This window comes from Diceros bicornis, chromosome 23 (assembly GCF_020826845.1).
Source record: "Diceros bicornis minor isolate mBicDic1 chromosome 23, mDicBic1.mat.cur, whole genome shotgun sequence".
Lineage (NCBI taxonomy): Eukaryota > Metazoa > Chordata > Mammalia > Perissodactyla > Rhinocerotidae > Diceros > Diceros bicornis.
The window spans coordinates 11377822-11499717 of NC_080762.1; the positions used below are offsets into that span (position 1 = coordinate 11377822).

The following is a 121896-nucleotide window of genomic DNA, read 5'->3' on the forward strand; positions in this document are numbered from 1 at the left end:
CAATAAAATAAAAATGTAAGGTGCCTGCCACATGGTAAGTAGTCAACAAATGTCACCTATTTGTCTTATTAGGTCAAATACATTAAGAAGCTTTAATAAATGAGAAAATTTAACTCTAATAAATGAGCAAGTTGGCACTATCCATAAAGTGTTCACATAATTAGGACGCCAGGGGCTAGAATTCAAATGGACTATAAATTCAAGCAAGTGTAGAGCCATGATTCAATTAAGAACTGTCCCAAATCCAAAATAATAGAGGACATGAGCATAAATAGGCAATTTAATTCCATTTTAGGCCTGTGACAAATCTAAAACAAAGTGGAAATCACAGGCAACAGCTTAAGGAAAAATGAAACCCAGAAAACACTACTTTGCCTCCCAGTGGGAGATTTCTAAAAGATAGGGAAAAATATTTGATTATGAGACAAAAACATGTGTGACTTGCTCATTTCCTGCTCAGGAGATGCTCTGGCTGCCATTATTTAAGCTGTGCTGAGGACATATAATAAGAAACTAAGCAGATAGAAATGTTTAGCAGGACGATTCTTTATGGCTCCTTGGCACCCCGTGCCAAACATTAATAAGGTTTATGAGAAGGCAGTGAGCACTATAAATTGCTCCTTCTAATTTGAATCATGCTGCAGACTTCATTTGTTTTCTGCATGCTGATCTGACCGTGAGAGATAAATCTGATAAAGTTCTCTAACTTGGAAAGAGATTTGTTTTCTGTCCGGGGAACCTATCTCGATGAGGAAAAGGTTATTGGGCCTGGAGCCATGGGCAATAATATGTGTACCTGAACCGCCCCTTTGATATTCTGAGTGTGGTCACACAGGATACTTTGCTTATTCAGCCTTTTTAAATGGTCCTGAAGGAATGTTTTTGTGCAACCCGCTCAGCCGCAAACTTGCCTGCAGTGAAGTGATTTAGGACTGAAATGTCGTTAAGTGAGCCGTATTTTACCAACAAGGGGGGGTGGTGGCCATCACTCTAGATCCTCTGTCACCCCAAACTCCACTGCTTATTTACATTTTTAATTTTTAGGAGATAAATATTTCCAAGACACATATTCCAGTTCATTCCTTGTCAGGGTATCCTGCAAGCAGGTCAAAGAAAAGGAAACTGTCTTCACCTTGATTTTTGAGTATTTTGGACCATTTTACCTTCTGACCCTAGTGATAGTCTTCATTATATAGTAGTGTGTTATATTATAATTGCATATTGGCAAAGTCTTAACTGACTACTGTCGGGAAGGAAATTTTCCATCTTATGGAAAAAAAGAGATACCAGACACTTCTTTTACAGCACTATATTCTCATTCTCTCCTGTAAGCCTGGAATCCCAAAAACTGTATTTCAGATTAACCAGAAATCCAGGAGACATTCTCCATCCAAAATGGTGAGGTTCTTTTAATAAGTATCAGTGTTACTCTTTCCTTTTAATGCAAGGATCTTAAAACACACCTTGAAAAGCTAAAGAAATAGTTAAGTTAAAACTACAATCAATTTTACATAGGACAACAGTTACATTGCCACAACGGAATCTGAATTTTAACACAAAAGTAAGAACTAACCAATTACTGATGTATACACCAATTCTACTAAGAATAATTCAGAATAAGCCACAGCTAACATTTATTGAATCTTTACTGTATGCCAGCACTGGCCTAAGCACCTGGCATGGATGATCTCTTTGACTCCTCACTTCTACCCTAAGCAATAAGTACAAATACGACCCCAGACACACACACATTCTACAGATAAAGAGAGTGGAGCCTGCGGGGAGGCGAGAGGGGAATATTCCACCCAAAGTCACAGTGCTATTAAGACATAGAGCCCAGGTCTCACTCCAGAGCTCAGTCACAGCCACTTTGCTATACCACCCCTTTCTTCTAACGCTGGCCTATTTCTCCAGCAGGAAAACTCTTTCCAAGACTGTGAGGACTAGCAATGCCATAAAGCTAGCAATTTCTTAGAAGACCCATCTGGAGTTCTAATAAGGAAAAACACTAGGATGTAAAAATAAAGATGTCATCTGGACTGGGAATGGACACAGGGAAATTCCAACATCCCAATGATGGCAAGTAGCCCATTTGCTGGAAAGTCAATGAATATGTATTAAGCACCTACCATGTGTCTGGCATTGTTCTGGGCACTTAAATTTATGGGGGTAACACACCTTTGATTCTCTGTATTCACTCAATTCTTTTATCAGAAACCCAGGTATTGGGTTCTATACTAGGAGTCAAGGTTTCCAAGTTAAATAAGACACAGCCTCTGGTTTCCAAGACCTCACAATCCAGTGCAAACCTGGCAGACAAGAATCAGGGGTGCTTTGTTCTTTACTACTATTGTGCTTTCTCTCCTCTCCCTTAAAAAACCAGAGTTAACCACCCACATCCAAAATAGCACATCAAACCTTTGAGCTATATCCTGTTGGTTTTCCTAATTACCCTTTAAAAGAAGCAACATGCCAAGAACCACCTTCAATCCATAGAATCAGAATGTATGAGAGCTAAAGGAACCTCAAAGATTGCCCAGGTGAAGCCACAGGTGAAGAAATCGAGGCCTCGGTCTCACAGGAAACTACTGGCAGATCCCACGTCATTTGGCTCTAGGGACTCTGTTCTTCCCCAGTGCATAAGCTGAGCTACCTCCTGTGTGATCAACCCATTACCCTTCTGCCTGCCAAAAGAAAATTAAAAGTTTTATTGTTCATAATTTTGGATAAATTGCAATATTGTGGATTCATATAAATTCACTCACAAATTATACTCAATAAACCCCAGTGAGCAATTTAAAGGCACGATACCACCCCCACTCTTGCTAGGAGGGCAGGGTGATGATGGAAGAGGAGGGAGGAGAATGGGGGAAGCTCATAAATTATGAGAAGCAAAGGAGTGATTTCATCAAAGTGCCAAAGCTCAGTCCATGGAATGTTTCAATTGTATAAAATTTATAGTTTTCTGAGGGGGATGATTTACAGGCCCTAATTTTCCACAATAAAAAGCTCAGTGGGGCTTCTGTGAATGAAATATCTTTTTAAAAATAAATAAAAAACGTAATTCGAAATGAGGGTCAATGGTGCCATGTCTGGAGAATAACTCCTTCTCGGATCAGTTCCAAAAATGAATCACGGGAGAAAGACATCATAAAATATGTGTTATTTTAAAAGGCAGAGGAAGTTGTATAATAAATAAGCAATATGCAGAAAAATGTATCTGATCCAGTTTGTTCAACTGATAGGATTATATCTTTATCATTAGGTTTCAATGAAAAAAGAATAACTGAATAGAAATCTAAGGATTTTAATGAAAGCTAAGGTGTCTAAAGAATAGAGGAAGAAGAGAAAAGAAGAAAGAAAAAGAGAAATCTTACTAAACATAATTAAGTAAATGTGCCTTAGATTGAGGGAAAAACAAAATGTAAATATGTATTGAAACCCACAAATTTGTTCGATATGGAATCAGAGCCTAGATTTCTTGAGATAATTCTCAGACCCGTTCTTCAGTGAGGCTTTCCACAGGGAGCACATTCGGAGATTTCCCTCTGCCCACAGATGCAGCCAAATGCTAGTCCTGCGAACGAGAGATGGGCCCAATGATTCCCAATCTGACCTAGATGCCACCTGCATGTTGGTCCATTCTTCATAGCTGTGGCTCCACCTTAGCTTCCTGCTGGCAGTCGAATCCTCCACCAGGCTGTATTCGTGTCCCTCCAGGCTGAGGTCCTGACAAACCACCTGGACCTTTCCAACTTCTCTCCCTGAGAGACTGAATAAACCCCAATCCTAATACACCCAGGTCTTTGCCACTCACTCCTGGAGAGAAGACCTTGCATCTCAGCTCCAGCAAGAGTCAAGTTTGAGTTGATCACACCACTTTGGACAGTGACTATTTATAGCAAGTTATCTCTCTCAACACACGCCCCCTGTTGATTCATTCCTGGGCTCCAACACCACCAGATAGAACTTGCTGTGAGATGCCAAAGACATCTCGCTATGGATGGTGATGATTTAGTTGTTAGAACAAGAAGGTCAGAATCAGATTCCAGAATTCTATTTCAAGGACTGTTATTGGTTTGCTAATTGAATTTGATAAAGTCTTAAATATATGTGCATTTCCTGCTTTTTTCACTTGTGTGGTGGATAGACTCTAAAGTGGTCCCCTCATGATCCCCAACTCTTGTTGTCCAAGCCCTTGTGTAATTCTATGCCCTTGAGAGTGCTCAGGATGTGTGACTTGCTTCTAACCAATAGAATATGGCAAAGGTGGTGGGATGTCACTGTCGTGATTAGGTCACATTATGTAGGACTCCATCTTACTAACAGACTCTCTCTAGAGACTTTCAGTTGCTGGCTTTGAAGAAAGGATCTGCAATTTTGGAAGAGGGCCTATGGGAGAGAACCATGTAGCATGGAACTGATGGCAGCCTCTAGGAAATGAGAGTGGCCTCCATCTGATAGCCAACAAAAAGCTGGAGCCCTCAGTCTTACAACCACAAGGAAATGACTTCTGTCAACAACCTGAGAGAGCTTAGAAGCACATCCAACATCACTCAAGCTTCCAGATGGGAACTGAGCCCCAGCTGACACTTCACTTGCAACTTTGCAGAGGACCTAGTTAAGACATTCCTGACTCCTGACCAACAGAAATTGTAAGATAATACACGTGCATTGTTTTAAGTCACAATGTTTGTGGCAATTTATTAAGCAGCAGTAGATAACTGATACAACTTTAAGTCAAATGAGTCCAAAAAAAAATTCATCACAGTGTGCATTGCAGTAGATGCTATAGAAGACTTTTTTTTTTTTTTTTTTTTTTGCTGAGGAAAATTTGCCCTGAGGTAACATCTGTTGCCAATCTTCCCCTTTTTGTTTGAGGAAGATTAGCCCTGCACTAACATCTGTGCTGATCTTCCTCTATTTTGTGTGTGGGTTGCCGCCACAGCATGGCTGCTGACAAGTGGTGTAGGTCCACGCCCAGGAACGAGACCCGGGCCACCAAAGTGGAGTGTGCTGAACTTCACAACTAGGCCATGGGGCTGGCCCCTAGAAGACTTATTTTTAATCCCTAAGACAAAGCCACCAACATGAAAGAGTCTACAACCTGGATGGAAAGATTAAACAAAGTTAAACAATATTGTATGATGAGGGAGAGTTAGCATAGGGCAGTTCATGATCAATTGCCAGATAAAGGAGGCATGCATAATTGCTCTAGATGCACTTTGAGAAGAGAGGTCCCTGGGTCTCAGAGTTTACAATGGAAATAGAGCCAGGCCCACAGTTCTCACCGTTGGAATAGAGTTTGCTTTGGCAGAGATGAGGAGTAATACATTTGTGCCACAGAGTACACCTCCTTTAGAAAATGGTTAACACAACCCAATCTCTGTAGAATTAAAATGCAATTTTGTATGGGATCCACAATTTTATGACCCAACAATTATATGACCTTGGCAAGTTATGTTACCTTCTGAACCTCAGTACCCTCCACTGTAATACAGGAATAATAATGGTATCTTTGTCACTAGGTTGTTTTGAAAGTCAAATGAGTTAAAGAATTAAAGTGATTAGCACATGTAAGCACCTGATAAATGCTTGCTGTTATTATTACCAATAGGACTGTTAATATTTGCTAGAAGAGACTGCAGTTCAGCAAGAGAGTCCCCCTTTCCCCAGATCCTTTACCCAGCTCAGAGGCAAGCTGAGTCTCCATCTCTCTCGCGATACCGAACCGTTCCAGAGAACTGTTGCCTTCCACTCCTGCTTCCTGCCTTGTGTTCTGTCACTTTGATGACAATGGAGATTCTCTGTACTAAACCGTGAGTCACTTGAGAACAAAGGCCTGTCTAATTCATCTTATTAACTCTCACCAGGTCCAAAACAAAGCTTTACATGGAGTAAATGCTCCTGAAGTAATTTTGTTTTGTGCTTTTGATTTTTAATGATGATTAGGCCAGCATCTCAGGAGGTCGCAGGGTGGGGGTGGGGAGGAAGGGGCAGAGAATACATTTCTCAAAATTCTAGCCTCTATGCTGTGTCCTTTGAAATGTTTTGTTTAAACTCCAGAATTGAATCCCACCCTGTCCAGCTTCAGGGGAATTTTCCTGGTCCAGTCTGTATAGGTAGTTCAGTCTTTTATTTTTTTAACATATCTGTTGCCTACCACTTACACATTCTTCTCTTCTTTTCTTTCAGGATTCATCTTGAGAAATGTTCCTTGTTTGCAAGTTTCTCCACAATAACCAATTGTTATGAACAGTAATGACAGCAATAATCTGAGGAGGTCCCATTGATTTGTCTTTTTGCAAGCTGCCACTGCCTCCATGGAGATAGCGTGCAACAACTCTATCGTACTAAAAAGTTAAATTTAGAATGCATTACGTCTACTGGATATTTATAAATATGAGGCATATGCAACTCTTCTGGTTGGATTCTGATAGAATTTACAGTCTTTCTGTTGTTTGGTGTTGACACTGGAACATAAGTCCCCAGGAGTTTACTGGAATATTCACATATGGTCAAATATTACACATACATTTGGCATCTTGGTATATTTGAGAAGCAGAGTGTCTTCAGACAGACAATTAGCATCTGGCTTGAATGTTGAAAAGTACAGAAGGAAACAGAGATGCCAAAAGGAAATCAAAAAAAAAAAAGGAGCATGGAAAATAACCTTTCTCCCACCCAAAAGAGAAATGGAAACCCTACAGCTCCATTAGATGATCATCTGTCCAAGTCTGAAAACTCAGTGTGCCTTCAGCGTACTTTTACTTAAAATTAACCCAGAATGTCGTTTCCTTCAAATAAATAAAAAATACCTGAACAACAGAGTTGATTTATTTTAAGAATTGAAGCCTCTAGGAGGAGGATGTGGTACAAAAGGCTTGAGTTCCATTTCCATAACTTACCAACTCTGTGTCCTTGGGAAAATTGTGTAACTTCTCTGTACATTGGTTTGCTAATCTATAAAATGGGAACAGACACACCTGTTGCTTTACTGCATCAAGTAGTTGTGTAAGTGGAGTATATATTGTAATCAATTTCAAAATCACTATTATTAACTGTAGTAAACATTTTTTGTCTGCCAAAGAGCATACCTTCTTCTGGGAGGTGTCACCTCAGCTCCCCTCCTCTGACTTCCCAAGGCCAGACTTCATCGGTAGTGTGGGAGGCACCATGGTAGTATAGCATGAGTCCAACCTGGCTTAGCCACGTTCTTGCCCTCAGATTATGTGAAGTAACCCCACCTCCATATAGCAAATTCCATGGAGGAAACGTTTTTGCTCAAGCTTGTTCAAGTTGGATTTCTGTCATCTGCAACAAGAAGGATTTCTAAAATCATCTGAGAGACAATAATGTGTTAAGGGTACAAAGAAATGGGGAAGAATAACATTATCAAAAAGAAGGAAAAGTACTAAATAGGAAATGAGATTGCCTAAGACACCCAGTTACAGCTGTTGAAATCTCAGTATTGTATTTACTTGTCAATGAGCAAATCGCAATCTTAATCCTAATCTATAAAATGGAATTGGTTTGAAATGCTCATAACACGTGGGGTACAAATGTGATCCTATCTCTTATTTCACCAAATATAATTAAAACTATCTCAAGAATCTTATACTAGCTTGGTCCTCCACTTCTTCCCCTGCATCATCTGAGAATCCCAAAAGGCTTAAATGAACCAAATAGGAGAGTCACCTAACTTTCAACCCAAAGCATGGAAAAAGTGCCATAGGTTGGCGTAGCTCCTGGAAAGAGGGAAAAACTGCTAGCAGCACTGTTCCCTTAGCACCACCCTCCACCCAGGCTGCAGAGACCTGCCAGGCACATGCTCAGCCAGTCCCTTCCAAAGTCCCTCCTGCCCCACAGGCTCCACGCCCAGACTGGTGCAGATGCCCATCTCTTCCAGACCCACAACCACATCTTTTGTTCCAATCCCGAAGATCACCTCAGAAGTCTGATTGCTTTCCTTTTCAACCTCTGGAATTTAAAAGGCTTATTCCACTCTTTCCTTGACGCTGGAACTACCCATGTACCATCCTCCCTCATCCCATCTCTTTCCCAGAGTAGCTACCTGGTCTGTCTTCGTTGAAGTGCCTTCAATTTAAGCCTTAAGCCTAATTATCCTCCCCATCCCCTTCCTGGAGAGCAGGAATTGGAAACTCTTCTCATAGCTCAGATCTTGAGGCTTCTTCCTCTTCCAAGACCATGAGCTCCTTGAAAACTAGGAGAGCATTTTTATTTTTCTTTGCATCAAACCATAGCACCACCACCACCATCCAGCACCTAGCAAAGTGCCAGGCACATCTTCAGCTTTTAAAGGTGTTTGTTAACTATGAAACTGCAAGATCTTTACCAAAGAAGAGAGTTGGTTTGGCTCTGACATTCCTCTAGCTTTTCACTCACATGAAAAGCACTGTTTATTCTCATCATGATTTTCAAGTAGAATCAGAAAGGACAACTTCTGTGCCTCCTTTTTGATAATAATATATTCAGGTTTGACTCTCATGTACTTATTTCACTCATTAATCTTACCCAAGAAACTTTGTTAACATCTTATCTTTGGTCTTGGTGTCTTCACTGTAAGCAAAGAGCTTAAAATAAAAGGTTGGGTCATATGGACATTACAGGATCACTTTGGACCCGATATAAAATTTCCATATCATTTTATGTCCATAAGTCACTATGGTTATGCTTCAGAAGTGAAAATTCTGGAACTATCATATATACATGAATATAGATCTAGCTTTTGTTTTCCCTCTAAAATCATTCTTCAGAAATGAGAGAATCATCATATATTGAAGTCCTTACAAAATCACTCATATTACAGGGCACTTGTTCAATTGTTTTAGTTTGAACAATGCAGTAATGTTGACTGAAGTTTGATCGGAAGATGTTTATAGAGGCCACCTAAAAGAATTGATTTTTAAAAATGAGATAGGAGGTAAAGAAACAACACAGATTTGGCATTGTAAGTGGGCTTTTTGAAAATAACTTTATAATAAGTGATGTAATACAGAAGTTACAAATAGAATAAAATTTCCAGTATCAGCATCATACACAAAATCAAACAATCTTATAGCTCAAACAGGTGAAAGTAAAGATGACATTGTTTGGAAAACTTTGATAGGTGATTCAAAAAGTTCTTCCAGTGATAAAAAAGACACTAATGTTGAAGAAGTATGTGAGACATTGAAGTGAAATTGTTTCATGAAATGTAAGGGTGGAAAAAAGAAGTATTTCTAATTCAATATAGAAGTAATTCTAAATCAATACACATTATTTTATATCAATATATTGATGCTAAAATCAATATTTTATTTAAAATATATATAGACAACTAATTAATCAATCAGGTATTATAGGTACAAATTACCTATTTTATCTATCCCTGAAAGAGTTTGTGTATTCAAATTGGCCACAAAACTGTTTTTATTATCTTTTCATTGGAAAAATGGAAAATGGCCTAATATTTGGGGTTGCTTCATATTCAGACATATGTGATATATCAAAATGAAGAGAGATTTAATAATATCTAGAATTTTTTACCAAGGGCTAATTCCTGCCCCCCTACACTCAGCGTTACAAAGATATGGGGAGGATTTCACAGTCCTTAAAGTGTTTTATTTTCTTTCTCCTTCTCAAAATATATTCAGAAAAACATTCTCTTATTGTATCCTTATTATGTCTCAGATGTCAAAGAGGAATCTGATTTTTTAACACTCCCAAATATATCTGCTAAATTTGACTTGTTATCATTATTACTTAACCTAGTTTCTGTTTCCTCAAATGCAAAATCGAGAAAAGGAATGGGACCATCCTCGTAGGATTGGCATCAGTTAAATGAGATACTGCACATAAGCCCTGTTGACTTCCATAAATTCTAACTTTCATCACTATCAGGAAAGTACAGGGATCCAATTTGCCATCCATGAAGCTGATCAGAATTATTTGGGATATCTCAGCATTAAGTCTCAATTAGCAATACACAGAAAGCCCATATCTGTAGTCAATTAATTCTCATATCAATTCACAAGCATATAGACAAATTTTGAGTAAAGAATCAAATTTATTTTCATTTTAACAGAGGATATGTAGAATAAGACTTCTAGAGGGGGAATTTTGCTGAACAGGTGGTATGCTTGGACAGAGAGAACGTGCAAGTGAAAACTAAGAGATAGAGTATTAACGGTACACCAGAGTATGGCTTTACTGAAATCTAGGGAAATTTTCCCTCCTGAATTCAAAATACAACACATTTGAAGCCGTATATACAAATGCAATATATTCCTGAATTGCAACCAAATGACAGGCGCTCACTGTGAATAATATAAGGATGCCACCAAGTTATTAACAATGAGAAGTGGCTCCCAAAAGAGAGAGGCTGATGAGCAACTCCTTGGTAGATTTAATCCTACGTGAGCAGCTGCCTAATTTATTTATCTACCAACTGTGTCTGGCACACAGCTGGTACTCAATACATATTTGTGGAGTTAATGCACGTCGTATGCCTACATTTTCTAAATTAACTAGTAGTTTAAACCCATAATTTCTTACCCATTCCTTTTTTTAAAAATCCCTTTTTTGGAAATTTCTTAGACTACTGAAACATGAAAGAGCAAAGTGGTGGAGGCATCCATAAACATAACATAACATAGGCCCATGTGACAAATAGGGAAACTGATCCTTAAGTGATCACTAAAGAGAGGGACTGGCACATAGATATTCATATTCCTCATAGACTTCTATTACCTATACTGCTCTCCAACTTGTCATGGCCCCCACTCCTCCCTCAGCCTTGTTTCTCAGATCTCTAACAAGAAGGATAAAGAACGGCGGTGATTGCAACCACGTCAGGAGAAAGATAGAGAATTACCGCTGAGGAGAGAAGTAGGTTGGGACAGGTTTTACAGTACCTGTGGCCTATATGGAGGGATACAGATACACTTTTAAAGAGCTCAGGGGCTGGCCCAGTGGCGGAGTGGTTAAGTTCATGTGCTCCACTTCAGCGGCCCGGGGTTGGTGGATTCAGATCTCAGGTGTGGACCTGCACACTGCTCATCAAGCCATGTTGTGGCAGAGCCCCACGTACAAAATAAAGGAAGATTGGCACAGATGTTAGCTCAGGGACAATCTTCCTCACCAAAAATAAAATGCTCGGACCTTTATGGAACCCAAAGTAACCACAATTTATTTCTTTGCATCACAATAATGCATCTGAAACATACCTGTAATTAAAAGGCAAATATGTCTAAGAGAAACATATGTGAGTCACCATGAATAAGTCTTCAAAATTTAATAGCACCTGAGACAAAGAGAAGATAAATTGTAATGCGGGTGGGGAAGTTTGGGGTGGGCGAGATTGAAGGAGATGTTACTGAGAAAGCTCGCCACTGTGCTGTAGGACACCCCGGGGTAGGGCTGTGCTGCACCTGACTGAGGGGATGAGGGCAGCAGCAAAGAAGACTGGAGGGAGCAGAGACGGGAAGGGAGTGGATACCAAATACAATAAGTAATTCCCACAGATTACAGCCTCAAGGGCAGGGGAGGGCACTCCTCTCGGGTGGCCTGCTGAGTCTAGAGGTGTGACCCATCCAGAAAAACAGTGGGGAAACTCCAGACTAGACCACACGCTCTTCCATTTAGTGTTCTGGAAGAAATTTTGAATAATCCTTCAGGTCATTAAAATCCAGGGAAAATTTCAGGGAAATTATCCTACCCAGCACTTTGTAAAACCACTTACCATAAGAATAAACAAAAAGAGTTTGGAGATGGTTCTTTAAAACAGTAAGAGGGCTTTTTAAGTGCCTTTCTCCACTTCCTTTCCTCAGGGCCCACACCTCCCAGCCCTTGCCCCAAGAACACACACATATTGAAACGAAAAGGAAAGAAAGAGTTCAGAAATAAAGAGCTTAAACGAATTTTAGTCTTCGCAAGTCAACTAAATCTCTAGAGGCAAAAGAAATAAAGATGAGATGAAGAAATCTTCGTTCAAGTTCAGATTTTTTTTATTTCAATTGATTAAAAAGTTTGAGAACATCCAGGATATATATATTTTTTTAAAAAAAGATTCCTGAATCATCATTCAGAAGCCATTAAAGATGAAGGAAAGTTTCACACTCAATATGCATGCAATAGAATAAAAATTATGTCATATTTCTCAGACAAGTAACATAATATACTATTGCCCTAATGTAAGGAAAGCCAAAATGATGTAAAATGCTTCTTTTATTCATCAGCTTGACACACTGAAAATGTATTCTCTGGAAGTTTGGTTTCTCTTGAGTATTATTTAAAATAATTAACATTTATTACTATACAGTCTTCTTGATATACAATGTAGGTCCTGTTACATAAGCATTATTTATTGCTGCTTTTTAGCAGCTAGTGGGACACCATCAGTGCTAACAGAGAGGTTGAGGCAGGGAGATTACCTCCCCAAGAAGGCAAGTCCTTTTCCAATCAGGTATTCTGTTAGAAGCCTGAAGTTGATAACTTTTCGCTAACAATACTATCAGAACATTCCTCCATTTCATAGCCATCACCTTCAAATCACACCTTTTGGGAAAAATATAAACCCACGCATTTCTGTATCTAGGCATCTTTAGTTTGGGTACATTAACATCAAATAAAAGTTATTCTGTTTGAGAGGAAGAAAGGCCTGTGAGTTGGAATGGTTTGATGAAACAAATAATATCCCTGTAATTACAAAAGATTCCAGCCATTGACTGTGGTTACAAACCCCAAGCTTATATGTGTAGCAGTGATTCACTGCCTTGAATTCTGTTCTTCAAATTTTAGCCTTGCATAGCTCTGATATAACGAGCCTCTTCTTAAGGAAATTCTCCGAGAAAGTTGGATCAACTTAAATCAATTTCAGGTTAATAGAGAATGCAAAATAGCAAGAGGCATATTCCAGATGCAACCTAAAAATTATTTATAGGAGAAATATGATTGTGAAGTCATCATTCATTGAACAGTTACTGATCTCCTAGTGCAGGCACAAGACCATTCTTGGCATGACGGGGAATACAAAGATTAATAAAACCCATTCCGATTCACAGGGTTTTAAAGATAAGGCCACAAACAGCAACAATGCCTTAATGCTCATGATCGTCAAGCTATCTAAAGTATTTGATTCTCATGAGAAAGAGACTGAAATCTAATTTATCCAGGCTTTTGAAATGAGACATGTCATGACCCAATGATGTAAACAATTGGCTAGGACTGAGAGGATCTGGAGTCTGACCTCCATCTGCTGCCAACTCAGAGTTGGATATCAGCTGATTTAGGATGTAGGAAACATCACAAAGGGAGCCAGAGAGTGGTATTCCATTGTGCAAATCCGGAAAATATCTTCTGGAATTACCCAGAACCAATCAGGCCCAAGAGGAGACTGAAACTAACAAGACTTAAAATAGACTGAACGGTAACCACTTTTTGCCAATTTGCACTGATAAATTAGGTATGTTGCCAATGAGCCTGGAATTCTATGGGTCTGCTGGCCCAAAAGATAGACTACACCAAAATCCAAAATACTCTAATCTGCAGTCAAGAGTTAACTTCTAAGAGAACCAGAATTCTGCTATGGTTAGACATAACAAACTCTTCTTCCTCTGCTGGCTCATCATTTTGGGCAGAAAAACTTTGGCCTGGCAATCAAAGTCACTCAGTGTCTGATGTCAGCTTGACTCCAGTTTTATCTCTTCTTTCTCCCATGCCTGCCCATAACTCCCCAAAACGCAGCTCCAATCACACAAAATCTGCCATTCTTTCCTCAATAAGGCATGTTTTCTCATGCCTCCACGCCTTAATGAATGGCTGTTCCCACTTAGAAAGCTCTTCTTCCCTTCTCTCCTCATACTGCAAGACAGATGCAGTGTTACTTTCCATGTGAAAAATTTTCTGATTTCTTCCTCTCCCCCACTTAAACCTGGGCCAGGAAGAGTTCATTGCTCCCATTACAATCTGTTCATATCTCTGTTATAGCAGGTATCCAACACTAAGATAATTATTTTTTACATGTTTGGTTTCTCTGCCCCTTCCCCACCTCAAGTAGACAATGAACCCAACAGGAACAAGGACAGAGATCACGTTTCTCAACTCTGAATTTATAGACCTAGCGCTTGGCAGACTCAAAAAATGTTTGCTGACTGAATAAAGTGAGTCTACATTGACTTGACATTGGTATCAGAAGGTTATATGGCAAACAAAGAAAAAAGCAAAGGAATTAAATATTCCTAGGGAACAGGGTCATCCAGCAACTATGCAGTCAACTTCATTCTAGGACATTATCTCCTACGAGGACTAGGGTGAGGCACAGGTTCCTCTCCCTTAGGCTATGTTTAAAACCTAGACAGGTTCCTACAAATAATTCAACTCTTCATCAGTCTTCAGTAGGCCATATAAGTGAAGAGATGACTTTCCAGGTCTGTACTCTTCAGGGAAGACTTGATGCTTACATGATCAAATAGGAGGGCCAGTCTCATCCATCACATGTTGATTATTACCAGTATCCATTTCTAAACATTACCAGTATTCGACATTCCAAGCGTGTTGTCCCTAAATTCTAGAGGTGAACGCTTTAAGCTTAGAGTCTACCCTAAGTACATGGAAAAGTGTGATCTTGAAGAAATAACATAACATTTCTGTGTTGTATGAGTTTATCTTTATGTAGAGCAGAAATAATGAGAGTTTTAGAAGCATCTTATTTTAAACATGAGGAAATTGAGGGCACAAAATCTAGTAGTTACTAGAATCTAGATCTGATTCTCAATCCAAGCTTCTTTCACTATTTCAAAAAGCAGACCTTCACCTGCCTTACAAAATCATTGTAAGGGTAAAATAAGGCGGAATGTGTTGGTGGAGTAAACACATGTGCGAGTTCTTTGAAAAGCCTCTTGTTATTAATTAAATAGAAAATAGACCACAGTTAATGTGACCTGCAGTTCTCGAACATTCACCTCACACATAGTAGTTAAAAGCTACAAAAAGGAGCCATTGTGTCATTTCTCTCCACGTTCAAATCCAGGCCAGGCCTAGATGAGATCCCTGGTATTCTCCATGCCTACCAGACAGGGAATAACATTTCCTCTGACATGCCTATTGTATCCCAAGGTTTGGGCAGAAAGCCTTTGGAAGACACAACAGATCAGAGGTTTTCTATGGCAAAATCCTGAGTATCGAATCCAGGTGACCACGACAGTAATTTTAAAGCTCCTTGAGACTATGTCGACATCGACACATAAATTTGCCAGTAGATAGATAGATAGATGACAGATGATAGATAGATAGATAGATAGATAGGTAGATAGACAGATAGATTCCCATATAGCATTGCAACAATTTTAAATGATAAAATTTCTCATCTAAAGGAAAATCTGTCTCCATCCCCCTGGATGTATGCTCTTCTTTGACACAGTTTCTACTTCCACACAGGACTTAAGGACAGATTACCATGCTCAAAATGACACATGAGATTTTATTACTTTGAAAAGCACAAACAAAATTAACTGACCGTGAATATGAGAATACAAAGCCCCCCACCCCCAGCACATTTCACCAAAAAAAAAAAGTGGTCAGAGCCAAGCTCAATAAGATGGCTCTGTTAGTTTGGTTAGTGATGTCCCATGTACACAATCACTGTTTCCATCCCACTGTTTGGCTTGATAACCATGAATCAGGGGCCAACAGCTCAAGAACACAGACCCTGACAGTCAGCTCAAGAACATAGTTCCAGAAAGCATTCAGTCCTCCTGCCACTCACATCACACTTTGGAAAAACTCTAGAGCTGAGCGAAGGATTCTGGATAAGTCTCCTAACTTAGAAAATTTGTAATTATTCATTGCTAGTATTTAGAAATATAATTTATTTTTATATATTGACTTTACGTCCTACAAACTTGTGAACATAGGAGATATATGCCTTACAGGCCTCGAGCCAGTGAAGTGCCTCATTAAATGTACTCGACCACTAATATGTGTTAATTCTATAATTTACCTCTCAGAGAGAGTTAATCTTGTTTTCTGTTTCTAAATTCTCGAGTGAGTTCCAGCACCCAACTGATCCAGTATTAGAAAAAAATACATCCTATTATCTGCACTAGGGTACCAAATAGTCTTGGCCAGCGTACCGAGAACTGAAGCACCAACCTCCCCAGGTTTGTCTGGAATCCTATTACACTCATAAGAAGAAAACAGTTACAAGTCCCTTCTACTGGTCTCCAAATTTCTCATCCTACATATTTATATTGGAATTATCTTTATAGTCAAGTTACCTTAACATTCCAAATACATAGCATACAGAGAGTGTGCAATGAGGATGGATATCTTGTAGTATAGAAATCAAAAGGAGCCAACAGTGTTTATTTCTGCCTCTCAGGCGTCTGCAGTTCAAACTAAGCAATGTGATGGGGTTAACATGTTAGGAGAAATTCCTAATTCGCTATATGTTTTTATCTTACCCACATAACTCAGATTTATAACCAACCAAATGTGAAGATAACTTATAAAACTCTTAAAACTGTACTTGAACTTGTAAGGAAATAATTTAATACCTTCCTAATAAAATATCTCCCTCTTTCCACCTGCATTAAATAAGCAATGTGGAAAATATTTCATAAGTAAGAAACAGTTCATGGGGCAGATTAAAATATCAGATTTTTTTTCATACAAACTCCAGCACATAAGAGATTTGAGTGAGGGATCCAAAGTACATTGAGATAAAATTAGAAGTCTTTCTCAGTTTCCAGAACTGTGTCATTTGGCTCCACCAAGACTGGCAAAGCTCACATACTCTCTGAGTCACAAATTAACAGTGTGTCATTTTTAGTTATTTGTGAGAATTCCGGTATCCAATTGATCAGCTAGCAAATAAATCTTTGGGAGCAAAACCACTGGATTGGTCAAAGTTCCTGAAATTTCTAGAAATCGCCAAGACAAACGCAGGAGTTCACAGTTGCTATGGACTCCAAATACCATAACAAAAATAAAGAAATAAACAAATATAAGGACCAACCACCAAGAAGAGGAAAAGACCTCAGACTGTATTCACTGTGTTCTCCAGTTCCTCCTTCTAACAAAGTTAGAAAACCAGGTGTGGTACTTAAATTAAAATTAAAACTAAATCTACACAGAGAATTCAACCACTATGAGCCAGTAATTATGATTAATCATACCAAATAAAGTTTTTATAAGACTAAACCTGAATCATCTGAATAACTACCCTAACCAGCCATTTCATATTTCTTGCACAGCTTCTTAAATTTTGAAATCATATGATCATTTATAACTTAGGACTCATAAATGTAGGTGATGAGTTATTTTTAACTCCTCTCTTCTGGGTAATTTAAACACATGGGATATGTATTAACAAGTTAAGAAGCCAGAATTTGAGCAAACTGAAAAGACCTCAAGAAATTGAATGAATTTCCATATGGTCACTTTAAGACCAGAAAATACTGAAGGAAAGCAATCAGTGTGTCATCAAGATGCACAACATTCTTTAGACTGAGAGATAACTATTTGACTTTTACTGTTTCAACGCAAAAGAGGGTAGCCTTCTACGTAAACAATCAAGATGCCACCCTGGATCACCATGCCCTTCAGGGTCGAGGATCCACACAGTTCCAGGCAGATGGGACCTGACCCAGTGCACCCAAGAGATGTTGCCCTGAATATCCCTCCTCAGTATGAGAAAGCACATCTGTTTCAAAAAAAAGCTTTGAAGAAAAGCTGGATTCAGATGTTGTTTCACATATTAACAAACTAACACCCACACCCCGCATGTATGGATTAATTCTCCCCCAAAGTGGCTATTTTAGTAACGGAAATTCCGTAGATGAATGTTAGGATGAACCAGTCTTGTGTACTAGAGCACACAGTGAAATAAGGATGTCTTAGTGTGTTAAATTTTAATATTACATAGAATGTCAAAATTTCAAGAGAGAAACTGACTACACAAGACCAAGATGTACATTCATACACACCCACATACATACACATTGCTGCCAATGGCACTGCAGATCAACTAATTGCTTTCAGAGAAGGCTTTATCTTTGTTCAACAGTAAATGTGTTTATTTGTATATGTATACCTACACTTCCCTTAAAATTTTTGGGAGGTGGGGAGTGACAGGTTTTCAAAGGGAATAGAAATCTAATCAGATCAGGATGAAAGCTTTGCTCGATTTCCACAGCGTAGCCTCTTAGGTTAATTGCAGTTTGTCTGAATCATAATTGATTCAAAAATTTAACCCTCTGTCTACTGAGCACATACCATGTGCTAGGTACTGCGGATACAGGATCAGACACAGTTCTGCCCCAAAGAATCTTTCCACCTCCTAGAAGAGACAAATGAGAAAAGAATCTCATGAGCACTGTAGAAACGGTAACAGAGAAAGTCATAGGTTTGGCCTGAAGTACAGAGACAAGGGAAAATGGTTATTTAGGCCCACCCTCCACCCCCAGGAAGGGCGGGGGTTAGTGAAGAGAGTTCAACAAGGGGAAAGACGCTTGAGCATCTTGGAGGACTGGCTGGAATTTGACAAGTAGACATGACCAAGGGGAGGGAGGGCACATGGCCAGGGAGAGCAGACAGCATGTGCATATCCACAGAGACGTGGAACAGCACAGCATGTTCAAGAACCAGTTGAACTGTCATTGGATTTAAACATAGAACATTTGTGTTAATATATTCTATAATTTCCTTATAAATACACCATGCATTAGTGCCACATTGCTGCTCTACCCCATCTCTTAATACTGGGAAAAAATCCCATGAATTTTCTTTGGAAATTTTACAAGATCATCCAAAACACATTCTAGTGGAAAGTTACAAACCCAATTGCAGTAGACATAAATTCCTAACTGACTTACAGTTGAACTTACTTGAAGAGGAAACCCCCTACAATTTATGTCTTTTCCATCACCCTTGGATTTCAGGTTAAGCATTTCATTCAGCACTTCACTCAGCAGCACCAGGGGGTAGAAGGCGTTCCTGGAGCACACACAGAGGTTAAGAGCTTTGGACACGCACAGACCTGGGTTTGAATCTTGCCTTTCTTTCTCAGTAACTATGTGACCCTGGGTAAGTTTCTTATCTTCTCGAGCCTGTTTTCTTGTGTATAAAACAGATGTTACACCAGCGCATGCCTCAAATGGATAGTCTGATAATTAAATGAAATTATGTGTAAAGAGCTTTGCAGAGAGACTGGCACATAGTAAGAGCTTAATAAATAATTTTAAAATAAGAACAAAACACAACAATACAATATTGGTCTGTAAATGCAAGCAATATTTGGAGTTTATGCAATTATCCAAAAAGTTGAGAACTAATTCTCATTCTTGAAAAATAACTAGCTATTTTAGATATAAAAAGTGATATAGGTTTCAGATGAAAATAGTTTGGAGTTTGATTTTTCCAGCAAAGTAAGTCAATTCTCTTTTTTCCTGTAAGTGTATAGAACCAAGCTAAACTTCTGTTCTCAGTAAACTCCCTAAACTTTGACTGTCCCAATTTACTTTCTAGTTAAAAGTTGCTTAGGGGCCAGCCCCGTGGCCTAGTGGTTAAGTTTGGTGCGCTCTGCTTTGGTGGCCCAGGTCCAGTTCCCAGGTGCAGACCTACACCACTCACAGACAGCCACGCTGCAGCAGTGACCCACATACGAAATAGAGGAACACTGGCACAGATGTTAGCTCAGGGCAAATCTTCCTCAGCAAAAAAAAAAAAAAAAAAATGTTGCTTATATTATTTATTATCAATAGATGAGTGCAAGAAAAGTACCTACACACCAAGGAAGAGGATATTGGGATATCTGAGAAACCTAAACCTCAGGAACAGCATGACATACTTAAAATAGGCAACTAGTAGGAGCCCACAGGAGCAGTTTCCATGGACATCCTGATAGATTGGCACTATCAATTGACTGACTCAATAGTTCATGGACTAGCAGTGGTTTTCTCCCTGGCTGCGTATTATAATCACCTGGGGATCCTTTGACACTGCCTGGTGTCTTCCAGTTGAATTCGTCTAGGTAGTGGCCTTGACATCTGTATTTTTAAAATTCTCCACGTGCTTCAAATGTACATCCTGGATTGAAAACCACTGGTGTGGCATAATGCCCACTTATAATTTGGGAAACAAGAGAGGGAGAAAAGAAAATACTTGGTAGATACAGGGATGCTTAATTCTGATTTTTTTTTCCATAAATAATTTTGCAAGGGGAAAATAATCTCTGTCATAAAATGTCTTTTGTTTAATTTAATTCAATTTAACTGTAATGTTTACTGAGTGCTTGCTACATACACTGTACATTGTGCTAATAACTGTCAGGAAAATTTTTTTGGAAGTCAATGACACAGTTCTTGGCAGAGGGAGTAATCTGATTAGGGAGACAATATTTACACACAAAAACATAATTAGCAATAACTATAATACGATAATATGAACAATTGAATAGTCTGGTTCTAAAGCTCTCCGGGGGGTCAGGAGAAATAGCCAAAGCAGCCAGATCTCTGAGGTTGCTTCCAAGAAGCTGAGGGGAAACTGAGACAGGTCTTAAAGTGGTAGTATTTGTAAAAGCAGAGAGGACAGGGGAAGGAATTTCAGCATTTCTTTTTGGGGATGTATGTTGGGAAGAATCCAGTTTTTGAGTCATCGTTCTAGCTGGGCCTATTTTTCATTACCTAGTTTAAAAGTGCTTCCAGGGGCCAGCTCGGTGGCATAGTGGTTAAGTTTGTGCACTCTGCTTTGGCAGCCCAGGGTTCGCAGGTTCAGATCCCGCTTGCGGACTTATGCACCGCTTATCAAGCCATGCTGTGGTGGCGTCCCACATAGAAGTAGAGGAAGATGGGCACAGATGTTAGCCCAGGGCTAATCTTCCTCACCAAAAAAAAAAAAAAAAAGTGCTTCCAGCCTACCCCTGGCCTCCCACAAGTCTCTCCTTTCTTCATAATTCAGTGCCTGTGTGGGATGTGAACAAACACACACCACGATAAAATGATAGCCATAATAGCTCTTTCTGCAAAGCAAAAGTCTCTGAGATCAGTTTACAAGGAAAAACAAAACCAAAAACAATGGAACAACCCTGTAGAAATCAAACATTTTTAAAACTCTTGAATTTATTTCATTTTCACTCATCGGCCGAGTGGGCTTCCTGGCATTTCATTTTCTTGGCTAATGTTCTTTAGTTTACCATTTGTTTTCATTGTACAGTCTTGTCCCTGGATTTGGTTGTGTCCTCCCTTTAAAATGTTGGCAGTATTTACTTTAAAGTAGGTTTTAATATTAGTTGAAGATTTTTCTTCTTTAATTTGCAATTTGTGGTTGGGAAATGATCTGCTTTTTATTTCAGGTTGTTTCATGTTTTCCAACATAATATCCCTTCTTACACTCCAGTGGGTTCATTTACAAAACATTTAACGTCATTTGTGTCTTTGAAGATCAGTGTATTCAGTTAGAACAAAAGTGAGTTCCTGCATAGAGCTTGTGATGGTTTATAATTGGTAAACTGCTAACTTGACTAGGTTTGTGAACTAATAAAGAGTAGGGAGCTTTTGGATGTTTACTCTTTTCCTTTTATTCATTAATTTTTTCATTCAACAAACGTTATTGAAACACCCTCTCTGTGTCAGGCACCATGCTAGGCACAGTAAGGCTAAGCTCCTTCCTCTAAATAATTTATACTTCTTTGGGAGTGGGGAGGAGACAGGAAAACAAAGAGAGAGCTAAAACACTATGTGAATAATGTTATGACAAAGGTAAGCACAGGGAGCTATGGGGAGTCCAGAGGGAGGGTAAGCCCATTCATAAGTGGTGCCTCAACTATAGTAAAAGCAAAGGGTTTTAGCTGCACAAATAAGAGAGAAAAGTTGACCTGTGGCAGAGGAAGCACTTTGTACAAAGGCCTAAACTCACAAGATATCATGGAGCTTAGAGTATGGAAGAAGCGACCCAAGATAAGACTGAAGAACTAAATCAGAACCAAGGATGGAAGACCTAGGATGTGGTGCCAAAAAGCATGAACTTAACTCCATAGACAACGTGGAATCACTGAAGTACCGTAAGTAAGAATATGCATGATCTGGCTTAACTTGGTTGTGATTTGGAAAGCAGACTGAGGACGGGGGGAACAGATGAAGTAGATGCAGCAATCTGAGTGAAAAATAACGAGACTATGAACCACAGTAGTAGAAATTCATATGCAGAAAAAGGGATGAATCTGAGAGGCAGTAGGAGGTAGAATTGACAGAATACACAGAATGTTCTGATGAGGCTAGACATGGGAATGGAGAAAAGTCAAGCGTGATGTCTAGGTTTCTAGCTTGAGCAACTGTATGGACTTGATGCCACTAACTAAATATTCCTCTCTTACACACATCGTGGCTTAAGTAAATTTTGCCCAGAACCAAGCTAAACAAATGTGTTAAGAGTAAATGTGTAAAGAATAGAAGAGGCAAAATTTCATTTGTGGTTACATTTGGACGATATCTGAATTGAATACTTCTTAATTTGAATCTATGACTTTTAAATAACTCAGCACAGGAATTAGAGACTAGAAAATGTGCCCTTTTAATGTGAGTAATCCAAGGACATTTTCCTCCAATTTTTAAAACCATAGACCTCTGATACCACTTCTCATACATTTGTTTAACCTCTGCATCTAGAAATGAGATAACAGGCAGGCATCACCCTGAACACAGCCAGGATGTCAACTGACTGAAGAATTCCACTGCATCGAGGATTGGCCTATTGTAGTTTGCTGACACTAGAGGCCTGCAAAAGAAAACATAGAAGACGTTGAGGCACATGCAGGGTCGCAGGGAGTAGCCTTCTCATATTAAATATGTTACGCTACCTCACATATCAAACATTAGAAAAATAGAAGATAAAGGAATTTGAAATGGCAAGAGACCAAAGGAAAATGGTAAAAGGGCCTAGCCCTCCTACGAAATTAGAACAGGTAACTACCCATTTCATGATTAACTAACGAGTCTAGAACACTTCCTGACATAGGTTAACTGGTACTCATGTTAGGAACCAAGTCAGATTCCTGCCTTAGTGGAGTGTGCAGGCTAGTGAAAAAGACAGACATTTACCCAATGAGGAAAGTTTGCTGCAAATTCAGAAAAGAGAGGTACAGAGTACCAGGGAAGTAAACAGCAGAGGACTTCACTTAAGGGATCAAATCTAGTGAAAACGGTCATAGAACTCCCCCAGAGCAAAAGATGTTTATGATTAGACTTGAGTGAACTGGGGCCAGGGAAATGGGAGAGTGCTCCAGGATAAGGAAGGGTTAGAAACTACTGTTGATAAACTCAATAATGGCACCTCGGTCACCTCAGGGAGAGAAACGATGGTGGGATATCAGTTTGTCAAGGACTGAAAGTATATCAGAAATGTGAAGTTCTCCAGATAAGCTGAGGCTTCCAAAAAGAATGCTCAGTGAAAATCATGGTTAAAAACAAGAAGTGGTTAAAGGAAAGGCAAGGTCAACGGCTTAAGATGAATCTTTGCCCCTGCTCCAGCATTATCTGTTGAAAACAGTAATCTTTGAATTGAAAGATGGATATGAATATCCATGGATATTAAATTAGTGGATGTGAAATTCCAAAATGGTAAAAAATAAAATGAAATAAGAGTATCCTGGATCATTTCTAGAACACTAAAAAACCTGAATTAAAGTAGATAAAAACTGATAATAGTTAAAGAATTTTAGAGAATAGAGATATGCCTAAAGACTAATTTTCAAAATAAAAAGGAAATTATAAAAAGTGAACATGATAATAATTTGGGGCAAGATTCTACAGAGTGGCAACAAAGTCTTCAAAGAAGAGAATACCTAGTGAATGGTTAATTAATATTACATTATTACATGTATGTTGTAATACACAATTGATATTGCATTACAATACACAATATTGAAATTACAATAAAATACACCAAAATATATTGGTAATATATTACATCACAATGATGTTGTCTATTGTATTATCCAGGGTTCAGAGGAACAGAAACGGTAGGATATGTCATATCAATGTCACCCCTAAGTAGGGCTGTAATGATACAGCAGTCCACTTTTGGTGGTATTGGCACAACATGCAGAACCATCTGTAAACTAGACTTAAGATTTTTCTTCCTTATTCAGTTGATTGTAAGAAACTCCTCTAGGGGTCACAGGCATGAACTGAGGGTGAGGAAGCAATGCAATAGGAATCGGTTTTGAAAGAGTCTGAACCACCTGCTAGAGCAACTTACTAGTACCTTCTAGACCTGCCCAAGCTCAGTCTCTTATGTCAACCTACAAAAACAGAAACCAGTTCAAGAGGCAAAGTGTTTATTTAGGATCAAAGAATTGCAATTCAGGGAGCGCAGATTCAGGTAGAAATCCAAGTAGTGTTCCGATCACAGGAGAGGGGCTCAGGGTTTTTATGGCAAAAAGGGAGGAAGATGAGGTAAGTTGTATTAAGAAGAGTTCACTGGTGCTGGATGAGGTAAGTCTAGGTTTGTGCTTCATCAATTGGCTTGAGATTCGGCCATCAGGCAAAAGGCTAGACTTGTGCTTCACTGATTGGTTAGCAAGTCAGTCATCAGCAAAGTCCACTTTGATCATCAGTCCTTACAAACAGGATATTCTTGTCCTTACTGACTTCTTTGAATGTTGGCGGTTTGGTCCAGTTTGGAAAATAAAGAAAATAAGACACGCAAGGCAATTCCTCTGAAGTGGCCACTCCAGCTCTATTTTAATATGGCTCCATTCATGTCATCTTTCATACTCATATATCATTTCCACTTGATGAAAGATTGTGCTGTACATACCCAACATTGTGCTGTACATACCCAACACCCAATTCATGATGGGAAGTTCAAGCCGCGTAGTCACTTAGTGTCCCATGGCTAGGCGTTCAGTCTCTACATGGTGCAGCAGCAAGCCAGAATAATTAATTGCAGAGGAAGGCATAGATTTGCTCCAAAAGCCTAGAAATCTGCTTACCAGAAGCTCCATACAGCATTCCTATTTGCTATGCACACATTGTCACTGGTCTGCTGGGTCGCGAGGCCCAGGTGGTGGAGCAGCAGACACTGAAGCCGGGGTTGCTGCAGAGCCTTCTCCTGCTCTGGTTCACATTCCAAACCGGCAGCGTTGTGGAGTACCTCTGCACATAGCCAGGAGTAACATGCTCAAATGTGATTTACGTGACCTCAAAACTTTTTTTTTAAAACCTCATACCTCCTTGTATTGCATTGTACCTCTTTCTTCATGGTAGATGGTGCAAGGTGCAGCAATTTATCTTTCACCTTACTCCCAACCATTGAACTCCCAGAACCTTCATTGAGGTGGTGGGCCCCTGAATTTTTGTAGGATTTATGTCCCACTCTCTTTTTTATATATTTATTACTAAGGCATCTGATTTGCCACTTTCTGCTCATCAGATCCAATCATCATCATATTATGTAGAGAGCCAGTGTGGTGTTTTGTGCAGTGTCATGACAACCAATTTCTCTGCGAACCATATTACAGCAGAGAGCAGAATTGACATAGCCCTGACTCAAGAGTGTGAAGGTCTACTGTAGGCATGCTAGATAAAAGCAAACTGCTTCTGGTGGTTCCTGCAAACTGGTTTGGAGGAAAAGGTATAGTTCAGGGCAACAGCTACATTCTAAGGTCCAGGGCCTGTGTTTATTTGTTCCAGTAAAGATACCATACTTGGGACAGTAGCTGCAATTAGAGTTACCACCTGGTTAGGTTTATGATTCACAGTCATTCTCCAAGATCCAATGTCTGCATGGACCAAACAGGTGAGTTAAATGGGCACGGGGTAGGCATTACTCTGCACCTTTCAAGTCTGTGATAGTGGCACTAATCTCCGCAGTTTCCCCCAGGGACGTGATATTGATTTTGGTTTACTATATTTGTAGGGATGGGATGTTCCAGGGACTTCCACTTTACCCGTCCCCACCACCACCACCATAATGGCCTTTACTCCATGGGTCAGAAAACCAATGTGGAGATTCTGACTGTTGCCAATTATATATTCCAATTATTCCAATTATACATATATAGGAACTGAGGAAATAACCACAGGATGGGTCAATTGACCAACTGGGCTCTCTGTGAGTTAAATTTGGGCTCAGACTTCCTCTGTCTCCTGACCACTGAAAACTCCCATTTTAACTGATAGCCTACAGTGGGTAGTTTAGGTTATAAGAATTAATATAATTAAGAGCCTGTATCTAGTAATTCCTGAAAGATCTGGGTATTTCCTTTTCCACAGTGCACAGTCTATCAGATGGCAGCAGCTCCCTTTGAGAAAAGACTTGCAGGAAGATTTATGGTATTTACTTGAAGCAATAATGAAGTGTCCTTCCTCAAGGAGACCTGGCCTTTCCTTCAACCAAGAGGCTCCAAGTCTGTGAATCCGCTTAGGTCAGGAAACTTGGTGAGCGGCCCTTACTCTTCATTGTGGCAACTTAAGTCAGGGTGTTGGCCATGAGAACTAGAGTTTTCTATTATACAGATCAAGCAATACTCTAATAGACTATCCATCTATTTCATTCCTAGGGATACCATGATCAATTAGCCACCACCAAAGATCTCTGCAGTCCAACGCACTCTGACGGTTACCGTGTCTCATGATTACTGCTGCCCTCTACATAGACTTACAACTTCAGTAAAAAGAAACCCCAGACCAGGGAGAGAAAAAACATGGAGCTAACCTCTGTTGTCCCGAGATTTTCATGGTAGAAATGATTCTTTCTGGAGAAATTGTAGCATCAGCCTACCTCATGCAGGTTTGAGGTTCTGATGTATTCTACCTTTACGGTCCAGGGCCTCCCGAGTTGAGAAATTAACAAGCAACTCACCTTTCTAAGGTCATAGTTTGCTCATCTGAAAGATGCAAATTATAATATTTACCTCCGTCAAAGGGTTATTCTGAGTAGTACATGTGACAATGCATAGAAGTGCATCGCATAATGCAGAGCATGTGATAAATATTAGCTGTTACTATTATTTCATGAGAGAAGACTATTGCGCATCAGTTCTACACACAAAAGTGCACCTCGGCCACCACCCACTGTCCAGAGCAGCAGGACAAGAGCTCGCAAACTTCAAAATGTCCCAGGGTCAGTTTTTGCCACTTGATTTTTCCAAAGCAGCTGCTCTCCCTCAAGTTGACTGAAGCTGTATACCTTCAGCTCCTCTGGCGGGGCTACGTGCCTACCCTCGGCGCTGGCTGAGTTTGTCCTCAAAGCAGCCTGACTCTCTAACCTCAAGTAAACTCAGTGAACCGGGGCCTAGGACAAATGCACAGTAAGGACAGCGTTACAACAGAGGAGCTGCCTGATTTATTGTGCCTGATGAAATAGGAACCTCCTCACATCATGGGAATTAGTGATGGAATTTTAAAAAGAATAACAAAATGAAGTCAGGAACAGAAGAAAGAAATGCCCGGGTCCAACTCAAAAAAAAAAAAACTTTCTAATAAAAAATGCAAACCAGATGCAGTTAGGGAGAACTGATAATTAAGGATGATAAATGACTAATGTTTTCTATTGAATTACCCAGTGCACACTATTGTTTCTTCATGAGGGAACAATTTCTGTATGGCTGCTGAGCTATCGTTTTACCTAAATTTGATTTCACAGGCAATTCTCCCAATTCCAAAGTGCCTTCTCCAACTCTGAGTCCTGTACTTCCCGCGGGAAAGTGACTATCTTCCCTTTCAGAGGCCACTTTTATAAGAATAAGAAAGGATGGTATGGATTGTGGATAAATATTCTCTCCAATGAGCATAAAATTTATGCAACAAGGCCACAATAAGCAGGCTACAAATGCTGTTTCCTCAGCGGGGATGATGCATTAGCATGGAGCTACCCATATTCCCAAACCAGTCTATCTTGTGATTAAGGGTGTGTATTCTTCAGGCACGTGTAGGAGGTGAGCTACATGGTCTGTGATTAAACCCTTCTTAAATCCTAGAACAATCTCTCACTCCTGTTGTCATTTATCATGACTGCAGCCTGTTTTCCGAGCTCCTAAAGGGTTTTAGTCTATACCACATAACATAGTATGCTGCCTTTTACTAGTAACCATTGTTTAATCTGTGCTGGCATAATCTCACCAACTAGACTGTGAACAAGGTAGGGATTCTATCCTCTGCCCGCATTCACTTAATACCCTGCAAGCATGAAGAGTATCCTCAACAAATACGCAATGATTAGTTGACAAAGGATGTTTGCTCCATCAGTAGAATTATGCTAATACACTCCTAGCTGCAACCCAGACTTGGTTTATGTAACTTCAGGATTTTTTTAGACATGAAGTGATCATGTTAACCACATAATAAGGAGAGTTTTAATGAAGAACAGGCTAATAGTCAAATGATCAGCCTCCTTCTACCCCTAGAGAATTCTACTTACAGCTTAACATTAACCTTTCCCAGTCAAAGTTGCTGTATACCAATTATTGTCGTTTGAAATTGTCGACTAAGTTGTTAAATCCTGACTCTAACATAGGGAAGAAAATAATGTCTACTTTATATATATTGAAGGAAAAACAGCCCCAGTCTGGAAAGAAAGGAAATATCTTCTAAGAAGAAACTTGATTCCTCTCACCCACTCCTCTAGAGCCAGTAACACTTTCTAGCAGGTCAATAAGAGGATTTTGGTTTAATTCACCTTATTACTTGAGGTCGTTCTATGGGGAGAGATTTAGGAGATTTTTCACGTGGATTCTTATCCAGTTCATTTAATTATCTTGAACAATAAAACTTTCTTTACATTTGCTGCCTTGCTTATAAAAGAGGAGAAATTCTGCTCTCCAGATAGAGGTTTCCAGCAAACTTTGATAGAATCAGATGAAAGAAACAACATAAGAAAGGAAAGTGATCTGTCGGAGCCTCTTATCTCGTTTTGGACGTCCACATGTCTTGTTTGGTTTCCTCACCACACTCCTCAAAGCCCAGATGCTGCACATCTGGAACAGAGCAGGTTGGACACTGTGGTGATGACAATGTTAAAGAAAAGTCTCTCTTCAGTTCTCCGTCAGACAGCCAAATGGCTCCATTAGTTTTAAATTTAAAAATTGGCCCCAGCTGCTCCAAATTCTTTTGGCTCCTGATTTAGAACACTAAATAAAGACAAATAATTAATCAGCTTATTGGAAAGAAAGCAAACGTCATGTGATTTAGAGACTGAGGTCACAATCGTTTGGGTCACCAGAAAGTTACTGCGTATCTTCTTTCAGTCTTTTCTCTGGAAGCATTGGGTTAAATAGCACAACTGGGCCCAATCCCGTGACACGCTCTGCAGAGCTTGGGTTGCCGTGGGATCTATACCTTTGCAGTGCCATGGGCAGAGAAAACATTACTCAGATTTGCTTTAGATATTTGCAAAACATTCTATTGACTAATAGTCTGATTTTTGTGGAAGTGACAGGGATGGAGGGGAGTTTCTGCCTTAATATTCTTCAAGCTGATTAAATAGTTGACTTCTCACAAGTGGAAAAGATTAACTAACAAAATTAAATCCATTTTGATTCAGATATAATCAGCCAACTGGTAATTATCAAAACTACTAATAGTTGAACTTGGATTAGAAGAAACACGTATAGGATAATTAATCACTCCTCATTTATTTGGTACCCGTATTACAAAAGCAACAATTCTGTGATGTCAATGCATAGGTTATAATTACCAGTACTTTCTTAGGAAACTGCTAGTTATTTGGGTTTAACGACAAAGGGGAGTAAGGATGTTGTTTTGAAGTTTTGTAGAGTGATGACTTCTAGGTCTTCTCTTTTGGTTGTAACTTACAGAAACTCAACTCATCCTAGCTCAAACTAAGGGAATGCATGGTTTACATAACTGGGGAAGTCAAGGCACGAACTGGCGCTACTTGTTTCAGGTGTTCTATCAAAGTCATCCAAATTCTGTCTCTTTCCTTTTGGCTCTACAGTCTCTTTGTTTGGCTTCATTTTCAAGCAGATACATCCAATGGTGGTACTATATTGGCACAGCTATTGGAACTATAGGCATATATAGCTCTTAAAGCTAGGGACACCTGAAAGAAGGTCTCTCCTGTCTCATGGCTATCTCTGCTTGGTCAGGCATAGGACACACGCCTAGCCCTGGAGGAAAAGGAAAGGTCAAGCCAGAACTGTATGAACTGAAATTGGGAGACAGATGGTTCTCATAAGGAAATGTGGATTCTGCTACCAGAGGGGAAAGTAGATATCCACTACATATGTCTTCTTGTCCTCAGTTTCTCCCCCACTCCTACCCCCTATCCCATCAATTTTAGTAGCACACCGAGCAAGCAGAAAAGGGGATGGATGAGATCTAATTGGCAAGGATATTGCGGCAGAAGCAGTTAATGCTCACCAACCATCCATATGCTCATACACACGTCTCCACCTCCTCTGCAGTTATCTGGGCCCTGTGACTAGACACAGTAGACTCTGAACCTGATTGTGGCCAAATAGACTCTGAACCACAGTGACACGTGTCACTTCTAGGCCAAAACAATGAAAGGCCATATGACTTCTCCATCTTCCTCCTCCTTTGCAACAGTGACTCTGTGGTCCAGATGGCATGGCTACCAGACAGAGGAGGACTCCCCAAGCCAAACTGGACTCCATGTGAGTAAGAAACAAACTTTATGACATTAAGTTACTGAGACTTGGGGATTTGCCTGTTGCAGCAGCTAGGGGTAACTACCTAATATATTACTATTTCCCGGCAGCCCCTGTGGAGAGATGAGAGGTGGCAGTTATATAAAGCCTTACTTGTGGATTTCACACAGTCATTTACTTTCCGACTTCCTTAACACAGAAATTTGAAAATTTCCTTTAATAAGGGGGAGAAAAGCAATTGTTTCAAGGTGTCCTGCATATGTCTCCATGATTAATTTGTTGATCATAAGTGTTTTTTTAATACAGACCATTTAATTGGCATTTAGGACTTAATTTTGAAACCTTGATTCCCTAAAGAGGATGTTCTGTTTACATTAAAATGATTTTTTGAGTTTTTATTGAGAACGTTTCTCAAATGCATTATTCCTATCAGTCATTGTTTTTAAAAAATTAAGAAATTTTTGATGATGGAACACACCGTGAATATTGATTATTTTTAGGTACTTCAATAAGTGAAGAAATGGATTGAATGAGTACTGAGCTTCAGGCTTTTTCTGGTAGCCAGTCTTGAAAATAATTCTTTAATTACCTGCTCTTTGTATTTGCTTTTTTTCCTAAAGTCTGGTTCAGGTGGGGTAAGAGGATAAATAGGATAAAATAGGATAAGTCATATTTATCTAGGTTTCATTGAAATAAGAAATGGAGAGTTGTCATTCTGGATACATCTTCTCTGTGATTGAAGAAAAGAGCATGTAAAAAAATTAATTCTTAAGAAAAAAAATCAGTAAAACACATTTTATACTAACAATGTAGAAAAACAGACATTGCCCCAGGGGCCTAACAGCAAAAAAAGTTAAATGATAACTCCTGGGTCCTAGTGTCTTTTCTCTCCATTGAAATGGCCCTCCTGATCATTTTTTTTAGCTATAGGTGGTATTCAAAATATTTTAGCTTATACATCCGCATCCTCACCCTAAGAACTCTACTTTGATGAGAAAAATCTAGATATCCTTTATTTATTCAATAAATAGTGTGCTTCTATAACAAGGAACAAAACCCATGCCCTATGTTTAAGGGGTTGGCAGTCCAGTGGAGCACATGATAATGAGCAATCGTGGTGTAATAAGTACTAAGTTCTACGTAAGCCCTAAGTACAGGAGCACAAGCATCAGGAGCTGCATTTAGATAAGGCTTCTGGGAGGAAGATGTGCTTCAACTTCGTCCTCAGGGGCTATCAGCCTGGTAAAAATGCAAAGTAAGGGAATTCTTGGCACAGGCACAAAGGTAAAGATAGTAAGGAAGATTGGCTGGTTTAATTCCTTAATGTAAACAGCCATGGAATATTCAGGATTCCATTTGGAGCCATGGGCATCTTTTTAAAAGACATGATTTAAAAACCAAGTTAAGTTGTGTATCTCTCAGGACAGTTCACAGGGTGTTTCATGAATCCTTGGTTTGGGAATTCTTGTTGCCCACAAATTCATCCCAGGAAGCTGAGATATGGCATTTCACATTGTTATCCCTGCAAGGACTGTCAGGAACCCCGAGAGAGCAAGCCAGAGGCAGGTGGTGACCCACAGGCTAGGCTCATGGGCTCAGCAGGTCAGCCTGCAGCTGATAAAAACAAAGCAGGGCCTCAGCCCTGTGGGGTTCAGTGAGCTTCCTACTGATCCCCGACTGTGGAGTGGACTCTTAGCCCAGCTGTGTCTAGACATAAGTGTGGTACAGATCTGTCACCCTCAGAAAAACACCTCTTAGACTAAGACCATATTTTCTTGATGCTAGGTCAGTAATATATGTTGAGATGAAGGGTAGCATATTTCTATATGAAGGATATGTACTTTATTCATTTCTTCATCACAAATATCATTGCTTAGGGAAACTGCAGGGGATTTCATTGTATCTTTCACCTTTCATTTGATCACTATTATTCTTCTATCATCTGAATCAAGTCACCAGATAGAGTTTTGTTTATTTAAGTTTGATTATTCACATATACCTTCCCTTGTTCCAAAAGAATTTTAGATAGTTCACAAAGATATATAAAACACAGAAGGATAGCGGAAATTGAGTAGATGATAAGAGACTCATGCTGTTTAAAGAAAAAAATAGGTTACAACAGTTACATACTACTATGCCAATTTATTTAAATAGAGAGATGTATATATACATAGAAAAGGACTGCAAAAATATTCTTGGTTTGGTTTGTTATTTTTGCTTTTCCATATTTTCCAAATGTTCTGAGATAAACATGAATTATTTTACAATGATAAAGTCTTTTTTTTATAAAGTAGACAAGAAAGGAATAGGACACACACACACACAAAGGCAAATGCACATGTCCCGTAAAGTTAAATGCACTTTTGATAGACAAGTCACAAGTGGGGCCCAAGTTGTCTAATAGTTACTGTGAGAAAGGAAACTTGATTAGCTACACATTTCACGTTGTTTAAAATTAAAAGAAACCATTTGTTCAAGAGAAACACTTGTATTCCTGATATTCATATCCGAGAAAAACATCTCCCAAAGTCCTCTCTAAGACACTGAAAAAGAATATAACAATATAACACACTCATAAGAAATACAAAAGTATCTTGGTTCATTATCTAACCAGCCAACGTTTTGATGCTCACTGACTGTAAATAGGATAATAAAATAGGAACCATTTTATATTCATGTCACACGAATTGTTTGAGTCCTAGGCAAGTAATTATTTCCAAAGTGGTTTTATGTTGCGACTTTGCGATTCACGTACCCATTTGAGAATGGATAACAAGAGTGGATCACTCATAATGTCCCATTAGAGGACTTCATTTACTAATGACAGAAATAAAGTAACTTGCCCTGACATTTAAAAATAGAATGTGGAATTATCAACAAGTATTTGGCATGCTGAGTCCAGTGATTTAGACAGTATTTTACGAGAGAGGCATTTCAATGGTCTCTCATTGTAGTCTTCATGAGGAGAGTGGAGAATCAGGGCGAGTGCTCTTTCTCCTGGGCTCAGGCTAGGTAAAGCTCTCTCTGAGGTGGTACCCGGCTGAGGCTTATGGTGTTTTTGTTACGATACAAAACTGCATTTTCAACTATGCTGGAGACCCAGCCATCAATGACTACAAGGAAAAAGCCTTTCAAAGGGGCACAGAGCCAGAAAGTTACTCTTAGAAATCCTGGTCAGGGGACCACTAACACTCCTCATCTAGGATCCTCCAGCATCTGAGCCCCAAATGCTCTACCATTACAGTCAACTTTTATAAAGATTGAGGGAGATTGATAATTTGTACTCCCAATTCTGTATAAATTCTAAGTCACATATAAAGTTTATAAAATGCTGATTATTTCTACCTACTCAAAGGATACTATTTTACAGATGAGCTCTTGGCACCAAGTTTAGATTTAAAATTCCGTGTTTCAACTCAACAAGCATTTGTTGAACAGGTTTCATTGCACTACGCTCAATGTTGCAGCTTCTATATTCATACGAGGATCAGACTCAGAGGTGTGCATTGCATGACCTGATGCTGAAGAACAGCATTAGTCCATCCTCAGAGTGCCCAAGAAATAGAAAATCCCCATCGAAGTTTCAAGCAAAGCAGATCCCACTCAAACTGGAAGGAACAATGAAATAAAATTTTTATCAGCTGGGATCCCAGCAGATGCTATTAGGTACATCACAGGGGTTCTTAAAGTGGTTCCTGAACCAGCACTGGACTAGGTGTAGGTGAGTCGAAGAAAAAGACACTAAGAAGGGCTCAGGTCACACAGCTGGTTAGCATTGAGCCAGGATTGGAAGTTAGACTCTCAAAATTTGGTACCTGCCCTAGCAGCATCAGCAGAACCTGAGAACTTGTCAGTAGTGCAGATCTCAGGTTCCATCCAAGACCTACTGAGGCAGAAACTCCGTCCCGGGTCCCAGCAATCTGTGTTGTGACAAACCCTCCAGATGATTCTGCTACACGCTGCAGCTTGAGAACCACTGATATGCCATGACATGGAGAAAACATCAGCTGAGTCTTGATTTTTCCAGCTGTGGCCATTATGTTCTGAACCTGTTCTGATGCTACATGTGAACACTAAAGGCAAATTATAGTGTGACTTCTAATCCTATATTCTTCCTAACTCTTGGAAGAGTTCGCTATAGCTTTTGCGAGAAAAACAGTTTTCCCTCACTGATCAGTATGCTAGCTTTTATTCTTACAACCAGGCCTGCATTGAATTATCTGCAAAGATCTTTAATATCCCACCAACACATGGGAAAATAAACCACTGACAATGTGTTGATTTTTTTTTTTTTTTTTTTTTTTTTTTTGCTTTTGCTTTGCTTTGCTGTGATTGAGTTACTGAAAACAATTCATAGCTTTTGCAATCCTGAGCTCTGTGGACTTGCAGGAGATCTACTAAAAATGTCATAAACTCAAAGCAGTTTGGAAAAGGAAAATAAGAATTCAAGCTATGACACAAAAGCCAGGGTCCTATTTGGCTTATGATTAAAACATGACGTCTACCTTTCATGATTTTTACAGCTAATTAGAAAGATTTATCGACATCTAAAAGAAGCCCCCCAGAGTAAACAGGGCTGCACACAGTGATTAATGATAACCAGTTTCTACTGAGAGTGGAAAACTACTACAGTCCAAACACTCACGTATGGCAATGAGAATGACTTTTGCTTCTGAAGGCAACCAACTGATCAGAGTTGAGGGCATAATAAGGCCATCAATGACACCCAGTTGCCCACTTCTTCCGTATATCCTTCACTGACTCGAGTCCCATCACCTCCACAAAGTTTCCCTCACTGGCGTTTTATTTCCATCTCCTATGATCCACATGATGGCGGCTTGTGAGGCCCAGCGTAGGCCTGAATGAGCCTAGTGGCTGGAAGTCAGACCAGCCTGACTTTTCCACTTAGTAGGTGTGTAGTGTTGGGCAAGCTCTTAATCTCACTAAGTTGCAGCTTCCCCATCTGTACAAATGTGGTCAATAATACAACTCACACCGCAGAATTGTTTTAAGGATTAAATGTGATAACATATATGAGAAGCTTAGCACACTGTTTAAATAAGTGTTGCTGTTATATTGTCATTAGTGTTCAAGTTTGGCTTATGTGTGATGGTGTGACCAAGTAGAATGTAAGTTCCTGGAAGACAGGCACTAGGTCTATGACTTCCATAGGATCAAGGAGGAAGGGAGAAGGGAGAGGAGAGAAAACCATTCAAACTCTCCCACCAATTGGCCGACTCCTGGAATTCTATCTTCAGGGATTCATTCCTTTATTTTAGGGTTCTGATCTCATGAATCCATCTGGTTTGGCAAACATCTCTCCCCTAGGATGAATGCAAGATTTGATAGTCATTTTTTATTCAAATTTTGGAGAAAGAGAACACATGAAAGTACCAGACACATAAGAGGGGGCAAAAAGAGAGAAAACAGCAGAAGAGGGGGTCTGTGTAGCAAGGGCAAGCCTTGCATACTTCCAGAGTTCTCTGGACCCCAACCACTAGCAGCAACTAGAAACCAACGTCTCTTGATTCTGAGATGGGAATCCCAGAAAAAAAGCAAACAAAGGGAAAGTTCCTTCAATCTGTAACAGGAAGTACATCTCAGTCACTGTCTCCAGACATTAGTCTCTCTTTCCTGATTTAGCTTCTGTCCAGAGAACTCAGAGAAGGAAAGGAAGCCCATGGCTACTATTTAATGCATGATCGGTACGTTTGGTTTTCTTTTGATTCATGTGGTTCTGCTTTTGTAGAAGTCTCTAATTGCCCCCAAACTCTCCCAGAGGGGCCAGTTGGGAAGTAGTCATATCTTAACTCCTCTATTTGACTCTTCAAAAATAAAGGTAATTTCAACAGGACATTTCAGACAGATCCTTTTTTGTTTCGATGAAACTAGGAAGAAACTTCCTTCATCTACAGAAACCAAAGGTATCACTATAGTCAATCTCTGCCCTCATGCCCACAGTTACAGCCTTCAAAAACAAAAGAAAAACTGTTCCTTAGAAGTCTCCAATAACCAGAGAAGACGATGCCTCTGAATGCTGGCAAGTTCTGGATGACAGGTTCGGAAACAGCGATACCCCGCTGGCAGCCCCAGATGGAGAGTTCCCAGCATGAAGCTTTTAACAAGGGGAGTTAGGATAACATGCAGCTTCCCAGCTTGATGGTTGTCTCCAGTTGCAGGGCTCGGACAAGGGTCCAAAGCAACTAAACCAGCAGGAACACCCAGGCATAATTCAATGTTGGAGTTTTGTTTTATTTGAGAAATTTACTTCATTTAAGAAAAAGAAAACTAGGTAAAAACCAGAGAAACCCAGATGATAATTGCTTTGGGGATGTTTTCAGAATTCTTGCAAAAATAGTAAAGGTAAGGCAAGGCACGGTCATACAAGCTTGGCATGTTCATGGTTGCTCACAGCTTTGTCTCTTTGGTGTCACAACAATATATCGGCGCAAGAGGAATTCCCTGTCTCTGATCACAAACTACCAAGCCATTGGTCAACTGCTGCATTAGCATGCTGCCTAACATTTACAGCCCAGTCCTGCTGTGTGCTCAGTCAAGCACAGCCTTACAGGTAGTTAGGGCAAAGCAAGGGAAGAGAGGAAGGTAGCTCATGAGCATCTGTAACTTGGCATTGTTTAGGGCTCACAGAAACCCTTCACTCTTTCAGTCATCGTGAAACCAGAGAGATTGGATTTCACCAGTTTCCAGGTACACACCTTGATACCTTAAAGTACAATGACTCCAAGTTCTCCCTCCCCAAATAAGCAGGCTCTTGTCTCTTCCTGGAGTCCTCTTCTTGTGTGTCCAAGAATCCCCAGATACGCTCTCCTAAATTAGTCCTGGCCCTTCCTGTAGGGCAGGAACCCGGAGAGTCCTCAAGCCTGGACAACTCTACAACTGCTGGTCCGGAGGTTGGTTCCTGCTGTCATGGCCATCACAGCTGTAGTGCACCTGCACTGAGTAGACCTGCAATATTGTCATTCACAAAGTGAGAAGAAATAATTCTTCCGAGATTCACTTAGTAGAAATGGGGAAAAAAAAGAGAGAATTAAGAAAGTCTTCCAGTCAAAATTCTAACAGACTTTTTGTGGGACTTGGCAAGGTGATTTAAAGTTTATAGGGAAATGCAAAGAGTTAAAAATAGTCAAGAATGCTTTCAGGGCCGGCCCTGTTGCTTAGCGGTTAAGTGCTCGCGCTCCGCTACTGGCGGCCCGGGTTCGGATCCCGGGTGCGCACTGACGCACTGCTTCTCCCACCGTGCTGAGGCCGCTTCCCACATACGGCAACTAGAAGGATGTGCAACTATGGCATACAACTATCTATGGGGCTTTGGGGGGAAAAAAAAACAAAGGAGGAGGATTGCCAATAGATGTTAGCTCAGAGCCGGTCTTCCTCAGCAAAAAGAGGAGGATTAGCATGGATGTTAGCTCAGGGCTGATCTTCCTCACAAAAAATAAAAATAAATGTTTAGGGGCTGGCCCCGTGGCGTAGCGATTAAGTGCGCGCGCTCTGATGCTGGCGGCCCGGGTTCAGATCCCGGGCGCACACCGACACACCGCTTGTCAGGCCATGCTGTGGCGGTGTCCCATATAAAGTGGAGGAAGATCAGCAGGGATGTTAGCTCAGGGCCAGTCTTTCCTCAGCAAAAAGAGGATGATCGGCATGGATGTTAGCTCAGGGCTGATCTTCCTCACGCGCACACACACACACTAAATAAGTAAATAAATATTAAAATAAATAAATAAATAAATGTTTACATATATTAAAAAAAATAGTCAAGATGCTTTTGAATAAAAAAAAAGAAAGAAAACAAAGAGAAGAAAAGATAGGATGACTTTCTTTTCCAGATATTAATTATCGAATCACATTCTAAAGTTATAGCGATTAAGACAGTGTGTTATTGGCCCAACTATATACAATTAATATACAATTATATCAATGGAATAGAAAAGAAAGCCCTAAAACAGACCCATGCATTAACAAATACTTGATTTATGCCAAAGGTGGCACTGCAGAGCAGTAGGGAATGGAAGAGGTTTTGAATAAATAATGGTAGGGAAAGTGGATATCCTAATGGAATAAAAATAAAATTTGACCTCCCTAACTCACACCATACACTAAAAATCACTTCCAAGTGGATCATAGATCCAAATGTGAAAAGCAAAATAACAGAATTTCTAGAAGATAATATAGGAGACTAACTACACGACATGAGTCAGGAATATACAGTATTTCTTAAACAGGACACATAAAGTTCTCACCATAAAGAAAACAATTGTTTAATTTACAACAAAAATGAAAACTTCTGTTCATCAGATAGTAATATTAAACAAGTAAAAAGCCACAAATTTAAGAAAGGCTCATATGCAGAATATTGTTAAGAACTCTAATGAAACGATAAAAAAAAGATGGACAACCCAAAAAAAAAAATGAGGCAGAGAGCCAGCCCTGATGGCCTAGTGGTTCAAGTTTGGCACGCTCTGCCTCCACGGGCTGGGTTTGGTTCCCAGGTGTGGAACCACACCACTCGTCTGTCAGTAGCCACGCTGTGGTGGCAGCTCACATAGAAGAACCAGAAGAACTTACAACTATACACAACTATGTGCTGGGGCTTTGGAGGGGGTAAGGAAGAAGAAAAAGGAGGAAGATTGGCAACAGATGTTAGCTTAGGGCTAATCTTCCATGTGAAAAAAAAGAAAAAATGAGGCAGAGACTTAAAAATTGACACGTCACCAAAGATAAAATCCAAATGATTTACCAACATGTGAAGAGGTGCTCATCTATTAGGAATCAGAAAAATAAAAATTGCAAACAATAAGTATGGTTATACAATTCTGTGAATATACTAAAAACCATTGAATTGTACCTTCTAAATGAGGGAAGTATATGGTATGTGAATTATACATCAATAAAACTTACTAAATTTTTTTTTAAAACACAAGAAAATTAATACACATCTACCAAAATGACTAAAATTTAAAAGACTGACTGTATGGGTGATAATGTGGAGCAATTAAAATTCTTAATCACTCCTGATGGGAATGTAAATTGGTACAACCGCTCTGGAAAATAATCTAGCATTATCTGTTAAAGTTGAAAATATGCATGTCTTATGATCTAGCAAGTCAACTCCAAGGTATAAATCCAATCAAATGCAGGTATACACGTCTCACCAGGAGACATATGAAAAAATGTTCACAGCAGCATTATTCATGAACACCAAAACTGTAAATAACCCAAATGTCCATCATCACTAGAACTGATCAATACTGTAAACCATGCATAATCACGCAGCAAAGAACATGAACAAACCTCACCTAGATGCAACAATATAGATGAATCTTACCAAACTATTGAGCAAAAGAAGCTACTACACTATGATGTGTAAAGATGCTCGCAGGTGGTAAACCATAAGGTAAGCCATGCAGTGATTACCTGAAAGCCAGGCTATTGTTACACTTAGCGGGTACCGAGGCGATTGTGTTGGGGAAGCAGCAGATGGACGGCTCTCTGTTTGGGCAATATTCTATTTCTTGATTTAAAGTGATGGTTACATAAGTATGTACTTTGTGATAATTTATTGAGCAATATACTTACATTTTATGTATATGATATATTTTACAAAACAGTAATTTTTTTTTTATTTTCAAAACTAAATTGTGAAAAGAGTTGCTCAGGCCCCCCAACATTCCAGCCATTGTGCAATGCACCGTCTTTTCACCGTGGATGGTGGAGCAATGTCCTGGCTGTCTGGGTGAAGGGCGCTTCACCCAGCCCTGCAGTCCCATGTGGCTTGCTCTCCGCCCTGCCCTCAGGGTAGGTCTAACAATTCACCTAGGGTGTCCAGTGTCTCTAGGCAAGAGAATGGAGTATTCTGACTGAGGATTGTACTCAATCCACAAAGGGTCACACAAAAACCGCCTGGACCTGTGATTCCCTCACAGCGAGGCCAGGAGAATGAGTTCTGGTCCCAGAGCATCCCTGCCTCACCCTGGCCCTGGGGCAGAGGCCAGCCACAGTCCTGGCCTGCAAATGTGTTTCTTCCAGAGGATTTCCTTGCTCACCTGCTTTCACAATCTGGCCTTGATCATGGCTCCCTGTAGCCATCAAACAGGCAAGCGGTCTAAATCTCAGTTCACTTCCCTAAGGAGTCTCTGCCCCAATGTGAATGACTGTGCCCACACCTGGGATCTCCCTAACTCTGCCTAACAGCATCCGAGCTCCACCTGTCTAGTCCGAGCATCTGTCTCAGCACCTATCCTTTTATACGCAGGATAAGCACATAAAATAGACGCTATTATCCCCATTGTACTTATACGGAAAATTTCAGAGAAACAGTGCAATTCGCCCATGACTGCACAGCTAAAGAATAATAATAATATAATTTTGATTAAAAGTCTTATCTATTGAGTACTTACTGTGAGTCAGGCACTGTTCTAAGCACATTACATGTGTTAATTTTATAATCCTCACAAAAACCCTATGAGATAGGCACATTTATTATTCCCATTTCACAGTTAAGAACACCAAGGCACAGACAGAACTAAGTAATTTACTCAAGCTGTTGTAATTAGTGACTGGAGGTGTCAGAAATTGAACCAAGCTGGCCTAACCACAATTTAGCCAGCAGTTTCCCAGAATTAAAGGGTAAGTTATTGGTGTTCACATCTGGAATCTTCAAATGTACCAGGAAAATGTCACTAACAGTGGATGAAGCACAAAGGGGACATCCTTTACGCCGCCTCATGGCAGGGCTCCGCATGGGCCCCTCTCAGCTCTGCTCCCGCCCTCCCTCCATCTCCCAGGAGCTGTGTAGCTTCTCCAGGCCCAGGCTCAGCGGACACCGTGATAGAACAAGATGACTTGACCAATTATCTTCTCTCCTTTACACTAGTCTAGCTAACAGATTCCCTTTATAGTAGGTGGTCTTGTCGAGCTATTTATTTAATAATTTAAAAAAGAAGCTTCAGATTCGGTTATTAGTTCTTTAGAGCTCTTTTCATAGGCAAATTATTCATATTTTTGTAAGTGAAATATTGTCAGTGGTTTCTAGCCTTGAGAACTATCCTTTCTTCCCTCTTGCTTTCTCCTGCTTCATCTTCGTCCTCTAGTGTGAGTGGGGACGGCACATCTCTGCTGATGAGGGTCTCAGCATGACTCTGGATGCTCCCAGACTCAAAGTAGAGGCCCCACCTGGCCTGGGGATCAGCCTTCACTTCTAAAGTAAACGTAGGTTCTGTTCTACTATCAAGTAATTGCAGCTAATGATCCTCTTTAACTATCTCCACTCTGCACCAAAGGTACTAAACCAACATAAAACAAGGCCATTAAACAAACGATTAAGAGCTGGAACATAAACCACTGGGCCTTCTAACTCAAGTGATTTTTTGGCCCAGAGAAACCATGTTTCTGACCTTGTGTTTGCTCTCAAAATAGAATTTGCATTTTATGGTTTATTGAGTATTATTATCTTTTCAGAAATTGTCACAGTTTATTAAATACACAGTTTTGAAAGATTGTCTCTAATCTTTAATTGTGACTTTTGTTGTATCTCGGAGGCAAATTAATTTTTTCTTATGAGACAGCCTTTCCAGCTTCAGAAGGCAGGTCAATCAGGAAATGCGACCTAATGGTTCCTGCCTCGATTTCCCCTACACAACCTCAGTCCAGGACCCCAAGGCTTTGGGCTATTCTGGCAGCAGTGTATTAAAGGTATTCTAACTCCCATTTTGAGAAGAGAAAGTACTAATTCTTCTGGAACTGTTTACATGTTCTTAAAAGGGGTCCACAGATTTCCGGTTTAATCCGGGGTGTCAGTTGGCACAGAGACAGATTTTCAGAGACGCCCTGGGTTGCGCTCAGACACACCGGAGGTCAAAGCTCCCACATTGGTGTATGGTCCATTTCTCCCTCCACCACAGGCCCACGTTTGCTCAGGAGTCAGCACCAACATTCAGACCGCACCACCACCTTCTCTCTCCACTCCCCTCATGTTCACAAGCCGTCACTTCTCCCAAAATATCCTCTCCAGAGGTTGCCAACATCTATCTCTTTCTAATCCACTGGGTGAAGGAGACCAGCAGCGCCGTTTTCAGGAATATCATATCAAATAATATCGTAAGAAACAGCCACGTCACTGGGATGGTCTCCCTTCTCCCTGGGTCCTTCCTAGGCTCACCTCCACATGTTCTGATCCAACATCACATCCCTCACTCCTACTCCTAGATCTCTGACCTCAATTCCACTCTGATGGAACATTCAAGTCCCAGATCCAGAAGGCTCAAAACCTCTCAGCTTTCTGCCTTGGGCTGTAAAAGCTTTTGCTCACTGATTGCTTATTTTTCTTTGCCTCAGAGTGATTTCCAATGTCATTAAGAATGACAACTTCTCTCTAGGGAGCTTTGCCACTCAAAGCTTGGTCCATGGACCAGCAGCATCCAGCTCCAGCTGGAAGCTTGATAGAAATACACATCCACATCCATCAGCATTTTCACAAGGTCCCCAGGGGATTTGTTTGCACATTAAAATTTGAGAAGCTGTGGTCTAGAAAACAGAAATGTCTATTATAAAACAAGTTTAATTTATTCTTTTTTTTTTAATTCCCAACTGCAGGACATTTTTACAAAATCAAACAGAACTGTGACAAAAATATTTTCTTAATTTAAGCTCCGTTGAACTTGGTTAATCAAAAATAAAAGCTAATAAGACTCCTCCCAAATTCTCAGGAAAATTCAGTATTTCTCTACAATTTCTACATGGTATCACAAGGTTTAGTCTAGATGTCTAAACTTTGACATATCTTCCCATATTAATTTACACACAAAGTCTAGAGTCTCTAATTTATTTTTAACTAAAAATACCCTTTTCCTTTTTTCATGTTATAAAAGCAAAACATGTTTTCTATAAAAATCAGAAAATACACATAGTTGGAATGAAAATAAAACAAATCAATAAAATAAAATAAACTACCAGAGATAATCGCTGTAAGACACTGGAATACTTCCATGTATATGTAACATTATTATAAATAACAAATTACAAAATGCAATCACATGGTACATATGCCTTTTTCATTTATCTATTCTAAACATATGTCCTATAAATATTAATCTACAATATTTTTTAATGGCTAAAGAGCATTGACTATTTATTTAGGACATTAAATCAACCAATGTTTTACCAGGATCCATTTCCATTTTTTTCCAAAATTTAAAAATTTTAAAAATAGGACCTATGTGTTAGTTATCTTCCAGGCTTGATTCAACTGATTTTTTTATAAGGCAGTATTATTTATTTATTTGATTAATCTGTATCACCTTCAGTCCTTTGTGTTCACTAAGAAAACAAAGAAATATATTTGTGAGAAAGGTGTGTGAATTTTTTTGTAGGTCAATGAACAAACAGATAAAACTAAAATCTGTCAACCCAGTAACATCCTTGGATGGTCATTAAGTGGATTGGCCTGTACTGACATTATTGTTTCCCTTACGATAGATTGATAAGTTATACACGTGTTCTTCCTTGTCCTGGGGCTTATTTTTTAACTCACTTGGGATGTACCAAGAGCACCTGAACACCAAAGTCACAAATTTAAAAACTAAGAATACACTGAGGTGAAGGTTGAAGTTGCCACAAAAGTATCAACTACCTGCATCCTGGTGATTATTAATCAAAATTAGCCTTTTCACAGATATACACGTATATAATAAGCCACAGCCAGGTAAGGGAGAAAAATTATAAATAACATTGAGCTCCCTTAAAATCTTTCATATCTGGCTGTGGAACACCATCCAGCCAATAAAACAAAATGGAAAGTTGTGGTGTTTCATAAGTACCTTCCCTCCTCATTAAGAATGAACTTAGAGGGCCAGCCCCATGGCCTAGTGGCTAAGTTCAGCGTGCTCCACTTTGGCAGCCCAGGTTCGGTTCCCAGGTGCAGCCATGCTGAGGGGGTGACCCACATACAAAATAGAGGAAGACTGGCACAGATATTAGCTCAGGGCCAGTCTTCCTCAAGCAAAAAGAGGAAGATTGGCAACAGATGTTAGCTCAGGGTGAATCTTCCTCAGCAAAAAAAAATATATCTATATATATACACACACACACATATATATGTATAAAGAACAAGATTGGTTTTCCACAACATGAACCATCTTTAGATTCCTTTGCTCAGCTGGGGTTCTTTGGTTTGAATCAACAGAAAGGGACTCTGGCTCCCTTAGACAAATAAAGATGGACTGTATTGTAAGAATGTGGACTAGCAACAGAAGAAAGAGCTGACCAGCCAGGCGTGGGGCAGGACAGCCATCCAGAAGCTCTGGGATCTAGGCAGCAATGGTCCTTTCAGCTATCAGGATAAAATGAATGAGCTTCAGTCCCACAATTAGAGAGCATCCGGTTGGCCCCACTTTGGTCACGTGCCAACCCCAGGCCATTGGAGGGGAGAGGACCTTGACTGACTGCGCCATCAACCTGCAGGTCTCTGACAAGGAAGGAGCTATTACAAAATGAAGGGGAAATAGGTGTCTGGGCAGGAAAAACCAACAGCTATCCACAACAGCCACTAGCTTCTAACGGTGTTGTGGCTACACACTGGTCATTGGGGGCAAAGAAGGACACCAACATATTCAAATGGCAGACTGAACGGGCTACAGGTATCAGTGGCTAAAAGAATGGACTGATCCTTTGTCCATTCTGAGAACTGTGAAGCATGTAGAAAAAAAGGAAGCCTGTGATTTACTGATGCACAATAAATGGTTTCAGAACAAGCAGGCCGTTTTAGTTTAAATAAACAAATGATTAACCTTGATGACAAAAGTTTAAGAACTATGTTAATGAGTTCAGTCATCTTTCTTCTCTGCTAGCAGACAATAGTTGTAACATACGTGGTATTAATGGAAACTTGTTTTGAGTTTGGAGCAGTGCTGATCAAATTTTAACGTCCATATAAATCACTTGGGGATCTTGTGAAGATGCAGATTCTGATTTGGCAGGTCTGGCGTGGGGCCTGAGATCCAGCATTTCTGACGAGCTCGGGTGGAATGCTGACAGAGACCAGAGGACTGAGTCTGCCCCTGCCTTGCGGCTCAGCCATGGCCAGTGATTCTCCTCTCACATCATGCAGTTCCTCATTCAGTCACTGCACTTCTCACCAACACTTCCAGTGTCAAGAGGTCACTTACCTTTTGGTAACGCTTAGGAAGATTGGTGGGGAAGGAGATTGAGACTGCCTGCTCAAATGACTCCTGTGGATTTCATTTATACCGGTACAATGGACAGAATGTTTGTGTCCCCTTAAAACTCATATGTTGGAATCCTAATCCCCCAGTGTGATGGTATGGGGTGGGGGGGGCCTTTGGGAGGTACTTAGGTCGTGAGGGTGGAGCCTTGTGAATGAGATTAGTGATCTTATAAAAGAGACCCCAGAGAGTTTCCTCACCCCTTCCACCGCGTGAGGACACAGCGAGAAGACAACCAACCGTCTATGAACCGGGAAGTGGTCTCTCACCAGACAGGAATGTGCCAAGGCCTTGATCTTGGACTGCCCAGCCTCCAGAACCATGAAAGATACAATTCTGTTGTTTATAAGCCAGCCAGTCTGTGGTATTGTGTTATAGGAGCCCAAAAAGACTAAGAAACCAAGTGATCCCATTTCCCTGAGCACCGAAACTACACAAACAAAGCATTTGTCCTCTGATCTGAAAGGACACAACAAGCAGTCTATATTGCCTGTTCAAAACGCGGCCCGACTCTGAAATCTAATATAGTGACTTACCCCCAGCCCTTAAAATGTGGCATTGTCTGTCATCAGAGTCGGGGAATTCATTTCTCAATCAAAAGAAAAAAGGGAAACTTTGAAGCGAATCTATTATGTGCCTGCTGGATAGAGCCCAGGCCTTGTCTTCACCTCCAGCAGTGACTGGCCACATCCTGTGAGCAGGGCCAACCCAGACTCTCTGGGTGCTGTGAGGTTCTTTATCTGCACCTTGTCACAGACGCACTGAGTGACAGAGCAGCGCCTGAATGGCCTATTCTCTCTGTAGAGACGCAGAGTCAACAGCGTTCTTGGAAAGCACTTGGCCTTGCTTGCCTGAAGGAGAGGTGGGGGCACCTCACACACCCTCTCTGGCATTTCACTTCCCTTGGTGGACAGCTTGAGCTGGAGAGCCAGTGATAAGATAAAAGTGAAAAAGAAACAGCAGCAGATGTCAGGTTCTGAGGTGAAGCATTATTTTTAGAGCCTGTAGGTAACAGAGCAGCTAACCTTTAGGAGAAAACAATTCCTCAATTTCTAAATTTGATTTCTTGACCTAAGGTTCTGAATTTAAGAAGTGTCATAAAAATCCTTCCACCAGGTCTAGGTTGGGTCAATGGCATGAAGACAGGAGGAAAAAAACAGAACCTGTTCATGAAGAGTAAAAGTTAAAATGCACTTGAAATAAATCCATCCAGTCTATATAATCTTTCTCCGGTTCCTGATGATCTTTGTCTGTTCCTTTTCACTGGAATGCTGGTGAGTGGAGGGCTCCTGAAAACATCATGGTCAGCAGAAACAGTTCTTGCCCACATTTCCATGGACCACGATTATTTTTCCTTCCTTTCCGCCAGATAAATTTTCTGAATATTTTCTCAGAGCTGTCTTTAGACATGACAATGTGCAGTTCCATGTCAATGGAGGCCCCATAGTTTTGTGAGAGGAGGATTTAATTCTATACCAGACACTATCGTTGGGAACACCAAGAGGAACGGGCCAAAGGCCTTATCCTGGAGAAACCTGCAGTCTATAGGAGGCAAGAGCTGACAGCTATTGGTAGTAGAGCATAATGATAAGAAGGACAGATCTCATTGGGTCAGATGTAGGTTCAAATCCCATCTCTAACATTACTCACCATTAAACCACTCACTTTGCTTAATATCTATGAATTTCAGTTTCCTTATCTGTAAAATGGATATAATTCCTAGGGCATAGAATGGTTATGAAGATTAAATATTACATAAAAAGCACTTATCACAATGTCAGCCTATTAAATATTTAGTATATGCCAGGAATTATTATCATCAACATTGCAGCTCATTGAATCCCTCACTCCCAGCCTCTGCCTTCTATCCACTAACTGATTTTCCTCCTGTTCATATTTTTGTTCTGTTTATAAGAGCTGTCATAGATACTCATTTTAGCCACATGATGCCTGGTCCAAAATATATTGAGAGAGTAAGGAGGAGAACCCTGAATAGAGAGATAAACTCTTGGCTTGCACCACCTCTGGGATCTTGCTGGGTCCAGAATCTTAGAAGGGAACAGAAACTTAGAAATCTAGTAACTAATCCAGTTTATAGTAGAACTGTTATCTGCCCCATCTTTGGCCATCAACAGGGAGATACAGTGGTGCCGACAGAAAGCAAAGGTGCAAGGAGCTGAAACATCCAGAGGAGTACAAGAGAATAACCTCAAGACCCAAAGCAGGCTCCCTGGCCTGTGTGAGATGCAGTAACAAAACCCAGCCAGCTCAGTCATCTGCTTGGCCCTAACCTTTTGAAATACTACTGGGGAGACAGAGCTATCCAGCTAAGCCTCTTGATCCTTACCTGCCCCTTAGCAAAGATGCTCTTGTAGAAAGACTCGGAAGACAACAAAGGCAATAAGGAGGTCTTGACCTAGGTTCCTTGAGTTCCATTGCTGTCAAAATAGCTGAAACCATCTCGCATACTGGCTTTGACTGACTGAAGGCAATGGTGTAAATGACACATTTTGTGTGTTTTTCCTGAAGACTAATTGCTACCTGGGCAGAAACATTTTAAATATTTTAATTATTACCAAACCCATTACAAAGCTCCTGGTATCTGCACATTTTAAGCCTGGTTCATGGGTCGCTATGATTTCTCCTAGAGTTACAGGGTTCAGAGCTCTGATTTGTATGCAACACTGACCAAAAAGCAACCAATCCCTTCCAATCAGTGGGGTACTCCCACTTCTCCAGAGATCCCTTAATAGAGCAGCTAATAGAATCAGTGTCTCCCCAGACACCCTAATATAAGTCACCAAAACACCCTCTTTGAAAAGTATCCAATTTTTCCCTCATGCATGAAAGGTAAGTAAATTCAAAGATAAACTAAGACACAAGACTTCAATTCCCAGTCTCAGAAAGTCAAGAAGACCATAGACACCATCAGATTGTTACCTGTGGAGTAATCCTCCCTTCCTGCCACAGAGGAATGGAGAAGGAGAAAGAGGGAGAGACGAGGCAGCAAAGGCTTGTCCACCTTGGACACTCTCCCAGACATCCTGGGGCTTTGCTTAGGCTGCTTTGTGAAGGAACAACAATGCTCAAAAGAAGTTTATCATTTATGGAGTCTCTGCAAATTAATCATTGTCTCTTAGAAAAGAAAGAAGCCTACAAAGGGCATAAGCTTAGGGTTCCTTTGATAAAATTGCACCAGAGTTCACTGACCAGAGGACATTGGTCCCTTCCATATTACTGAAGGGTTCTGAATTTGGCCCCGCACAAGACCCAGCAGGCAGACCCAGAGCTCCTATCTGCACTAGACACAGCCTTTCCGGGGCCAGGTGCAGGCACAAGCAAGCGAAAGCCCACCTTATCTCAGCTCCTTGCTTCCTATCTTCTCTGGATAAACAAGGGCTCCAGCCCCGGCTATCAGGCCGGTTCCCCTTCACACAGGCACATTTAACTGCAAGTCGGAGTCTGCATTCCTTCCCCAAGTACAACTTCCTCTGCAGTAAAAGACAAGCTTTGCCCTGAGGATAGTGGTGACATCAATCCTGAAGCGGTAGCCCTACAGCAGTCTGTATTTTCTCCCAACTCACACTTTTTTCAAAGTGGCCTTGACCGTATCTTTCCTTGATTGGAAACCACTCTAGGAACCAGAGAGGAATCAAGCAGCCCAGGACATAAGCCTCAGCTGACCCCAAAGGTGGCGGATCAGCAGCTACAAAAGGAGTCGCATTCTTTGCCTAGTTATGTATCTAAGAGAGGCCATGGCTTCTGCTGGGTGATGGGAGGACTCAAGAGAGGATTTGAAACTGACAGGAAATAAATCCACCTTGTATCCTTCTCTATTGGGCCCGGTAGCCTCTCCACATCTCTTCACTGGGAGCTTTGAAATCAAATGAAAGTTTTCTTGGGCAATATCCTGGACGATTCCTCCTTCCCGGGGCAAACACGCCTGAAGGGTTTAGCTTTAGGCTCTGGGTTTTCTTTTCCCTTATGGAACAATTTTTCAAAATGTTTTCGTACACATCATCTCAATGGATTCTCATTCCGAGGGACATAACTAAGGAAACATCATTATTACTGCCACGTTAACAGTGAGCAATAAACACAGATGAAGTTAGCGCTGTCCTGATAGGGCTGGGACGGAGCCCCTAATTCCTGGTCCTTTGTTCTTGCCATTGTTCCACATGGGTGTTGCAATTATGGCTTCACATTTGGACCCTATGTTGTTTGACACTGAGCTAAGTCATCTGTGACAGTGGTTGTCCCCTGGGCAGAGAGCTGGGCAGCTGAGGGACTGGGAGGGAAAGAGGGGAAGAGGAAAATTTTTCACTGGGTATACCCTTTTGAAATGCTTTGAATTTTAAACCATGTAAATTTATTGCCTATTCACAAAATTTTAAATTTTCAAAAAGGGCTGCAGAACTTTATGGAACACTGAGGAAGCATGAAAAGGATGGCTGTAGAACTTTATAGGAGGAAACAAGAACATTTAAAGCACATGGTTAAGGCATAAAAAGAAATAATACATACTAAAGGAGAAAAATTTTCAATTCCTTTAAGACTGAATATATCCCCCCACTTTACCTCCCCACCATCCCCAGCCTCACCAGTATCTCACCCAGAGAACAGTCTAGTAAAAGTGGTATAATCTTCTTTTCTGTTTGATATTTTTGCTTGTTTTTTTTTAAGTACCAGAGTTTGGAACTCAGAATAAATACTATTTTTTAGTCATTTAACAAAAATTAATTTAACCAAAGACTATGTATAACTTTGTCCAAGGTTGTTGGTGGTTGGTATATATCAGGCACGCAGTACATGGTGAAAGAGAAGCAAGCAGAGAATGAGAGAGGGAGGGGCCAAGAGGAAAGAAGAACGGCAAATGAGTCCCCCCTCCCATCCTCCTTATCAATGGGTTTTTAAAAGGTCATCAGAATATGGCGACTCAAAAAAGGCTAGATGCTCTTGATAGGTTATGCAAGGAGTTTGGAAAAAGAAGTGCTTGGAGTTCTGAGCCATTTTCCTACAGAGAACACTCTGTGTCTTAGAAGACAGCACAATGGTCCCCAAGGCAAAGTTCTGAAATAAGCAACACCGTTTGAAGCATGTCGAACCGTTTTTTATTTACGACAGATTCCTTGAGGTTGATCAGTAAAATATCCTTTACGTGTCTTGCTAGGATTTCAAAATCATGGCACTTCAACAGCTCATTTGTCTTGGAGAAGCAGCTCCCAGAGACAGGGTTTGTGTTTGTCCTGGAAATAACGACAAACACGAGCTGGCAACACACAAACTTTGTTTTCGTCAGCTTGCTCTTCGACAGGCCTACACCGTCAGCACTGTGTGAAGAGTGAAATAAGTAAAAATCATCTCCCTCGTTGCAAGAGGCCAACTGCAGACTGTTTCTTGGCTCTGGAGCAAGTATCTGTCAGTCAGGGTCAGGGAGGTTTCTGCTGCACTTATTTGGGGAATCTCGTACGCAGTGTAACTGAACCTAAAAAGGCTTTAAGATGAAGAAATTGTGGCTCTGAGGTGATAATACTTTGCTTTAGGCAGCCTTAAATATGTGGCTCGCCCAACTCGGAGGCCCTGAACTGAGACCCAGAGCCAAGGGAGAAACAGTCCCTAGAGCAATGGCAAAGGCACAAACCCCATCGCCACAGGACCCGTTTGTCAGGGAAATCAAGCACCTCAGCCACAGGGCGCCATTTTGTAAGAAGTTCCCAAAGAGCCTTCAAATCATCTTAAGGGAAGAACATCTTAGGCAGGGAGCACCTCTCAGGATCAAGTCCAGACTCTGTAGAAAGACATGTAAGTCCTTTATGATCTGGCCCTCATTTCCTCCCCAGCTTCATGTTCTTCTCTTCATCCAACACATTTAGTTTAGCTCCAGGCATACGAACTGCTTGAATTGTTATCCAAATTTGCTTTTCCAGATGCTGATGCCTCAGTCTGGAATCCCTCTTCCGCCCTCACTACCTGACATCATGGTAACTTCTACTCCTTCTTCTTCAGCAGTCTACTTAAATGTCATCCTGTTTTAGAAGTCTTCCTTGACCCGATCTTCTCCCACCCCCATGTTTTAAAAAGTACATTTTATGATTATTCGGGTATGGCGAGACCAGGAGAGCAGAAGACAATTGCCATTGAAAAGATAGTTTGGTCCTTGAAGTTCCCAAAAGAAGAGGGCACGCTTTGCAACACAGGGTCACACAGCATGGTCAGGAGATGGAGGGGAGCAAGGGGAAAATATAAGCAAGAGCCTTTATTGGGGTTCCCACAGGAAGGGATGAGAGAGGCAGGGTAAGCAGGCTTGGGATTGGCTAGTTCGAATAGTTTCAGCAGGCTCTGGGGTATAGGGTCTGTCGCTCGTCGCCTGGTACTGGCCCTGGAATGGTTAGGACAGGGGAATGGTGGCCCAGAGTGTACCACCCAAGAGAGGAGGTGGGGGGGAATGCGGGCTTTGCACTGCTGAGTTTGCATATGAAAGACACACTTGCAGGCAAGCCCCTTACTACCTCTAGGAATTGGCTGAGCCTGGGAGAAGCAGTCTCTCCTGGGTCAGCAAGGACCCAAATGTTAAAATATCAGAAAGACATGGTTAACACACCAACCACTGTTAGACATGGCTAAGTGCTCCTCTTACACTCACCCTGGGCTTACCTTCTGGAAAGACTGACCGCTATATTAACTGATTATTCAGCTCTTTGTTTACCACCACCGCTAGCCCTGGGGCTATAACCTCATTGAGGACAGGGGCTGTGTCTTTCTCATTGTTGAGAATGGCAACGAAGGACACAGAGATCAACTTGACAGGCTTCAAGGTCTAGCCCTTGGTTCTGACACACGAGGTGACATCACCTACTGTCAGACTGAGTCTTTTGCACCACTTTACAGCTAGTGGAAATGGGTCACTTCTCCCAGAAGCCTGATTAACTACACAGCACCAGTCCTGTCCTTCTTGCCTTAGGAATCCACTTAGCCTCCTGAAAGTTCCTCTCTGTGGGTTCAGAAAGCCGGACTGGAGGCAAAAACAGGGTTCTATTGTTTTCAGGTTCTTGATCTGTTTCTCCAAAACTAAGAAAGAAAAGAAGCTAACAGAGGCAAAATCAAAAAATAAATTTTTATTTGTTTATTTTGCTCCAAAAGATAAGATTGTTTGTAGAATTAAATGTCAAGGGAGCTTATGACATTTCTTGGCAAGATTTCTGTGTGAAGCTTTCAAGCAGTCAGTTTAATCCAAATTAGTAGGAGCTTCAGAAAAGTCTTTTGGCGGGTCCACAGCTGGGAAGAGGTTTTGTCATGCTCTCTGCCAAATGCATAAGGATATATAAAAAGAGGGCAGGGGGAAATCGGGATTTGGGGTCCAACGTTTCTTAATAAATGAAAAAACAAATGAAACCCTCGATTTAATTAAAATTTTCCCCACATTCTGGCCTACCCTGCAATTTTTATGTTGCTGCCTAAAAGCTATCATGTAATTACTTAAGAGAAAGGAAGGGGAAGTATTTTTAATTTTAAAGGATAAGGAGAGAGAAAAAATTCTCTGAGTTTTTCTTTTTCTACATTCTGTGTCCAAACAGTGGTGGCCTATGTGTTTCTTTAGCAGGCTTTTCTTAGAGGCAACTAACAAGAGCTTATCAGTTTCTTTAAGTCCTAACTCTACGATCTAGCACTAACTGATGCAACACATGGAGTACATCCACCCACCCAGTTCAGGCAGAAGCACAGCACCCCAAAGCCAGTGTTGTCCCCTGCAACAGAATAATTTCATCTCATTAGTAATTTGAGTATAAATTTCTTTAATAAACTTGGAATTGCCTGATCCAGTCTCCTGAGAATTGGGTCGTGCCAATTTGCTTTGCTAAACACACATATCATGCAAGGGGAAAAATACGTGATGAACCTTCGAGCTGTAGTGTATCTTAACTCAGGTTATCTGTCCCATTCAGGGACCTTCTGCTCCTCACATATGCAATCTCTGTCTAGCTTTGCTCTTGCTTACTCAGCAGCTTGCTGTGCAGTTCTCCATGTCTTTGCCATAGGCTCCTGGTGTTCAGGATGTCCAAACCTAAATGCATCCTCTTTCCACCATTTTCTGTTCCAGTTTGTGTCATGCCATCCACCCAGTCACCCAATTGGAACCCTGGACATCATCCCTTACTCCTCATCCTGTATCTAAACAATTACCAGGACCTGCTCATTTCATCTTCTAAATATTCTCTAATCAACCCTACTACCGCTGCTTTAGCTGTGATCCTTACATCTCTAACCGGGATGACTGCATCAACCTTCTAGTCTCTCTCCCTTCATTCCAAACCACTACCACCAGAGTGACGGTCAGACCCAGCCTGATAATATCGCCTTCCCACTGAAAATCCTGAGGTAGCTCCCCTTCCTCCCTCAGGGCGGGGGGACAGGAGGTAGAAAGCCCTCCTGCCATACTCTCTCGCCTTACTTTGTCGATTCCCAGTTCACACATCACACTCGAGTGATTCTGAATTGCAAGTAGTTCCCCTACACATCATGCTCTTTCTATGCCTTTGCATCAACCAGTCACCAGCAGGCAAGCCTTAGAACACGTGTAACAGGAAAAGTGGAGTAACACGTACGACTCCTAAAGGGAACAGCAGTTACCCCTAAAATAAAACAAAAAATGTGGTTTTATTTTAATGTTTTTTGGGATCTAGAGAAAAATGTAAAGAGAAGAAGAAAATTAATTAACGACAATAAATCAGCTGGAATTGACTTTCCTGCTTCGACATTGATAATAAAACATACCAGGTAGAGGAGTCGTTTTGGACCGGATTGTCATAGCTCCCTCTATGGTGCTGGTTTTGGAAAATCTTCGCAGCCTGAGACTCAAGGTATTAATCACCAATTCTCTCTGAGTTGAAACCCACCAATTAAAAGACTTAGGTGTCTGACAAGGGAAAAAACACTGCACTATTCAGAGCTAACTTTGAAGCAATGTACTGAGCCTTTCTGAGAAGGCTTGGTAAAGGACTGCCAGAGAAAACATAGAATAAATGCAGAGAAAATTTCCAAAGCTCAAAAATTCCAGATGCCCGTGGATGGTAGGGAGCATGGAAAGTCTATCAAATACCTTGACTATCAGCCCATGGTTGAGTGGCTTTTGCAATAAAAGGTATAATACCATTGTTATACCAAATGGTCCAGAAAGCCAAACACGTGGCACAGATTAGTTTCATGGGCCAAAGTGGTGTGGCTGGAGTCAACTGATCAGATTGGAACAGCAACACTGTAACCTGAGAAAGTGTCAACAGCAGTGACGCACAACCAATAGCTCTGAGAGTGGGTGCAAAGATTTGAAGTAATCAATCTGCCAGAAGCAGGCAGGACAACACTCCATGCAATGTGGTCTCCTTTACCACAAGGCAACCAGGTCAATTTTTGGCAGGAGTCACAAGTCTAGCATCAAATGGCAGCTCTGCATCAGAAACATAGTCCTTTACTTTGTGTTCTGTCCATAATGGTGGATGCGCTGCCATGTCTGGGACAATGGTGGATCCAGGCAACAATGATGGCAATCTGGGTGGTGCCAGCCCAACGAATAGCTTTACTCTAGTTGGTCTCATCAGAAAATGACCCAGACAGTTCGGTCAGCAGCCACAACCTGTTTCCACTGTTTGTAGCCCCTAAAGAAGGGTGTCTTTAATCTGCTAATCTGTAGTTTTCCAAGTGACAGATCAAACCATAGGTCATAGCAACAGCATAAGTCAGTAAAAATATAACAAGGCTCAGCAAGGAGGATACTGGCTGGAGCTATGAGAATGGCTTTGAGTTCTGCCCATTGACCAGGCTAGCCACACCCATTTTCGGTCCTGCATACCTGGAGCTGGGATGGAGCAGCCATAGCAGCCCATTGAACAGTGCAGGGTTTCAGCTTAGCCAATCCATCAGTGAAAGAGGCAGCAGGTATCTAGAGGAATCACCTGAATGCAACCTAAATGTATTTTTAAACCACTAAATATAGCCTTTATGAATCAAGAATGCCATTGAGTCAGTGCCTTTGTTTTAGGCAGTGGAATGGGGGATAAAGTTTTCCCCAAGTGGATGGTGCTACTGGGGCTAAGCCAGCCACATTCTTGACTATACCCATTCCATCTGACAAGTGAGGCTTGCTGGGCCCTTCTCATCTTGGTAGTCACGAGTCTGTTTGATCCACTCCACAATGGAAGCAGCAGGTCAGATGGCTCAGGTGTTCAGTTTTGACAAGAGCCCAGTAGCCTGCTACTTGTTGTTTTTCAGAAGGGGGAAGTGGCAGGGAAGGTGGAAATATTATATTTTTCAAGGGTGCTCACACATGCCCAGAAAAACAGTCTAGGATGCAGGGGGTCCATGTCTCCTTGCAACGATATACAGAAATGCAAGACATCTACAGAGAATTGTTCCCCAACAGGTATAAATTGTAGAAAAATGAAACACTGCCAAAAAAAAAAAGTTTTGCTGTTTGTGCTGGAAGCACTTAGACTTGTGATGAGATACTCTAGTCCATGATTATAAACAATAAACAAATATAAAGGAGGTTTTATAGGTTTCTAAAGCTCACGAATACCACTCTGACCACCTTGATCCACTTCACAAACCTACAGCACATTAGATAAAATACTCGGGCAGGCCATCAAAGTCCAACTCAAGCACCATTTACATTTTCAATTTTAATTTTCTCAACCTTTTTTTTTTCTTTTTTAATTTGACTAACTTTACACATAAGCCCAGCTAATCTTCACTGCTGGATGTTAGACAAAATAGAGTTCTTCTGATAAGCCCTCAGGAGAGCCAGGAAGGCATGATTAAAGGAGAGATTTTAAAGTCATAGGGGTCAAAGCAGATTCCTTTTTAGACAGTTCAGTTTGGCATCACTGCAATATGACTATCTTAGAAAGAACATTCAAATTCCAGAACAAAAATATACTAAGCACATCCTAATATCCCAAGAAACAGGGCTAGCAGTTACATAAAGTGAAGCTGGCTTATGCTAACATTCATCTATTAAGCCCCAGTTTGTTCCAGGACCCAGGCTTCTCAAGAGATTGCCATGACAATTTAGCCTCCATCCCCCTAAGAGCCTGTCTACAATGGCTTAGGAAGGAAGGGATAAGAGCCAAATTCCAGGTTGGCCTCAGTTATGTCTAAATGTCAACTTGCTTATCCCACACAGTGAAACTTCTGAGCATCCTGAGGCAGCTCTCTGTTAAGAGAATAGGGTCAGGCTCCCTAGGAAGCTTTTCACCCCAAAGGACAGGAATGTGCTGTCTCTATGATTCTATGGCTAGATAGAATCACAGATATGTTTACCATTCCATTACAATTCTTTACACTCTAGACCTTATGTTCTTCAACCACTCTGTTTTAGAGAAGATCTCAATGTTTTCGTAAAGTACAAACATCATCAGTCTAGTGTTATTGTGGCCATGTGTATGTTCTGGATTAAGGCACTTTTTTTTTGTTTGGATTACAAACCACATTACTTGATAAATATCTGACAAAAATGGGAGTGAGTTGGAAATGAAAGTAGACTTCGCTTATTCTGTGAATACAATCCTTCTAAGAAAAAAGATTCTTACAAGTGTTTAGTTTTCTAAATAACTTCATAATGGAGCAAAACCATACTCTTGTAAAAGGAGCCAAGGTCCTTATTCTGGTAAAATTTATTCCCTTTTGGTCAAATGGGAAAATCAACAATAAGGTCATCAATTTTCTCAGCAACACTCACCTCCACTTCCACCTCTATGTTCCATTAATGAATTTATTTATTTACACTCTGATTTATCTACGAAGGATTTTTTTTTCTGTTAGAACCATTAACATCAGCTTAGTTCCATTGTGCTTTTTCAAGGGAGATTTATTAAAATATAGAAAGCAGATCACTTGTCCAAAAAATGTCACCTTCAATTTTCAACACATAAACATTATGTTTTATTCCATATCTCTTTGGATTAGCAACACTTGATAATACTCCCAGCATAGTGTCAGCAGTTCTAACCCAAAACGACTAAGGCCTTTGAGTCAAGAGCCAGATTTGCTTATATTGGCATCTAGATAACACAACCTTCACCTCTACTTGCCTGATGTTAAAAAAAAAAATCAAATCTCTGCTTCTTTAATTTAATTATAAAACATATTACCTCAAAAGCTGTTTCTATGTCTCAAACTTTTAAAGCACATTTTTCTTCCAATAATATAAACACATTCACTACAATACATCCGGTATGTTAACTCTTACTCTACTTTTCCCTACCAAACTTGAAATAAGGTTCTTTTTAGTTGTAATCACCACTCTTCTTAAATATGCAGGGAATCTCAAATTTTAAGTGAGTTTTCTCCACAAGGAAATAGTGGTAACACTGTCTTACCTCTCAGAGTTTAAACAGTTTGAAAAGGTTTTATTACTCATTCTTTGTATTTAAAGAATTAGTCATGAGGAAGTTAGTGGTGAGCTGGCCCAAACCTGGGTCACCCTGGGTAGGAAGTGGCTGAGATATTTGTAGCAGATTTTAAGCTTTTTATAATCTGCTGGCCACTTTGGCTAAACACACCCAAGACCACCTATTCCACTATTCCCTCCCAGCCATCACAGCAAAAAACTCCCGCCAGGATGGATAGGAAGGAGGTTACTTCTCATGAAACACCACCAAGGTAACCGTCTGGATTTTACGAGCATTTAATATATGCCAGGAACAAAATTATAGATTTTGTCATATTATAAACATTAAATAGGCCAGCCCACAGACCACCTAGGGTTCACTCGCAGATTATACCGTAAATTCAGACTCCAGGACTATCCAAAAGGCAGGCATGTCGCTGGGTGATATTCCTGCTGCTAAGTGCAGGAGGAACACACATAAAACTGGAGCACTCCTGCAAATGATCTGCTGTAACCTATGCAGAAGTAATGAGATCCTGACGCCGGAAAATAAAGTCTCTCTTTTTAGAATAAGAGGACCTGAAACCTCTACTCTAAAATCAAAATTGGTTGAAAGCGATCAGGTTTCTTTTTCACTTCTGAGAACCAACATTAAAATAACTACATGAATTCACACTCTGAGCTGAGTGACATTTCAAGAAGGGGAGACTGTACTTACTGACACATATGAAAATAAGCCTCACAAGAATGAAGAATTAAAGATCAGAAGACCTCAATTAGCGGTAATAAGAAATAATCCAAAATATTTGTTTAAATGTTGGATAATTTTTAAGGACAAAGTGACTAAAATTACTGTTGCAACTTTTCCAGAACTGTTTGGACTAATTTTTGTGACAAGCATAAAATGAGGCAAGGCTAAAATCTCATATTCCAAATTTAGTCAGCTACGAAGTTTCAAACTCACCCCCCATATAACCTCAAAAAATTTTAAATAAGATGGTTTATAACAGAAATACTGAAAATAAATCATCCTTGAATACTTTTCGATTTTCCCCAGTGTACCACAAATCACATCCAGAAACCCAAACAAAACAATCACTGAAATGTTTCAGACCCACTGCTGAAACTCAGAGCTGCAGGACAGAAAGAGAGAACTCAGCGGATGGGCTGCTCTCTCTGCTTGGGCAGCACTGGTCTTCTGGAGGTCCCAGGCCATGCACGTTCAAATTGTGAGTCCATAAAAGCCAGCAGTAACATTAAAATAATAATAACATATAAAAATAAGCTCTGGTTAGAGGGAGAGGATTCGTTTACTGCTACCCTGCTGAGGTACATTTGACCACCAAAAGCAAGAAAGCTATTAGCATCCTGAATTAATGAGTATAGTGGTTTTCAAACAAGACGTTTTCATGATGGACACAATGTGGACTCAGCAAAGTTCCTCCTTCAAGAAAAATATAGCTTCTATTTCAAAGAGCTCTGATTAGTCTTAACACCATTAGGGAACCATCAAGGATTTGTGTTCTTGTTACTGCTGTTAACTATCAGTTACTTTCTAAACCAAGAATTGTGGGTAGTTAACTTGACCGGTAGTCAAGGTTTAGGAATGCAGGAGCAAATCCAAGGTACAGCCGAGCTTCAAATGTGGACAGGCCTCAAGAAGTTTGGAATCTTTTAAGGTTGTCAGGTCCTAGCCTTTCTCATCATCACCATTATCACTGTTATACTTACTTGTCCAGATTCTATAAATAAAAATTCATTTCCTTCATCACATCCCCCCCGAAAGCACTGAACACTACACAACTTTAGGAATCCTCAGTAAGCTTTATTAAACCAATTACAATCAAAAACCAAATTAAATCCACCTAATGAATAAATTCTCAACCACCATGAACTGCTTATATAACATACCCAGCAGTTATCTGTTTAAAAAGTCAATATTAGTTCCTTTTGTAAATTAATTACCAAAAATATAACTGTTTTCAGTCACTTTCCATAATACTTGAAAGTACAAATACAAATTAAATAAGGTTCAAAAGACCACATACAACAAAATAGTCTATAAAAAAAGCTAATTTTAAAAGAATTACTCAATTTACTTTGTAGCATTTATTTTGTTACATAAAATCATTTGAAACAGTACACGTTTTCTGTATCATACATAAAAGTTCACATCCAGATGTCTTCTCTATCAAATCTTTACTCTTTCTCCTTTGTCAAAGTCTTAATTTTTACTCCTGGCTAGATTTTTCTTCCTTGGCCGTTCTTTTGGTTACCCCACTGAAATACTTCTCACGGAAGGAATTATGACCTTGGTACGGCAGAAAGCGATCACTTAGCAGATGTGAATACTGGTCCCGGTTCTGGTTGGTTGGAAAATACAGAAAATAAAGATGTTTGAGTTATTTCTTTAGTTAACTTGCGACCAAAGCAGTCAAAAAAGTTGTTTTTTTTTACTACCTGAATTAGAAATGTACCACCACTTGTTTGCATCATGCTTGGGTATCCCAAGTGTTCTCACCTACTTCACCTCCTTTGATCCTCTCTGCACAGAGAGGACAAACACTTTTACTGGGAAAACAGGGACCCAGAGAGGGCAAAGAGAATCACCCCAGGCCACACAGTTGAGACGAGCACGTGCATCTTCTGATTCTTAGTTCAGCATAAACCGAAATCATCTATGACTACAAGAATTACCAAACAAGGAAGCTTCTACTCCAAAGGTATATAATCACAAATTATTGTACTTGCATGAAGTCATACAGATAAATAAAATTGTCTGAGGGTATATCCATATTCAGTTAATGAAATAAATGATTCCTGGCAACTTCAAGTAGCCACACTAGATGAAGGTACGGGGTAAACAAGTGACTTCCACACATTTAGACTCCAGAGACAGGTACGGACTAGAGCTCAGACTGGCATTTGGACACTGGAAATATCCATCTGGGTCAGAATGCCCTATTTCAGCTTAGAAAACTGAGGGATAAGAAGACTGACAGAAAACACTGAAACATCAGCTTCTCATCCAATTTCACTAGCTATCTCAAACTGTGAAAAAAATCTAATTAGAAATAAAATCTCATTTCCCATGTACTACTGTAAATTCATATTCAATTGCATGTGGATTGATGTGATTTTGAGAATAGGTATAGAGACACAATTAGAAAATATGAAGCCTAATTTTTTATCCTGGTTTCAGTACCAAAATGGTTATCTACAAATACACCTGGAAGATAACAATCCTCAAAATATTTTTGTATTTTTCCTTATTTTTGTATGAATATCTTCATCCTTTCCCTCATAACTAACATGAATAAAAGGCCAGGTTTAGCCAAAATAAAATTATCTTGGTTGATTTGTTTATTCAGAAACTATTTTGCCACAGAATCTTAAAAAAAAAAAATCGCACAAAAACCAAATTAAACATACCCAGATTTCCTGATTCATCAAAAAAAAATAGGTGGCTACTTAAGTTTTATGGCACTAAGTATGTGACAGTTCCAAACTCCTGCAAGCACATGAAAATATGCCAATGGTTACTAACTTCAGGCCACATAATCCCCAAAACATAAAAGATAAATTTTATCTGGTCAACCTCTAGGTATACAATTAAAGAATACCAAATTAAAGGTAATATTTACTGGGTATTCATTATGGGCCAAAAACTATACTAAATGCCTTATATGCACTATCTAACATAAACTCAGCTCTAAGAGATAAGTACACTATTATCTCCATTTACAGACAAGGAATTATTTAAGAGCTCAGACCCAAGACAATACAGCTGCTAAGCCCAGAGCTAGGAGTGGAACACACATATATCTGACCCTAGAGACTGTACTCTTACCTACAAGAGAATGAGGTTTCCTCCAAAAGAGCTAACTTTTTCCCCAACTCAAGAAGCAGGAGAATCTCGGAATAAACAGGTGGTGGACGAAGGCTCTGACAGCTGAGCTGCCTACCCAGAAAGGAACAGAACTGGACAGAAGTACTATCAGCTTAGTTCTACGAACTAAGAGGATTATGTCAATGACACAAAGTTTTCACACCAGGAGGAGACAGAAGGAGCCACGGGGATGCTTGAGGGATTCTACAACCCTAGGAGCACAGTCGACTTGAGAGGAGGACTCAAGTCTGGTCCACATCTCAGGACTGTACCTGGGACCGCAGCAACACAGAACAGGGTTGCAGCATCTAACCTTGGCTTGTGCGTTTCAAGTGTTATCAAAAGTCTGATTGAAGAGCCACACTAAAAGGAAGGACATGCCACCATCTACTCCTCCAAGTGTCCTAAATTCTGTCCTTATATCAATAAGATCACCTGTCTACTTCCTGAACTACATTAGCTTAATCCTGGCAGAAAGTCTTTACTTGGTTATCCTGTAAAGCTATGTCCAGACGCTGACATCTCTCCTGCTACTCCACTTCTCCTCACAGTTCTGTGCATCCGTCTCCACGGAGTCATCCAAGTCGGAAATCTTGGTCAAAGTCCGCTCCCTTTTCACCTCACATTTAGTCAGTCCTAAAATCTTAGATTCTGCATCCTAAATATCTCAAATCCACTCTCCTCTTCACCTGTAACTCCAGTACCATAGTCTAAACCTTCCTCATCTCTCCTTGTTTTTCTCCTAAACGGCCAGTTGCCCTGCCTTCAGTGGCTCCCTCTCCAGTCTACTGTCCATACGGAGACCAAACTCAAGTTACTAAAATGCAAATCTAATATGCCAGCATTCCTGGCTAAATCTAAATGGGTTCAAACTTTCCCCAATTCTGAGGCTTTTCCCTTCACGTTTGGGAGTTAGATTCAATTGCACACCAGTTTGCTGAATGTCTTCACTTTCCCCTCCCTACAAGAGGGATGAGAACACCGTCAGGCCACGAGGTCCTTCCCAGCTCTGCCCTCTCCTCTCTTCTCCCTGTGAGTCCTCTAGGCCAAGCAGGATCACCTCTACGTGGAATGCACTACAGACTACTGCACAGGATGTTCTGGAGCCGCGGTGGTGAGGAGGGTGAGACAGGGCAGAAATGTGCGATTCCAGAAGGCAGAGGTGTGGTGAGAGCACGAGGACGGCTGGGACTGATGGGGGCGCAGTTGTGCTCAGCCCACCTAAGCTGCCGACCATGCAGCTCACCAGAGGAGGCAGGAGACAAAGCCAAAGCACAACGGAAGATAGGCTTCTTCATAGATCAGAGAGGGCTTTACAAAATAGCTTGTCTTTGATCTGAATGATATAAATAGAGAAAACTGGTGATAAAGAACAGAGAATATAAAGATCAGAGTCAGAGACTGGGAGTGAACAGCAGAAGCCTGGAAAACTCAAAATCAAGAAACCATGTACTACCTACGACATTCTCTATCTGAATAGCTCAGACCTCAAGTTTCCCTCAGAATAAAGTAAAAGCAAAATAAGCCCCAACAGACCACATGTTCAGTGCTACAGGGACCCACGGCAGACAAATATGTGCTCCTGGAAAAGTTGGGAAAGACTATTAACCTTAGAAATGCAACCTCTGGGGAAAAAAGAAATATCCTATTTTCTTTATCCCCCAGGGAGTAGACAAGAATCAATGCGAGGTATGCGTTTGCGTCCTATGTTGGAACGGCTCCTTCTACAAGACTGATTGCCCCCTGATTGTGAAATAAGACATTCATAACAAAAGCTCCTAGAGAACTCAAAAGCTCCAAATCCCCTGTGCACCAGGGATCTGGCAAGGGCCGTTCTATTACTAGCAGCCTAAGTCCTTCAGGGAAAGCCAGACACTGCAAGGACTGTGGCTACCACTTTCATCTAAGTGGAAAAGGCACGGTTCATAAAATGTTCCAAAAGAGACATCCAGTATATCTATGGTCAACCACATGTTATCACACGCTTATCATACACGAAAATATCATATACCTACGAACAATACGCATTTAAAATATACCCTAGTCCATATGAAATATACTATTTGCAGCATTCAGAATTTACGTTACCTCGATGCTAAGGAATACGGCAAACTCGATATTTTTTTCTCTTTTCTCTTTCATCCCATCTTTAGTTTAGTTTACCAAGGTTCACACTTGAGATGATGATATTCAACCCTACATATTTTTCATCACCTTTTCATGACTCTTCTCTATTCACATTCTCTGCTCATCTCAACCAAGACTATCTACAGATTTTTTTTTCAACTCAGTATCTCGAAAGCCAAAGTGTTTACTTAAAAGGAGAAGAGCATCCTCAAGCAACACAACCCTAGAGGTCCTTCGTTAACTCAAGCTTGCCCCAGTGTTCGAGTGCTGGTTTCTCTAACACTTCCAAATCTATCACTATCAGTCATGATATCATCTACGTTTCATAGAACCTGAGTTCCGTCAATTTTTAGTAAGCAAGAAAGACATCATGAAAAACAAAAACACACACAGAACTAGGAAGTGTCAGGAGAGAAAACTACGGCAATGAAAGATTACATTACACCCTTCCCAAATTTCATAACTACTGGTTAAATTTTGGAGCATGGTAGTAGTTAAGGAGATATGAATAAAACATTAAGATTGTTGGTTACACAGTCTATAGTTTATCACTTTTTATAACCAGAAATTAAGAGTTTCTGTAGGAAAATTTATGCTAGCTACAGATGGCTACATAATAGAAATATACAGCTTTTGGATCTATCACTTAACCTTGTAAGACAAATAGCAATTGTAAATATGACAAGAAATACACAAGTTCTAATTCAAGAAAGCACTAACATATGTCTACAACTATGTGTTTTACGTAAGTCAATTATTTAATTTTATGCATCTTTTCATAGCAGATTATTATCTAAATTTTACAGATAAGGAAAAGGAGACTGATCGAGTTTAAATAATCTGCCACAGGTCATGCAGCTAGTAAGTAGCATTGCCAGAATTGTAGCCTAGATCAAACTTCAAAGCTCATGCTTTTTCCATCACACTTTTTTTTTTTCAGTAGAAATCACATCAAAACATTGGTTAAAGAGTTAACTTCCCACATGGTAGATTAGTGGATGGTTCAAAATGGAGTTTGACATTTAGAGGACATTCCTCACAGAACAGCGACATTATGGTAGCACGTATTTCAGATCTAAACTTTTTGACAGAACCCCTTTAACCACTGTCCCACCCAGCCAATTTCCTGTCCTATCAGTACTGCTAATTCTAAACATAAACCACTGGAGGAATTTTAACACACTTGCCAAAGAAACCAAAGGAAGCCTTACAATTGGTGGTGCACTTTTATGTGTACACTGCCCTCTGCTGGCTGAAGCAGAGAAATCCTTCTTTATAGTATTTCCTGACATGGATAAAGACAGTTTAAAACAGAGCTGAGCAGACATCCGACAGTCGGGAGCGCTCTGTTTCCCTCACTGTTCGTAAGTCCTGATTGCTGTAAACATCGAGAGTCAAAGAGCATCAACATGACCAGGACGGCCATCTTCCTTCAGGGAGCATTAGCACTGATTCACACCATCTCATTCTTTAAAGAACGATGTGGAAATATACAAATACACATTCACCTTGGTGATGCTCAAGTGTATCACTGTCATTCATGTCCTACCTAGAAGTGCAAATTATTCTCTAGAAAAAGTACGTAACCTAGACCTTATTCAAGTTAATCCTTAATTATTTTTACAACTAACTCTACATCAAAAATAGAGCTTCAAAAAGAAGAAAAAAGATATTAAAAGGAATGTACTTCAGCCACTTGTAATAAATTTTAATGTAAAGGGGAACAAATTCTCAAGAAAAGAAATAAAACTATGTATTTTGCAGTAACGTTTGAAACACTTTAAATGGAACTAATGACACTGCATTATACGGTGAGAACACATATATGTAAGAGTGTTTCTCAAACTCAGTGTCATGAACTGCTCAGACTTTAAAGGAACTAAAGATGTGTCATGAGAACTCCACTTAAGTAAAACTATCCTTCCAATTACTGTCTTCTCCCAGAAATTGGCCATTTTTTGTTATCATCTCCTCCTTAAATAGAGGGAAGGTGTCATGGCGACTTAGCTGCTTTTTTGGTTTGCTTTTCATGAGAAATGAGGCCTAGGTATCATGAGCTTAAAATGTTTTTGTAACACTGATTTTTGAAGAGTGATGTCAGGGTAATGATAAAATTCAGTGTATTTTCAAACACAAAACTTTTAGCTAGCCATATCTAACTGTTCCTATTCTTTTTTCAAACGGATGATTTAAATACTGTTGAATTTGATTGTTTTTATTCTAGAAGGGCCCAAAATAATCACTGAACAGTTACTACTCATTTCATAAATATTCACTGAGTAGTGAGCAAATTCACAGAGGTTATATACTATTGACAGAATGACATTACACAATATACACCCAAACATATACTTTCAAACTGTGACTAAACACTGGGAAGAAAAGGGTCCATAAGACCGTAAGGAGACATCTAGTTAGATGGGGTTAAGAGAATGGACGAGAAAGGCTTTCCTTGAGAAGTGACTTTTACCTGAGACCTGAAGGATGAATTAAACTTACTCAGAGAAAGAGAAGAAAACATTCTAGGGAACACAATGAGAGAAGAAACATACTCCGAGAGACTCTGAGACTAGAAAGAGGTAAGTACATTCCGGGAACTGAAAGCAGGCCAGTGTGGCTAAGGCTTGGTAAACAAAAGGGAAGGCGACACAAAATGAACTCAGAGAGAGAGGCCAGTAAATGAGGCTGGCCTTGAAGGTTATGTGAAGGATTTTGACTTTTATTCTAAATTCCACAAAAAGACATTGATGACTTTTAAGCAGGGGAGTCGCCTTATCTCTTTACATTCTGAAAGGTACTCCAGCTACTGTATAGGAAACGTAATGGCAGGAGAAATTGCAGAAGCAGGGAAACCAGTTGGGAGACTACTGCAGTCAGTAGCCCAGGAAAGCAGCATGGAACCTACCAAGGGGGAAAGATAAAAACACATGCAAGAAAACTACCATCCACTCAGTTACTCCAAGCCAGATTTCTGAAAGTTATCCTTAACTCCTGTCTCCCTCACCCCAATTACCCAATCAGTCATTAAGTCCTGCCCCATCTACCTCCCCCAAAACTCTCGATTCCATTTTCTCCTCTACAAGCTCCAATTCTTCTTTGCTGAGTTTACAGCCTCATCATCTTCTCACGACCACACCAGCAGCCTCCACACTGGTGTCATAGGGAACTTTTCCACAACTCAAACTCGCCTGCATATTAAAGCCCGGTGACCTTCCTAAAACTCGAACTTCTGCCCCTCTTCTAACTAACATCCCTCATGGGCTTGCCATCACCAACAGGATAAACTTGAAACTCTTTGGTATGTAAAGATCACCACTAGGCATCCCTGTGGTTTTCCACTTCATCTCCAACCACTCCTGTCTCAAATACTTGGTATTTCAGTCATGTCCAGAGTTCCCTGAATATATCACAACCCCTCTCATGCCTCTGTACCTTTGCTTAAAATATTGGCTTCCTCTCAACTCCAGCGCCATCTCCTCAGATAGGCGCTCTCTGGCGTTCACGTAGCACCTTGCACAGACCACTACACAACCAAATGCATTATGTGGGAATGGGCTGGGTGACTATTTCTCTCACTGTCAAAGTTCTCTAAGGATAAGGACTATGCCTTATTAGTCTGTTTAGCCTCAACACCTTATACAAACGGTCCCATAAACACAGCCTGAGTGATGAAAGCCATGGTTTTCTCCTCAGGGAACATGTAATCAAGTCAGAGAAAGAAAACATACAAAAATAGGCAAAATACATGAATGTAAGCAATCATTAAAAGACAGTTTTTTTTCTCATTTCTCCTGCACCTTTTCCAAAATTTCACCTGTCCTCAAGACCTTATCTGTTTATTCACTCTCAGCAAAAACTTACATTCTTCTTTACACAGAAAAAAGGGGTAACCAGGTATGAATTTCCTCAACTTCCTTGTCCTCACCCCATCCTCTACTACAAACTGGATCCCCCTTGATTAATTCTACAGCCTCATCTCTCATACCACTCCTTACCCACATTCTGACAAAAGCCAAAATTCTCTCGTAGTGTCCCTTTACTGCCAAAAGAGTTACTTTTATAGAATCCCTCAAACTTTGATGAAAATACCTAGGGATAATCATCAATCTATAAAATTACTGTTTAAAAACAAGAGATTTCCCCAAGAAAGGTATCACTCTGGAGATGAAGTTGACAGCCATTCAGAAGAAAACCAAATGGCTTCTATTTTAACTGTAGGTCAGGTTTAAGTTGTCCTTTTACTTACTGACAGTTCCTGATAATGAGATAACAATTTCTTCTACCTCACTAGTATTAACCTTAAGTCATTTATATTCTTAAAGTGACAGTAGTTTATACAAAACAGCAGTTTCATTGCAAACACTTGAATACAAATGGCTTATGAAACTTATTCTATGATAAGTGAAAACCAATGATGCTGTCATCATAGTGAAAGCCACCAAACTGGCCATGCTCATCTAATTTTGTCAAGACAGACTTTTGGATTCATGAAACGGATTAAAGCTGATATACATACTTCAATACAGTGAGAGGAAGAAGGCAAAGAGATGGAAGAGAAAAACAGTGGGTAGCTTTTCTTTCTTGTAATCAGCAGAGAGTGAAATGAAATGTAAATGACAGTGCTGAATATAATGGGCCTCAGTTCAGCTTCAGGGTAATTACCCATGTCCGGCTTTTGTTTAAAAATCCTGCTCCCCTTATCAAAGCTTCCACTGTTCTGCATCTGGCACTGGACAGTAGCTACAGAAACCACTTGTGCTCAAGTTACACAACTGTAAACAGTACGAGGCCATTTCCAAGCAAGGACAAGCAGGTCACGAGTCTGGCGGCCAGTACTATTAAGAGAAGCCTCTGGCATTCTTAACGGGAACAAGGCGAGGCCAGAAACCTTCATCCCTAACTTAGGTATTTACACATCATCCGTACTTCAAAAAATTTCATTACTCTGCAAGATATTAAGTTACTTCAAGTCTATTAAAATATTTTAATATATATTAAAATCTTCATATCTAGAGTTTTGAAAATGAGTGACATTTAACAATTGAACTTTGACATCTGGCACTCAGCACATAATTTCTTTGTAACTGTAAAAAGACCATCACGGATATTCGTGCTATCACGATGATACAGAACTATGAGTACTTTCTACATACCCCCCACTAAAATCTACAACTTTATAAAATTCAAAACTTAACTTCAAATATTAAAAGACTACAGGGTCAACACACCAGACAAAAAGGTAATGACAACTTAGTTACTATTTCTAGTAGTTAATTAAAATTAAGAAGAATCTTACCCTAAGCAGCAAAGGGTGAATAACAGACCAAAACACGCACAGGCACACACATACCTACTCTCTCACTTTAATTTGGAGATTATTCATCTCCTAGGTGACTTTTTAAACTGTCGCAATCCATTAAACGAAAAATTTAATAAAAATACATATGCATTTATATAAAGATCAAAAACAAGCAAAATTTCTTTGCTTAGGGATGAATTCAATAGTGACAATATTACAAAGGAAAGTAAGAAAGTGATGACCATAGAAGTCAGACCAGCAATCACACTTGCAGGGGGAGGTGTTTATGATCAGAAACAGCCACAAAAGGGGGTGCTTCTGGGGTGCGGCACTACTCTCTAATCTTGACCTTGGCAGTGGTTACATAGATGCTCACTTTATAATTATTCATTAAACTGTACACTTATGTTTTTGGGTAAAAAAATACATGTTAAAATCTCAAGGTTGGATTCTTGGTGGGTCATAGAGTGGGAAGAAGACACAAGTTCATGTTTGAATTTCAAAAAACATTAGAAAGATAATTCTAAAATAACCATATGATAAATAAAGAAAAGTACAAAAAATTAAAAGTAGAAAGTTCGTCATTTGAGAATTATAAAAGCTCCAGAGGATTATGCTGACTCCACACATAAACTTCCCATTTCCCTAAACCATTCATACCTTGGATGCCTGAATCATACTTTATACTTTGAGACTGACCTCTGCCTAAGATTCTGTATCATCAGTACATTAAAGACTGTTTTACTGTCACAGCTTGAAAAATATGAGCATTAGAGCTGGAGCCTAAAGGCAAATGCTCTCTCTGCCTTCAGAGAACTGCTTTTTCCTGCAAATAACAGTCATATCCAAAGAGCAACAGAAGCAGAAGGATCCAGATATCTTAAATGACTATATTCCTGGAGCTGGTAGGGGATAGACTTTCGCTTTTTCTTGGTTTACCAGAAACAATAATTTAAAACTATCATAATAGCATTAACTTAACAAGGAATTCAGTTTGTTTGGCAAAATCATTTAGTTTAGAAGAAGGATAAAAGAAAAAGTCAAATGATGACCCTCTAAGATTTAAATTCAAGGTAAAGTACCACTAACAGCAAAAGCAATTCATTCAGAACTAAGTAGATGAAGTGATCCTTAAAAGTGAATTCATGCAACACGATACGCAGCGTCACCAGGCTCCTATCTGCTTTATAAGTCTTTTTCAAACATCTCAAGTTAAAACATAACTTATAGACAATGCAAATAGTTGCCTTCTTTGCTATACAAAATAATTGTTAAAAAGGTTCTCTCTCTCTCCCACCTACAGAGACACACATTTTGACGGTAATGAATACTGTAGTATTAAGACCTAGACTGAGTTCATGTCCAACTACCATGTTCTTACTTAGTGTCACCCTGTCTTATTTTTCTAACTGACAAATGAAGTAGAATCTATTTCCCACCAGGCATGTTATACAATTGAAATACTTCATACCTAATCTCTAATATTTCAGAGCTCTAATCAAAAGGAAAATACCCATCGTCCTGGCAAGAGACAGACAAAAAAAAAAAGTACTTCAAAAAGAATAGTCAACCAGAAGGAACCACCTTTAATTCAAACAGCTGCCAAAGAAAAAACAACTAACAACAGTAATCCTGAGAAACGATAATGCATAATGGAAACAGGCACAGAATTATGTCAGCAAAACACCATAGTCCATGATTAGCCACACTGCTTTACTATCATTCTATGTAGACTACTCATCACAAGTGAGTCATCCATGAGTCATCTTCTCAAACAAGTGACCTCAGTGTCTCTTCTCTCCCTTCCTCATTTAAAACATGATGTTATAATGTTAACGGTTCTTTCTCCCTATACAACTTTAAAATCTTTCAGTCCTTAGTCAAATCCCTCAATTTTCGCCACCTTCCATTCTGATTAATGAAACATTCATCAGCTTCATGTTACTGGACTCTTTCATTCAGTCCAAAATAAAAAATTACATTAACTTCCATCACCTGCCACTATGACCTCCCAACATTCTCTATTTTAAATCATCTGAACTATACTGGCTAGCTATAAAAAATAATGACAACTGTTATTTACACAATATTGTAACTTTAGTCTAAATTAATGTCTATATAATATCTACAACTAAACTTACCTATACTTCAGTACTTCTCAAATCACTAGAAGTGTAAGGTATTATGTCAGGTAAACAAGCCAAAAAACAAACAGGGCATGTGATGGCCCATTTAGTGCAATGGCAATTTAAAATAATTGTTTATATTTAAACAAGTACTATATAGAGTATAAAAGTGGCATGAATGTTTAAAAAAGATCTCAAGGAAGGGGCCGGCCCGGTGGCGCAAGCGGTTAAGTGCGCGCGCTCTGCTGCGGCGGCCCGGGGTTCGCTGGTTCGGATCCCGGGCGCGCACCGACGCACTGCTTGGTAAGCCATGCTGTGGCGGCGTCCCATATAAAGTGGAGGAAGATAGGCACAGATGTTAGCCCAGGGCCGTCTTCCTCAGCAAAAAAAAAAAAGAGGAGGATTGGTGGATGTTAGCTCAGGGCTGATTTCCTCACCAAAAAAAAAAAAAAAAAAAAGATCTCAAGGAAGTCTTGAAAATGGCTACTTTGGGTACTCTTTCATCTGTCTAAGTATTCTGGTAGAAAAGGTTGAGAGAGTATTGTTCTAGCTGACTTTCACCGAAAACATAACTATTACACTCATACTCTGATCTGTTCTGGACCACTCTGGAGATTACCATTTTTCTCCTATGAATTTTATATGAGAAAAGTATTTTGTAGGAGTTACCACTGTGATCACAACTATACACAGCAGCATCAACTACATGTTCCATCAACAGGAAAAATGAGCTCTAATAAAACAAATTACACTCTACCATGGCCCTATGAGCGATGAGGAAAGCCTATCTTTACAAGAAACTGGTAACATGTCATTCAAGAATGTCTGCCTTTTAATCCTGGCATATTCTAAAGGCAGAAATGTGTTTTGGTAAAGATGTAACATGATGTAGAAAAAAGGATACAGAATTTCAAGTATGAAGAGGAGTTTCGGTCTCAGCTTGGCCACCTGCCACTTAAGTGAACTGAGCGAGGCCTACGCCACTACCTCATCTCTAAAACGGGCAAAATAATAAGGTCAAATGGATATGAAAGCCTTGTAAAGAACAAAGCTTTATGAAAGTCTTATTTATCATTCCTTAGCTTCCAGACTATATTAACAGGGAATAATGGCAAAAACTGGCTCTTTTTATCAGGCAGCTTCATAATTTTAACATGGTTAGCAAGAATTTTCTTCTTTACTACCAATGTTCAGTAAGTCTAAAAACTATAGCCAATAATATAAAAATACAAAATTTTAGGAAGTATCTATATTCTGTAGACAGTTTTTGCATTTATAACTTATGCTTACATTTTAAAAGGGGGAAGAGGGAGAACACTTTATAACAACGTATCAAGTGGGCCAAAAGTTATACTGATGTTAAACCTAACAAATGATAAATCAAAAATGAAGAGACACAGTATACAAAAGTGTAAAAATCTAAAATTAATAGTCTTCCATTGCCAAAATCAACAACACCGAACAAGCCTGAGAATAATTTGTTAGATGCGTGTGAGAACTGTTTGACAATTTTATGTCATCACTTGCATTATAAAGGACTAGGATCTTGCTGCAATTATATACACTCCTCTCCATACAGACAGAAGGTAGAAATGAAGTAATTAATTAAAAAGCAAACACGATTAATTTAACATGACAAAGTATGTTCAGTTATAGTAAACTCCATATTAGCTAAAACTCACTGATTAAATTGATTTTATAAAGTGAAGACCATTTCAAAAAATTACTACTTGATATTAGGCTTTTTTTCTTCATTTTTATTTTTATTTATTTATTTTTTTATTTATTTATTTTTCCCCCAAAGCCCCAGTAGACAGTTGTACGTCATAGCTGCACATCCTTCTAGTTGCTGCATGTGGGACGCGGCCTCAGCATGGCCGGAGAAGCGGTGCGTCGGTGCGCGCCCGGGATCCAAACCCGGGCCGCCAGCAGCGGAGCGCGAGCACTTAACCGCTAAGCCACGGGGCCGGCCCTTTTTCTTCATTTTTAAAATCAATTTGACAAGGACAAAAGTAAAATGATAAAAGCCAACCAAACAAAAACTAGCACTGCACTCATACGTTTAAAAATATCTAAGGTGCGTGCCCTTATTTATCATTTTTATGCAGAAGAAAAATTCTCAGAAGCATCCTTATATCATTCTCTGTGTCTTCTTCTGAGTATCAAATAAATTTGCTAAGAGAAATACTATAAATCTGGAAAAAAAATACTAGACTTTCTTAAACAAATTAAACTCAGGGGAAAGCAAATGTGAAACTGTCCAAAATGGGTCTTAAGTTTGACATTAAAATAGAAATGACTGTTTTATTATATGGCTCCATTAATTATTAGAGTCTTTTCTCTATATCATCCACCTTCCAATTCTTTGGAACAGTGTTTCAAGCTATCATAACCATTATATGGGGCAAGTACCGTTTATGGAGGCCACAAAATAGAGAACGCTGATGTCATTCACTTTGCTCTCTAATATCAAGACTTAAAACTACAAAATTTATAAGTAATATTTGTTTTTTACATGTATTAAAATACATGTATTAAAATAAGTGTTTAATACATATTTTTATTTGAGATTATTTTAATACACATTTTTTTACCTGTATTAAAATAAATCTCAACTGAACAACCTAAGTATACACCTCAAGGAACTAGAAAAAGAAGAACAAATGAAGCCAAGAACTAGTAGAAGGAAGGAAATAAAGATCAGAGTGGAAATAAATGAAATAGAGACTAAAAATACAATTGAAAAGATCAATGAAACTAAGAGCTGATTCTTTGAAAAGATCAAGTTGACAAAACTTTAGCTAGACTCACTAAGAAAACATTTCATTAAGAAAACAAAAGAGGGCTCAAATAAAATCAGAAATGAAAGAGGAGTCATTACATTACAACCACAGAAATACAAAGGGTCATAAGAGACTACTATGAACAATTATATGTCAATCAAATTGGATAACCTAGAAGAAACAGATAACTTCTTAGAAACATACAACCTTCCAAGAATGAGTCATGAAGAAATCTGAACAGACCAATTACTAGTAAAGAAACTGAATTAATAATCAAAAACATCCCAAAAACAAAAGTCTAGGACCAGATGGCTTCACTGATGAACTCTACCAAACATTCAAAGAAGAATTAATAACTGTCCTTCTCAAACTCTTCTAAAAAACAGAGGAGGAAGAGAACACTTTAATAGCATTATCCTGATACCAAAACCAGACAAGGATACCACAAGACAAGAAAATTACAGACCAATATCCCTCATGAACACAGACGTAAAAATCCTCAATAAAATAACAGCAAACCAAATTCAACAATACATTAAAAAGATCATACATCATGATGAACTGGGATTTACCCCAAGGATGCAAGGATGGTTCAATATCTGCAAATCAATCAACGTGATATATCACATTAACAAAATAAAGGATAAAAATCATATGATCATCTCAATAGATGCAGAAAAAGAATTTGACAAAATTCAACATCCATTTATGACAAAAACTCTCAACAAATTGGGTAGGGGGAACGTACCTCAAAATAATAAAGGCCATATCTGAAAAGGCCACAGCTAAAAGCATACTCAATGGCAAAAAGCTGAAAGCTTTTCCTCTAAGATTAGGAAAAAGACAAGTATGCCCACTCTCACCACTTTTATTCAACATAGTATTGGAAGTCCTAGCCAGAGCAATTACACAAGAAGAAGAAATAAAAAGCATTTAAATTGGAAAGGAAGAAGCAAAACTGTCACTATTTGCAGATGATATGATACATATAGAAGACCTGCAAGACTCCACCAAAAAACTGTTAGCACTAATAAACAAATTCAGTAAAGTTGCAGGATACAAAATATACAAAAATCAGTTGCATTTCTATACACTAAGAATGATCAGAAAGAAAAACTAAGAAAATCCCATTTACAACTGCATCAAAAAGAATAAAATATCTATGAATAAACTTAACCAAGGAGGGAAAAGACCTGTACACTGAAAATTACAAGACAGTGATGACAGAAATTTGAAGACACAAATAAATGGAAAGATTCTGTGCTCAGGGATTGGAAGAATTACTATTGTTAGAATGTCCAAAGTAAAATTCAACACAATTGCTACCAAAATCCCAATGGCATTTTTCACAGAAATAGAATATACAATCCTGAAATCTGTATGGAACCACAAAGGACCACAAACAGCCAAACCAATCTTGAGAAAGAACAAAGCTAGAGGCATCACTCCCTCATTTCAAACTATGTTAAAAAGCTATAGTAATCAAAACAGTACAGTACTGGCATAAAAACAGACACACAGATCACTGGAGAGCCCAGAAATAAACCCAAGCATATATGGTCAATTAATTTATGACAAAGGAGCCAAGAATATACAAGTGGGGAAAGGACAGTCTCTTCAACAAATGGTGATGGGAAAACGGGACAGCCATATGCAAAAAATGAAACTAGACTACTATCTTACACAATACGCAAAAATTAACTCTAAATGGATGAAAGACTTGAATGTAAGACCTGAAACCATAAAACTCCTAGAAGAAAACATAGGCAGTACTGACCCTTGACATCAGTCTTGGCAATGATTTTTTGGATCTGACACCAAAAACAAAGGCAACCAAAGCAAAAATAAACAAGTGGGACTACATCAAACTAAAAAGCTTCTGCATGGTCAAGGAAATCATCAACAAAATGAAAGGCAACCTACTGAATGGGAGAAAATATCTGCATATCATATATCTGATAAAGGGCTAACATCCAAAATATATAAAGAACTCAACTCAATAGTAAAAAAACAAACAATCCAATTAAAAAATGGGCAGAGGATCTGAATAAACATTTTTCCAAAGAAGACATACAGATGGCCAATAGGCACATGAAAAGATGCTCAACCTCACTAATCATCAGGGAAATGCAAGTGAAAACCACAATGAGGTACCTCCTCACACCTGTTAGAATGGCTATTATCAAAAAGACAGGAGATAACAAGTGTTGGTGAGGATATGGAGAAAAGAGAACCCTTGTGCAGTGTTGGTGAGAATGTAAATTGGTACAGCCACCAAGGAAGACAATATGGAGATTCCTCAAAAATTAAAAATAGAACTATCATATGATCCAGCAATACCACTTCTGGGTATTTATCCAAAGAAAACAAAAACACTAATTTGAAAAGATATATGCACCCCTGCATTATTTACAATAGCCAAGATATGGAAACAACCTAAGTGTCCATCAATGGACGAATGGATAAGAAAATGTGGAATGCAATGGAATGGAATACTATTCAGCCATAAAAAAAAAAAGAATGAAATCTTACTATTTGTGACGACATGAATGGACCTCAAGGGCATTACACTAATTGAAATAAGACAGAGAAAGAGAAATACCATATGATCTCACTTATACATGGAATCTGAAAAAACAAAACAAAACAAAAAAACCCAAGCTCATAGATACAGAAAACAAATGGGTGACTGCCCGGGGTAGAGGGGAGGCCAAAATGGATGAAGGTGGTCTTAAGGTACAAACTTTCAGTTATAAAATAAATAAATCATGGGGATGTAACATACAGCATGGTAACTATAGTCAATAGTACTGTATTTATTGCATATTTGAAAATTGCTAAGAGAGTAGATTTTAAAAATCCTCATCACAAGAAAAAATATTTTGTAACTATGTGTGGTAACAACTGTTAACCAGATTTATTGTGGTGATCATTTTGCAATGTATACAAATATCAAATCGTGTCGTAGTGAAACTAATATAATGTTATATGTCAATTACACCTCAATAAAAAAAAGAATGCTGATGCCATTCACTTTATTTTCTAATAAAACTACAAAATCTATAGGTGATATTTGTTTTTTACATGTATTACTCATGTGCCTGGCACATAAATGTTAGTTACTATTATTACTACTAACTCAAATAATTACATTAAGTGCTGTGATTTCTAAGAGCTGCAATGTTACTATTTGAATTACCAAATTCCTTACTTCCCCCAAAATACTAAAAGACAAACATATACGAGAATTAACTGACTAGGAGAGTATGAAAACAGCATACCCCAACGTACAACAGAAGCCTCTCAATATAATGTATATTGGTAATCATTAGTGTTATGGACTGAACTGTGCCCTGTCAAAATTCATATTTGAAGCCCTAACCCCCAGTATGACTATACTTGGATACAGGGCCTTAAAGGAGGTGATTCAAGTTAAATGAGATCATAACTATGGGGCCCTAACCCAGTAGACTGGTGTCCTTATAAGAAGAGGAAGAGACGTCAGCAGTGTGTGTGCACAGAGGACACAGCGAGAAGGTGGCTGTCTGCAAGCCAGGAAGAGAGGTCTCATCAGAAACCAACCCTGCCAGCACCTTGACCTTAGACTTCCAGCCTCCAGAACCGTGAGAAAATAAATTTCCATTATGTAAGCCATTCAGCCTGCGGTATTCTGTTATGGCAGCCTGAATAGTACAGTTAGTTAATTGAAAAAGTCAGTAAAAGCAGGAAAGAATACAAATGCTTTGTAAACATATTAAACATCTTATTTTAACTTAAAAAATTGTAGATTCATTTATCAATCTTTTGATATAAAATTAAGACCTAAAAAGACTTTCAGTTTTGGCTTCTGTAAAATGATGCAAGAACTTAAAGACTCTTACAAAGCAAGCTGGGTACAGAAACCTAGATTGTGATAACTTTTTTCCAACCTTTTAGAAATAGTTATCTCACCCATTCCCAATCCAAGATTCTTTCTTAGCAATTCACTTTATCCTATTTTTCTAAAGCATTCAACTTAGTTTTCATAGAAATGACAACTTTATTCTAACATTCATATTTCACTGGTCTAACTAATATTTAATTAGATTACATAATTACCATAACAAATATAACTGGCATAAATAGCTCACAGAACAAACACAACTGACTCATGGTAAACAGATAATACAGCTGGTCAGTACAGAAGTGTACAGATAGAGGAGATCTGAAGCAACTCACCAGCTGGAAATATGTGACATATTACAGGCATCAGATACTGTGTTTTAGAGCAGAAATGGCCAGGACTGGTTTATCAATTAAGTCTGAAATGGAGGTTAGTTAAGAGGGTTTCTACTATATATCCAAATAAATGGTGACCATTCAAAATTGTCACTTTGGAAGGTTGTCACTATGTTAAACAATTTGGGAACCGCTCTTTTGGAATTTCTGAATCTGCTTACTGTTTTAAATGTTTAATGCTAAATTATCATCCTTGGACCAGGATTTGATTTCCAAAAAACAACAATTAAGTAACCTGTCTGGTATATAAAACATGAGCAGCTAAGTCCAGTAAATACAATTTGAAGAAAAGCAAGGTGTTATTATAAAGCAAAATAACTATTTAATAGGAATACATTTCTTTAAATGTAAATCTAAAAGTTTCAAGAACATGCTGAATAATTATCACATAAATGTAAGGAACACAAGACGCCACCTCAAGGATATATGCCATTTGAATATAAACTTCTAGTATTTCTGTTTTAAAATTGACTATCAGATACTCTCATTTTAATTACATCACATAAACCTATACATATGTATGCGAGTACACACACACACACACACACACACACACACACACACACAGAGTGGACGCCAATCAACTACTTATATACACATATAGCTTAGCTTTCTGACATGCCCTGATACTGGAGCCTGATTATTGAGGAAAGTTGTCACACTGAAAATTCTGAATCTTATTCAGTAATAAAAATGAGTCACTAGGGGCCGGCCCCGTGGCTTAGCGGTTAAGTGCGCGCGCTCCGCTGCTGGCGGCCCGGGTTCGGATCCCGGGCGATCACCGACACACCGCTTCTCCGGCCATGCTGAGGCCGCGTCCCACATACAGCAACTAGAATGGATGTGCAACTACGACATACAACTATCTACCGGGGCTTTGGGGGAAAAATAAATAAATAAAATCTTTAAAAAAAAAATGAGTCACTAAAGTTTCTGCATAAAGAAGTGACATAATGAATGCGGTGTTTTAGTAAGATTTGTTTAACAAATAAGAACTAGAGGTGTGAAAATGGAATGAGAGAGAGAATTTAGGAAACTATCAGCATAAACCAGGTATATGGTAATAAGGGTCTAAATTAGAGACAGACAGTAAATGGAAATAAAGAGAAAAGCAAGAAATACATAAAATAATATACGCAAAAAGCACTCTACAAGTATTAGTTTTCATTTTGTGAAAGAATCCATAAGCTGCAAATTAGATGAAAAAAATCAAATGTAGAGTAGAGATGGGTATGACAAAATCTTCAGGCATTAACACCCTGTCCTCTTCTGCGTACCCTACAGATCCCAAAGCAAAGATGGGGCTCGTCCAAGTTTCCAGTGCATTTGGGAGAGCTTTGGTTGTCACTCCAGATAAGTTCAGCCCAAGCAGCCTTCTGCAGATTTAATTACGCTCCATCATGAGGCCTTATTCATATCAATTCTGATCTGGACATGAAATAACAGATGTTTTGTTCTTTCTCCTCAAGCTTAAATGAATTGTGAGTACGTGTGTGTGTGTGTGTGTGTGTGCATGTGTGCACAAGCGTGCGAGTCGGAGAGGGAAAGAGAACACATACTGGGCCCTAATAGATGGGGGAAAATTACTTTCTCCCTTATATAAAGTGACATTTTCTCCTCAGTATAGTCTGCAATCAAGTACGTTCTGCTTTTGGAGAAAAATGGTAACAAAAGTAGACTGCTAATCAGAAAATAGTTATTTAATTAAGAGTGCTCTGCTTTATACTTGAGTTAGCGACAAGGATGTCAAATACAGCCTGAAGAAGTTAGGGTCAACTTTTATTTCTGTTCTTCTATCCAACTTCTATATTTTATTGCTACCCTCTAAACCACACCAAATGCCACAAACCTCTTCACTTCTGCCTCTTCCTGAATTCATCAACAACTATTAAAAAAATCAAGGACTAACTGTTCCAAACTCCATTAGAGGAAAACTAGAAAAAATCTACTTCAGATTCTTCCAGAATTTATCCAAAAACTACGGATAATTTACCTCGAAATTCTTCACCTTTTCCATTGTTATCAAGCGCCTTGATGTGTGACTGGAAAGCTTCTGCTCACAGTTGCTAATGAGTTTCAGGCAAGGGTGCGAGGGTACCATCTCTTCAACGTATCTGAGGAAAGAACGGCTGACTGTTAGGAACACGCACATGCACACCCCACACAGGATCATCACGGGGGTTATCCAGTGTGGTACCGGACATCCTTCCACTACACACTGTACCATTCTATTTCACATATGCTAACCCATATAACCCATAACCAAGCCACATTTTTAAAAAACAAAGTATTTTAGTATTACCACATCCAAAAAAAAGCAGTTTAATTTTTACCTATAGAACAAGAATGAGAGAGAGGATACAAGCATGTTTTGTTGAAGAACACCAAGGATTTAAACCACAAAAATACAAGACAATGATTCCACCCTCAAGATCCCACATAAGACAGGCAGAAATACATTCTATAGCAACCCCTTGACATTCATGAGGGACCAATTCATCTGGAAATTTTTATAAATTCCCACAGTATAAAGTCTAGTAGAGAATATACTTTCCCCTATAAAATGAAGTGCCTTGCAAAACCTTAATGGCATCTTGAGACCTCTATTAACTTTGTAAATACAAGACTAAAGTTCAAATAAACTACCACTAAAATACACACTACAGATGACATCAGTTCTCCGGTCATCTTAACCATGAAATAAAACCAAGGCCATGACAATGAGTGGTGGTGACTGCTGCTGGGCAGCACATGTCCTGTGTGAATGGAGATGACGACACCTAGAAAGCAGGACAGTCAGGCTGCAGTCGTTCAGAACCTGACACCTGACAGGCTGTTGGCATCAATCTGGGCAGAAGAAACAGGTGAAAGATGTGTGGGCAACAGCTATACAGAGCAGAATTCAGAATAACAGCAGGGGAGGGGCTCATGAGGTGTAGGTATGATTAAGAACACTGATTGCCAGTTTTTATTTTTCCTGTGCAGATCTTCATACCTTTCTAGAAAATCTCTGCAAACATTCATTACATGAGAAAGTTTACAGCTCTGATCTAAAATGGGAAAGGTGCTGATCAGCACTTCATGCAAGGACCACCATTATCTCAGCAAGCCCGTTCTGATGCATCAACATTGTCCTCACCGGCACTCTTTTACTGACTTCTCTAGGTCTCCCTGACCTTCAGCGAGCTCTCCCTCATTACCTCAACCACATGCTCAAAACCTTCATCACCCACTTACCAAGCAACATTCATAATGCACTTCACTTTATTATCAGTGGAAGGAATTCTCTTGAAGTCATTCTCTGCCTCCTTCCTTGGGGCTTTCCAACAAGTAACGACCATTTCAGATTTCACCTCATCTAACAATTCTCTCATGTTCACTATATAGTTGGAAAGGTTGTACTTCTATAACATTAGTTGACATCAAATTTGGAGTCTTCATACAGAGCATTTATGATATGAAGGAATACATTCTACACCATGGTTGACAGACTAAAATAAAAAGTGTTAACAGAGAGAAGATATAGCCTTGACCTTAAACTTGCAAACAGCAGGGTTTATAGATGTCTGAAACTGTTTGTGAAATTTAGTAATGTACTCTTTTGTAAAGGAAAAATAATCTTTTATTTCCTGACGGAGCTGACAAAGTATTTTTATTAAAATGTTACTTAAATATATACAAAAATAAATTAGACATAAACTCCTTATGCTTATTTCCCTTATATAACTATAAAACCACAAATAAATTTATAAATCAAATATAAAAGTGCAAAACCACTACAACTTTAATTAATATTTATGACATGAATGATGCTAACCAGCATTTGGCTAACAGCAGAAAAACACATTTACATGTTTTCAATTATCTTTTTGACTTGATCTTCGAGTTTAAGCATGAAGGAACATCATTTTGGGTCATCATTACCAATAACAAACTTGTTTTTAACCACTACTCTATTAATGAACCAATCAATTTAACAGTATACTTCCAAAATACCATACTAAAAAATAAAAAATAGCAGTTAACAAAAAATTCTTTACTATATATTTACTAATATATTTCATACCACTGGACTGTTTGCAAACTGCCAGGGAGAAGCTATGAATCTGTAGTGTGCCTGGACTGGTACAACAGTGCAGTATCCTATCTCAGTTCCCTGGTTTTATTACTATTCCCCTACAATCCAAACATCTATTTAAAACCTCCAGCAGCCAGAATAGGCAAATCTACAGAGAGAGATAAGTGGTGCCAGGGACAGGAGTGGTAGTGACTGCTTAAGTATACTGGGTCTCTTTGGGGTGATAAAAATGTTCTGGAATTAGATAGTGGTGATAGTTACATAACTTTGTGGATATACTAAAAATCATGGAGTTGTACACTTCAAAAGGGTGACTTTCATAGTATACAAATTATATTTCAATTTTTTTAAAAAAGCAAAAGAACTGTGTGTATAGGCCCCTAGCTTTTCCATGAATCAACTTTGACAGTTGCTTATTTTCCTGCGAATCTTCATGCCTCAAGATAACCATTTCCAAATGTCACGAGAGTTTCACCTCCCACCTAGAAACAGATTTTGTGTTGACTGGAGCCCTTACTGAAAACAGTTTAACGAATCACTTTTTCCTGTTTCGTAGATGAGAGATGAAAAAGATGTTCTCTTCACTTCTCTGAGCTACGAAAAAATTCATTTTATTACAATTAAAATTTACCCCCAAATCCTACTTTGGGGCACTTTATTAGTCTTCTTCACTTTGTCATCATTTTTATCACGAGTGCTAACAGCTAAATTTCTACTAAAGGACATCTTTCACAAAGAAACATCGTTTCTAATCACTTCAACAGAGTCATCTGTGTGTAATGGCATTTAGAAAACAACATGATATGGATATGTGGGATCTGGGCAAACAGCTACACTCACTCAGTAGCTTAGCAACTCCTGTAACATCAAACACACGAGCTGAATTTATGCCCTGTCCAAATGAATACTACACAGATCTTCAGGGTCATCTGCAAGTACAGTAGTTGAAATTGTGAATAAACCCTCAAATACCAATAGTCTACAGTAATTTTACATGGTAAGTCTCTACAAGTGATAAGAATAAACTGCTCTGAGAGCGCAGATGAAGGACGGATTAATTCTGTTGAGTAGGGCTGGGCAAGTGTCACAGAGGTGGTGACAATTAAGCCAGGCTTTGAAAGATAAGTAGAATTTTACCAGCTGAGCAAAGAAGAAAGGCGTGGGAACAGAATAAAGAAAAGCGGAAAGATACAACGTGGACAGGATATCTCAATGCTGGCAAAACCCCAGTACCCTGGAGTGGGGAGAATCTAGACAAGAGGAAGAAAACTAGCAGGAGTCTGTTGAGCAGCAGTGTCTCCACTGCAATTTAAATCGCCAAACAGTGAGAAAATCCTTTTCAGTCATCAACTCTGACAATTCTTCACAATAACTAAGCTTTTAGGTAGTAGTTTGTTTTTATTATGTCTTATATTTTACAAAATGTCCTGGGTTTATACCCAAACTTGATTATAATATGTAATTCTTATTTTTAAACTTGAATCATATAACAAGATTTGGTTGAGTAAACTAATTCAATAATAGGACTAAAAGCCTATATTCACTATATCAAAAACACAAAAGTTTAAAATTAAGCTGTGCCAAGGTGTAATTTTTAGATGAATTTTTTATTCCCAGTCCTATAAAAAACTATATTTTCAATACAACATAATCAAACTAATTCTAAATTGTTTAATTCAGAAGGAGGAACATAATTTCAAACTTTTGCAGGTGACTTTAGTCTTAAATTCATTGTAACACTGTGTTATTTTAAAAAGAGTAAAGATTTTGGATGATGTATGCTGCAAAAGTGAAAACAGTTCATTTCCTAACATAAACTCAAGACAAACTGAGCCTGGCCCAGTGGTGCGGCGGTTAAGTGTGCACGCTCTGCTTCAGCGGCCCGGGGTTCACAGGTTCAGATCCCGGGCGCGCACCAATGCACCGCTTGTCAAGCCATGCTGTGGCAGCATCCCATATAAAGTAGAGGAAGATGGGCACAGATGTTAGCCCAGGGCCAGTCTTCCTCAGCAGAGAGGAGGAGGATTCGCATCAGATGTTAGCTCAGGGCTAATCTTCCTCCCCCCCCAAAAAAAAAAAGAAGAAGAAGAAACTCAAGACAAACTAAGTTCATTAATAAGTTAACAGTTAGTAATAATAAGGAATTCATTAATAAGATCACCTTAGGCTGAAGGGGAGAAGACACAACAGAAGTCTAGTAATGAACATCAGAGGACCTGGAAATAACTCTCCAGGGACAAATAAGTCAGGAAAGTAAATGCCACAGTGGTCTTCCAATGTGTGTGCTAGCTACACACCTAGATGAAATTTGTCCCTTGATAAAACGCTTAAGGTAAAAAGAAGTGATAAAAACACGTCTCCCTTTTCTACCTCTAAAATATCCTTTTTATATGCATTTGGAAATTTCCCCTTGTCGAAAATTATTAAACTGAGAAGTCCCCGAAGAAATAACCAATGGCCATTTTTTAAGGCTTTTAGAAAATACTAAAAATAGTTAAAAGTGCCTCCAATTTAACTTTTTATAAAGAGAAAGGGATAAATTTAAAAACTACAAAAGATATTCTTAACCACATTTAATTTCAATTATCATTAAATAATAAACTCAAAATAGTGGCCAGAAATGGCAGAAAGTAAGAAGTACACAAAAACAAATGGGGTATTTCAAAAGGACAGAGGAGCCACCTCAAGGAGACTCCCACTGATCAAATCTGGGACAATCTGAGCAACAAAATAATGACAGTAATAAATTATAACTCAATGAATAATATATGAATCCACGACTTCACATCAATATAAATTAACAAATAAATGAGGGAGAAGGGAAAATGCTTCCTTACAGTTAAAATGCCAACTTACAAATGCAGAAGGAATGATGAAACAGAAAAGTCATCATTATGGTGGTTGTCCACAATGGAGTTGTCAATGTGAGTAGTGGTTTGGTGAAGAGCAAGATATTGGTATAATCTTGGGATATCTCCCCCTTGCAATACTAATCAAAGGAGAAAATGATGACTCACAGTGGAGAAACCTAACAGAACATGACAAGATAATCAAGTTTAAGATCTCCAGTAGGGGTTGACTTTGTGCACCCCGTGACGCAATGCATGAAGAACACAGTCTCATTTTTGTGCTATTCCTACTGAGAGCAGTACCTGAGTCCGGTCAGAGAAGAAACATCAGATGGACCCTGGTTGAGGGTCAACCTTCATAATATAAGCCACGTATTCTATAAAACTGTGAAGGACACAAAAGACAAGGAAAGACTGAGGAAATATTCCAGACTGGAGGAGAATGACATGATGGGTCAAGGCCATCCATTTTCTTGGATGGACTGCCAGTGGTAAAATTTGAATGGGGTCCATGAACTGGACAGCAGTGTTATCAATGCTGATTTCCAGACTTCGGGGATTGATGGTGGTTTGACAAGAATGTTCCTGTTTCTGAGAAATATAATGAAGTATGTAGGGGTGTGGGGCATCATATCTGCAACTTCTCAAATAGTTCCAAAAAAGATTAATAATAATGGGTATGTGATTAATGTAATGGGTGAGATAATGTAATGGGTGGGGTGGAGCAGGTGTATGTTAATAGTTGAAAAATCTGGACGAGGGGAGAGATAGAAGTTTTTTGTACTATATTTGAAACTTTTCCATAAGTTTGAAATTATTTCAAAATAAATTTTAGAGGCCGGCCTGGTGGTGTGGTGGCTAAGTTCACGTGCTTTGCTTCAGTGGTCCGGGGTTTGCAGGTTCGGATTCCAGGCACACACCTACACACCGCTTATCAAGCCACGCTGTGGCAGCGTCCCATATAGAATGGAGGAAGATGGGCACAGGTGTTAGCTCAGAGCCAATCTTCTTCACCAAAAAAATAAAAAATAAAAATAAATTTTAAAAAGTTTTAGCCCTAAAACTTGAATTAAAACAAAAAGACAAGTATGCTTGCTGCTGGAATTCAGCTTGTCTAAGGCAGGAAACGCTTTTGCATAGAAATTAATAAATATGCTCTTCTCTGAAAATATTAATAAAATCCCATCTATCACTTCACATACCAGACACCTGAGATCTGGCAGGATGTTGAATTGAGTGAACAGAGCACTGGGAATAAGGAAACCAATTAGCTAGCTAGCTTTTAATTTCAGACAAATCATTTCACTCTTTGGAATTAATTTTCTTTATTTCTAAAATGAAGAGGTTGGGGCTGGCCCGGTGGCTCAAGCGGTTAAGTGTGCGCACTCCGCTGCGGCGGACTGGGGTTCGCCGGTTCGGATCCCGGGCACGCACCGACGCACCGATTGTTAAGCCATGCTGTGGCGGCGTCCCATATAAAGTGGAGGAAGATAGGCACGGATGTTAGCCCAGGGCCAGTCTTCCTCAGCAAAAAAGAGGAGGATTGGCATTGGATGTTAGCTCAGGGCTGGTCCTCCTCACAAAAACAAAAAACAAAACAAAAACAAAATAAAATGAAGAGGTTAAATGAGACTATCGCTGGCAACAGAACCTAAGCCTAGAGTTAAGGGTCTGGGCATGAATGTGCACAGTCTTATTAGCTGATAAACAAACACGTGACTAAAGTGAGGCCATCTTAACTTCCAATATAACATTTACAAAACAAACAACAAAAACAGTACAGCTTCCAACTGCTGGGGGACCATCCATCATCATGAAAAGAAAGACAAGTTAATGCTGTTCTAAAATGTGTTTGTAGAATTATGTATAGTAAATATACGAATTAAAATAATTTTTTTAAAAAGATTTCTACAGCAGACTGAATAGCCAAATTTTGAGCTTGATACTATCTTTCAAATCTAAAAATCCTGTCTTATTCAAGACATCTTGCATATCATTGTTTATGTACACAGCTATGTTTATAATTAATAATTACTGAATAATAAAACCCAAACCAATAATGTTGAACACAATCAGGGCTTTAAATATATAGACAGCTCTTATTTTGGTCTTAGCTTTTAAAAAAGATTTACTACATTTAAGTTGATCATAACAGACAATATATATGAAAACTAACTAGTGATAGATGAATCACTCAGCTAAGTTAAAAATTACCTATGTTTGTGGCCTGGCAAAACAGCTACTGAACAGCTATGATACATCAGGCACTGAGCTAAGTGTGGTAGACAACAGGGTTGGTAAACTTTTCCTCCTACAGGCCAGACAGTAAATATTTTAGCCTTCGTGGGCCACATATGTTTCTGTCACATCTTCTTCTTTGTTGGTTTTTTTCTTTTTCAACAACCCTTTAAAAATGCAAAAACCCGTCTTTGCTCAAGTGCCTTACAAAAACAGGCTAAGGACCATATGTGGCCCACAGGCTGCAGTTTGCCAACTCTTGATGTAAAATAAAAAGGTCAAAGCAATTCAATCGATAAGAGGAAGGGGCCTGTTTTATACACATATGTAGGTAAATAAAGGCTACCATACACATTAAATACAAACATATTTACCCTGAATATAATTAGAGATAGGGAAAAAATTATGATAGATATACAAATACTATAAGAAAAATGAAATTAAAAATAAAATTATTTAATATTACATACTCTGGTGTGTACACAGGTAACCAATAGACTAGTCTTCCACCTAATACGAGGGTCTCAGCTGCAAAGTTTAACAGGTCAAAAAACATATCACTCAGATGATAACTCAAGGAAACAGGAACGTGGCTTTCTGGACTAGACAAAGAAAACAAAATTTCAGAATCAGTGAAAAACTTTAAGACTGTTAAACTAAGTTAATTAAAAAGAAGCAATATGTTTCTTCTCTGAGTAGTAACACATCATGTTTGACTCGCACTTACCATTTTTCTATCCCCTTTGGTATTTCCTTCTGTGAACCTGTTCTTCTTGTAGATTCTCTGATTCCATATGGAGCTAGATAGAAAACATAGATAAAAAGGATAGTCAAATGTCACCTATGACCAATGAGGGGCAGATGGGCATCATGTGCCTCCAAGGGTGACACCCTGAGAAGAACAAACATCATCACTATGCAATATTCCAGCTGAGAATGTGTAACATGAGGAACATTCTATTTAAAACACCGAGAGGGCGGGCAGGCAACTGTGTTCTCCAAAAATGTCAACGTCATAAATGACAAGGAAAGGCCATGAAAGTGTTACAAATTAAAGGAGGCCCCAAAGATATGATTACTAAATGCAATACCTGACACTAGACTGGATACTGTGCCAGAGGGAAAAATATGCTATAAAGAATGTTACTTTATTAAATAATTGATTAAAGTACTGTACCGATTTACTGAAATTAATAACTGTACTTTGGCTATCTAAGAGACTATCTCTATTCTTAGGAAACATACACTGAAGTATGGGGTAAGAGGACACAATGTATGTATATAACTTACTCTCAACTGATGAGGAAAAATTATCTATTTTTACAAATATACATACCGAGTGAGAGCAAATAATAAAGTAGATTGCTAATAAAAAGTCACCCTGCAGAAGATGAAACAACAACCAAACACACAGATACAGAGAACAGACTGGTGGTTACCAGAGGGGAAGAGGGTGGGAGAGGGGGAAAGGGGTACAGGGGGGCATTTGTACAGTGACGGATGGAAAGTGGATTTTTGGTGGTGAACACGACATAGTCTATACAGAAGTCAAAATATAATGATGTATACCTGAAATTTATATAATGTTCTAAACCAATGTTACCTCGATTAAAAAAATATATATAGCTCAAAAAAACAAAATGTCACCCAATTTTCATGAAGTACATTCATACATTGTAATGTCTTGATAAGTTTTCTCTGTTAGATTTGAAACAATCTAAGTTACCAAAGAACTGAAGAGGGCTGAGATAGAACAGCTGAGATACATTTTGCCACTATTTACATATTTACTGCCAAATACTACACAAAAGGCAGATCTGTTCTTAGACAGGATGCCTGAAAAGCCCAAGAACTCATGAGGCACAGGAAACAAGTTCTCATGCACATTCCTGAAGCTCAGTGGGTTCACAAGCCCAGTGGTTCTCAGAACCCCAAATTTCATGTAACTCTAGAAAGGCGATGCCAGTGAAATCAGGCACTACAAAAAAAACACAAAAGCTTCCACATGGAGAAACGTGTGACCTGAAACTCTCTTCTTCAAAATCTGACACCGTAACTGCAAATGACATTTTGGCTCCAGTTGGTATACTACTCAACAACTATAGTCAAATACAAAACAAACATAAAAACAAATATATGCCTCAAAAGATAAGCTGAAGAGAAAAAAACGATGACAAGTTAATGTATATAGTTTAAAGAAACAAAACAGTAAGCTCTTAACTACTTAGTTCAATTGGTATCCCACCCTAACTCATAATTTTTCACCTTCTCACACTTATGTGAAGAAGTCGGGGATGGGGAGAACACTAGCACAAGTTGGCATTTTTTGTGTGTGTTGATAAATTTTGTACTTTAAATGTAAATGATTTTAGGAAACTAATCCTACTCCCACTTTTGTATAAAAATAAACTTACGATCAGTGATGATTGCATCAAAATATGTACCCTTCCTCCAGGAAGGCTTAGATGCATCTGAAACCAGGACATCAAGGTAATACTTCTCTAAACCATACTGACGAAGATTTGCCCTAATGTTTTCATCTGGTCCTCTCCATTTCTGGTTTTTCCTACTAGCCTTTCCTGAAGGGAAAGAAAAAGGGAGAAAGTACTAAATCAAACAGAGCATCCTTATTTGTCCTTTAGCTAAAAATAATGTTTAACTCACCTAAACCTATATCTACTCAAATAAAACTTGCTTTCATTTAAAATCTTAATTTTATTTACACAATTAGTTTTATTTCAACTTATTATAAAAATATATTTTGAACAGTAAAATGTATTGATGTCTAACTGATTTTGTTCTGTCACCTTTCGAGTAAAACTGCTTAAAAACTCATTCAACACTTACTGAGTTCAAAGCATATACTAGTAAAACATGGAGTCAAACAGAACATGGTCCCTTTCCTCAGGCAAAACAGTACCATGTAGAACATGAATCTCAGGAATCAGAGAAGTGAAACAGAAGTGAAGAGAGCTAACTTGGGAAATGCAGGAGCTGTGACCATGGAGAAGAGAGGCAAAATGGAGGCATGGCAGATGAAAAGTTAAAGTGGAGGTCCAAGGAAGAAGTTCAAAAGTTCCAGTTTAGGAGACATGAGTGGACGATGATACCATCAATTAAGATTGGAGAAACCAAGAGGAAAAACAAGCTTAGGAAAAAAGATGAGATTCATTTGAGATATCAACCTTGATACACCCTGAAGTACCTACAGAACATTCAGAAAGAGATTCAGCAGGTAGCTGGAGGCCAGAATACATATACTTGGGAGACAACAGTATATAAACTTGAGTTAAATCCATAAGAATGAATGCCATTTTTTATTAACCTAACTGGCAGTTACATAAGTGTTTGTTCTATAATTATTCTTCCATTTTTATAAACTCTTATGTATTATGATCTACTTCACAATAAAAACAAAACTTAAAAATCAAAAGGAGAAGAATGACATGACTCTGCCAACATGTAGTGTGATAAGAGATGGGGTCAAAGAGAGATGCCCAGAGAAAAGCAACATACAAACAGACATCGAGGAAAACTGCAGGGCCTTAAGGAGATTGAGATGGATAGTCAAAGAAATAACAGTACCATCGGATGAGACCACTGTCTAGGAAACCCAGGGAGGCTTTATGAAAGTCAACACTGCCAAATGCTGTAGATCTGTGGCCTTAGTTAGAGTTTTCAGCAGACACAGAAGCTGGAAAATAACGGGCAGCAGAGAGCGAGAGATGAAGACGAGAAAACAGCAACTAAATACTAGTTTTTAAAGAAGCACTTTGGCAAAAGGAAGAAGAAAACAAAGTGGTAGCTAGAAGACCCTTATACGGTTGCTAGAAAAGGTTTTAAAATAGGAGAAACTTGAGACTATTTGAGAGTACAGAAAGAGTTAGAAGCAAAGGAAACAGCTGGCATGTCTAACAGCATCTTGGCTCAGCTCTAAGGAAACTCGACCTCAATCAGAATTCTACACAAGTAGATGGAAAGGTTCTAACATAACTTTTAAACAGAACTTTCATAAATAAAAATTCAAATAAATTATACAGGACAATTTCCCTAAAGCAAACATACTGCTTCTACTAAAAGCAAACCAGAATAATTCTTCTGAGCACTCTGTCTACTCTAACATATTGCAGACAGGGCATATCTTTTTCTGGTTAGCCCATTTAGGTGAACTTTATAAAATATAACTCACTTTCCTTACGATAAATATTACTAAATTCCTTATAGCCAAGGTAGGAAAAAAGACGGGTAATCAAGTACAATATATCAAATTGCTTCAGCAAAAGAAAAAGTATAATAAATTCTCACCTATATAATAACTTCACTGGGTGAGAAAAAGGAGAGTGTTTTAAAGGCTGATTCTAGGTATAATGGAATACCAACATAAATACAAACAGTTTCAAAATCATCAATGAAACTTGACATTTTTAATACCATTCAGCTATAAAGAAATACTTCTTCAGTTTGATTCAATTCCACTCAATCACACTATTAGCTAAGCTTCTAGATTTTAAAATATTTTCCAAAATTGTCTCAAAAGCAAGCAGATGCTTGTCTCTAGTAACCCTCAGTTTGATGCAGCATCTTTAAAGTTACTGTCATCTTAACTGTTTCAAAGATGTTTTGGTCAGTTATGAAATTAAAAATGTATATGGTACTCAAGGACTAGAAATTAATCCAGTATACACTCAACATATGATTACTGAACAAAAGAATGGTGATAATCTTTAAATAGAAACTGCATGTTTTATTAACATGGACATCTTAGTTAAAAATGACTAGTCCCTTCTTTCCTACTTCTTTCCCAATAAGTTCATAACCTTATAGTTTGCCTATTTTTTAAAAAAATCTCTTACTAAGATTACAAATACCTCTGAGGGGAGGGCTTTTTCTTATTCATCTTTGTGTTCCTCCCAAGAAATCACTTTGCACATACTGGATACTTCATAAAAAGCAGATACCCAATGAAGTCTTATTGTTGTAAAAATAAGTGAAACTACATTATATCATAACCCTGCATTTTAACATTAAAAATAGATGTATAGGGGCCGGCCCAGTGGTGTAGCGGTTAAGTTCACACGCTCCACTTCGGTGGTCCAGGGTTCACCGGTTCAGATCCTGGGCACAGACCTACGCACCACTCATCAAGCCATGCTGAGGTGGTGTCCCACACAGAGCAACTAGAAGGATGTACAACTAGGACATACAACTATCTACTGGGGCTTTGGGAAGAAAAAAGAAAAAAAGGAGAAATATTGGCAACAGATGTTAGCTCAGGGCCAATCTCCCTCAAAAAAAAAAAAAAAAACAGATGTATAACACCATATAAAACTATTTAATTATTTTAAAGGCACATCTGGTACAGAGCAAAGACTGTAACACTGTCTAGAACCTGTACTCACCCAAGCCATGAACTGTGTTGTAGTCTATGTCTGTCCCACATACATATGCACCAAAATGAGCAGATGCTATCAGAAGGCCACCTAAAAAAAATCACAAAATTATGATCTGTTAACCAGAAAGTCCCAGACTCTCGTTTCTTCCCCTATTTAATCTGATCCAGATTCTTACAAACTAGCTGCAGGCAGTGTACCCTAGAATGACACTGGTCCTGGCCATATTTAGGAGGTCTCAGAACGAAAAGACAAACCCATAAACTGTGCTTACTACATTGGTCACAAAGCAGGGAATTAAGGTATGCCCTGGCATCATTACTTTAAACAGCACTAGTTAGGGGAAATTATCTTTTTTTTTGATCAAAATAATGTATATTTAGACATTTTCATCTTATTTTGAAAGGTCTACACACAGCATCTTCTTCCTTTCTTAAAAATGAGCATATAAGTCTGCTACACCAAGAGCTGGCAATAAATAAATTCTGACAGTTGGGCTCAATTCCCACTGAAGTGACAGTTTCAAATAACTAAAGAGGGCATAATTAATATATGACATTAATCTTTACAAAAATTAAAATATTAGGACAAGAATAGTTACTTCTATAACCAGTGAAGCAATTCTCTCTTATCTTAAACTGTAAATATGAATTTTTGAATAACTGTTATCAAACATACACAAAAATATTTAATACAATGACTTTTCTGTTTACTTAGTGCTGTGATCAAAGAACTCAGATCAAAGTCTCAAAACAATCCGACTGGACTAAGTAATTTGGTAGGTGTGACCAGCTCACATATGAAGAAAAATCCTAATAAAGATTAAAAAAATTAATGAAATTCCTTTCAAATAAAAGGTAATAATATTTTTAAATTATTTAAGAAAAAATTCACAAAGTTAAATATTTTAATAATTGTACTTTTCCTTAAACTTCAATTTTTTTAATTATCTAGATTAACACGCTCTCAGTGCTTGGGCAAGTCCTAATAGCTATACTGTAGAAAGAGCCGTCAGTCAAACTAAAATCAGAAATATATTCTTAGACTACGCACAGACTCAGACAAGGGAAAATAACTAGGGCTCTTTCCCTCACATCCTTTTGAAATGTGATCTCTAAAATTAAGATGGGTAGTGCCTCCAGAGGGTCAAGATCTATAAATTAATGGTGTTCCTTCCATAGCCATTTAAAACATAGTTTGGTAACATGTACTTAAAAATACTTTGCTCATGAAAAATACCGTTAACTGACTACTTCCTGTTGGAGTCCACGAAGAAGAGAAATGGAGGACTAAAGCACAGCAGAAACCAAAACCTAGGTTCCCTCATTCTAACTATGCAAAGCACTTGCATCAGGGGTAAGGTGAGTAAGACCTCAGAATTCTTACTCCATAAATGGAAGAGTCCATATTCGGGAAAGGTACTGTGCATGGTGACTTGGAATACTCATAAAATCACTTCACCCAAATTACGATGAATTACTACAATTCTGCCAATTAAGGCAGATACTCACCTAGAAGAACTAGTTGTCAAGGGGAACAGAAAAGCTTTCCTGTGCTTCCTTAAACAGAACCTTATCCATTTGGTTAGTGAGTTTTGAGAAGACCCAATTTAGAGTACACTGCTGAAAGGAGATGAATAATCTGTTAGACTGCATCTGTTAGTTAACTCTGTGCCCTTTATGCTTTTCAAGTTTTAAAGAAAATCATTATAAATTAGTTTCTCTGAACTGGTCACTGGACAATCACTGTTCATTATCTAGTTGTTTTTTCAATTAAACTGAAGACTTTTTTGCATTTAGTTGTACCTCAGTTGGAGTTTCTTTGGAAGCTTTTTGGTGGAACAAAGGGTGAGAAAAAAGGGGGGAGTAAAGTGTTGATTGAGGAGGCAGGTAATGTGACTCACCCAATTTCTTATAAGAATACCACAAGTGTGATCTAGACTAGCAACTCAGTGTTTTAACTTCTCATTACTTAAAGAGTAACCACTTTAAGGTTAGGGTAATATCTTACAGGCAAAAGGACACAATAAATGGAATTTACTTATGATACAGAAACTAATTTATGATTTTCATCTTTAGAGAGTTAAGTAGAAAGCTTTACGAAAGTGTGGAAATGAGAACTGGGCTTTGGTTTTGCTGAAAGAAAAGCAGAAAAAGACGAAAAATGGTGATACTATTACAGCTACTTTATCCTTTTTAAAAAAGAACTGAAATAAATTAAACTAGCAGCCTGAGCAAAATGATATTGCTAGGAAATAGAAATTCTACCAGACAAACTATGAGACTCAGGAAAAGGGGACCACAAAGAGTCGTGGACAAAATGGGAAGCAGAAACTATTATACAGACTTACAGAGATCCACTCTCTCTCTCCTAACTTCTCTTTTCCTCTCCAGTCTCCTCCCAGAACCAGGACAGTCAGTTTCCCAACACCCAGCTCCTGTGTCTACCATTATGCAACAATAAAATTTCAAAAGGAGCCACACTCCTTTCCTTACCCATGGGCCATTGAAAGGCAGAAGAGGCCAAGGAGTGTACAACAGTCTCCTGGGTGTACTCTCAATTACTAAAGGAGCTGACTTACCTGAGGGGAAGGGGAGAAGGAATCAGAGCTACGGCTACAGAGCTCTGTCATAAAATCATACCACAGCCACCTACAGCCATTGGCAGACTCTGGTACAAATTACTTTTCATTATAAACAAAGAATTAGAAGTTTACAATTTTTTTTGTCTGTTTTGTGAGATCAGTCCTGTGCTAACATCTGCCAATCCTCCTCTTTTTTTCTGCTGAGGAAGACTGGCCCTGGGCTAACATCCGTGCCCATCTTCCTCCACTTTATATGGGACACCGCCACAGCATGGCCTGACAAAGCAGTGCATCAGTGCACGCCCGGGATCCAAACCAGTGAACCCCGGGCCGCCACAGCGGAGCGCGCACACTTAATCGCCTGCGCCAGCGGGCCGGCCCCAGAAGTTTACAATTTTAACCCTCGATTTCCTTGCCTACTGCCATAATTTGCCAACAGTTGCAAAATATGAATATCTTGGAATATAGCCAAAGAAGGGACTAGAAAATGAGTTCATGGCCAAATTGTTCATCATCACCATTCAATATTAGCTATATCTAACATCTTTCAACACCAAAAAGGCATCTGAGTTCTTAACAAAATAATAAAAAATAATAATGATAATCAGTACAGTTCACTGAACAGCTACTATGCATCAGGTAACTTCCTAAGAATTTCATACACATGTATTACCTCACTTAATCCTTACAATGTATTACTTATTACCACTTTATAAATGATGGAACGGAGGCCCAGACAAGTTAAGAATCTTGTCCAAAGTCACATAGTAACTGATAGAGTAAGGATTTAAAACTCACTCTGTTTGCTCTGTGGTAGTCTATATCATACTACTCCTTTGGGGTCAGCAGCAACTGAAGTAAATATACATTAGCTTACCAATCAGATACACATATTAAACAAATCAAATTAAATTCAGTAAGTAAAGCTGCACACTCAGTTAAAAAGAGTCGTAGACCATCTTGAAGTCTTGTATCATATCACAGGCAGGCCTGTGCCACCATAGGTGTTCAACATATTCACACTGATCATTCTTTCAGTGATGCTCATATCAGAACAGCAGCTCAGACACTTCCTGACTACTGAGAGCTTACCCATGATATATATCTTCCCCCTTTGGAAAATGGAGATACACAACTTAAAAAAAAAACTTACTAAAATGAGACTCAACATATATGCTAAAATGGAAAGGGAAGTGTGTTTCTACAGCTCATAACTGTCATTCTAGACAATGCAGTAGACTGTCTAAAAGAAAACGGAAAGGTATTTCGGCAGGAGAAGATTTCATCTCTCTTTTCAGTTTCCCAGAAGCTTTCTACCCTACTCTATAACCTTGAGATAATCACAAGTCATCAATAGTCACTGGGTTAAGCATTTGGGAAACTAATACATATCAGTTGTGAACCTTTAAAATTGAAAAGGGATTGGATACACTTGAATTTTTAAAAAAATACTAAAAAACAAAACTGAAGGAAAAAATATCATAAAATATTATGTGGAAAACTATGGCCATGGAGGAGGGCACAGGACCACTCATTTCTCCAATCCTTCAGAAGGTACTACCCATCAATGACTGAAAAGGACCAAGAAAGAGGACAAACTGTGCTTAAGAACTGTGTCTATTCAAAATTATTGGCTATTAGCTTCAAAACAAAAGCAAAAACTAGCTAAAGTCCTAAAGATGTGTTTAAACTACAAACACAAATTATGAAATGTATTTTAGCATCATCTCTGCAAAGATCTTCCTCTTGCAACCTTCTATTAACTGAACTATATATTTCAATTAATTTTCCATTAACTGTCTTATACAAACTGCCAAATGACCAAGATATGCTAACCACTCTAAGGAGCTGCCCTAAAGCAAATCAGGGGCAGGCCTCCTCACCCCTTACCACACTAAAGGAGTCAATACCTTGATTTCTATGGAAGTTGGCATTTCATAATATACCCAGCCTCATCTACCTCATGGGAAGGAAATTTTACCTATGCTAGGAACTCTGTTTTTAAACTTTATGGTCTGATCTACACACATGTGTGCACATTAAACATTATGTACATGTATGTACCTCAAAGAATTCGTCTCACCTCACAAAAAAGGTTTTTGAAAGTCCAAGAACAAGATTAAGGATTAATAAAGGGTTTAGCATTTGGGGAAAAGATAAATTAGACCCATTCCTCACAGCATACAAGAAAATAAACTCCAATGGACCAGAGATCTAAAAAGAAAAATTAAAACTACAAAAGTACCAGAAGAAAACATAGCTGAATTCCTCTATAACTTGGATATAGGGAAAACTTTCAAGTGGCAAAGAGCAATTACATGCAAAGTCAAAAGATAAATGGCACACTGGAAGAAAATATTTTATATATATTATATTTTATATAAATATAAAAAACAGGAAAAAAGGGGGGCTAATGTCTCTAACATACAAAATACTTCTAAAAATAAGGGGCGAACAAAAAGACGACAGAAAAATGGGCAAAAGACATGAAAGATAATTCCAAAAAAGTTAGAAAAATGGCCCTTAAAATATAAAAAGCTATTAGATTTCACTCATAATAGGAAAAGTAAAAATTAACACTACATTGAGATAATACTTTCACCCAACAGATTGGCAAAATTTCAAAAGCTTGACAATATACTCTGCTGGAGAGGCTGTGAGGGAAAAAGGACAGATATTGCTGGCAATAATGCAAAATGGTATAAATGGAGAGGAATTTGAAAACATTTAACAAAACTACATACGCATACACTCTTCAACTCAGCAATCCTACTTCTAGGAATTTATCCTAGAGCTATATCTCCAACAGCACAAAAGTATAAGATTATTCACTGCAATCACTATTTGTAACTGCAAAATACTGGAAACTACCAGGTCCAGGTATAGGAGACTGAAAAAATTACAGTACATACACCCATGGAGTACAACTATAAAAAAGAATGAAGACAATCTCTATGAACTAACAGGAAGTGATTTCCAGGAAATCCTGTTAAGTTAAAAACAACATATATAGTATGCTATCTTTTGTGTAAGAAAGAAGTGGAAATAAGAAAATGTACATATATCAGCTTATCATTAAAAAAAAAACACACAGGAGGAATAAACTAGAAAACAAAGTTGGTTACCTAAAGGGATGGGGGAGCAGGACGGAAGGGATATGGAAAGAAGTGACATTTCTCTGAGTATATCTTCTTGTGTAGTTCTGACTTCCAGAAGCAAATTAATCTTCTAAATATTTAAAAATTAAAAGTAGGGGCTGGCCTGATGGCATAGTGGTTAAGTTCATGCGCTCCACTCTGGCAGCCCGGGGTTCACAGGTTCGGATCCCGGGCACAGACCTATGCGCTGCTTATCAAGCCATGCTGTGGCAGGTGTCCCACATATCAAGTAGAGGAAGATGGGCACAGTGATTGGCCCAGGGCCAATCTTCCTCAGCAAAAAGAGGAGGATTGGCAACGGATATCAGCTCAGGGCTAATCTTCCTCACCAAAAAATAAATAAATAAAAAAAATTAAAGTAAACCAACAAGGAAAGGGAGAAGTAAAAATCCAAAACTGAAGGCAAAGTGGAAAAAAGGAACTCAACTGAATTTTAAATGAAGGGGAAAAAGAAGAAAGCACAATATTTGACTTTATTGCCCCTTAGCTAGGTTGGGAACTAAATACATATCCTGAAAACATCTTTTAATAAGATTTTTTTTGTATGTCATAGGCAAAGCAATTTTGAAACTATTTTAAATGTATTATATGAATGAGCAAGAGAGTAAATGTGTTGATGTTGATAGGAACCAGGGTTCTCACTGTGGAAGGAAGTACACATAAATATGGAATTGGGGCTAGGCAAGAAAGAAATCTGTAGGGATAGACTGGAATTTGTAATATATGTGAAAATTCACAATTTCTAAAATATGTATATGTATGTCTAAATGTACACACAGTATGTATGCAGGAATACGTGCATGTGTATTTGCACACACATTTACATGCATATTGTGTACATACACACACATATTTCCTAGAGTGCCTGCTGAAAGGGTCTAGAAATGAAGATACCTAGCATGTAGACCTTGGTCTCTAATATCATTCCCGACCAAAGAAACGAGGGTTCCTTGGAGAAATGACTGGTTCCAGGGTTTGGGCAGGTAGAAGATGAGCCAGAAAGTAAGGAAGTGCTCAAAGAAAAGAAGATAGGAACATGTCACAAAGACAGATCCAGTGTGAAAGGGCTCTCACCAGACAAATACGGGACAATTTGAGCAACAAAATAATTAAGTAATGAATTATAGACCACTAGGGGGGAAAGGGGAAAGTTCACTAATTCATATTAATAATAGATAAATGAATACATAGGAGAGAAGAAAGGGCTCTTGCTTACAGCAGACTGTCAACTAGTAAATGTGGAGGGAGTGCTGGAGGTGGAAAATCATCCCTTTGTAACCATCAAAATCAAGACTGGTTCAGGGAAGAATCATCAGTGGATGCTAAACCTGACCACCTGACAGGAGTGAGGGAGGACTTAGATATGGAACAGAATATTTACATGGTCTTAATGTGCCTATTAACTGCAAAGGAAAAAAAATAGTAAAGTCATGTGTCACTTAACGATGGGGACACGTTCTGAGAAACACATCGTTAGGCAATTTCGTCGTTTTGCAAACACCATATAGTGTACTTACACAAACCTAGATGGTATAGCCTACTACACACCTAGGCTTATGGTACTAACGTCATGGGACCACCATCGTTTATGCAGCCCATCATTGACTGAACGTAATTATGTAGCACATGACTGTAACCACACAGTGGGGAAAAAAATTGAACACCATCTTACCCAGCTGATCAAAATTAACACTACCAATGAAGAGCAGTGAGCCATCATGTTGATGCCCTAAGGAGGACACAAAATCACTGATGTAGTTGTCCAGCCAGGAATGTATAACCTGAATCTAATCACGAGGAAACATCAAATGACCCAAAATGAGGAACATTCTGGATAAAAAATAAAGGGAAGAAGGATAGTATTCTTCAAAAGTGCAAATTTCATTAAAAAAAAGGCTTTGGATATGTTTCATATCAAAGAGATCAAAGAAATGTTGACAATAAAATATAATACCTGATGCCAGAACGGAAAGGAAAAAAGATGGTATAAAGAACATTAGTGGGTCAATTAACAAAAATGGAATATGAAAATTAAAATATTGTGTTAATAGTACATTTACTAACATTGAAAACTATACTGTGGTTATGTAAGAGAATATCCTTTTTCTTAAGAAACATATTAAAGCATTTGAGGGGTAAAGGGACTTGATGAATGCAACTTACTTTCAAATGGTGCAGAAAAAAATATGTATATAAGCATAAAGAGAAAACAAATGATAAAGCAAATGAGGCTAAATGTTAACAACAGTTTAATCTGGGTCAAGGATATGTAGGTGTTCTTTGTTCTATTTTTATTCTTGTAACTTTTCTATATGTGTGGTATTATTTCCAGTAAAAATTCAAAAAGTAGGTGGAGGCACTCAGGATAACAAGGTTAGGGAAGAAGGGAGTAAGTACGCTGGGGGTGGAATATACAGAGAATAGGGTGGACGGAGAGAAGAGAGACTCACTAGCGGATTAATTCAACAACACACACAGAAAATCATTCCTTCAGAAATTATTTTCCATAGAAATCTCGACTTTGATACTTTTCTTCCTAATCACATGTGGTCCTATTCCTCGAGTTAGTTTACAGGGTAGTAGCTGGCTGGAGATCTTAATGCAGAGAGAGGCAACTCTATGACAGTGGTTAAGAGCATAAACTCTGGAGCTAGACAACTTGAGTTTGACTCTATGAAATTTATACACTGTATAACACCGGCCAAGTCACTTCATCTCTCTCTGTGCCACCATGTCCTCAGGAAGATTTTAACAAGTATCTCCATGTCAGTTTTTGTAAGAATTAAATTAGATAGTAACAATAGAGTGCACAGCATAGTACCTGGCATGTTCACTATTCAACCAAGGTTAGCTATTGCAGCATCACTGCTTAGGGAGATTCTGACGGGGAAAGACGGCTACAGGGTGAAACTCCAACCACAGCATAATTTGTTCCTACACAATCTGAATCACAATGAATTTAGCCACACAAACCTAAATATGAGTATTCCCTAGGTACGGGCAAGATCGAGGACAAATAGGCTAAAGCAGAAAAATGTCTTCACAGAGTCAGATGAAGTAAAATTGCAATTTTAGGACTTCCACACAAAGTTAATGATGAGGACAGCCAACCAAGTATGTATAGAACCCAGGTCATGGCCTCAACAGCCAGGCTCTAGCCCATTGATACTTAGTCACTTTTCTTATTTTCACACTTATAAACCTCCACAAACCAAATCAAAGATAAGGCACATTAACCATTTTTCTCCACGTAAGTATGTGGCTGTCAATTTTAGAAGATGAACCAATTTTTTTTACCTTGTCACTCAAATCTTTCTTCCCCTCAAGAGTTTTTCTATTTACATAACCTATATAGCTTTACAACATTTCTACAATGTGTGTGTGCAGTTGCAATGTATTGTATACTGCCCCCTAGTGGTTTACTTGGGGAAAAAACCCACAAAATTCTATCAGCATCATCTTTGAAGTGGTACAAGTGTTAAATATTGCTATTACACAAATATGTGGCTGTCTCTTAGCCACTATCTAATGATAATTAAAACACTGTTCTGTCCATTTAATCTTTTAGCATTATTACTATGACTGTGACTAAGAAGCATTGTCTCTACACTAACTTAACAGTTAAATATAAATACCTGTTCCAACAAATGGATCAAAGACAATATCATTTTCTTTCACTTTTCCATGGTTGGCCATGATGAACGATAAACCAGCATCCATGCTTGTATTTCCAATAAAGTGTCTCTTTTTGACACTGTATGACTCAATAAGCTCTCTTTGTCCATCTGCAATCTAGATCAGAGATATTTTTCACATTAGCATCACTGTACAGAAGAGATTTAAGACAATCATTCACAATGAAACCACAGTATCTTGATGATGAGAACTTTTCAGTCACTACTGCCCTAAACTTGTTCCGTTAAAAAAAATGTGATTGAGGTAGTTATAGACAAATACCTTTTATTTCTTAGTGTCTTCCATTTACTTTGACTTTTCAAACTAAATTTGAATTGAATTTGAATATAATTATTCCAGGGGTTGGTGGTGAGGAAGCTTTACCCATCTCGTTTTTTCTCCTAAATACCAATATTCCGTAACATAAGCCACAGCTTCGACTCACCCACTTACGGCCTCAGGGAAGTGGGCAGAACTGCCCTAAAGTAATTTCACTTCTTTTCAGAATGGAAACCTAGACTGGAGAGCTCCACAAATGAGATCCCTCAGCTATCACAGCACTCTGCCTTTTCTCTGCTTTATTAAAAAAGCAGTTTAGGAGGCCAGCCCGGTGGCACAGTGGTTAAGTTCATGTGCTCCACTTGGGCAGCCCAGGGTTCACGGGTTCGGATCCTGGGCACAGACCTACGCACCACTTGTCAAGCCATGCCGTGGCAGGCATCCGACATATAAAGCAGAGGAAGATGGGCACAGATGTTAGCACAGGGCCAATCTTCCTCAGCAAAAGGAGGAGGATTGGCAACAGATGTTAGCTCAGGGTGAATCTTCCTCACCAAAAAACAAAAAAAAGAAGAAAAAAGCAGTTTAGACTTTCTGACAAGTCTTGTGTTCATGCTTCCAGGTCCACCCCCTACTACCCGGGCCCTATATCTAACAAGTCTCTTACACTTTACAGGAATCTCTGGAAAAACAAACAGAGCAAGACACATAACCACATATTTTCCACTGATTTTAATTCATACAGTATTTCTAACTCTTCAGCTCCTTTAAAGTTCTACATATAAAGAGTCCAATACAAAGCCCTAACATTTAGCTTTTAAAGAAATAAACTGAAATAGGTAAAAAGAACACTTGCTTACCCATCTACCAAAATAAACATTATGTGGATTCTCAGGGATGCAGTTTGGGTCCAAACCATAATCCTCCAAAAGAGAGAATATATGCTGTGGCTTCTTTAAATTCACTTTTCCTTCAAATGGCAGAAACTCAAGTGCCTAAAAAATAAAAGTTATCCTAATGTCCTATAAAAATTTAAAAGCAAAAAGTAGTGCTTATATAATAATACTTATTTTGTAAGTTTGGTAGCAGCATTAAAGAAGACAAAACATGAAAAGTACTTAGCACACAATGTGCTACAAAATAAGCCCTTATAGACATTGGGTATTGTTATATATCAACAGTAGCTCAACTACATTCATCTCATAGGTTTTTTGGTTTTTGCTACATTCACTTACATCTATTCGTCTGACTTTTTCTTCTTGTGTCAGTGTTTTATTAAATGTGTGGATCTTTATTTTATACGTAGAATCTGAATGCAGAAATGGAACCTAAAATAAAGGCAAATAAATTCTTTAAGCTTAGTAATTCTACAGTATCTGCAGATATGCCTATATAAAACCACATTTCACTACGCACCATCTTCTCCACAGGGTAGTTCCTAAGAGAACTATACAGCTCCTCCGAAGATTTTCCATGACCCCAAAGTTCAAATATGGACCTAGGAAATAAACGATTGGTACTAACCTCAGTAGAAATTAGTTCATGCAGTAATAACTAACAGTTACTTCACTAGTTCTTTATGCTCGTTCCACTAAAACAATTATTGCCTATATTTTCTAAGCTATAAATGAGAAATACGTATCCTGGAAACAAATATAGTATAAGTCCAAATGACACACAGAGATTGAACTTTATACAGACGGAGGGAAACTTAACATAAATGAAGATTTTTCCACATTTTCATCATTATATTTTTATACTAGAATGCAAATGATGCAGTAAAGCCACTTAAGTTATTTTAGTGAAAAGGGTGAAAAGCTGCAGGAAATCCAATTTTTCCCAATGTCTTCTCCATAAAACAAAAAGAAAAATGACCAGATAAAAACTTTACTATTAATACTTAGCTATTACTTAGTAACATTTAGTAATTAATAGTTACTTTTATAACTTACAAAAACAAAACTCTTACTATAAAACATTCTCAAGCTTCCATCAACTTCAAGGAACATTTAAATAATTAAAAGCAAAATTTCATTGCAATCAACCAGTTTTTAGAATTAGTTGTAACAGAACTTGGTCTATATATTAGCATAGTTCTGCACATCTGAATTCGAACTACTTTATAATTGCAATTAATGCTGCCATTAGGATTGAGAATATTACCCTTTGAAAACAAATTCCTGCTTTCCTTTCTTTGAATGTACAGAAAGAGGGCCTCTATAGCAATTCTCCTCTTACTTAGCTATCAGTTAAGCAGTGACTTCCGCTACACAAAACATAAAGTGAATGAAAAGCAACACACACAAAAAATTATCCAAAATAGATATCCCAAAATTCCATGTATTCAGCTTTTCTGTCTTATTCTTATTATTTAAAAATTATAATAAGCTTGGTCAATTCACCCATTCAACAAACATGTATTAAGGATTACTATATGACAGGAACTGTTCTAGGCACTGGGATACAGCGGAGAACAAAGCTCACTGCCTTCATGAAACATAAGGGAGAAGACAGACTCCAGGAAGCAAAAATTGAGGGAAAACATAGGCAACGCAATCTCTTGACAGGGAAAACCTTGAAAACCAAAATAATAAAAAATAGTAAGAGCTGGGCTGGCCCCGTGGCTTAGCGGTTAAGTGCGCGCGCTCCGCTGCTGGCGGCCCGGGTTCAGATCCTGGGCGCGCACCGACGCGCCGCTTCTCCGGCCATGTTGGGGCGGTGTCCCACATACAGCAACTGGAAGGATGTGCAGCTGTGACATACAGCTATCTGCTGGGGCTTTGGGGGGAAAAAAATAAATAAATAAAATCTTTAAAAAAAAAAAATAGTAAGAGCTAACACCTAATATAATACAAAGTACAAAGAACTGTTCTAAGGCCATTTAATATTAACTCACTTATTTCTCATAAGAACCTCATGAGGTAGCTGCCAGTATCATCACCCATTTAACCAATGAGGAAACTGAGGCACAACTGATGCCTTGGGTCATTCAGCAATTGATGAAGCTAGGATTCAAACCCAATCCTTCTGACTCCTGGTTCCATGCTCTTTACCACTACGATACACTGCTTCTCAGAAACAAAAATGCAAAAAAACAGGCATTCCAGGCCATTCAGGAAAGGCACAGACAATTCCACAGATCATAATTATCCCAATGAACTATTCTACAGTATAACATAGGAACTAATGCTTGTAATGATAACCTAGAATCAATAAAATATGAACACTCCATACCCTTATTTTCAGAATTTATATATATTAATATATTTACATTTAAAAAGGTCAAAATAAAAAGGTGAGACATATAAGCTTGAGTTATAATTGAAACATTAATTTATAGTAAACCTTTTATGATTTAGATTTTCAGAGTAAACAGTTTTCATATATATAATTGTACTATTAAGATCCCTGTTTTAGGGGCCGGCCCCGTGGCTTAGCAGTTAAGTGCGCGCCCTCAGCTACTGGTGGCCTGGGTTCGGATCCTGGGCGCGCACCGACACACGGCTTGTCCGGCCATACTGAGGCCGCGTCCCACGTACAGCAACTAGAAGGATGTGCAACTATGACATACAACTATCTACTGGGGCTTTGGGGAAAGAAAACAAAATAAATTACCTTTAAAAAAAAAAAAGATTCCTGTTTTAGAGATTATAAAGCTTATATGGATTGCCCTATTTCTCATGAGTGCTATATAAATAAGCATGGACGTCAACTTATTAATAGTTAACGATGATCTAAAATATTTCACTGATTACAGTGTAATAATGAAAACTTTCTGACAAAAATGCTTTAAGGAAATATCCTTTGAGGGAAGGAGGGGATGGAATTGGGAAATGTGCACAGGGAGCATAAATGGCTTCTGTAAACCATTTCTTTTTTTCTTAAAAAAAAAAAGCTATGGCATGGAACAGAATTGAGAGTCCAGAAATAAAATCACACATCCATGGACAGCTAATCTTTGACAAAGGAGCCAAGAACATACAATGGAGAAAGGAAAGTCTCTTCAACAAATGGTGTTGGGAAAACTGGACAGCCACATGCAAAAGAATGAAAGTAAACCATTATCTTACACCATACACAAAAATTAACTCAAAATGGATTAAAGACTTGAATGTAAGACCTGAAACCATAAAACTCCTAGAAGAACAGATAGGCAGTACACTCTTTGACATCTGTCTTAGCAGTATCTTTTCGAATACTATGTCTACTCAGGCAAGGGAAACAAAAGAAAAAATAAACAAATGGGACTATAGCAGATTAAAAAGATTCTGCAAAGCAAAGGAAACCATCAACAAAATGAAAACACAACCCACCAACTGGGAGAAAATATTTGCAAATCATATATCCAACAAGGGGTTAATTTCCAAAATATATAAAAAACTCAAACAACAACAAAATAAACAACTCGATCAAAAAAATGAGCAGAGGATATGAACAGACATTTTTCCAAAGAAGATATACAGATGGCCAACAGGCACATGAAAAGATGTTCAACATCACTATTAGGGAAACGCATCACTATTTAGGAAATCACTAAAACTACAAAGATGTATCACCTCACACCAGTCAGAATGGCTATAATCGACAAGACAAGAAATAAGTGTTGGAGAGGATGAGAAGAAAAGAGAACCCTCATACACTGCTGGTGGGAACGCAAACTGGTGCAGCCACTGTGGAAAACAATATGGAGTTTTCTCAAAAAACTGAAAATAGAAATTCTTACCATATAATCCAGCTATTCCACTACTGGGTATTTATTCAAAGAATATGAAATCAACAATTCAAAAAGATTTATGCATCCCTATGTTCACTGCAGCATTATTTACAATAGCCAAGACATGGAAGCAACCCAAGTACCCATAAAAAAATGAACAGATAAAGAAAATGTGGTATATATACACAATAGAATACTACTTAGCCATAAAAAAAAAAGAGAAAATCGTGCTATTTGCGACAACACGGATAGACCTTGAGGGTACTATGCTAAGCAAAATGAGTCAGACAGAGAAAGACAAATACCATATGATTTCACTCATATATGGAAGATAAACAAACACACACATAGATAAGGAGAACAGATTAGTGGTTACCAGAGAAGGGGGAGGGGAGTGCGAATCAGGTAAAGGGGCACTAGACTATTGGCGGTGAACACAATGCAATCTACGCAGAAACTGATATATAACAATGTACACCTAAAATTTACACAATGTTAAAAGCCAATATGACCTCAATAAAAAAATTAAAAATTAAAACAAACACAAAAAAGCCATGGCAAAATCTCAAAATGTTGACATCTAACAAGGTAGATACCTAGATATTTGTTCTATTTTTCACTTTTTATGGTATGCTCAAAATATTGTGTTAAAAATAAACAACTAAACAAAATTAACTTTCAATCCCGATTCTACCACCAAAAAATTTGAATTTAAGTTAGTTTTGAATCTACGCTTGTAACAGTCTATTTTACTTCTGGAACAATTAATATTACAATAAGGATTGTGATTTTTATCTTTTGAAAGTGAATTCCTCCTTTGGTTTCTATTAAGTTTATAGAGAGAAGACCTCTACAGTAATACTCCTCTTACTTAGCTATCACTTAAGGTAAAACCTCAGCTCTGCAAAATATACAGAGAATCAAAAATGGCCAAGGAAATTATTCTATAATATTATACAATCATTACACAATTACTAATGTACCATTAATAAAATAAATGCATCAGAACATATGAGATTTGAAGAAAGTGTACAAGTTCTCAGTCCTCAAATAGCTATTTTAAACCTAATAAGCCTTATCTTTGGAAATCAAACACCTCTTAAAGCCATAAATTTTAATATGCTAATCTAAAGTAATAATTATTCAAAGGATGTGTTTTCTAGTTACGTTTTCATTTTCCAGTCATTTTTATTGAGTAAGACAGATCCATTAACAAGCTTCAGTTTAAGAAATTAGATTTAGTACTGCAGCTAGTTTTCAATAGGATGAATTTAACTAAAGATGGGGTTGAAGTCTATTCAATAATACAGCAATTACATATCATGCTATATGGCATTGCTAACCATGTTAATAAAACTAGATATATATAAATTCTTATTTGCACTGCATTATTAAATATTATAATTTCTAAGGAAAAGAAGGTTTCCAGCAATCTGCCAAAATGTTCAGGAAAAAAAAGCAAGCCAAGGATAACATAAGTTGTTCAATTTTTAAGATGTTAGTTGAAAATACAGTTTAATTTTCAAACCCAAAGATAGAAAATTTTCCAATTGTGCAAAAAAAAAAAAAAAAAGAAGAAAAGGAAAAAAAGCAGATGCCAACGATAAAATCTAGAAAACACTCAGGCAGGATAAACGATGAATGATATCATTACATTAATCCATACCAAGACATGATCATCAGAATTCCTCTAACAAATAAACAGTAAGGCATATTTCCTGGTAGTCCTCACTTTTTATCATCTTATACTTTTAATCTGCTCATCCAAGTAAAAACCATCTACAAGAAAAACATTTTTAGATTTTTAATATTTTGATTATAATTAAATGTGGCATTTATAGTATGTAATAACATAGCATTTACATCTTATCCCATATTCCTGCTTAATATAGAAGTTTAAAAAAATTATTCCAAAACAAGCGTTTCTGCATTTCACCAGAGATTCTCTCACCCTGAATTTCAGCAGACAACTCTCCTCTGTTCTCCACCACCCTCCAGTGGCGAATGCAGGTAACTGCAAGCTCCACAGAGCTCCCCCAGCAACCAACCCCTCCCACTTCCCGCCAGTAGAGTAAAAAGTAGAACAGAGAAGTCACGAGAAGGATGGTGTCCACCCAGGCAGGAGAACATTACAGGTTTCTCTTACTTGGCACACACTGTCCGTTTCATTAAGTTTCTGGCAATCTCTTCAGAGGGAATGCTAAGAATCCAAAAAGGAGACTGAAAGAAATAACAATATACAACTTACTTCTAAGTGGTTTTATGGTCTCGTTTGCTTTTATTCAAGAAGTCAATAAGGAGAGATTCCTATTTGCTACTTTTATGTAAGAATACCTGATCTGACTCTAACCAAGAAAAATAGCTTCAATAGTAAAAAAGTAAATTATTTTAATAGGTAACGTGTTAGGATAATGCAGTGCAAGGTGACAATACTTTTATAAATGACTCTGTTAATGAAAACATCAGCAAATTTAAGGTTATTTAAACTTAAGGTTAATTTTGTATTTGCTCTCTCATGTAGTCTGACCAAAAGAATGCATATTATAACCCAAAGTACAATCTCAAAATTTTTTAGTTACTAGTCATTCCTTATAATAAAGCTATTTTACTTTTAACTTCTAAGTAATTTATTTCTTAGAATGACCCCTCTTTTTCTAGGTAGATGTGGTCACCTGAGGGGAGGGGAAGGGGTTCTTTGAAATAACTATGATGGAAAGTCAAAGGGGGTGTTATTAAATTATCATTGATTTTCATTATTTTATCTAAAGAAAAAAGTTCCAGCTGCATCAGGGGGGCTTCCCAACCCGCTGTCAACACCCAAGATTACAGGCACTTTTAAACTCCACCCAGAGAACCCAGAACACAGCACAACGCAGCAGGACCCTGACCTCAGTTCATCACCCTCACCCAATTATAGCCACACTCTCCCTCTTTTCCTTCTCCTCCATAAGTGCAAGTCAGTCAGGAGAACAAGTCCAACACCAGGGGACTTGCAACTTCAGTTCTCTCATCTTTTGCAAGAAATCCTCCCTACCACACCCAGTCTTTCTTCTTCCAATATTTATACTACACTACAGAAAAATCCAAAATAATCCAAACAGGAAAACAGATGGTCATCTTACTATTATTTTTATTAGGAAAAATTTAAAAGTAACCTGAATGAAATGAATGGTTAGATAAATTACGGTAGAGCTAATCAATGGTAGAAAATATCACATAGCCCTGTTAGTGGTGAAGGCTATGTAGCAACACGTACCTATATTAGCCCTATCAAGTGGAAAAGAGACGGCAGAGGTACCTAAGTACTATTACAACTGCGGGGAAAAAAGTATATGGGAAAGACTGGAAGGCAGAATGGCCAAATTATAAGTCATGTCAAGGAGGAAGAACTGTGAGTGATTTTTTCTTTTTCTATTTTCCAAACTTCCCTAATACATTGATAAGCTATCAAATACAAAATAAATTCACAATCTTACACATGCACAATTTCACATTTTAAAATGATTCTCAGTATAAGTCTGAAATTCTGCTAAATTCTGAATTTGAATTCTAATCATACCTTATCAATATTCTTTTTTTTTAATGAAGGGACAGATACGATTTACAGTACAACTGTCAAATTAAAAACTGGGCCCAGCCTGGTGGCATATCGGTTAGGTTCACGTGTTCCGTTTGGTGGCCCACAGTTTACCGATTCAGGTCCTGGGTGCAGACCTACTCACTGCTCATCAAGCCATGCTGAGGCGGTGTCCCACACAGAAGAACTAGAAGGACCTACAACTACGATATACAACTGTGTACTGGGGCTTTGGGCAGAAAAAAGAAAAAGAAGACGACTGGCAACAGATATTAGCTCAGGGCCAATCTTCCTAAAAAAAAACAAAAACAAAACAGATTCTCAAAAAAAAAAAAATTAGGGCCGGCCCCATGGCTTAGCGGTTAAGTGCGCGCACTCCGCTACTGGCGGCCCAGGTTCGGATCCCAGGCGCGCACTGACGCACCGCTTCTCTGGCCATGCTGAGGCCGCGTCCCACATACAGCAACTAGAAGGATGTGCAGCTATGACATACAACTATCTACTGGGGCTTTGGGGGAAAAATAAATAAATAAAAAATAAAAAAAAAAAAATTAAAAACTAGTAAACTAAATGAATACTGGAAATAAACCTAAATTTTTCCCCAAAATATCTTCTTTATTCAATTGCCCCCAGAAACAGAAACAAGTAGCCATACAAATGTAAATTTAAGATTTGCAGTTCTTCTCTTCAAACTCAAGGTTCTATTTATAAGTATACTACACATGGTCTAACAAAAAATATAAATCAACTTACCTTTCCATAAGCTCCTTGACTACTGGTGAACTGACCTCCAAAAAGTGAAAGCAAAGACTTTATTTCCTATATTGAAAATATTACAGAGAACACATTTTAACACAGGGAACTCAAAGTCCATTAACAGATACAGGTATAATAAGATTCCAAAAAAAATAAAGAGTGGGTTGATGATCTACCTGAGGTACTTAAATTTCAACACTAGACAAATTACAACCTTGAGTTCTGAAAAAATTTTACAGTCACAAACACAGTAAGTAATTTCTGAGATATTTTAGACAACAGGAGAGTTGCCAAAAGACTTGGTTGGAAAATGCCCTGATTTTGAAACAGAAAAAAACAGATGACAAAAACTACAGATTAGTGAATTTGACAATTGATCAATAAAAATAAAATGAATAATTAAACAGATGATTTCAGAATGTTTAGAAAAGAAATAAGCAATTAACTAGGGAGCATCACTGCGGATTCATTAAACACAAGCTATGGTAAGTTAACCTCCTCTTTCTGGATAAAGTTACAGAACTAGAAAGAGAACACAATAGCTACTTTAAAAATATCAAGTATGCAAAGTAGTAATCTGTTCAGACAGTATGTATATTCTATGAAGCAATCATTTTGTATTGATAAACATAAGATGACTATACAAATTTTATGGTTTGTACTAACAAATTTTGTCTCCTCAAATAACATAAAGCAGGTAGAATCCCACTCGTCTGTCTAGGTCTTACAGAAGAGGTAACCTAATGAGAGAAGTGTCCCCATTGCTGGGTGCCTACAATCCTCTTTTCTCCCAACTAGCAGAAGGAGCCTTTAACACCAAGCCCATCATAAGCCACAGCCACCACGAGAGAAAGTATACCCAGACCACGAACATCCTCTACCTCAAGATCAAACAGTATGGGAGGTCTGAGCAACTAGTGCCTTTTCTATTTTTCCTTTTGTCTATGCAACAAATTTTTTTTTAATTCCCAGTATTAGAAGAGGCTATATTCAGTTGAATCATATGGACAGACCAAGAATTAGCACAGACTAGCAGTAAATCACTGAAATCACAGCCCAAAAGCCATTTTGCAACACAGGACACAAATTTAAAAAGGAGGACTAATTGGACCTGGGAGTCAGACCACAATTGGATGTTCAGCTCTTCCAAATAGCAGCTAGTGGTTTTATACAAGACACCAGCTCCTTCGACTCTCAGTTCCCTCATCTGTAAAACAGGAATCAGAGCTACCTCACGAGGTGAGGAGATCTTAGAGAGGGGAGCACAGAACCCAGGCAGTTAGTAGGGAATCAGGATGATGATGATGGCCACAGCCCTGTCCTCGAAGTCCAGCAGCTCAAGAAATCAGGCCTGACTGACACAGTTATAATACTGAAAAGAAAAAATGAAGTTATAGATTAAGTTACTTGGTCTAGAATGATCATTGTTCATTCTATACTAAAGCATATTGTGAAATCAGCTTTACACTGAAAACATCCAAGTTTGCTGCTCCTGGAATAAACCATTAAGAATCAGCAACAGGCTAAAACACAAAGGCTCTATCAGTTTTAAAAAAAAAAAGTGAAGGATTATTGAAAGTTTTATGGCATAGCATCAGCTCCACTACCCAAAACTTAAGCAATGACTCAAAACTGAGAGTAAAGGTGATAACCCAAGTTTCAAATTTAAAAACAAAACATGGATTAAACTACTCTGTCAATCTACTCGGAAAGAGCAAAACACAAAATATTGACTCATCTTATGGCAAATTCACCTTCTAGTCGAGAATCTTTCTACATTAGGAACAAAAGAATTTATATGGGATATAAAAATATGGCATGACCTGGGGTATGCCTAATGCATTAATTCACATCAGCTTTCTAGTTCTTTTAGCCACTCACTTTTTCATCCATTTAGTTTGCTTCAGAACCAGCAATAAAACCCAGGTGTCTGAACTTTACTTTAGTACAATAAGGCAGCTGCCAATTAAAATTGGCCCTGATTAACTCTACAGAGGTAAAACTGGACCACACTTACATTCCTATCTCTCATTTTAAATCATAAAGGCAGCTCTTCATTACAACTCTCCTGCCTAGCAGTTCCAATACAGTACACGGGCCCAAAAGTGTAGCCGATCCTTTTGATGGCCTTTCCTGAAGGGATCCTTTTACTCTATTCAATATTTATTAAACAACTGATATGTGCAAGGCACTGAGCTATGTGGAGAGAAAGACATATTTATCCTCAGGGAGCTTAAGGTCTAGTAGAACCAACAAAACATTTAACTCAGTAACTGAAATGTGAGATGTAAAAGAGTGAATGCTCTTAAAGAAGTAAAAGCAAAAAAGTATGATACTAGAGTCCAGGGGAGGAAAAGACTACTTCAGTTTTAGAAGTTTCAATGGAAACTGACTTAAGCCCTGAAAACAGGAAGAATCTATACAGATGAAAGAGGACTTCCACTTCCAGTGATGGCACACTAAGTAATTCAGATTACACCTCCTGCTGAGAACTAGAAAAACCTGACATCTGCTTGAAGACAGAGAGAGATTACAAGCATTACCAAACCAAGATGCAGAAGAGGACAGAAATCCCAAGGTGCAGCCACTTGCTCCCCAGGACAGTTGCAAATTCCAAAAGCAGCTGTGAGAGTGAACAGCCCTTTTGACAGCTTAAAGGAGCTAGAGGGACAAAAAGAGTATAGGGCCATCCATGGGGAGGAAAGGAGGCTGGATGCACCACCCAGTTTAGATTGAGATCCCAAAAAGCTACACAGCCTCGGAATATGTGTGACTCGCAAAAGAAACAGAACTTAATGCCTCAAAATGCTCCTATGTGCTCTTGTCGTCTTTAAGAGGATTTACATCATCCTAGGCCTCGTGTTATTTCTTCAAATAAGTTTTCAAATACATCTGGCACATACTCAAAAAAAAAAAACCAGCACGCATATGAAAAAGAACCAAGAGAAACAATACACAAAAGAAACAGACCCACAGGACCTCTTTTATCATATTTAACATAACTATGCTTTCTCTATTTCTTTTTTTTTTTTTTTTTTTAAGTTGTATCTAGCAGTTTATATTTTTGGCTTTTTTTTTTTTAATTTTTTGTTTATTGCAGTAACATTGGTTTATAACATTGTAAAAATTTCAGGTGTACATCATTGTACTTCTATTTCTGCATAGATTACATCATGTTCACCACCAAAATACTAATTACAACCCATCACCACACACACGTACCGAATTATCCCTTTCACCCTCCTCCCTCCCCCCTTCCCCTCTGCTAACCACCAATCCAATCTCTGTCCCTATGTGTTTGTTTATTGTTGTTATTATCTACTACTTAATGAAGGAAATCATATGGTATTTGACCTTCTCCCTCTGACCTATTTCACTTTGCATTATACCCTCAATGTCCATCCATGTTGTCACAAATGGCTGGATTTCATCGTTTCTTATGGCTGAGTAGTATTCCATTGTGTATATATACCACAGCTTCTTTATCCATTCGTCCCTTGATGGGCACTTAGGTTGCTTCCAAGTCTTGGCTATTGTGAATAATGCTGCAATGAACACAGGGGTGCATGTACCTTTGCAAATTGGTGTTTGCTTTCTCTATTTCTATATTTTATCATATTTAACATAATTATGCTTTCTATATTGAAGGGGATAAAAGACAAAATTAAGAATTTAGCAGTGGATGAAAAACTTTTAAAAAAAGAAACTGCAGATTTGAAAAAGAATCAAGTAAAAAATATAAACCTAAAATAAATAAATATGTGCATAAATCTAAACGAATATTGACTTTAAAAAAATTAATGGGAAATGAACAGACACTTCTCCAAAGAAGACATACAGATGGCCAATAGGCACATGAAAAGATGCTCAACATCACTAATCATCAGGGAAATTCAAATCAAAGCCACACTAAGTTATCATCTTACACCCGTTAGAATGGCTATAATCACAAAGACAAAAAACAAGAAATGCTGGAGAGGCTGTGGAGAAACTGGAACCCTAATCCACTGCTGGTGGGAATGCAGACCGGCACAGCCTCTATGGAAAACAGTATGGAGATTCCTCAAAAAATTAAAAATAGAAATACCTTATGATCCAGCTATCCCACTACTGGGTATATACCCAACAAACTTGAAATCAACAATCCAAAGAGGCTTATGCACCCCTATGTTCATTGCAGCATTATTCACTATAGCCAAGACATGGAAGCAACCCAAGTGTCCCTTGACTGATGACTGGATAAAGATGTGGTATATATATGCCACGGAATATTAGCCATAAAAAAAGACAAAATCGTCCCATTTGCAACAATGTGGACGGACCAGGAGGGTATTATGTTAAGCAAAATAAGCCAGAAAGAGAAAGACAAACACTGCATGATTTCACTCATGTGGAAGATAAACCAACACACGGATAGATCAAACTGTTTGGTGGTTACCAGGGGCAAGGGGTGTGGGAGGTGGGCACAAGGGGTGGAAGGACGCATTTATATGGTGACTGACAAATAATAATGTACAACGAAAATTTCACAATAAAATAAATGCATAATTAACAGATTGAAGACAGGGATAGGAAAGACGCAAACCAGACAAAGGGGAGCACAGGGAGCAAAGGCCAAAGCAGGTAAACAGGGGGCATCATTCAAGGAATGATGGGGAGTCAGTAGTTTTGGCTGTACTGAGGGCAGAAAGGAGACAGAGGAGATAATCATGCAGTGATGGGCCCTGAATGCCAGACTAAGGAGTTTCAGCCTTGGGACAATGACGACGTAAAATAGAACTGAGCTTTTGGGAGACTAAACAGGCGCCAAGTTAAGACACTTACTAAGAAGAACTTAAGGAGGAAGAAACAGGTAAAATTACCAGGTACCAGGGATGCTATTCTTAAGACTGCAGCCTAACCACTCCATTCTCACTGCCCTGCCTCACCACAGGCACTCACCCTTCTTGGCCTCTCCTAGTTCCATTCCAGTATCCTCTAAGTGGTATCCCTTCTCTGGTACTTCAGAATTATCTTTCTTTTTTTTTTTTTTTGTGAGGAAGATCAGCCCTGAGCTAACATCCGTGCTAATCCTCCTCTTTTTGCTGAGGAAGACTGGCTCTGAGCTAACATCTGTTGCCAATCCTCCTCCTTTTCTTCTTCCCCAAAGCCCCAGTAGATAGTTGTATGCCATAGTTGCACATCCTTCTAGTTGCTGTATGTGAGCTGCGGCCTCAGCATGGCCGGAGAGGCGGTGCGTCGGTGCGCACCCGGGATCCGAACCCGGGCCGCCAGTAGCGGAGCGCACGCACTCAACCGCTAAGCCACCGGGCCAGCCCAGAATTATCTTTCTAAAACACAAATGATTACTAGTCATTTCCTGGTTTAAAAAGAAAAAACACTTGTCACTTCTTGGCTTAAAAAGGAAAAAGGAGTCAATGGCTCCCCATCAAATCTAAAATAAAATCCAAATTCCTTGTGATAAATAAATGAAAAGGAATAGTATATACAGGAATACATGAGTAAGCCACTTGGTGTAAAACTAATTTGGCCTGACCTTGTTTTTTTCCAAAAGGGCCTGACGTGGCCTGTTGAGCATGCATTGTACATCTGCTTTAAATATTTACTATGTCCTAAAGACAAGAATCATGCCCCTAAAGATAGGGATGTAGCTTCCCCCATATCAGCATTTCTTTAAGGATAAACATCTCTCCCTAAGCTAAGGATTAATTACTGACCTGCCATGCTCACCTTGTGACCACTGACCTGCTGTGTTCACCAATCTGCTATGCCAGCAAAGCAATCTAGTGACAACTGTAAAAGGAACAATCCTATCATATGTGACGTAATGTTCTTTATTCCAAGACAGTATATAACCACTCTGTACACCCACTTCTTTGGTGCTCTTCCTTCCTTGGGGAAGGAAGGCCCCAGGCTAGTCCTCAGATGTGGCTCATAATAAACTCACCCCAATTTTGATTTATAGATTGATTACAGATTATTTGCATCAACACTTGCAATGGTTTCAAAACACTCCAAAATCTGGATCCTACCTACCTCTCTAGTCTCACCGCCCACTATTTTATCCTCCCTCCCCACACACCCCACACCACCATAATCAACCATCCTCTGTGTCTTTACCCTTGTTTTTCTTTCTACCTCACTGAAGTGGGCTTCCAGTGCTCTTCACCCACAGAATATCTCCTTTATCAATTAAGATCTAAATAAAATACTACTTCCTCCATGAAACTCCATGCCCTTGCACCCCTATTTTGCCAATGCACCTGCCCAGCAAAACTAATCCAGAATCAATGCCCCAATCTTCCTTCATAACTCCTAAGGCCAGCGAGTTGAGCACAACTGAAGAAAATCACAGAATCCTGGCACTATCACAAACACACAATCTTCACCCTCAGCTAGGTTTTCAGCATTACTCTAACACCTGTGTTCTCCTCCACTCAACAGTTTAACTTGTCAGTTCCTTCTTTTGTTCTCAGTGACTATTTCAAATTTTACTATTTTTCTCATTTTTCTATTCAACTGCTTGGTCCCCCATCTCTCAAGAAATAACCTTGACTCATTCATTACCTGGAAAACAGGCCACTGGGCAGCTACCTCAAACCCGTCAGAATTCTCCTTTGCCCATTGTCCCCTTCTATTGAAAGGCCAACACCTCCCACTGTGCCCTTATATCCATTCTCCTCTTCCCTTCAGCCCACAAACATGAAAATCTCTCCAAAGGGAGTGGAGTGGGGTGGGGTGGGGTGGGGGGGGGTTCCTTGACCCTAGGTCCACCTCAGATTGTTAGCCAATCTCTTACTTACCCCTCTTATGCTCTCGTTAAGAGTGGTCTACTCTATCTCTCCTTCCTCATTTTCCAGTGACCACTAAACCAAGCAATCTGGCTTCTCCCCTAAAACTACACAACAGCTCTAGCAAAATTCCTAAAACTTGACTTTCCTGACTTCTATGTCCTCACAGCCCTCCTCACACCCTTCTGACCTTTGCCTATCTTCTTCATGACCTCCTCTTTTCTCACTTCCTCTTAATATCAATGCTTCCAAGCACCTGTATTTGGCCCACCACTCTTCTGACACTATACTTTCTCTGAATAATTTCATTTTCTCTCCTAGTGTTCATATGCAGAAGACTCCCAAATATTTACTACCAGCCCAGACCCCTCCATCACGCTCTATGCATACTCATATTCACTGCCTTCTGGTCATCTCCATTTGATGATACAGAAGCACATCAAATTCAGCATAACCAAAATTTAAATCTTACATCTGCCTGTGCTATTTTAAATGGGGACACCCTTATATCCACCCCAGGAGTCATCCTTGACTGGTCCCTCTTCCCCCCACATTCAACCAGTCATCAAGCCCTGATGATTTTACCACCTAAACATATGCCCATGCTATCCCATCCTCTTACCCCCTGCCCTAGTTCAGGTCTTCTTAATCTATTAACAAGACTATTCCAACACACTCTTCACTGCTTTCTGACTCGAGTCTTATTCCTCTCAAATTCATCCTCCATATTGCTGCCAAAGTGATTTTTTTTAAATCTGATTCTATCACTTCCTTACTTAACACTCTTCAATAAATTTCTCTTCCAAACTCCAGGGTACTCGAGGCTTTGCATTTTCCGGCCCCTGGCCACCTCTCCTGCTCTCGTCTTATCAATCTCTGCTACATATCTGGTAATGCAGTAATAACGAATAGCCTGCAATTCTAATTTACCTATTTCTCTCCTTGGCTTGGCTAACCCTACTCATCCTTTAGGTTACAGTTCAAGTGTCAAACCCTCACAGAAGCCATCTTAAAGCCAACATCCCCCACGCCCAGGTGGATTAGACTCCCCTCTCTCTGCTCTGATACTTCCCTGCGCATTTGTCACTGCACTTAGCAACGTTATTTCATAAAGCTAGTTTATGCATCTGCTCACCCCTTAGCCTAAACAGCCAGCTCACTGAAAACAGAAAATATCTTTGTCATCGTTATATCTCCAGCGTCCGGCACATTCGATTACAGGAACTCTGAAACTGTTTCTTGAATGAATAAATAAAACACTTATCCAACTTCTCCATCACCTAATCCCTACCACCCACCACCACCATCCCACTCCCACCCCCACGGAACCTGACCCACATATTCGACACTTACAAAACTGCCCTGAGCATCTCTGTCTGCTGTCTCCGCTACACGAAGGGCTCCAGGGGGGAGGGGACCGGTCACATCCACCTGCCTAACTCGGTTCCTGGCACAGGGGCGGAGGAATGAATGAAAACGCTTCATTCAGGCCGAGGGAGTCTGTCTCCGACCTCTCTCTCACACACCGTCCAGGGGCCGAGGGACTGCGGACGCGCGACCTCCCCGACACGCACCCCCCCCTGACCCCCGCGTGCCCAGGCAGCGCGGACGCCCCCACCGCACACCAGCCCCCCCACCCCCGGGCCGTCCTGCCCCGTCGGCGGCTGGGGAGGGCGCTGCGCGCTCACCGGCAGGCGGAACTCCAGGTGCTCCTGGGCCATGAGCAGCAGATACCTGTTCACCGCCCCCGGCAGCGCCATTGCAGCCGCCCGCGGTGCGCCTGCGCGGCCTGCCCTTTCGGCGCCCACAGAGCCGTTTCCGCCGAGGCGGAGCCTGAGGGCCGGAAACGGAAGCGCGGCGAGCGGGGGGCGGTCCCGCGCTTCCTCGCGCGGAGTCTGGACCCGGCCGCTCTTGGAGGGGCTGCGTGAGCTGCGCGGCGCTGTCTGGGTGAGCGTCCACAGCGCCAGGAGCTGGCGTGAGGGGCCGCGTTGTGTTCAGGAGCAGGTTGTGATAGGGCAGTGCACTTCCTGGTGGTCCTCCCACCTGGAATGTACTTCCACCTTTCTCTACAACTCTTCAAATCCCGGTTCTTCAACACTGGACGGAAATTTTACCTTTTCCGTGCAGACTTCTCTAACCACTGCAGGCTTTGGAGACTGCCTTACCTGGACCGCTCATTTAACATTTAGTATACTTTCTGTATTTTTGCAATAACTTTTCAAGGATGCGTGCCTTACAAGCCAATTAGAATAAGCTCTTGAGGACCGAGAGCATCTCTTATGGTTCATACTCTACCTCACAGAAAGCAAAAGGATGTGATCCTCAGAGTAAGTACTCAAGAATTAGTAGGCTGTGATGTGAGACACGTCCAGTCCACAGCCTGCTGTATTACAATTAAAACAATGATGGAAGTTGCTTCTAACTATTAACATTGGCACAGATTTCATAGTGGCACATAAAATAAGCAGTAGCATTTTTAAAAGTTTTAGTAATTTGCATATTCTATGTATACGTGTTGTTGCTTTTGAGAGTACTGAATCCTTTGCATTATTGAGAGCCGTTCTTTTGCATTCTACCGTCATATTGCTCAAAGTACATCAGAGTAGGTATCATACGTATTCCCAGCACCATGTGCCAGGAACAGAGTTGATGCTTAGTAGTATTGATTACGAACATAGGCTGTGGTGTCAGTCTTAGGTTCAAACCTCAGTTCCCTTATTTACCACGTGTGTGCTCATAAGCAAATTTCTTAGCCTCCCTTGGCCTCAGTTTTATCTGAAATGAAATAACACTTCCTCAAGGGATTGTTACTATTAACTGTAATAATGTACATAAAGTGTTTAATATAACACCTGGCATATTGTATGGGGCCAATAAATGACATTTAAGGAGAAGATTTTTCTCTTTTTTTTTTTTTGGTAAGATTAGCCCTGAGCTAACATCCGTTGCCCAGTCCTCCTCTGTTTGCTGAGGAAGATTGGCCCTGGGCTAACATCTGTGCCCATCTTCCTCTACTTTATATGTGGGACACCTGCCACAGCATGGCTTGACAA

General features: G+C 39.0%; 1 protein-coding gene across 10 annotated transcripts; it reads right to left on the reverse strand.

Annotated features, from left to right (window-relative positions):
• Nucleotides 1-60342: 60342 nt before the first annotated feature.
• Nucleotides 60343-120627, reverse strand: TRMT11 (tRNA methyltransferase 11 homolog). 10 transcript variants are annotated; one of them, XR_009223528.1, is made up of 14 exons: nucleotides 120532-120627; nucleotides 112050-112115; nucleotides 109866-109939; nucleotides 104422-104503; nucleotides 104241-104333; nucleotides 103866-104000; nucleotides 102687-102843; nucleotides 93319-93399; nucleotides 90334-90498; nucleotides 88647-88719; nucleotides 88390-88521; nucleotides 85985-86066; nucleotides 85689-85860; nucleotides 80800-80868 (listed from the first exon to the last, which is right to left on the reverse strand). XR_009223528.1 is itself a non-coding variant. In XM_058566338.1 (13 exons), exons 1-13 carry the CDS (start codon nucleotides 120601-120603, stop codon nucleotides 60484-60486), a joined length of 1383 nt encoding a protein of 460 aa, XP_058422321.1. In that variant the 5' UTR covers nucleotides 120604-120627; the 3' UTR covers nucleotides 60343-60483. The 10 variants fall into 10 exon arrangements, 9 of the variants coding, with proteins under 9 accessions (XP_058422321.1, XP_058422329.1, XP_058422324.1 ...); XM_058566338.1 differs by lacking the exons at nucleotides 85689-85860; nucleotides 85985-86066 and adding an exon at nucleotides 60343-60615 and having other exon boundaries at nucleotides 80748-80868; XM_058566346.1 differs by lacking the exons at nucleotides 85689-85860; nucleotides 85985-86066; nucleotides 120532-120627 and adding exons at nucleotides 60343-60615; nucleotides 120197-120284 and having other exon boundaries at nucleotides 80748-80868.
• Nucleotides 120628-121896: the final 1269 nt, after the last annotated feature.

Excerpts from the sequence above, each read along its gene's own strand:
- TRMT11 (XM_058566338.1), bottom strand. The coding sequence starts at position 120,603 with ATGGCGCTGCCGGGGGCGGTGAACAGGTATCTGCTGCTCATGGCCCAG. Across the intron at positions 90,499-93,318 it reads CAACACAGTTCATGGCTTGG|GAAAGGCTAGTAGGAAAAAC; the intron begins GTGAGTACAGGT and ends CTTTCCCTTCAG. Across the intron at positions 88,522-88,646 it reads CCAAAGGGGATAGAAAAATG|TCCAGAAAGCCACGTTCCTG; the intron begins GTAAGTGCGAGT and ends TTCTTTGTCTAG.